At 26.8% G+C, this 144179-nt stretch overlaps 5 protein-coding genes across 10 annotated transcripts in view; 3 read left to right on the top strand and 2 right to left on the bottom strand.

Moving 5' to 3' along the window:
- The window catches only part of LOC107162205 (uncharacterized), a 5814-nt gene extending 3784 nt beyond the window's left edge, over positions 1-2030 (top strand). Inside the window, exon 2 of the mRNA XM_015508994.2 lies at positions 1-2030. This exon is cut by the window's left edge and continues 1986 nt beyond it. The gene's annotated coding sequence lies outside the window, so the exon portion shown is untranslated.
- A 26958-nt stretch (positions 2031-28988) lies between these two features.
- On the top strand, positions 28989-44111 carry Ddc (aromatic-L-amino-acid decarboxylase). Its single transcript, XM_015508989.2, has 10 exons — positions 28989-29147; positions 34957-35051; positions 35826-35946; positions 36032-36145; positions 36709-36828; positions 39211-39601; positions 41581-41696; positions 42022-42114; positions 42257-42457; positions 42982-44111. The coding sequence occupies exons 2-10, from the start codon at positions 34972-34974 to the stop codon at positions 43174-43176; spliced, it is 1431 nt and encodes a 476-aa protein (XP_015364475.1). The 5' UTR covers positions 28989-29147; positions 34957-34971; the 3' UTR covers positions 43177-44111.
- A 4409-nt stretch (positions 44112-48520) lies between these two features.
- Positions 48521-53598, bottom strand: LOC107162219 (uncharacterized). The gene is made up of 4 exons (XM_015509016.2): positions 53237-53598; positions 52669-53162; positions 51028-51559; positions 48521-49615 (listed from the first exon to the last, which is right to left on the bottom strand). Exons 1-4 carry the CDS (start codon positions 53403-53405, stop codon positions 48963-48965), a joined length of 1848 nt encoding a protein of 615 aa, XP_015364502.2. The 5' UTR covers positions 53406-53598; the 3' UTR covers positions 48521-48962.
- A 5849-nt stretch (positions 53599-59447) lies between these two features.
- On the top strand, positions 59448-93626 carry LOC107162218 (putative Rho GTPase-activating protein CG5521). Of its 4 annotated transcripts, none has more exons than XR_016189671.1 (39): positions 59448-59874; positions 59987-60097; positions 60495-60666; positions 60749-60918; positions 60998-61113; positions 67581-67722; positions 67808-67949; positions 68413-68584; positions 68663-68728; positions 68793-68861; positions 68952-69112; positions 70156-70267; positions 71840-71962; positions 75074-75263; positions 75927-76052; positions 76112-76222; positions 76309-76437; positions 76517-76701; positions 76770-76862; positions 76973-77128; positions 77209-77340; positions 77474-77599; positions 77663-77830; positions 77899-78009; positions 78120-78281; positions 78427-78648; positions 78738-78887; positions 78966-79161; positions 79234-79403; positions 79469-79653; positions 79719-79881; positions 79978-80106; positions 80170-80328; positions 80422-80580; positions 84115-84242; positions 84341-84486; positions 84587-84685; positions 91116-91295; positions 91609-93626. XR_016189671.1 is itself a non-coding variant. In XM_089217071.1 (39 exons), the coding sequence occupies exons 1-38, from the start codon at positions 59769-59771 to the stop codon at positions 85974-85976; spliced, it is 5373 nt and encodes a 1790-aa protein (XP_089073197.1). In that variant the 5' UTR covers positions 59448-59768; the 3' UTR covers positions 85977-85993; positions 91116-93626. The 4 variants fall into 4 exon arrangements, 3 of the variants coding, with proteins under 3 accessions (XP_089073197.1, XP_089073198.1, XP_089073199.1); XM_089217071.1 differs by adding an exon at positions 85861-85993 and having other exon boundaries at positions 91116-93626; XM_089217072.1 differs by having other exon boundaries at positions 91116-93626.
- Positions 93627-96007: 2381 nt separating this feature from the next.
- Nt5b (5' nucleotidase B) lies at positions 96008-139712 on the bottom strand. 3 transcript variants are annotated; one of them, XM_089217075.1, is made up of 12 exons: positions 139372-139712; positions 116386-116459; positions 115962-116079; positions 113233-113328; positions 112396-112542; positions 108895-108988; positions 108342-108524; positions 108062-108236; positions 107752-107974; positions 106772-107009; positions 97910-98071; positions 96008-96327 (listed from the first exon to the last, which is right to left on the bottom strand). In XM_089217075.1, exons 1-12 carry the CDS (start codon positions 139476-139478, stop codon positions 96148-96150), a joined length of 1797 nt encoding a protein of 598 aa, XP_089073201.1. In that variant the 5' UTR covers positions 139479-139712; the 3' UTR covers positions 96008-96147. The 3 variants fall into 3 exon arrangements, with proteins under 3 accessions (XP_089073201.1, XP_089073200.1, XP_089073203.1); XM_089217074.1 differs by lacking the exon at positions 139372-139712 and adding an exon at positions 130455-131162; XM_089217077.1 differs by lacking the exon at positions 139372-139712 and adding an exon at positions 130455-131154 and having other exon boundaries at positions 96008-96305.
- Between the last annotated feature and the right edge of the window lie 4467 nt (positions 139713-144179).

Genomic DNA, 144179 nt, shown 5'->3' with positions numbered 1-144179 from the left:
TTAATACGCTTTTTAAAGCCAATACGTAGTGCAAAGTTAAAAAATATATATTTTATATAATCTAGTCTTCAAACAATGCATACTATGTTAGTGCTATATTTCAATAATTTCAGAGAGTTATTTTTTTCAGAGAATTGTTAAATTCATTTTATTACATATTATATATTATATATATATATATAATTTATATAAATATTTAAGTGGTTTGTTAAATAATTTTATGTTCTATTTCATCTTTTGTAAATGATGTTTATTATAATTTATGGATATAAGATTAAGATTGCCGTTGTCAATATTATACCAAACCATGTTCTATAGAAGAATGACACGGTCAATAAACCATTTTAGTTTTTAAATATTGCTTTTATGGGCATGTTATTATAATTTTTTTTTTTTTTTTTTGGGATAATATTAAAAAAGGAATAATAACTATGTTTTTGTTTTCAGATCGTAAATTTGATTTTATATTTTGTATGTATGTTATAATGGGGACCAAAACCAGTACTCATAAGTTCCTAGTGCTACACATCTAATTGTTGTAAATAACATATTAATAGTAGTGGTGTAATGTATGTTATTGCACAGTGTTAAAATAAACTTGTTACAACCGTGACTATAATTGGTTGTAAACATACAGAATATATAAATATGTATTTTTTTATGTATTAATAGTGTACCTGTTATATGTTAATTAAGACAAAATCATAAGATAATAATTTTTAATTTAACTTGTGTAATCTGTTTGCTAATATTGATATAGCCATATAGGTATTTTCTTGCCGTGCAAAGAGATCTAAATTTTGTAATTGATATAAGAGCTTCATTATTATTTTTTTTTTACTATTTTGTTTAATGATTTTATACCAAATTTAATATAAAAATAGCAACCTAATTTTATACTATGTATTATAAATCTGTTACTGGATTTGTCCTACAGATTATTTAACGTTTACAAACTAAATTTGGTATTGCTGTGAAAGAAATGACCTGTAATTTTGAGCTGTGTCAAATATTTAAATTAATTCCATGTGTTCATTAACGCTTACAAACAATATATAAATCATTATTATTTATAATGTTAATGTTTACCTAACCTTTTTGTTGTTCATAAGAGTACAACCGTTACCGTTGTTACCAAAACTATTTTTATATGTCTACAAATATAATGTATAATGAGTGCTTAATAATAATATAATAATAATAGTTGGTTAAGAATTTTATTCTCTAATATTTTTTTATGTTTTATTTGTTATTACTTACAAGTTGTGGTAAATTATAGAGCTTAATCATTATTAAGACAGTTTTTTTGTTATTTATATATATTATATTTTTTACTATTAAATGTGTCTTTGTTTTCAATCACGACCTGCGGTCTAACAATTTTTTTGTTGTAATAATCACTTATTATTGATTGTTGTTTATTATAACACATCTATAGTTTCAGTATTTGTGTTCAAAAATATTTTTTATTTAAAAACTTGTATTCAAGTCTTAATCTTATAAATAGGTACTGTACTTAAAATTGTGATTTAGTACAAGTACATTGTAAAATTATTTCCAAAATTGTGACAATATTTATTATCTAGTAATATTGTACTTTTGTATAATTAAACTTGAAGTAACAGTTATTCATTTTTAAATACATAAAAGACATGTACCTTATTTTATACATTAATTTGTTTGTAAGGTTTATTTAATTTTTAAATTTTGTATGTTTAGGGAAGCATTTCTGTGATATTATTGTTACAATAGCTAAGTACAAATATAATAATTTGTTATGTTTTATGGTTAACAGCTTTGGTTAGAGTTTGACGGTTCATTTATTATTATTATGTTAATGCATATTTTTATTTGATTTATATACTCATATACTATACTTATTTTTTTTTGTAAATATAAACAGAAATCGGTTCAACATTTTTTATTATTCACAGGGAATTTGTGCAGAGCAATAAATACTGAAATGTTCTTTTCAGAAATTATAGTTTTACAATTCCATTGACTGTCATTGCTTTTTACTTAAATTTAATTTAAATATATTTTTATGTTCCATCAATAATCTTTTTTATTAAATTTAAATTGATTTTATTCAGTTTTAAAGCCACCCAATTTTTATATTTACCCTCTCCTAAATTTAATACTGAAATGTTCTTTTCAGAAATTATAGTTTTACAATTCCATTGACTGTCATTGCTTTTTACTTAAATTTAATTTAAATATATTTTTATGTTTCATCAATAATCTTTTTTATTAAATTTAAATTGATTTTATTCAGTTTTAAAGCCACCCAATTTTTATATTTACCCTCTCCTAAATTTAATATATAAAGTTTAGTTTAGTTTTAGTTTAGTTCTTATAAAAATTCAGAATTAGTCCAAGTTACTTTTATATATTTATCAGTCGTTTTAAAATTAAATACTGATTATATGTTGAAAACAATTTTTAAACTGCAAACTGAGTACAAATATGTTAAAATATTTAGAGAGAAAAATAAGCAATACATTACCTAAATAAATACCATTTGTGATTTGCTTAAATCTCATAATTTATCTTGATGTTGGAATTTTGAGTTATAGTTCCTTAAAAAATATTTATTTGTTTGTAGAATTTTCAGTGCTACTTGAGATTGGTTTGATTTTTGTAAATAAGTATTTAGTCAGTAATACACTTTTCTACATTTCTCTATTTTCTCTATGTATTATCTGAAAAAAGTTTTAAGATTCTAAGTGAAGGTACTTACCTAGTATTTATTTTACAACGATGATTTGTTTGTATAATATACAGGGTGATTCTTTTATCAAGCAACAATTATATGGTGTTTGTGTGTAAATACCACCTAATATACACCTATAACACACAAACACCACCCAACTTTGGGAGACTATATCTTGTAAACAGATTAACGAAAAATGAAAATTTAAACGTGTAAATTCATTGAAAAAATAGCCTTTTAGTTTATGAAATTTTAACCTGATAAATGTAGTCGTGAAAATATTTAAAGAAATATATAGTTTTTGAAATAATGAGTGTTGTTTGATAAAAGAATCACCCTGTATATGAACATCAATTTTTTTATGTCCCATCAACTTTGGGGTACCTAGTTAAAATGTTCCAATTTTTAGATTCTGAACGAAGTGAAGAATGTATTGATTTTACAATGATGTGTTTTTTTTTGTGTCTATTAACTCATAAGTTATAATTATATAAAATTATAAGAATACATAGGTACAATTTTTTTTTATTAGTATTTGAAGTTCAAATATTGACAATACGTAAAAATTACGGCAATATTCAAATCATTTTAGATCGAAATTCATAAAAGTTTTTCTTTTTAATTCTAAGATTTGAGAATTTAATACAAGGCTCATAATATAGTTTTGCAATAGCAGTTGAAAAATAAAAGAAATATATAGCTACATTTTTTTTTTTACATGCATTCAAATTTTAATTTTGACAACATACGTAAAAATCACGAAAATTCGTAAATTATTTTATTCTAGAAATTCATAAAAAATTTTCCTTTTATACCTAAGATTTGAAAATTTAATACAAGATTCTTTAAAAATTTGTCAATGTTTATCACAAAAAAAATGTCAACCGGAAATTCAAATTAAATTTTTATTAGCATTTGAATTTCAAATATTGACAGAAATTCGTCAAAACCATGAATATTTGCAAATTATTTTGTAGTTCAAAATTCATAATATTGTTTGTATTTATATCTAAGGTAATAAAATTTAACACCAAGTTTTCCAAAAGTTTTGCTTCAAATAGCTATAGAGAAAATTTGAAGCGTCATTATAGGAAAAATGTTTTGTGCGGTTGAGTTTTAAATTTTTATGAAATCGCGTAATGATAACGATTTATCCTCAAACCAGGTATTCGTATATCTATGATAATATAAGGTATTATGAATTATGATAACTATATGATAACTATACTAATTGATTAACCGTGCCTTATGCAAAATGCGTCTTAATTGAAAAATAAAATATTTGTTTCAAAATAGAATATATGACAATATTTAAATATAATATATCCTAGACTGACAAATCATCTCCGTTCAGAATAGTTTTTCGTATGCGACGATACCTATCATTGCATTCAAATTTAATCCCATCCATCACAGTAACCTACTGTACAGCAGATCGACACCCACGACTTACCCGCTTTCTAATTTAGCTTTTTTTTTCTAATAGGAAAGAACAATAGTGGTGAATTAAAAAAATCTTAATAATTGAAAATTCACAATATTTTTAAAAAGTATAAAATAAAACAAAAAAATCTATGGCAAAATGGGTATAAATATATAATATACGTTTTTCAAAATCTAACAGTTCACCTATATCATTAGGCATAGATAAATCTTTAGATTCACTACATAAAATTTCACATTTTAGCGTATTATTATTCCCCTTTAACTCAATGGATATCTCTATCGGGTAACGTGGTACCAATTAGTTTTTTGTGGTTGTCTTTGATTTCTTCACCACTGACCCACCTTTATATGGTGCAAGGTATAAACTTTAATCTTATTCGATTTTATAAGAACCCCTTGTATGTGTGAGATATAAACCCTTTCTTAAATGAATAGGAGTTTTTTTATCAGATTTTAAATCATTCACGACTTTTACTATATTACCAATACCACCAGTAAGCGCACCTAATGCGGATAAACCAGCAAAAATAGGTATTAAAGATAAAACACCTCCCTTTTTAGGAATAGGTATAATTCTAGGAGTATTAGTTTTCTTAGTTTTCGATTTTTTAGCCGCTGTCAGACAAGTTCTTATTAATTTTTTTTTTCATTTTATTTTTTATTGAGTTTTTAGCAATTGCAACCATTTGTTTAAATTCACAGCCTTCATATTCATAGCCATAGTAACCAACCAGGATGCAGCTTTTTCTTTAATACCACTGTTTTTAGATTTAAATATCTCCCAAACTTGATTTTCTAATATTTCATCGGCCTTGTATCTTTTAGCTAGTGAATTACTTCTATCATGAGCTCTAGCCAACTCATCTAGACTGTTTATACCTCGATCACCGTGACCGTGAGCTAACCTTTCTTTTAATTTAGTATCAGAGCCAGAAAATCTGGAAATAATTATATGCTAAATTAGGATTGGTCTAATAATGTAGTGTAGTGACTTACCTATAACCGGGTAAATCAGTAAATGTACAAGTAAATAGTTTGTTACTGAGTTAACAAGGCCTGAACCTTTATTGTTCTTTCGTTTACGAACGTTAGACATCGTATGACTTTATCATAGAGAGTATATCTGAATTTATACTAATCAATTGTAATAATTGAAAATGCGTTTTACCGAGCAAGAGAAAAAATTTCGAATTTATAACATTGATTCCCCCGATGATACAATACAATTTAGACATGGTGATCTATTCCCAAATACGATACGCTCTTTAGTATTGGGGAGTTTAGGCTGTGTTAACACGAATTTGATATACTTTCTACTCGTCGATGAAAACGGACTCCAATTTGAAAACGTTTATATATAATCTAAAATCCTGGAACAACTGAAATATAAATTACTGAAACGTATAATTGACGGTATAGACGGGGTTAAAATTCTAAAATTTTTTGAGAATGATAAAGTAATCACTCTTGAAAAAGTATTGCCAAACTCTATATTTATCTTGGATGATGTTAGCGGGGAACAGCAAGGCGTTATAAGGGAATATTTTTCCAGAGGGAGATATAATAAAGTAGATATAGTCTATATAGCTCAGAGTTATTCAAAAGTACCTAAACAGTTTATACGCGATAACGCTAATTTAATAGTATTGTTCAAACAAGACGAAACTAATTTGAAAAATGTATATAATGTACACTGTTCCGGTGATATGCCATGTGTGCTGGAGCCCCATAAACCAGGAAATCTCTAAAGGTATGTATTAAGTATATGAGTTTAAATAATATTTATTATTTCGTAAATACCGGCATGTATCCATATAAATCAGTCTAATCGAATTGTTATAATACCGCCGCACATCACATTGTAATGATAGTCATACACTAGCTCTTTGCTTATTTCCAGGACGATGAACCCTATATAAATAGGCTTGGAGAAATGTTTGATGCTATTTTATAGGGAAACGGTATGTTTATTTTTAAGCAAAACCATTTTTTAACCAAATAATTCATATGTGGTCAGTGGTCATAACTTATTGCAGGTATAAGTGTCAATTTTAATTTTTCCCTGAGCCTCGAAAATCTTAAGAACGGCCGTGCAAGATTTCGAAGAGGGGCATGGACCAATTGCGCCTAAAACAGAATTTGTATTTTAAGGTCAATATATCAATTGCGCTGTATATATTTTAGGGCCAGTGTACCAATTGCGCTGCATACATTTTAGGGTCATTGTATCAATTGCGCCTCTTATATTTTACGGTTAGTGTACCAATTGCGCCTCTTATATTTTCCGGTTAGCGTACCAATTTTGCTCTTTATATTTTATTTAATATATTTCAAATAGAGCATAATATTTAACAAAATAATTAACAATAAATTCTTTTATCGAGAAATATAAATCTGGCGAAATTAGCAGAAAAGCACTTTTAAAAATTGTGTGTTATTATTATTCTAAAAATGTTTAAGTATGAATTATAATATTATTATTTACCTATTAACATAGGCGTGTCTAGACCTTTGACGCAGAGTGTGCAACCTGGTGCGTACCCAAGAGGCTAATGGGCCCTAGCCCCCTTTTTTGAACAATTTTTCTTAATTCATAGTGCCACTCGAAATTGCAGAGGGTGCAGGTACATACCCAGCACCCCCCGCGGATACGCCTATGCCTATTAATACTCCCAAAAAATCATTTATGTGTTTATATATATTTTTATTATATTTATAATTACGATTTACAGTTCGTGTTCAACCGCCGTCCGTGCAACACGTGTGTTTATCTTCATTCTTCAATTACGTTTTATAGCTCCCGATAGCACATTAGTTATATCGACGTCAAACAGGTAATATGATTTAATCATTATATAACCCCAACCATCGAGTTATTCCAAAATGAATAACAACTCAAAGGGCAACATGCCCAAAATATAGCTACCACTCGCATCAGAATCGGCCACACCTTTCTTACACACTCCTTTCTTATCAGTAAAGACCAACCTCCTATATGCAACACATGCCAAACTCGTATCACCATAAGACATATTTTTGAAGAATGCCCAATACACGAGCCAACTCGCACACTTCTCAACCTCTAACTTATAATTAATCAAATATCGTAATTTTTTTTTCCTATTTTTTTCTCAAAAAAAAAAAAAAAAAATGTCGGCTAATAACCATAGCAGTTGAAGCCTGTAAACCTTTAAAAAAAAAAAAATTACGATCTAATTTCGAATAATTGACGATAAAACATGTGACTGGTTATTAGTGTACATATTCATTTATTTTTATATTATTTATATTTATAATTACAGTTTAATTTTGAACAATTGACGATCAAACTTGTGACCGGTTAGTGTAGGTGCCTATTAATTTATTTTTATTATTATTTTTTTTTTTGAATCAACATGTTATTATTATACCTCGTGGTGACCAAATTAATTATTTTATTGTAATTGCCATGTTATACGTTATACTTATGATTATATTCTCCTTTCCTCATGGTGAACAAATATATTATTCTGTTAACTAACCATATTATATTATTCTAAATTGTAATGCCATGCTCATAAGTCAAAATTATATTTAAAAAATTATTATTATTCTTAAGACATGCAAAATACAAACATCATGATTACCTTAATCTAAAAATCTTATTACCTTATGATTTAACCACTACCTACCTATTCTCTTATTATTATTAATATTATTTTATTTTAGTTTTCATTAATTAAACTGTATAATGGCTATAAGTTCCACCGACTTGGGCTATATTATTGACTGACGTAACATCTTCATTCCGAATTGTTCTTCGTAAAAACAACGATTTTATAACATTAAATTCAAATTTAACTCATCCATTACAGTGATTTATCTAAGCACATAATTATATTATCAAAATAAATAATTTTTTTTCAAGAATATAATATATGAAAATGAAACTACAAAATTTTGCAGTAACTTTTTTTCTTTTTTTTTTGAGCGTGGGGGTGAGTAGGATTTGGGGAGGACTAAATCTCCTCACATTTCCGTCTATGGCACTTTTATATCATATTATTATACTGTTACATACTTATAAGGCAGTAATAGTAGTAATACCTTAATTACGTAGAACGGTGGGACTAATAGGTTTCATGTTATAATAAATACGAATTGTTGGCAAGTAATAGTTTAAAATTGATCTAAATATTTTGAAAATAACATTTCATACAGTAAAATTAATAACGCTGGTAACAATGTTACTATAGGCGCAACTAAGGTAAAAATTCTGGGAGGGCTATAGCCCCAAACAAATTTCTTTGCTTCCATTTGAAATGTTTTATTATATTATTTAGTTATAATCAAAAAACAAATACAAATAATTATTGTTATAATAATTGTAATATTCGTATATAATTCTTTAAATTCGTCGGTTATTTAATTTATAATAATTTTTCAATATTTCATTGTTATTTATACTGTTGGACATATCTCTCTCAATATTTATAATACCTAAATTTGAAAATCGATCTTGCATCAGGACCATTGAGGTTCTTAACCAATTTTTAATACGTCTCATAGATGAGAAGGATCGCTCGCATGTCGCCGAACTTATCGGCATGGTTAGACTTGTAACAGTTTGTATGTGTTTGGAAATGTATCCTTCTTCACAATTTGGTGTATTGATGGTGTCTAATTCAAAATCGTTTTTTGAATTTAATGCTCAGTTTTTAGCAACAAGCATCTCCGCCTTTAAACCATCTTGATATACATTTAAAATTGACTAAAAACCACAAAATGTTTAAGTAATATGAATTTAAATGTATTAAATAAATATTTTTAAGTTTTCAAAAGTTACTTGATATTGATTTATAAAATATTCACTGTTTTTTGAATCTTTTTTGAGAAAACTATCTAAAGAAGCGGCTAATAATATGCTTTCTGGTGAAAATCTGCTTTTAACATTAATAATTAATGTGTCAATAATTCTGTAGTAAGCCACTCTCGCCAGTACTCTTCTTGCGTTTCGATGTAACACTCTCCTTCATTTTCTTCTCCAGTTTTCTCTAACACAACATAGTGCTCATACCTATTTGGTTGTTTTCTTGTACCTACGTTTAGAACCTAATACATAAAATTAATAAAAATAAAATAATAAAATAAAATAAATAAATAATAATTTAATTCATATATGAATACTATATAACATTATGTTACATAAAAATTTTAAGTTCCTACTAATATATTTTTCTATATTATCGATTTTCAACGTTTAAATATATCATATAATTTCGTCAAAATTTAACTTTAGATGTTTATAAAGAAAATTTGTGTTAGCATATATAAAAAACTGTTAATATTCGTTAAAAATCACAAATATTAATCACTATTCGTTTCTGAATTATTCCAAACAAATTATAAAATAAAATAAATTTTGTCAAAAACTGTTTTTTCATATAACTTCAGGTTTTCCTAAATCTTATTTTTGTTTTTCCCGATGCTTTTGAAAATTTCTAGAAATGTTTTACTTTTAACTCTGCAAAAATACTAATAATATTCACTATTCTATCAGAAAAATCGCTGAAGTTAAATGTGTAAGCATTTTATTTCTATTATAAAAGTGTTTACTGGCACAAAATAGTGGCATATACATATATCATCGTTGAATCAATACATTCATTCATCACTCCGTTCAGAATTTACTACACACGATTAGATATATAAATATTATTTTTTATTTGTAGAAAATTTATTTTTTTATTATTTTAAAAAACATACTTAATTATAGTTATTTTAACATGACACTTTTTTTTGGTTAAGTGCAAAATCATGTTTTACGCCATGTCATGTACCTACGTATAACAGATACGTGTTTTCAGTTTTTCACTCAAGAGAAAAAAATTATATTATATTCTGCTTGAAATGGGTACTTAATAAATCTCTACAACACCAAAATTATCCTATATTACTGACCAATGATTAGATATAGGAATAAACTACATAAATATATATCTATTTTCTTCATTATCATATTGTAGTTGTTGGCTTAAATTTGCAGACTTTATTTTAGTACCTATTTGCACGTATCATATTTAAAATAGAATATTTTTAATTTATAAACACATAATAAAATGTTTAAAACTTTAAGCTTGTTGATATCGACACAATGTTAGTACAGCTATACAAGTGCTTATATGGTATCTAAGCAGAATATGTGGTAAATAGGCACGTAGTTGTGAATAGTTTTAAGTCTCTATACAAATAAAATTCATGCATTTTTTGAAATTATCTTAATTTAATTTATTTTTGATCGTTGTAATAGTTTTATATTATTTTGTATACCTACTACATTTGCTCTATTATATATAATATTGTGTGACCACCATACCATGTAACAAGAAATTGACCGAATTTTCCCCATAAATAGATAGCTGTATGGATTGAAGATAGGTTTGTGGTATAAATGGCTTTTTTTTAATTACCCTATGAACACCTATAAGTAACCGTATTGTATTAGATATATTTTCAAGTATTTAAACTTATCATAGAACTTTTAAAAGAAAAAAAAAATTAAAAAAAAATTAGAAAATCTCAAATGCCTAAATTAGATTAAAATTGGTTTAAATATTTTGAATATTCCGTTGTGTATAGGTACAAAATTATAACATGGATACCTACATAATAATAAAAAGTTTCAAGTCTCTATATTAATTACCTATATTTATATTTTTTCTAAACTATGACTCATGTTGTATTGTACAACTGAAATTGTTGATGAAAAATCGTAATTTTTCGATTGAATATTTCCAATGTCATTAAAATTTAAACTTCAAATGCCTATCAAAAACAATTTTACGCTATGATTTCTTGACATTTATAAATTATTATGGGAGCAATAATAATTTAAAAAAAAGCGGGTAAGTGGATGTCGCTCTGCTGTACATTAGGTGGTGGGGTGGACCTCTGAATAGGGTAGGTTAGATTTGAATGCAATGATATATATCATTGTATACGAAAAACGATTCTGAACGAAGATGATTGTCAGTCTAGGATATATTATAGATAATTAAAAATTTTCAAATCTTTGATTTAAAAAGAAAATTTTGTATAAATTTCTAGCTTAAAATAATTTGCGAATTTTCGTAATTTTTACGTATTTAGTCAATATTATGCCAATCTAAATAACTGATAAAATTTTCACGTATCTACGACTTTTTGAATAATAACAAATATTTAAAATCGTTTCAGGATAAATCGTTATCGTAACGCTATTTCGTAAAAATTTAAAATTCAAACGCACCTCAAATTTTTCCTATAATGACGCTTCGAGATTTCTCTATAGCTACTTTAAGGAAAACTTATGGAAAACTTAGTGTTGTATTCTTAATCCTTAGTTATAAACACAAAAAATTTTATGATTTTTCAGCTTCAAAATTACTTGCAAATTTTCGCATTTTCGACAGATTTCGTAAAAATTTGAACTATAAACGCTTATAAAAAAAAATTGTGCCAATGTATTCTTATAATTTTTTAATCACTATAAGAATAACTTATGAGGAACTTTGTATTAAATTTTCAAACAAATTCTTCTCTAATATCCATGAAAACATTTCGTAATCACAATATAATCATCTCGTCTAATATATATGTGCTATAATCTGTGGTACAATTATTGAACAAATTTTCAATTTTTCAATTTCCGATCTAAATATCTGGCGAAATTTTCAAATATCTACGACTTATAATTTTTGAAGTATAACAAATAATATATTAATTCGTTTGACTCGTTTGAGGATAATCGTTATCATTACGCGATTTCATAAAAATTTAAAACTCAAACGCTCAAAACATTTTTCCTATAATGACGCTTCAAATTTTCTCTATAGCTATTTGAAGCAAAACTTATGGAAAACTTGGTCTTAAATTTTATAACCTTAGATATAAATACAAACAATATTATGAATTTTGAACTACAAAATAATTTGCAAATATGGTATAATTATTAAATTATTAATATTGCATAATGGTTTTGACGAATTTCTGTCAATATTTGAAATTCAAATGCTAATAAAAATTTAATTTGAATTTCCGGTTGACTTTTTTTTTGTGATAAAGATTGACAAATTTGTAAGGAATCTTGTATTAAATTTTCAAATCTTAGATTTAAAAAGAAAATTTTTTATGAATTTCTAGCTTATAATAATTTGCGAATTTTCGTGATTTTTACGTATGTTGTCAAAATTAAAATTTAAATGCTTGTAAAAAAAAAAAATGTGGCTATAAATTTCTTTTATTTTTCAACTGCTATTGTAAAAATATATTGTGAGCCTTGTATTAAATTCTCAAATCTTAGAATTAAAAAGAAAAACTTTTATGAATTTCGATCTAAGATAATTTTAACATTGCCGTAATTTTTATGTATTTAGTCAAAATTTGAACTGTAAATGCTTATAGAAAAAAGGTGTGACTATATATTTCTTTTATTTTTCAAATGCTATTGTAAAAATATATTTTAGGAGCCTTGTATAAAATTTTCAAATCTTAGGTATAAAAAGAAAAACTTTCATGAATTTCGATCTAAGATAATTTGAACATTGCCGCAATTTTTATGTATTTAGTCAAAATTTGAACTTCAAATGCTAATAAAAAAAAATCGTGCCTATGTATTTTTATAATTTTTAATCACTATATGAATAACTTATGAGGAACTTTGTATTCAATTTTCAAGTATTTTGATAGGGCCAAAACAATTATATCAACACTTCAAAAAAAAATTTTCAGAAAAATTGAAAATTTCAGTGGTCTATAAATAACTCAAAAAAAGTCGAAAATTTTTGAAAATTAAACTTTATATATATATATATCACTAACATTAAAATTTGGTGAAAATTTCAAGTATTTACAGTGATTAGTTTTTGAATTACAACCATATAAAAATATCGATTTGGCCGAAAACTGGTTTTGTGTAAAATCATTTTTTTTTTGTTTTTCTCGATTTTTTTGAAAACTGTTGGAAAATGTTTACTTTTGACCTCTATAATGCACCAAGGATATTCACTTTTACATCGGAAACTACCCCCAAAGTTTGAAATCAAAGCATTATTTCGACTAGTTATGCTGTACACAGACACAAAAACAAAAAAACACACATCATTTTAAAATCAATACATTCATCACTTCGTTCAGAATCTAAAAAAATATGATGACACTATTTTCAATATTTTTCAAGTCACTGTAAAAACAACTTATTATTGGAACCTTGTATTACTATTTATTGAGCTATTGACCTACAAAATAAAATGTATAAAACAACTCTAAAAATGTGTGTATTTATATATAATCTAGATATACCTACCTAAAAAAATTCCACAATATTCTTAAGATTATAACATCATGTCTAGAAAATGTTAACATAAAAATTCGTTAGCAATAAAGTATAGTTAAAGTTAAGTCAGTAAGTTTAATAACGCGTTGGCTTTATGATTTACATTTAGGTACGTCTATAAAACAAAATCGAAAATGGCGGTGCGTACCTACTACCTAAATATTATAAATATTATCGGAGTTTCCATTGTTGAGTTGTAATTTTTCCCAATTATTTTAAAAAGCAATGTTGTAGCCTGTAGATAATAAGTATGAAGTATCATGTGAATTTTGAATAAACTATATTATATAATATAATTATCTAAATTATAATGATTAATGAATACACATTCATTGATCGTTCGACTGGCTAACTCACATTCATTTGTTGAGAGCCGAGAGCTTATAAAGCTTGTATAAAAAATCCGAATGACAAATAATACAAACATTACAAATTATTAATATTTTAAATAACAAAAAATTGAAAAAATACACATTATTGTTATCAAATACAATATTTTCAATTTATATCTTAAAATTCGCACTCAGTCTGATTTATAATAATACATTGATTTTCGTGGTAAATATTTTTCAAAGCTTTATTTTTGAAAATTAGAGAACTAAATAAGCAAAGTTAATACATTTAACTGTGAATGCCAATTGCCAGTGTTAATTTAAACAAAAATAAAATTTTTAAATTACAATTTACGAGTAAATGTTGGCACGTGTACCTAATTTAATTTATTGATTTTCATGTATAAATGTATAATTATAGCTAGTCGTAATTATATATATTAGTTAAATTAAATAGTGGTCAGTAAGAATAGATTTCACGAATCAGAAAATAATAATTAGTTTGTTTTCTTTATAAAACATATATACTATACTTATTATTTCAATTTGATTTTCAGTGTGTGTTGAATGACATTTAAGTGGTTTAATTTCGTCAATCGCGCGTGATATCATTATAGACGTCTGGAAATCATGCCGTCGCCTTGGATACGCGAGAGTATATACCGAGTTGCCGAGTAGGCTGTTTCATAATAAGAGAAATGGTTCGTGAAAAATTGTTAAGTAAATGAAAAATAAACCCAAGTCAACCTACGCTAAAACATTCATTGAATAATGTATGAGTTGGGTAAAATAAATGTAGAATATTTTATTCATTCTAGAAAAGGAGTATAATATAATATGTAATATACAGCTGAAGTTTATACATATATATATATATAGAATATAAATAATTCCATTAGCACTGTTGTATATTATAACAATTGAATACTCAATGTAGACTCAATTATCAGTTTTTAGATAAAAATGTGTTGGTGTCTATTAAATGTTTTATATTTGTATTCGGCAGTTCGGTATAGATGATGTATCCATTACCTATATTATGATGTATAATCCAAATTTATCACCTATCCAATCATGTTTAACTGGATATAAATATTATAGTATTACAATTACGCAGTGGCATTTATGAAAATAACGCCGAAGAAAAGATTTGATTGTTATTTATCGCAATTTTTTTTCTGATTTTGTAAGGTTTGACTTACAAATACATTTTCAGTTCATCTTGGTAATCAATTTTAATATGGACCTTATGAAATGTTACTTTATGCGTTATTTTAGGCATCGTTTATAGAATTACACGAACTTTCAAGTACTTACTAGATATCACGTGATCTATAAGTTTATTGTTATTATAAATTATTATAAAAAAGGTAGGCACAACATTAGTCATTTTACATTTGGTAGCAAAATTTGCTGCTATAGGTAAGTAATTAATTTAAATTATAACAGTTTATACTTTATGCACTTTGTAATAATTAGATATTAGTTATATTAAATTATTAGCCTACTGTTTGTTTTTCGAGGCCAATTATTAATACATATTATGAAATGTGTAGGTATTTAACAAATGTCTAGGTTTAAATGTATTAAGATTTCCATGCCTTGAGGCATGTACAAACGTGCTTGGCATATGTAAGTGGTATAATTGAAATTAATATACCGATCAATTAACTATGTCCTCTGATAAAAATTGTTGTTTTAAAAAAAAAAAAACGTTGGTATTAAATTTCGGAAACAACTCATGGCAGGTAAAATTCACACATTATTTAATATAGTTTACATATTATATTGTGTAATAATATTTTACGCCTATTTTTAATGCATTTATTTTTAATGAATTTGACATAATATTAGATAATGGCAAGCATATACAGCTTGTAAATAAATATAAACATCTTCCTTCGATTGTATTGGATTTTTGAAATGATTAAAACTTTTGGTATACCGTTTTTTATTGCCTCATTGACGAGTTTATGCAAAATCTCAATTGAGCATACCAAGCCAGTCAAGGTTATTTTTCATAAATAATACGACATCCGAGTTTCGGTAGACATGTTTTACTGTGTATTGTGTAAAATGGTTGATTTTACACATAAGTACACAATGGGACATCACTATTTTATTATCTAACCAACACTCTAATATTACTTTCTTAGTTTTCATTTTTTGATTACTGATTACACATTTACCATGCTCTATGCCTAAGGTTACACGTCTTGTCTCTTATTCTATAACAGGTTTGGATTTATATTGAAACAAATAATATAAGCTTTTCATGTCTATTGCTGATAATTTTGTTTTTTAATATTTCATCTGTTGTTGAGTGTATAGTAAAATTAATTGTTTAAAAAAATTAATACACACTTATTAGAATATGAAGTTTCTTCTTTTTATAAGCAACGATCTTTTTTTTAAAGAATTATTTAACTGTATGTACATATAATTATACATATTATATTTTTTAATCCAATACTTCTAAGAATAAAACACATTTTAATTAAAAATCAATAGGTACTTTTGATATTTTGTGTATGAATTGAACATTTTAATTAATTATTTTTAAAAGAGTAATATAAATATTTGTTTAATTTTGCTTAGAATTTAATTATTAATTTTATCGAGTTTGATAAAAAGTTTAAAAAAATAAACTAATTATTTTTTTGGCGATAATTTAAAACTATTTTATGGAAATAATAATTATATTTTCTAAAATTAAAATAATATTCCGATTATTAGTTTGTATTTTACTGGTATCTTACAATTATTTATTGTTGATTTTTATTAATATAATATCTGTAATTATAATTTTACAGAACAAAATTGTGTTTCGGATAATAACCGGGTTAGTAAGTTAGTTAACCTATATACATTATAAAATATTTTCAAGATATTTTCATTTTCATTTATATTCATTAAACTTGTTGGTTTATCACTACTACATTTCTAGTACCTATATTATATCACGTTATCTCGGAGTGCCCTTTATGAAATGCTAATTTTCCGACCCGTTTATTCCTGTCTCTTGCCTCAATGGTTTAAAGTAAGGGATGACTTCCACTCCCGGATTGATCCTGTTAACCTTATTTACCCACCTCGCAGTTTATATGCATCGTCTCATATCTACTCGTATAAATGGATTTTAAACTCAATTAACATTGCAAACCCTTTTATGTACAAAATTGATTTTGAATGCGATAGCAATTGCATACAATTATGCGCGTTTATTAACTGTGGCATGATAGGAGCCAATTAAAATATTATTTTTAAAGAGATATTTTATTCTAATAGTTATTTAATTACTTTTTCTATATTGTCGCACTTTGAATATTTTCTTAAAAATTAAATAAAAATTATTATAAGATATATTTAATAAAACTCGTGTCTCGTAGATACCTATAATATAAACATTAATAAGTATACCCAGCCTACATAATACTCGTATAACCTTTCTATAGAAAAAAACGCACTTTCATAATTATAATAAATTGGAATATAATATCCTATTTATATGTATTATAATAATAAATTTTCAATGATATTAATTTAAGTTACCTACTTAATTATTGTTATTAAAGATTATATTAATGTATACGGTGTAGCCGTGTAGGTAGGTACCTATATATACTATGATTGCACCAGCTAAAGAAAATAATTAACATTTTGTATACAATTACTTTATAGTATAATAACTACTTTTTTTTTCAAATCCACAACATGTATATTAATTTAATGATGATATTTATGTTTATATATTTCATGAAATTCTAACCGTATTATAAATTTTTCATTTGATCATCGGTATATTATGTTTAGGTACTAAATAAAATTTTACTATTCTAATAATGTTACATAACGAAGTAGATATTTCAAAGTTGATTTCTCATAATAATGTAGGCTGTTACACTGTATACATAGTATCATCATACCATAATAATTGTTGATTATAATATATTTATAGTTAAAAATATTATTGTTTCCATACGTCTATGTGGCATGTAGATTCATGTATATTAAAAACCTGTAATTAAGTTAACTATATCAATAAGTTATGGTAGTATTTAAGCTAAGTAAGCACAAAACATTGAAATAAAAAAATTGTAGATTATGACATCATACATTTATATGCATACCTATATATCTTAATGATTTAATCGTTTTAAATATTTAATCTTAAGGAATATCTGAACATCTCATATATTACACTGTTTTTTATGTGCCAACAATTAAACCATGCAGTCTGAGGTTAACGGTGACACGGTGTGCATTGTAGTACTTTTTGTATTGATAATTAATAATAAATGTAATATACCAACCACGTTTAAGTATCGTTTGACAACTGCAGAACAATTAACAACACATACAAGATACAATTAAAAAACTAAGAAAAACTATAAATCCAATAGTTATTAAATTTTTATTGCAAAGTTTAAACTTATCATAGTGATAATAACAATCGTAAAATATGTTAATTACAACTATTGAGAAGATACGATCAAAAACCACAGTGATTATAATTTTTATTTAATATTATGTGATGAGAAAAATGATGACAATATATAGACGACATAGTTATTTTAAGACAATAAGAGGTCTAATTATTCATTGTAACCTTGAGTTACTCTTTTAAAAATTAGATTACATTAGATAAGATTCTGAGTACTTATATGAATACATTAATGGCTGGATTTTTCAAATTTTAAAACTAAATTTAAAATATCTACCATAGTAGTAGTCTGATTATAAATTAATAATTTAAATATTGATAACAATACAACTAAAAATCAAAAATTATTTTTACTGCACACAATTTATTCGTATAATTTGTTTATGTAAGTATTTATACTAAGTTTATTTCTATTTGTTGATTACATTTTAAAGTCATAAATTGTAAAATGCTATTCACGTAAGTTTTCGATTATTGAGAATTATATGTCTATTGTCTATAGAATATATATTTGTTTAGACATAAAAAGTTGAGCAAAATATATTAACAACGATTATATCGATTTTATAATATATGTAAAATAACTTATAACTTTATAGATTTTGTGTTGTATTACGTACCTAGTGAAAAATATGGAAGTGTTCATCAACCTATTATAGCATAAGAGAAGGATTATTTAGTATAGTCTTGTTAAGTATTCGAATACTTGTATTTAAATACTATTTTTGTATTTCAAATACTTTTCAAATATTTTTTGATCAATGTATTTTAAATACTTAAAAAATACTTTTTATTTGTAGTTATATTCTAGAATACTAAATACATTTTTTCATTTTAATGTTCTACCCCAATTCAATTTTCCAATATTTCGTAATGTACAGTTTTAGATTTTGTTTTTAGAATATAATTTTTTAATGGTTCTAATTTTTGAGGATTTATAAATAAGTAACTTTTCATAATTAGGTAAGTATTAGCTAAATAAAAATAAATATTTCAATATAAAATTTATTAAACTAAAAAAATAAATATTTGTTGAAGTATTTTGAATACTTTTAAAAGGTATGTGTTTGAATACGTATTTTAAATACTAATAATAAGATGTATTTAATTACGTATTCCGAATACATCTGAAAAGTATTCTTAACAGGACTTAGGTATCTAAGATTTGTGCCAGTTTACGGGCATATTATGAGATGGGTCGATACTCCAGGATAAAGTAACTACACAAAATTATTTATATTTTTATTATACCGAGTAAAAATATACTTATTTCTAGTCTGAGTTCTAAAGTCCAGTTCATAGTACTTAATAAATTCTTCTTTTAAATATGTTATTGATGGTCTGTGGATAATAAAATGTCAAAACCTACAGTGTAATTAAGTATATTATCTCGTCCTCTTATAACTACCTACGTATATACAATGGTTATTAATATCATGTTAATCGATGAAGAAAAATATTAGTGATGATATTAAGTAAATTATCAATCGTTTTCTTTCTTTATTTGTAAGTTTGTCTATCTTTAACAAATAAAAATGTCTACCATAAAGTCAAATTAATTTTTTATGAGCGTTTGAAATTTAAATTTAAAATCTTCATGACATTAATATCCTCTCGATTTCTCATGGAATGATTTTCTCAATTTGTTGTAGTCTAAAAAATAAGTTACCAAGAAGTTTAGTTAGGTACTTGAAATTTACACTAAATGTTTCTTTCATAATTGTTCATACTTAATACAATTTACAAAATATTATGAGTTGTTTCGAGCTGTTTATAGACATTTGGAATATTCTGGGAATTTCTCCGAGTATAGATACTCAGATATTTCTATTTCAAAATAAATTGTTTTAATTAATATTGAATGGGGACAATTATAGCACATTGCAAAATGAGTTTTGATTATAACTTCGTTAGGCATGGTTGTAAACATTAATTTAGTTATTGTTTATTATATTAGCATATATTATATGTTTGATGAATTATTGTTTTTTACCAGCGTTTTTTATTATATTATTATATTTATATTGATTATTTAATGTTTTATTATAAAATAAAACATCTAAACTAGGTAGGATAATATACTATTGAAAATTGTTGTACAAATATGAGTTTCGTTTATTTCAACTTCCAAGTGCTGTTAAATATTGTCCTTGCTCGTGGAGTACAATAAAGTAAAAATTTGTATTAGTCAAATTTCATTCAATTAGGTATTTGTTAAGGTTGAGATTCGAAACAGTAAACACATATTATATTATATAGGTACTATAGCATGCCTATAGGAAAGTACTATTATGGTACTTAAGTCTTTATTGATTGAAAGTATAATTAACCATAATCAGCTTAAATCTGGTCAGAAATGAATTATGAATAGAAAAATGTTACGGCTTACGATCGTGCCTATAGTATCTAAGTTATATAAATATCAATCATACTAGGTATAAGATACCTACTGGAGTTTTTTTCACATCACATATAGGGCAACTTGAGCTGGTTTACAGTTGATACCTACTTATTATTTTATAGCATAAAAATAGTATATAATATCTAATATAATGATTCGAGCATAATGCATAAATATCTGCCACGCTATCATACTTAACTGCATATAAATATGCGAGTGTATGAGTTGGGGAATTAGATTGCATTTTTATTATTTTGTCATTACAATTAGCTGGAAATAGACCACGTACATAACAGTAAGTTCGACCTTCGTCTCATTATCGAACACGATATCACCATCACGATTCACGAATATTACGATAGTTGCGTGTGAAATACCTACCTTCTAGTATAATAAAACGAATATTATAAGTCTGCAGCAATTTTCATCCGTGCAGCATCTAGTATTTTATTACAAGTCAAGCCTAAACAAATTATATAGGTACCTGGTACATGATAATATTATAATAATATACTAAATAATAGTTGTTTTCCAACGCAGAAAAAAATTTAGTATTACATCTGAAAGGTGATCTAACAACAAAAGTGAGACTTGATATTCACGCACTGAGAAGTTCATGTTGTTGTTAGTGGATCACTATTGTAATAGAGGTAATTTGAAATTTCAGTAACTAACTATACGTCATATTAATGGTTATGTGATTTAAAATATGCTAAGGCATTTCGCATTAACGAACTATTGCCAATAATGATTAAATTCGATGTACTATAGGGTTATATTTTATTCACACAAGACGTTACCAAAATCATTATGGATAAATTGTTATATAATTATTTGTAGTTAATTTATTTAGAATGTGACGGTTAGACAGAAACAGATATTTTATTTTCTCTATGAATAACACCGTATATCATTGCATATTAAACACGATTATATATGTATAAGTATCTTTGTCAGTTTCCAACGTTATTAATTAAAATGATTTACTTATTACCATATATAATATGAGTTCGTATACTATATTTATACTTGGTAGTTTTTTCTTTTTATTCGATATTCCATACAAATAGAATAGGATTTATACTTATAATTCAGTATATTTAGGTAGGTAATTTTTATTTTTGTTTTATTCGAATTTAAAGGGAGCTCATAGGCCATGTTTGATTTACAATAACATCAAAATATAGTTTAAAGTTAAAACTTATACCAACGAAACCGTGAAACTGTATAAAATATACCTAGGTCCCAGGAAACCACGGATGTATAAACTCGTCTATGGAAATATAATTTAGTTTACGCAATATTAACGTTAGATTGCGGATACGAAAACGTTTAATTTTGCAATTTTTAGAACATGGAATTATTGTAATAATAAGCACCACTATTATCACCTCTACATTTTCGTTATAAATTCTTCAATAAATATTATAGAAAAATGTAATATACCTAATCAATTAATAACAAAATATGTATAATGTTATAACTTGTAAGTAAAAACGTATCTAACTTGATCGCAGAATTGGGCTTAAAAGTATATAACATAGTAATTTTAATCGTTTTTTTTTTTAATACATCAAACCCACATCATTAAATATAATAGGCTTACAAAAAATTATTGACATAAAAATGTACGTTGGGTATTAGTAAGGTAGGTAATCATACCTTTTCCACGGCCCTGGATAAAACGTAAACCTGTATAAAAAAATTTCCAAGTCCCAATCATTACATATTAATATATTATACAGGTTTCATTGTACCTTCCCACGTAAAATTTAACTCAAGGAGGTTATCCAGTCACCCGAAAACACTCACCCTGATTGCACTATACTGAATTACAATCTTAAATTTCCAATAAATATATAGTGACTAGATGTAACTTTTAAGAATATTTATAGGTAAAATGTGTTTTATCAGAGTGAAAGAATAACAGATTTTGATTGTAAGAAAGAGAATGTTCTGCCATTTATTGACAAATACCTTCTGAATTCATTTCGGTACTATATTATGCCTATATGGCTATATGTATAGTATATACATATTATTTGTAATAGTGTATCGTAATATTGTACAACCAATAACTTTATATTAATGTATACTTGTCACTTGAAATCAAAATTGATCAAATCCACAAGAACAAAAATTATAAGCACTGCAGTAAGAATAAGATTTATTTTGTATAGTTGAACAAATTTTTTCTTAAATTATAAAAAAATGTATATAGGTCAATAATATACGCGTTATTTTTTAGATTAAAAATGCGTATTATTAGGTTCTATTCTAAAATGATCTTATATACAAATAAATGTTAATAGTTTAAATTATAATTTATTTTAATTATCATAATTGCACTTAGAATGGAAAGAGAGTTGAGCACCTACACAAAATAGGTACGCTAAATACAATTAAAATATAACATAAAAATCATTTGGATATTTTTACTTATCAGTTATGATCTGTGTCCACAACTTTTATATAATAATAATATATTAGGTATCCTCCAGAAGTCTAGTTCTAATCATAGATCACGAATTTCAATATATTTACGATATTTTGAAATAGTACGTTATTTAAGCCAATCATATATCATCAAATAAATGTACGATTTATTTAAGCGATGCATGTGAACAATATTAATTATACTTCGTAAAGCTAGTTATAAATATGAATTGAATGTCAGCTGTCAAAAACAATGTCTGTCAGATAAAATAAGGTACTTACCTCTGTTTATTATGAAATTCAATCACACAAGGAACCTTTTGTTTAAAATATCATGTTTTTCATTTGCTATATAAAGGTTATACAGATTATTATAATACGACTTTTATGTTTTATATTTATATGAATAAACGATTTAATACTTTGGACAGTTCAATAATATTACCGATTTATACAGAGGGTAAAATCTTTTTAAAAACTATGGTTGGTACTTGGTATAGATAAAAAGTTCAGGAGCAAAAAAATAAAATAAAAAAATGTATTTGTTGATAGATATGATATGAACTACCAAATACCAAATCAATACCGATGTAATGAAATAATGATTGTTTATAATTCTGATTATTGTATTCAAAATAAATATTGGATATTCAAGTAAAATATTTGTCATAATCTACCTCTACCGGCTCTACCTATATTCTACCATACTATTATTTTATTTGATTTATACTTAAAGTATTGAAAAATAAAAGTTCTGAAACAAAAAATAATTTATCAATCATTGATGAAAAGTGGTTTGTACAATATATTTATTAGTACCTACATACGTGATCCGTATGCAATTAAAGTGAATTATTAATAATTTTATAATAATTGATTACACACAAAATGTGAGTTAATTAAGTTTTCGTTTGTAATTAATAATAATATTATTTTAATGTATATGAATGAGAGCATTAATTATTGCATTATATTTGTGGTTATTATTTAAATATTTTGTTAAAGCCGTTCATTAAATTCTTATGCAGACAATTTACAAATTTAATCGATTTGAATGTTATGTATTTTAAAATAGTTTAATTTTTAAAGTTCCAAAATAAATGTATTTATCTATTGATTTGTCTTAAAAACGGGTCAAATAAACAACGTCTTCTATTTCAATAAAAATTCAATGGATAAATATTATATTATAATATCTACACAATGGATATATATAATATATATATATATAAACAGTTTAAATTATAAAATAATATCTTATAGGCTTATATTGTTATATTATAATAAATAGTCTTGCATTTTACTTGACATAATGCGTTATTTTATTGTATAATATGAATTGCAATAATTATGTGACTAATTGGTAGAAATGCATTAAGACAAAAACATATTTTACGAAGTTTATTATGTGCTATATTAGATAACTTATTAATTATTGTCACTTGTCCCATAAAAGTGATACATAAAATAAACTTTCAAATATATGATTATAACCTTCATAATCAAAGGAAATAAAATCTTTATGTTATCAATATAAAATCCCACCTATGTTATTCCACTCAATATTCACTTCATTGATTTGTCTTATAGGTACATCTATATTTACCTATATTTATAAGTGTATGACTACGTGCAGTATCTTTAGTAGATTTATACAAAATGACCTTAAACTTTCTAAAGATATCGTACGAGTAGGTAACAATAGTATAATTGTTTTATAAATATATAAGTTACCTCCCTTTCACTATTACAGTGCCTAGGTATATACCAATAATTTCAGTCTTTAAGCAACAATAATACGAAGAAAAAAATACTAAATAAATAAACGATTCAATTTCTTAGTCAAACATACTATTTTTATAACTTTAATTTTAATTTGTTGAACTCAAACAAGATTATGTTAGTCAAAATATAATATAACTAAATTATCCACTATTAATTTGTTTTTAACGTTGCTATAATGAAATAATAAATTAATAACGATACGATGTGGCTTAACCATTTAATTAAAGTACTTGTTCTCTTATTCATTCGTATATTCGTTAAAAATAATAAATATCTTGGATATTGCACATTAATTAATCTTTAATAATTTATTATGATCAGCATTATTATACTGAATTGCTGTGATTATACTCTTTCCTCCCATAGATAAATTTCTAATACGGACCGGAGAGAGACAAATATATAATACCATTTATATTTTACTCTTTTAAAGAAACAATTATAATTATGTAAATTATATACCATTTAAGTAAAACAGAAAGAAAAAAGTTGAAAATATATTAATTCTTAGATATTTTAACTTTATAAATTGTAGTATACCTATCTCTCGATGGTACACAAAATAATCGATGAACAATTAATACTATTTTGAATAACTTTATTATACATAAAACAAACACAGAAAAATACGGGTCTCTATGAATCGCTTACAAACATATTTCGTCTCTCACTCGAAACCCGCACTGTCCCTCTACTGTGGTGCTTACGTCCTTAAATATTATTTTACAAAGTGCTGCCTCAGCTCATTTGCTTCGTTGGCCTAAAATTACGCAATTTAAACATTTAGCCAAAAGAAGTAATATTTATCTATTATCATTAATTGGCACGTGCCACATACAACAAAATACCAACTTAAATACTCAAATACCTAATATGTTTATACTTAAAATAATAAGGCATGATAAATAAAAAACTAGATTTAATAAAATAATCTGAAAATAAAAGGTAAAAAAGAACCTAGTTCATTTAAATGTTGTCCGAATTGACATTACTTGCTTGTATGTTGTAACCTTTTATAAATCCGTAAACATAACTTTAATAATAGCAATTATCATATTATTAGGGATTTTATTTGTGTATTATATCAATGAACTTTTAAAGGTACCTAGGTATTTATTATATATTATTTTAGAAATTGACTGTTCATTTATGTTCTTTGTAAAGTTTGTTCAATTTGTACCTACTGACTTGGAAATATTCTAGATTACCACAGATAATTTTTAAATTATGAAAATACGAGTTTTTTATGTATTCGGGTGGGCTGAATAAAAATTGTGGGCTTCGACAATTAGATCAAACTGATCTAACATAATAATATTATCAATACCTAGACAACAATAATTTCAATAGATCCAAATGCGAATTTTAGATAATAGTTTTAAAACTGATTGAAAATTACATATTACTTACTTATAAATTATATTTAAATACCCAATATGCTTTGGTCAGCTAGAGTGATTATTTTGGAGTAGCAAAATTTAAAAATAAAATAGTTTTTTTTTAATAAACTATCATAAAAACGTATGGTAAACGTAATTGGACACCATTAAAATCACAGATATTTTACTAAATAAATGTATACTCTAGGCTCTCGCCTAAAATTATATCATTGCAAATATTCGTTGGGTTTTGGACAAAACAGCCGACAAGAAACTATATAGGTACCTATTTCAAAATCCCAAAATGCAGAATTTACACTTAATTTGACTTCTCCATTACAGGGATATAGTGAAACAACCCCAGACCATCGAAGAATACCATTGAAAACAATTTTAATAAAATATAATATACATACTATATTGATACCTTTAAGCTATATGTAAAACTTTAACGGACACGTTCGATTGATGAATAGAAGAATTGATTTCCTGTTAAAATTCATTGCGATAATGGATAAACAATTAAAGTATACCTACTACGGAATTATATCAATAACAGATTTGTATACCCATCGCAAAGCGCAAACACTTTTATTATTATCTGTTACTATCGTTTACTGTTCAGTACCTACCTACTTCTGACATTAATACATTATCCTTTTTTGCTGTTACGCGTCACTGAGAGAATCAGTCTTCGTAATCGAATACTCGAAAACACGAAAAGAATCTAGAGTACATTAGTGTTTTTAATCGTGCAATCGTTAAGTATAATATTATATAATATTATTATGTTGTTGATGATGATTCTTTTAGTATTGAACTTTCAGTTTCTAATTTTACCTTTCAATGCAGGTACCTAAATGACATATTATTTTCATAATTTGAAAAATCTATTAAAACTAAATGAAAACTATGTTATATACTAAACTATACAGAGTAATTTAAGATGACAGTCTGTCTTTTTCACATCATTGTTTTACGTATATGCAATGATTTATTATTGAATTCAAATTGACATGCCTACATTACAGTGACATACTCAATAACAAGGGCTACTTGATAGGGCTCTTATAATAGAGCAGTTACCTACTTTCTTCCTTTATTTATAGACAATATTACACTTTCAAAATGTAAATATTTTGATATTCTTTTATCTATAGTAAGTAGAAAAAATATAATTTATTATTGTATGAACGCTATTGATACCTATAAGTTGACTCATTTTTTCAGTTATAAATAAGAATTCATAAAGATAATATAAAAGGTACATACCACTTTTATGAGGTATAAACAAATTCTAAAAATTGTCTATTTAGCTATGTAGACTTTTACCTACACCAATTCATAATGGACATCATTTTTGGGTGCTTTTAAAATTGTAGATAGATGATGAACGGTAAAATACAGTTATGACATTTACAAGCATATGAGCTCGCGAATAAAACCGGAAAACGTTTTTGTATCCCTGTAGATCGATCATTGATTATCATATTTGTTTAAACTTAGTTCTTTTTTTTTTTTTTGTTAAGAAAATATATACATATGTACAATAAAAATATTGTATCTATTAATTGGTAGGTAGGATGAGTGATAGATTTGATTAGTAGTCACTTCAAATCAAAATTGAGTAAGTTGAATAAAATAAATACTATTAAATAGTAAATTGTAATTTATTATGTATTACCTAACTTAATAAAATATTAAACAAATTACCTACAGGATAATTATTTTAATATTAATTATTATGAATTCGATCAGTTAAAATTGAGTTATATATAACGCGTGTCATCAACTATATTAGTCTAGCTAGTTACACGCCGCCTTTATCAAAACAGTAAAACACCCGTTTCCACAATATATTAATTAACACAAAATATAATAATAAAATTAGGCTTCCAAGTTCCAAGAAAAATTTTTACAATCCATCGTTTGAAATACGAAGGTATAATAACATAATATTGCCGGTATATGAAGAGAAGGATTTTGTTCGTAACGGCATTTCTCCCCCTAAAATAAATTAGTTACAGGATGCTAAAAGCTTAGATGCTATAGGCACTTTAAAATGTTCAATGATGTAATTTTTTGTTCTTTTCTTTGTATAAAATCTGAAATTATTAACAATATGATATTGTTCAATGGGGCGAGCTCGGTCTCGAAGGAATCACTGAAGACCTCACACAGAGGGAGTAAGAGAGGAAATAATTATTGTTGATATACGCATTATAGTCATATTGTATCCATTAAAACTATATACATATATATATTTATATTGTACCTATAAAAGTGAGTACTCTGACGGAAAGGAGATTGAAAAAAAAAAATCGCTGTCTTTCACTTAGAAATCTGTGTAAGCGGCCGTCCCACGCGAATCGATATCGCCCGATTACTACGGATCCGATACAGAAAGGGTCGACGGAGACTGCAGGCAGTTAATAATCGCAATAAAAGGCTTTCCGACCGGTAAAAGACGCGTATATTTCAGTACACACACACACATATATATATATAATACATATAGAAGGCCGTTGGACGACATATATAATATATATTATTATTATTACTATTATTATACATTTTATACGAATAAGACCCACATTACGCGCTCGCTTCTCCCTACCACGGCGGCGCAGACACACGGCCGCCACCCCGTCCACGGTCAAATCGTCAAATCGTGTTGGTCGCGCCCGACTGGAGTGCACACACGGCAGCGCGCGTATTATTATAATATATATATGTAGTTACGCACTTGTAGCTTTAAGCCCGCCGCCGAACTCGACGCTCACTTCTGTCCAAGTCACTTACCCGCAATCACGGTCCGCCGCAGCAGTGTTTCACCCGGAGTATATTATACTCATATAAGTAAGTAAATAATAATGAACCTCATTTTATATTCTCTCATTCGTTTACTTACTGTTTGGATCGTAAATTTCCACTAATTAAAGGAATTAAAAATAATAATAATAATATAGTGCCTATATAATATTATATCGCGTCCGTAGTTATTGTAATGTTTTATTTTCGATTTATTTTGTTCGGAAATTGTTTTTTTTTCAACGTCTTTCTACGCTATTTACAAGTAACAATTAACATGCGATCGGTTGACACATTTCGCGACACTTTGAAAAATAATTCATAATACCTAATATATAGGCGGTACCTAAGTGCAGTATGTACCAAATCTCCGTTTTTTAATTATTGAGTTCGTGCGATTGATTTATAAACATATATATGTATATATTTTTTATTTTTATTCGGTATAGTATATTGTTTTGTAAAAATATGTGATGTACATCGAAAATAATTGCTATTTTTGTAAAACTGCATTTCATATTGTACATTTCTGAATCTATTTTTTACATTAATTTTATTTAACTGTTTTTTACATAAATATACATTAAATATTAATAAATACTTATTAATATGCTAACATATAGATTACTTTTTTTATCTGAAAAAAATATAAATTATGCTAAACTTATACAATTCCCTTATTATTAACGCGTTTGTGATGAAACTAGAATGCGACACTATTTTAATAGTTAAATTTAGTTATAATAAATACAATTCATAAATCATAATATAACGGCATACTCGTATAATATTACTTTTAATTAAGGACGATTATTTAAGTATATAATAACTAATAATGAAGTATATATTATCTTCGAAATCATTCTCAACTTCTTGATTATTTTGATCAAAAGATTTTTTTAAATAAACAATTGTGTACTTTTTTCTTTTACTATTTATATTTTATCATTACCTATTATCACAATTATGATTACGAATCATGAGTAGGTATAACCGAAATAGAATTTGGATCAATTCAAATGTATTCGTCATATAGTTGGTATGCTATCAATAAATATAGTCTTAAACTTAAAGTTAAGTTATGTACTTACAGCTCTCTGCGAATCTGCATAAATATTTATATACTTAATAAAAAAGTGAAATTATTTGGTTTTTTGATTGATGTTCTGCCTACTAATACGATTATAAACTATTAATAGACATTTTAACAGTATTTGATTGGTTCTAATTGCCTTATTTTTTTATAGGCAGTCGTAGAAGAACTGCGAAAAAATACGAAAAGTTTTATATCTTATATTATACATTACGGAAATTAATAAAAATTTAATTAACAGTCTAACCGAGAAAAAATGTTGTGTTGTCAAAAGCTTCGTATGCCTTAAATATTTATTGGCATAATACATACTGTAGCGTAATAACAAATAAAACTGTTTATCAATTTCGGATATGTCCGCTTGACATAATTTTATTTTAAGTGGACGGCATGCCGCTGTAAAATTAATCGTAATAATTGTAAAATATGTCTAAGATACGCATAACCTTATAAAAATCAGGTTTTATATTGGGTCATTTGGTGGACTTTTTTGAATATGATGAGCGTTGACCTTTGACAGAAATTAAAGAGAATATCACGCAAACTGTTTCTACAGAATTAATTTTCTTCTTACTACATTTGAAAAATGATTGAATTATATTAACGAATTTAATATATTTATAATATTTATATTATTGTAAATGCAGCTAATCATTAAATTTTACTTAAAATTACTTAAAACAAATAATTCCACGAAAACATTAAGTTTATTATTACGTTATAGCCACATCAATAATTATAATTTATTATGACTGACATCCAAACATCAATGAAATAAAACTTAAATATGTTTTTTTAATTGCTTTCCCATCGAAAATTATTTTTAATGTTACCTACGTGAGAAAATCATAAACATAGATACGAGTATAATAGGTACATTAGTGGAACTAGGATTTATAATTTAGTATTTGTAGTTACAGCTTTACGGGGGTTATCCTAATGAATCAAACTTAAAAATAAGGTTAAAATATCATATAAAAATAACTTGGAAAATCAAAATTGTAGGTAAATCGCCCTAAGATGGGTACATTTTAGTATACTAAAGATATTGGTGCGCTAACCTTCTCTTCCAGTTATACTGACGTGTACTATATAATATTAAAATAGTGTATTCAGTCAAGAGTTTAAAAAAAATTGCTATAAGGAAATAAAATTTAATTAAAATTATAACTGACGTAGATATTTTTATCAAAAAGCAATTCTTGAAATTAGCATAACAGTTATTTTTGTAATATAGTTAATTTGAAAACAGAACGTATAGCAGAAGACCCAAAAGTATAAATAATGAAATAGTAATTAATTATTATGATGAAGTTCCTATACTTCTATACCTATGAATTATTTAAAAATGTGTTCTGGAATATATATATTATGATGTTTAATTAATACAAGAGAAATATTTTTTCGTTCTGTGTCATAAATTTGATTATGAAACATCATGATGCAGATTGGGATACGAATTATGAATATTATAGTTTGAAGTTAGTGAGGCAGCCAAATTACGAAATAAATTTCCTTGTAAAACGATGAAAAAAATGTCCTTAACCCGTTTATAAGAAGGTATACTTATTTGATCGGGTTGAGAACAATTGTGTTGTATAGAGATAACAGTATTGAACCTATTTAGTGAAAGGACTTCAGAATACCTATTTTTTTAAATGGGTGAAAATTCCGTACATTCAACCCTATTATAGCGAATGATCATTAGGACAAGTTTTTTTTTGTTATAAGTCAACCTTCGTGTATTTTCCTATTGTTTCATAATCATTAATAACGTCATCCAGGGAAGTTAATCTCATGTGTACACACCTATAATACTATGAACTATTAAATATATTCTAAATATACCAAGGCTGTTTACAAGTGTTAAATACATCGGTATTAAATTATTGCTTTTATACTTAGGTACTGTTCGCTGTCTTTATCTCCATAAAATAATTGTAATAATACAACCAAAAATATTTTAAATATGAGTAACAAAAAAAGTGATTTGAAAATGAGTTATAAATTTTCTAAGCTTGATCGGTTATCAACTAGACTTCTGAGTATTGTTTAACTGTCAAATTAATTGCCTACGAGTTTAGTTTACTGTTTCGATATAATGCAATTAATAAGATGATTGTTATGGATTGTTCATATCTGTCATACAGGTTGAACCTCCTAACTACCAACTAACTACCAGTTCAAATCGATTTCAGTAGGTAGATAGATATATTTACCTAAAATAATGTCCTAATGCAAACATTATTAATAGGTACTTATTAACATATCGTTCAATGTTAGTCCGACATCCCTTTTATATACACATAAAATGTAGATGCAAGCAGTATTTACATTATATAACAATTATTATTATACCTACTACGTGCTATTTACATCGATGCCATATTAATATTGTCGCATTATATAATATTTTATTATTATTATTATTGTTATTAGGTATCAAAATATGTTGTTGTACTGCGTCAACTGTTCTATGTTATATCATCAAATTATTAATTGATTGGTACATGACGTGTTATACACTAATACCTATGTAATAAATACTTACACAGAACAGCTATTATGAGTTATATTTGTTTCATTTTCGATCGAATGTCTTGATAACATTACGTAGAAAAATTGCATTTGTCTATACGAATGGACCATGACACAGAGGCTGTTCACTTCCGGGGCACAGGTGAAGGGGTCTTACAAATTAGGTACGATTTAGGCATAAAAAATAATGATATTTTGATCAAGCGATTGTGTTTTCGATTGTGATAACTCTTAGCTAGTGCATACACGACCTTACTTGCTCACTAAATGTAGTCCAAGGCATTCGGAACTGGTTTTACGATCTACTTTGGTTTTTCTTATTTACTAATAATATAAATTATCTATAATTCAAATATTTCGATATTCATAATATTCAATTTGTTTTTATGAAACAAATAGGCAGTTGAGTTACGTTCAATTATATAATCCACCTAACCAATAAACCGTAAAATGTAAATATTCATTGGATTTAGGCACACTCCAATATTAAAATTGTAATTCATAATACCTATTACCTATTATAAATTTACCATATAATACCAATATAATATTTTACCATACAATTTCTATTAAATTGTAATATTTTTTTATTACGTTTCTTATGTTCACTTGGATTATTATATTTTATAATATTTCACGATTCATATAATATTTATTATTACAATTTAACATTAGACTATAAGGGGATTTAAATATTGTTTTAATACTCTTTCATTGATAAAATTGATATAAATAACATTATATATAATATAATGACCTATGTTAACTATTGCACGTGAATAAAATACTCAGTTATAGATTAAGCCAATAGAATAAAAAAATAACTTCAACTACGGGTTAACTGTTGTGTGGAACACTGGAGCCCATAATATCGCCTTCGAGGTTTAATCGCTCCGGTTAAAGACGATTAAGTTATTCTAAATTTTTTCATTCATTAATTTAATTCGTGGAAAAACACTCAAGCTGATCTCAGTAAATTATTGATTATTAATATAACAATGATAATATTAACCCAATTGATAAATGTATCATGATTACAAAACGTTGAAGTATAATATGCTATTATTAAATTAATATTTATAAAAACAAAGTTGTATAATATATCAATTTTTAGTTGCAAAATTGATTATTATAGTGAATTTGAAATCAGTCGTTTAAACTAGGACTACACACAAATAACTTGTTAGTTTTTACTTTATTATAGTAAACATTAAAATTGGACATTATACGTAAAATATATAATTTAATAATAATAATTTTTAAATTTTTTTATTGAGAATAAAGGCTTAGTAATGATTTATTTTGGCTCAATATAATATATATACTTATATATTATGGAGGTATGTATAATATGCCTAAACCTAACATTAATCAATCGTCGATTGACCAAAACTCACTTACACAATAGACATGGATATACGCATAAAACATTTGGGAATATTTGTATAAATACTATAAATACTATGATGTTATGAAGTTGTATTATGTTTTTAGTGTTTATAAATTAAAAGAGAATGTGTTGTAGATTATTAAATTGTATTATTTTCTACACGAGAGTGACAAGCATGAAGCAATATAGCAGTACGCCATGTCTTTAATTAATTCAAAAACAAAGATAATTGTTTCCATTAATATTTTCAACAGTTAATATTTATGCGTGTAATAGTAGTAATTACATTATATTGTTTTTAATATTTCACTGAATTCGTTTGATTCATATTTGTACTATATATTTACAAGAAATACTTGAATATCTACCTAGGCATAAATGCATGATATTTTGTACAAATAAATAAATTATTGGTAAGTACTTTAAATATACATATACAATATCGGTATTTTTTTTTTTTTTATTAATTGTTTATGGCATCAACTACATGGTTATTAGCCGGCGTTACATATTAAATTTACATTAATTAATTACATATTTGCTTAATTTTTACTTATTACCTATATTTAAAGATTTATATTTTAATCTAAGTTAGAATATTCAAATCAGTTGACGCAGTTTTGTTGAGTTGACGAAATTGAGGAGTTTTTTGGTCGTCTCGGGAGTGGGTAATAGCATCTCAGTATCGATATTGCAAACTAAATGATATCAGAATAGGCACCTTTTACTATGTTGTACTTTTTTAAGCCATTTTTAAGTAGACAGTTCTATTATAGTTGTATAATTATTATAATATACTGCGTGTATATCATAATTAAACAAATTTTTATTTTCAGTCAAAATAAAATAAAATGGAGTTCAAACAATTTAAAGAATTTTCGGCTGACATGATCGATTACGTTGGAAATTATTTAGAAAACATTCGAGATCGGTAAGCAATAGTTACAACTAGTAAATACTTATTTCTTAAGTAATGTATTTCATATAATAAATGTTTCTTTAACTTTTCTTGCGTAAAAAATAAATAAATTTACAACAAAATATAATTATTAAGACTATTATTACTGTTATTTGTATTATAATTATCATAAGAGCATAATATTTAATTTCGCACATCACCTCTTAAATTATGCAAGAAAAAAAAATGCGCAGACGTATGGTCTTATTAGATAAATTAATAAATTAACTAAAACTAAATTGCTATAAAATTTCCTACAAAAATATCAGATAGGTTAAATAGATAAATATAATGATTTAAAATATTTTATATTTACCTAGATTAAATTTAGATTGATTTAGACAACGGCTTTTAAAGTGTTATATAAAACTACAAGCAATATTTAAATATTAATTTGGTTTGATTCTTAAATCCATTAAAATAATATTAAATACATTATGATGTTGGTAAGTATACATATTTTAAGGAAACATACACATTAAAATGATAAATGGATTTCGTGGATTTTATTAATATATAATATTGTCATGTTAAATAGTTTTGAACAACAGTAGTTGCTGGCAACACATTTATACTAGTAAGATTACCAGTAAAATACGTCTTTTAAATGTTTTAATCTTAATATGCGCAGTATATAGAATAAGAGTAGTGTTTCAGTGTTTTTAATATTAGGGATTTTTATGACTAATATACGTACTTGTCAACATAATATTACGATATTATTTTATTGAATAATTAATGTTATAGGAAAGTATTGTCATCGGTAAAACCTGGTTACTTAAGACCACTTTTGCCAACCGAGGCGCCTAATGATCCTGAAAACTGGAAAGATGTGATGTCTGACGTCGAAAAGCTAATTATGCCTGGGGTAAACCATCGACTTCATCAATAATACATATTATTACGAAAGTTAGTTTTATATTAATTAAATTGTATGTTCGTCTGTTTTATAGGTTACTCATTGGCATTCTCCAAGATTTCATGCTTATTTCCCTACGGCAAATAGCTACCCGGCCATTGTCGCTGACATACTGAGCGATTCAATTGCTTGCATAGGATTTTCATGGGTAAATCATTAATTAAACGTTAACAATTAACCAACATTATTGAATATTTTTGCAAAAACAAATTATTCTGCACATACAGTGAAACAATTTCAAATCAATTATAAATGGAATCTACTATGAGCTGTTTGGGACTTAGGGTTAAATACTTACATCTATTCAGTGTATTTAAGATAAATCAAATATTCAATAGTTTTGCATTAAATTTTTCATGAATGATAATGCAAATTGATTGCAGTTTTGCGATAAAATCGATGATTTAAAAAATACCTATATGACAGTACCGCTAATACATTGCTTAATATATATCGCAGCCATAATATTATAATTATAGCCTATAGATATTAAAATCTCTAATAATTCTGTCACCACTATTATAGTTATTATAATATTAATATCAGGTTTTTTTAAAATATCATTTGAATACATTATTTTTGAATGAAACATGCTAGTAAATTCTTGTTTTTAATGAATTTGAGAGCATTAAATTGATGTTCCAAACACTGTTTATTAGCTGGTAACTACATTAATTCTTTTAATATACATATTTATACCATGTGTTTCAGATATCAAGCCCAGCGTGTACTGAATTGGAAGTGGTCATGATGGATTGGTTGGCAAAAATGATAGGCTTGCCAGAAATTTTCTTAGCCTCTGCTGGCCAGGGAGGTGGTGGAGTAATTCAGGTTCGCATGTTGTAATATATAAGTTTATATCAAAACGAGTATTTTCCTTCAAACTGAAGTGTTAAATCCTATAAATACAGGGTGTCCCGCAAGAATTTACCCATTGCGATATCTCCTAAGATAATAAATATATCATAAATCTATTTATTTTATTAGACTCACGTAGACAAGGGCTACTTGTATTTTATTTAAAAAAAAATAAAGATACCTATTTATAGAGTTGATGTTGCTGAAAATGTTGACCTTTCAACATTTTATTTTCACTATTATGATTTTTTTAATAATTTTTTTTAGTTTATATAGATAAGATGGAAAAAACTGGTTTTTATCCAGGCGGCAAGTCCCTCTCTACGAATAAAGGGTATATCCTCAAAGGACACCTTGTATAAGCCTATAATCATAAAAATCTTATTTATTATACTATTATAATACAGTAAAACCTCTCTATAATGGACCCTCTATTAAACGGAATCCTCCTTATAACGAAAAATGTCAATAGTTCCGGTGCAAATATATATGCAATTTCTACCTCTCTATGCCGGAAAACGTTTTATAACGGAAAAATGTTTGGTCCCAAGCGATTCCTTTTTAGAGAGGTTTTACTGCATTATAGATTTCCTTAGTTAGGTACTTTTATCAGGTTAGGTTAAGTTAAGTTAGGTTAGATTAAAATAAACCTACATAAAATAACCTGCTATATTATCAAAATATCCTAAGTAAAGTTGATTAATACTTTTGACTTAAGTTTTTATATACCTACTCTCCGATCAATATTTTTATGTATACATATATCATATATGTATATATCGAAAATATTAGAATTATTTTACCAAGTGCAGATGATATTTTATCAAATATTTACGAAAAAGTGTTTAAACTACTATCTATTTACCTAGCCTTGAAAATTATACCGTAGAATTTAAAAATTATTTCAATTTCGTACATTTCAAAATAATGCTGTTCTAAAAACCTGTTTAGTTAGAATTTTAATTCTCTTACTGAGTAGTTTATGTTTCTTATACCTACCAATATAACTTTAATGATAATACAATAACTGTATTTTATTGACGTCATGAAAGCTATTAATTATTCTGTTATCGTTTGATTAAAAATTAAAGTTTACCTATAAATAATATATTAGGTAAATATATATTATAGATACAGCATAGATAAAAAGATTATTAACATTTTAAAAACAAAATATACAGTATACACAAAATGTATTAAATTTTCAAAATATCTTTTTAATTTTGGTATTTATTTAAATAATACAGTGAGATGTTTTATGATAATGATCTTGACCTGGAGTCCCATTACCAAATATAATAAATAATCATAGTCAGGTAAAATACTACCATTTAAATGTATTGAAAATTAATATTCGAATACTTGTCACAATGATAATAAAATATGTTTTTTCTAAATGCATTCTGAATACTTTTAAGATACATTACCGAATTTAATTAAAAAATTATTAGGGGTTCTTAAAAAATATCTTAAGATAAGAAAAATATGTTTATTATTAGCTTTGACGGAAATTGGAATTTAACCTTTGGCGGAAAACGGTGATGCTCCGCAGGGTTGCAAGAGCATTTTGATGCCCTAAGAAATAAAGGCTGATACACCGTATTCGCTCAGAACCTAACTGAGTGCCATAAGTACATAATAAGTACATGCACTCCAAAGTCAAAACTTAGGTACCTTTACCTATTATAGGACGAAACACAACCGCACTTTCCCCGTTTTTTAATCTTAAATTAAATTCTTCAGTTTTGCTTATCCACATTTGGTTTGTATGATGTAGAAACTAATAAACGAAATTCTTTTTTAAAATATTTTACCATTTAAGTATACCTACTAATTAAAATCAATGAATAATTTCAATGATATTGATGATGAACTAATTTTGATCAGTAGGCACCTGTGATAGTTTTAAACTATATTATAGTTTACTATACCTATAGTCGTATAGTAATTATTAATAAACTGAAAAAAGTTTAATTAGGAATCAATATTCTATTGTAATTCCTATATCGTCTATTATATCGAAAATCAGTTTTACGACTTAACTGGTGAACTTTTACCACGAATTTAAGTATGAGAAAAAATCGAATTATAATAATTTGTTTTATACATAAGATCGCATATAATACTTTTACTGTTAAATAGTTAGTATTGCATACGAATGTACAGTTTTTCTCTGCAGATCTACAATCACCAAGTTCGGTATACATATTTATCTTTATGAAATTTGTGTTATTATCAATTTTTATTATTATTTTTTTTTTTTTGGTGAACGTCCCAATCTCTACTCCGATTACTTCTATTCAAGCACCAAAAACTTTACATGCAAATTAATTTTATAATTTATGACGAATATAGGGCACTGCTAGCGAAGCCACTTTGGTGGCGTTGCTGGGCGCTAAGGCGCGGATACTGCAGATAATGAAACAGGCGGATCCGAAGATTGTGGACGCGGACATTGTTCCCAAGTTGGTTGCGTACTCGTCCGAGTTATCCCACTCGTCCGTGGAGCGCGCTGGCCTGCTGGGCGGCGTGCTGCTCCGTGCACTGGACACAGATGGCGAGCACAAGCTCCGCGGCGACACGCTGCGCGATGCCATAGCCAAGGACCGTGCGGACGGCCTGATCCCGTTCTTCGTGGTGGCGACACTGGGCACCACCAGCTGCTGTTCGTTCGACCGCCTGGACGAGATCGCCGAGGTGGGCAACGCCGAAAGCATTTGGGTGCATGTGGACGCTGCTTACGCCGGTAATGATAATATTATCTTGTTGTTGTTGTTGTTGTTGTTATGAGCATGGCAGAAGAGAGGAAGTCCCATTTATTTTCCATAGCCTGTGCATCGTCTATCCCCAAAAATGGACTGATCGAGGAAGTTTTTTATGTAATTTTTTGAATAACATTTTACCAAGTTAGTATAGTTACCATAGGCGTGCACAGGGGGGGATGCCGAGTATATCATGGCATCCCCTGCAGTCTACTCAGATAGCTTGTTTTATGTTTTTACTTTTAATAGTGAAAACTATCAATATTATCATAATTTTTATCACAAACGTAACAGAGAGTTTTTTAGTTATGTATTACAATTTTTTGGAAGAAAATTCTGATTTTTGTTGTTTTTTTTGTTGAAGAGAGTTAAAAATTTAGTTATTTTGAATTATATTGGCATCTCCTGCGAATCAAGTCTGCGCACGCCTATAATAGTTACAGCTGGTCAAGTTTTTGATCAACAATCCCGGATACAGAAACTACAAATTTGTATACAAGGCGATTTGTGTGCACACTCATTGCTATGAAAAATTGTATCTCACATAATTTGATGTCATTTAAAAACAACATTTCATGTGGTAATTATTTTGAATGACACCGCACATTTTTGTATCGTTATAATTTTGTAATTTTTTACTTTTTCGAATGGCAATATACATTTTTAACATCACATTCTGAAGCAGTTTATTTTCGAAGAATTCGATACCTATACAAAAATCATATTTCGAATTTTTAGTTATTTGGCTATAAGTTATAACTGATGAGTATTTAATTTTTTTTATGAGAGAAGTAGTATCAATCCACTAAATGATGGTTCAGTCCTCCGTATCTTTAGGTGAGTTGACACTACTTGTCTACTTAGCTCATTTAAAAATTAAATACTTATAGGTATAAAGTTATAAGTATAACTAATATTATACCTACTATACTCATACAAAATTCAATTTTTATGCACCTAATTATATACTTCTAAAAATATTCTGCTTCAGAATGTGATGTTAACAATGTATATTATCATTCGAAAAAGTAAAAATTTAAAAAATTATAACGATACAAAAAACATGGTAAAAATATTATATTTTTCAAAAGCATTTTTTTGAAATGACATCAAATTATGTAAAAAAATCTACGTTTAAAAATTAAAACTTTTAGAAATAACGAGTTTAAAAACTTAAATAAACTACTTATGTAGACCAATTAGGGAGAGCCATTTATAAATATCTCTAAAAATTAAAATTTTACTAATATTATGTTTGTAAAAGTTTAGAATATTTATGATTAGTGAATAAATTATAGTTCTTAAAAATCGAATATATTTTAAGTTGTGCTTAAACCTTTTAAGTGAAAATAATAAGTTGACATAATAATCAAATTTAATAGAAGTTTAGGACACTACATTAGGGTTTTACGAGATTTTTGGACACATCTAAAACCATAAGCATAAACTTTAAAGTGTAAAGCATAAAAAGCTGCTGTTGGTATAAAGATGTAATGTTTTATAGAGCCTTATATTGCTAGATTTTGAGGCACTAAGATCAAAATTCTCCTTCAATTCACACCAGCTGCCAATAATCTTTATACTGCACAGTAATCATTGATCATCGATCATACAGTAATTGTGGGGTCATTATTTTTAAGACATTTTGTTAGGATTTAAAGTCTATAAATTAAAGTTTCCTTTTCAAATTATATCTTGAATACAAACTCGTATATTAAACAAATACTTGAGTCACTAAATTTTTAAAATTTCTCCATATTGCCAACCCGTCGGCAGTTCTCCTTTGACCATACCCCAGGCCCAATTGGTTACACCGTGAGTTATTAAACTTTACTATCGAGATGTACCTAGTTAAACAGAAAATTGAATAAATGAATTAATAAGTAAAAAACAATTATGATTCATAAAAGTTATATACATTTTAATACTAGTATATAATCATTTATTGTCTTTAATATTGCAGGATCTTCATTTGTTTGCCCGGAATATCGTCATTATATGAAAGGAGTGGAATTAGCCGATTCATTCAATTTCAATCCTCATAAGTGGCTTCAAGTTACTTTTGATTGTTCAGCAATGGTAATTAAAAAATATAATTAAAAAAAATCTGAACATATGGGCTATGGCTTATCAATAGGATATTATTATTAAATACCATTTTATTCAATTTAGGCTGTAACAATGATACAACTAATACAAATGTTCTACAATTTTTTAAATACAATAGTGATTATAAAGTAGGACTACTATTAGACACTCCATTATTTCACAAGAATGATAAAATCTCTAATGTTTCTGTTATGAAAAATTTATTTGCATGTCGTAGTATGGGCAGGGTATACTACCTATATATTATTGTTATAAATATGTCATTAAGAGTTATTACTTATTATTTGTTATACAGTGGCTAAGAAACCCAAATTACGTGATAAATGCTTTCAACGTAGATCCGCTTTATTTAAAACACGAACTTGAGGGACAAATGCCGGATTACAGAGTAAGTAGTTACAATTCAACAAATTTTTGTGGTTTGCGATAAAAACCAAGTGGACATAGTGGCACATAATTATGTGATACATTATTTAAGTGTTTAGATAATTTGTATGACACAAAATATTATAATTTTTAATTTTTATTAGCATTGGCAAATACCGTTGGGCCGCCGTTTCCGTTCGTTAAAAATGTGGTTTGTATTCCGTCTAATTGGTGTTGCAAACCTTCAAAAGTCCATCAGAAAAGATATAAATCTTGCCCTTGAATTTGCCAAACGATTGGAAAACGACCCAAATTATGAACTTTTCAATGAAGTCAGTATGGGATTGGTGTGCTTCAGACTTAAGGTAGGTACCTAAGGGCTAAGATATATAAATTAAACTAGAATACTAAAATCGATATAGCTAGATGAAAATGACCTTACAATGATTCTTAAATCCAATATTAAATGATCCTATATGGCTATATTTTAGATAATACTTACGAGAAAGTCGAGAATTGACTATTGTAAATTTATAATTAAATACCTATAAAGTTAAAATGTATAAACGTAGAGTAGGTACATTGTAAACTAATTTAGCATTATGGCATCAATGGCATCATACAAAATAAGATTATAATTTTTATTTATATTTTTCAAGAATATTATGCATTCCACTGAGAATGTTCATGTATGATATCCACCTATATAATATACTGTCTTTAAAAATATTTTCTAAAATACATAAAGAACAAATACTTGGCTAATAAGGTTTATAAATAATATAAAAATATCAGTTTGTTATTTACCCATTTTTCCAGTTCATATGATAATTATTATGTATAGTCAAATAAGTACAGCAAAATGTAGTTTACACGAATAATTTTGCAGGGATCCAACGAACTCAATGAAGTGTTATTGAAAGAGATAAACGAACGAGGCACAGTGTATATGGTTCCATCGAAAGTCAAAGGAACATTTTTCTTGCGTATGGCTATTTGCTCGAGGTACACACAGATAGAAGATATTGATGTGACATGGAACGAAGTGAATGAAGCCGGTAAAACCGTATTGAGTAAACAATAAAATCCGTCTGTTAGGAATTAAGATTAATGTTTTCAGCTAAAATGAATCCTGTTCAATAATATAAGCGTTGAACACGAATGATTCTAAAACTAGTATCGAAAAATATAAAATAATTATCACTAAAATCAACACTAATTAAACATAATTAAATGCAATTGTACTCGTGCAAATTAAAACTAAATTTAACTGTGTTGCAATAGAGAATTAATTTAACGTTTTAATCAATAATGTTAAAATAGTATTTTTAAGGTCATAATAATATTACGCAGGTATCTTATTTTTATTAAATAATTCAAGAACTACCAATCCTTAATGCTTGAAGTGTAGTTAACAAAACTATTGTATTACTCTAGCAATATCAAATACAATTTTATAAAAAAAGGTATTCATTATTTATCACGAGAAACATTACATTTCGGTACGTATATTAAAAACTGTTTAGATTTATCTCTCTGGCTTACTTTTTAAGATACCTATATAAATGTACCTATTTCAGAATACTTTAAGATTGTTAAATTTCTATTACTATTTATTTATTTTAGAGTTATACTTCAGAACAAAATTATCATATTTATATTATTGTTATTAATTATTATTATTCCATATTTATACATGTAGGACGGAAATAGCTTAAAAAGCATCCGAATTTAGGCCATGATATTTGTATTGTTAATGTATGATATTTAACGCGTTTGTAAACACTATGCAGTTTTATAACTTATTATAACTAGCTAACTTTAGCGCTTATATATTCTGTAATGAAATTACGTTATACCTAACTTATAACTATTATAAATTCCAATAGATATCTATATTATCCATTAGATTAAATTGCACACTTAGTTAAACATAATCAAATATGTATTACAGTTTATAATATATTATGTATATGTATTTAAATAATCGAGTGTTATTAAAAATGATCAGTATTATAACTTCACTTGTTTTTTATTCACCAATATATTGATTAATAAAGACTGTATGACATAGTCGCCAGAGACAAATATTAAAAAATAAATATAATTTATACCAGTATTAACATTTTATGTTTTATGATACCTAGGTATTTAACATCATTCAAAACCTACAATAATCTATTATGTATAATCTTACTAATCCGTTTTTTTGTTCATTTAATAAAATGATTTAAACGCCTTTATTTGTAATATAAATTTTCACTAAGGTATAGATTACAAGAAATGTCAAGAATACTTACTACAAAGGTAAGCTTAGGCACTCGCTGCCATATAATTTTATAACACAAAAATAACTCTGAAGCTTTCGGATATAAGTGATCGAATAGTAAATATTTTGTCGATATTGAAAACGTTTGGTATTTTTGAACGATATAGGTAGTTCAGAGTTCTAAATTTAATATCTGGAATGAAGGCAGGAAGCGCACGAAGGTATCTATCAGCCCCTATTTTCACAAAAATGCGTACTACACATCTTTTAATGTTGGTACCATGAAATAATACAGAACCGTGGGAGGCTAAAAAAATATCATTTTTTAAAAATGTGTATAATGTATTCTGTACTACCTGTTACTATCTAGCAAGTAGTCTTATTTATTAGTATTTATTAGGTAGGTAGGTACACACTTCTCGAATCCGTAGTGCACACTTTCAATTTCGGATTTCACACTTTATGTCGGGGTTCACTAAAAATAGGGCCTGGTACCTATCTGGTATTTTGACACTTATGTGTTCCACCGCCTTATAAAACACCTTAAGTGGTGAATTATGTGTCTATAATTATTATAGTATATACTTGATGTAAATTATTATAATATATCTAACCAGAACTACCTATATATTTAAAAAATCAAAAATATAATATAATTGTCCTACTTTATTTATGTGACACTAAAGCTTTTATTTACTTATTAATATGAGTTCAGGAAAAATAACTATATAACTATATATAGGTATATTATAGTATATATCCAATTAAAGTTTAAATAGTTTAATGTAAAGTACCAACAATGAATAGGATTTCATTTGATATCTCAAATGACTTAGTACAGTATCGAGCATTGAGCGTAGCAATTGAGTTCATCCTTATAGTGACAGTGAAGAGTTTTAAATTACTATGGTTAATACTTTTTGGTTTAAAATAAAAAAAATTACATTCGTTTGATGAAATATCGTTGGCTATGTATGAGTAAATATTTGATGTTGTTTAATTTTGAATTTTAGATGCTCATGAAAAATATGGGTAGAATTCCGCTCAACTTTTATTTTTAATTTCAATACCATAATAGGTGATAAAAGCTTACGAGGAACATTTTCAAGTTTTTTTAACTACCTAGTGAAAATGTTTTTATTGATAATCGCGATTATTTACGGCCGTACCTATAGGAAAATAATGTATTGAAGTTGAAATTTAAAGTATTTATTTAGTAAATAAAAGCATCTTTAACCAATAAAAAATAATGGGGAAAAATAGTTAACCACTCTGCTCTATCGTAGGAGTAAGAAGTCGAGTGGAGGAAGCGTGTTTGTAGGTACATTTAAATACCGTATTTGCGTCAAACATCCAACTCAACCCTATTTAATTAAATGAGTTAAAATACTTGTTTGTTCCCATTCACAACACAAATCTATCGATTTTGCAATAAAGGAGTGAAATTTAAATTTCTCGTTCCACTTTTTTCAAATGTCAAACTGACTTAGCTAATACAATATTTTATGGCTATTCTGGTGTGATTAAAAATGTAGGTTTCACAATTCTGTAATGTCATTATTATGATAGTTACATTACATGTTATAAATTTTTGGTCATAACTGTCTTACCCTCAAAAATAAAATAGTGATATAAAAAAAATACCTAGATATTCAAAAATTGAGAAATACACTAGTTGAATGATCCGAAGACCGAAATAAACACAATAATATTAGCAATGGTTTTTTTTTAAGTAAGTATACGATGATAATAATATGGACAGTTTCAATATTTATACTTATATTTAACAATATATAATATAATATGCTCAACAATTTAGAAGCTGTAAGATATGCAAAATAAAATGTACATAGGTACTATTAATCTAGACATCAAGGATTGAATTTAAATCATACTTGGGTGTGATTCTGATTGTGGGGAAAAAATAGGTATGCAGTCAACATCTGAGTTGTAATAATATTATAATTATAATTATAAATAACAGCAAAATCGAATAGGCCGAAGTGTCCAAATAAGTAGGGATCAAATTACGAGAAAATTTCGGGAAATTTTCAGAAAAAACTGTTTTTTTTTCCAGAGCCTAGGAAAACCTGGAAAAATTGGAATAATATATTTCCGAAAAAAACTGAAATTTTCGGAGAATTAAAAAAAAAACAACAAATTTTTGGAAAATTAAAAATTGTATATTTACGCTTAAAAATTAAAATAATCCAAGTATAAAAAAACCATGTTAAAAAATAAATGAAGAAACCTGTCATATTTGCCAATACAGTTATTAATCAAATATTAATACAAATATTTTAATATTTGTTCTAAAAATAACTTAGTTACATATTTTAATATTTTTACTAAGTAATAAATACTAAATAGTAAATAGTATCACATACATTTTTTGGTAAATACTAAATATGAATAATTTGGAAAGTTTAAATATTTAAAAATGATATGTTATGTACCTAAAATCTATTTATATTTATAATAACTAATATGGTCTTATATACCTAGTGACTGGCTGATAGGTTTATATTACAGTGACTGCTGGCTTACTAACTAGTAATTATTTGTTAGTTTTTATATTTTTAAACTTAGTGAGTAGGTAAAAATTAAATAATATTAATAATTACATAGTAAATTATAAATAGTTAATAGAAAATATTACAAATTAAAATTATTTATAAATCAAGTAGGTAAAAATCCTCAATACTCATCCATTACAGACTAAGCTATTGTATATAATATTTATGTAATATGATTATCAACTATAATTATTTATTACTTTATTAGATTGTTTCTACTTAACATTAATTTTTCAGTACTTTAGAAAATTAAATAATTTTTTCCGGAAATTTTAAATGAAACGAAATTTTCCCAATTTTTTTTTAATTTTTCTCTAACCTTTTTTTTTCGGAAATTTTGATCCCTACAAATGAGACTTATATGATACAGACAGTATCAACATTAAACATATGTAGGTATCAAGAGTATACAGTCATAACTTCATAAGTCATAAGACATAACTATTAATAATTATTGTTTGCGTAGTTATTGATCAAAGGCAATGGCAGACGATCAGAATTATTCTGCAGTATCTATGATACGTAAGTATCTACAACAATTTATGTATATCCAACTAAATAATCAATTTAAAAAAAAAACATCATAATACATTTTAAACATTTTGCAAAATACAATATCCTATAATAACGTATAATCTAATAAAAAACAACATTTTTGGTGAAAGGGGGCCCCCTGAATCCCCCATTCAGCTTCAAAATGTAGGTGTAAATATTAAGAAATCATTTTATGTAACTATCTACAGCATTAGTATTCATAAAACAATTTTAAGTTTTTTCTTAATTTAATTTTTATTTTCCTGATTAACAATTTGAAAACTCCTTTGAGTTTTCAATTTTAATTTCTTTAAAATACAAAGTATCAACTAAATAACTTTTTCTATTAAAATCCATCATAATAGTTGTAAATTGCATTATTTATGTAGGCATACTCAAAAAATATAACATACATTATAATTTATAAAATACATCTATCTCTCCATTCAAAATCTAAAATTATAAATAAATAGGCAGTGCTTAGAAAGTTCCTTAAAAAAGGAATTATTAAACATAAATTTTGTTAAGAAGAAACTACATCTCTGGCTTAAAAAAGGAACTAGTTTCTTTCTTTATTCCTAAATAAAGAACATTTTTTGTTCCTCAATATTTTTAACATTATAGTGATAATTGTATTCTAAGGAGTTGTTTTGTTTTTAAAATGTTTGTTTACATCATACAATTTAAGACCATTAGACCTTAGTGACTGATTTGACATTTTTAATATTATCGTACATCGTGGTATAAAGTATAATATAACTCATTATAACATTGGCTCCATTTCTAACAAAAAATATGACTTGCCATATAAATTATTCAAATTATCTATATTAATGAATATATGAACAAAACAACAAACAAGTAAAATCAGTTAGTTAAACTTGGGTTGATGTTTGTAATGATTGTTAAATTTAAAAATTCAAATTTGACTCAAAATAATTTGTGTTATCATTATACGACTTTGGTGAATAACTCTTAATCTAAACAAACTTTGGTATTATAAACCTTTAAATTAAATTTTCAGGCTTTAAGTATTAAAATAATAAATATTTTAAAATGTAAACATACATATTTATTTTGAATAAATCATAAATATACAATTAACATATATTTTAAATTATAATATTAAGTCTTGAAATACTTAAATTAAACAATTTATGAAAATATCTAACCTAATAGTATTAAAATGTAATAGTTCAAAAGTTATATAATAATGCAAAAAGATTTTTTTACACAATGAAATGAAACTTTTGCATAATAAAAGGGTAGTTTTTCTGTAGTCTTGTATATATTCATAAACAAATACTGGACAAATTTAATATAATCTCATGATATTACATCAAAAAACAAAAAATCCATAGTATTATCTTAGCACAGAATGCAATTTGTACTTAATTAGATTTTAACACATTAAAGTGTATTCAAAACTTAATTTTAAAAAAAATTTCATAATTTTTATAAATAGTATTTATAAATTTATTAAATTAAATTTTATAGCATTGCCGGATAAGGAGGTGGGGTGCTTGACGAAGCTACAAAATATGGATCAGTAGGGGCCCATTGTTTATTATATCGAGTCAACACTGGTGTTAACACATCCTTACGTAATTTCCGCATGCCATTTTTAGTTGTAATTTTAATAATGTTGGCCAACTCACTATAATATTTCACAAGGTTATCTGTTTTAATTAAGTCATCAATATCAATATTCAAGTAATTATCAACGTTTTCATCATCATAAACAGAACGCAATGCTACAACAGGAACTGATTTTGTAACCATAGATTGATTAGTATTTTCCAAATCTGCTGAAGTTTGTAATTTTTCAGAGATTTCCTTGTTATACTCGATAGTTAGAATGTATTTAAGTTGTGTATTTTCAGTGACCATTTCATCATCAATCAACAAAAAACGAAAATAACTTGTGGTATCCTTAGAAGATGTTTCATTATTGTTTATTTGATAATCTAATAGGCAATTACCATTCGAAGGATAATCACAAAACACTTCGTGAAGTGCTTCAAGAAGTAATTTAATTGAATTGTTATCATCAGCATCAGATGTTTGTTTATCTTCTTGACTATTGCTGGGGTCATAATTATAAGCTTGAACTGCGGCTTGTTGCACTCGGCGTACATATGTAACTGTAAAAAAACAAAGAATCTATAGGCATCAAATTTTCAAAACTTGTATGTTCATAAATTTTTATTTTGTGTCGGATGAAAACTAAAATTTGTAAAAATTTAAACGAGATAGCAAAATAATTTTTAAAATAAGATTGTTTTAATAAAAGTGTAAGATAATACATTGAATGTTCTTGACTATGTGTAACCATTTAGTAGGGCTTGGATTTTAAAGCATAATAAAAATACAAAAAAAGGACAAAATGTTTTAAAAAAGCAAAAATGAAGCATATTTACTTTAAAAAAACCAAAAAGAAGCATGACCAAAATTAACATGAATTAGCTGTAAAATTGAATAAAAAAAATTGAAAAATTGATTGAAATTAAAAAAAGAATTCACACCATATATTTGGCAAGATTTTCAGTAGTTTAATAGTACTCTATTGTCTGACGGAATGTTTTTTATACATAATATATAGAAAACTATGCAATATAACCATTTAGTCCATACTGCGTATTTCGGATTTTCTGATTGATTAAATTACATTTTTTTTAATACTATAGCATCATAAACATAATATACTAATGCCACAGCTAGTATAAATGAAAAAATCAAAAAAGGCCAAAAGAAGCAAAAATAAATTGGTTTATTTGGAATGAGAATGATGTGAAATGAATTTATGTATAAAAATAAGATTTCTGTCTTATAAATATATATAAAAGTTGTTTTTAGGATTTTAATAGTGAAGAAAACATAGAAACTATTATAACAGTCTATTTATTCTGAAGGTAACATAGATCATGATATATGATTTATTGATGTTATTATTAAACATTTAAAAAATTAGTAGTAATTATGTTGTTAATTAATAAATTAATCAATAACAGTAAAAAATATTAAGTGCTTGTGATAAAAAATTGATATAAGCATCAAATAGGAAACAATAAGGGCTAGTTGTACCATCTCTGATTAAAGTTAACCGGAGTTTAATCGGCCGAATTTGCACGGTTAAATATCTGTAATCAGCTGATTAAGCATAATCGAAGTTTAACCATAAACGGTACAACTGGCCATAAGTTATAAATATTGGAACCATAGTTCGAATACTGATCAAAGATGTTGATAAGGCTGAAGGACTACCCAGGAATTTATTGCTTGTTGTCACTGATGTTCAAGGTGACTAGTACAAATTATGTTTGTGATTATATTTAAAAATGAGAAAATGTATAAATTATTTTAAATATATAAGACTAGTATTGAGTGCAATACCATACACAGGGGTTTTTTTTGAGACGAGGAAACCTATCAATTCTAAGAATTGAATTAAAAATTGTGTATCCTAATCACTAATCAGATATATTTTATAATCTACACTATACATATATAAAAGTAAATCATTATAGTAATACTTATAAATATATTAATTACTCACCATAATCTATCATTGCCGTGTCAAAACATCGACCTGTTATGGCATTTAACATAATTGCCATCATGCCTCCTTGTGGTGTGGTACGGCATAATTTCGAACTTAGAATTCTTACTACAAACTTTTCATTTAAAGGGACTTTGGCATCACCTGGTTTGGTGGCATTTTTATTAGCAGTTGGGGGAAAGATTCCAGTTACTGAAGCCAATTGTGAAAATATTTTGGTGTTATCCGCACAGTCAGTAGCCTCAGTAGTTGTTGATGCTGTTTGTTTAGATGAAACCAAACTGATTATAGAACGCATGCGTACTGTAGCAGACCAAGTTATTTGATTACGGCGATCATCATAATTATTGCCATTGTCCAAATCGATAAAAAGCTCAACACTGATATCGTTTGTCACATTACCTACTTCTGCCATGTTTAGTTTTGATAATTTAGTTAGTTGTTTGTATTGAGTATATGCTTGAACCAGATGTGGAGGTGGATGCAACATTGTTGGCGTAGATTTCAATGAAATTTTGAGTTTGTAAAGCTAGATAAGCAAGACATTTATTAAAAAAAATCAAACATATTAGAGTCTATAGCTCAAGGCTTATTCTAAGGCACATTTGGAAATATTTTGCACAAGTAGTTGAAAAAGTTAGATACACACTTGTAAAATATGTTTTGTGTAATTTATATTATTTTGTATTATGCATTCAGATAAAATCGTTTTCCTCTATAGATTGGAACTGTAATTTATAAATTATTATAATACATTGAGTGTCGTGATGTACTTAAAAGTATGTTACATGCTATACTTACAATCGTACAATAAAACAAATCTATGTTTAATTGAACCGAATTTGTGACCTTTAAATACAACTTAAAAGTAAGAACATTATATGTGTTATCTCATGGATTATTTGAAATATTTAAGTTAACAAGCATGTTATAATTATTTTTAAATTATCAAATATTTCTACTCACCTAATTGTTTAAAAATTAAATTTTAATAAAAAAGTAACTTTCAACCAGTTGTTCTTACCTTTAAGTAGGGTTCAGTATACATTTTTTCTTTATTGTACACACAATTAATATAGTTAAAATCATTGAACATAGTTTATGAAAATACCTACTTATATTATATTATAAAACCGTTAATTAGTTTATATTTTATTGTTATCATTTATATTTATTTCATGAGCCACAATTAAGTAAACAATTAAAATTGTATCCAGAATTGTTCACTTATTTGTGATAATTCAGATTTGCTTTTTATTTAGAGGATTTGATAATGTCCATTTTTTTTGAACAGCTATATTTTGCCCACTGTACTAATATAACTATTAATGCAATAAGAAATCTGAATATATATTTAATTTATTATTAAGTTAAATTAAAAACAATCATTTCTCATTGCCATCTTAATTTTAATTTTAAGATTGAAGAATGTTTAAACAGTGATTGACAAAAAGTACATACGTTTTAGTGAAACATTCTAGTTGTTGTTTACAATTTGGCAAGATGTTGGTATGCAAGCGGGAGCGCTCCGCTATCTCGTTTACATTACAGTCATTTAACTGTCATTTACTCATTTTGTGCAGTTGAAAAAAATGCTTAGAATAAACCTTGGCTATGCTGTATTTTTAATATTCATACCTGAAAATTAACATAACATTCATATAATTGATCTGCTAACAAACAGTATTGCAATATAAATGAACTGTTATTAATTATTTTATCCCATTTGGTTAAACATTGAATGTAAAATGCATCACTGGCCACATATTGTTGCCAATATCGTTCTTGAATAATTTGATTAGTTTGATACTGACGGCGTTGCAGTTGTTGAGGGCGTTGTAGTGTCCTACGTGATGATGTTTCACCATATCCTGAATTCACGGATGAATAGTCTGTTTCTAGTAAAATAACTTCGGGTGCTTTATCTGGATGGCCACACTGTGCTATTATTAACCACCGTACCATAAAATTATGTCTGGATAATGGTAAATTGTCTTCATATAAATATGGTAATGCGAGGACAAACTTGTCGTTCCGAGGAAGCTGTGCATTTGAACTCAAATCTTCTGTTGGTAAAGAAGATAAGGTAGAACTCTGAAAGTCTGATAACTGCACACGTTGTTGTAATGGACCTTAGAAAATATATAGAAACAATATTAAAGTAAGTTACCAAACTATCTAAATAAAATTGTAGTGTATGACTCACCAACTGTATGACGTGAAAGAGCGCTAATAGCTTGACGCAGTCGAGGACAAAAGTTTGCTATACCGATATCGACAATGGCATCATGATCTAGCTGTTGACTTGTATCATCATTCTGGTTGTAGTTATTACGACGGATGCGGTCGTGACTTGAGTAGTCAACTACCACCATTATAACACTGGTGATTGGTGAATTGGTAGTATAATTAATAAAGCGTACAAATCAAACTTGGAACGGGTTGTAGAATTTTCAAAAAGTGGATAAATCGACAATTGTTAAATCTTAAATGATAAAAAACGTGGGTTGTTCATTCAAAAATACAAAATCATGTTACATATTAATATGACGTTATAAATCACAATGGCTGTTATCAGTATTCAGTTATAACCACGGACCAAGATATTATCATAGAACAGTGATATTATATCTTATAAGTTGTAGCTTTTAGACAAGTGGAGTAGTGGACAAACATTTTGCGGGGCAACCGCGTACCACTTTACTCTGTCAATCTAAACTTTAAATACTTATAACTCATAAACTACTCGTCCTAAATTCGATTTTTATGAATCAAAATACTTAGAAAAATATTCTGCTTTGGATTATGAAATTAAAAATCTATGTTGTCATTCAAAAAAGTAAAAAACTTAAAAACCGATAAGGATAAAAAATATTAAAAAATATAATTTTTTATAAAAACGTTGGTTTTTAACAACTTGAAACTATGTAAAAAAATATTTTGAAAAAAGTAAATACTTTTTAAAATGAGTGTTCAATGATAAAAGAATCACCCTGTATACTCATGTAATAACAAATCCTCAAAAATCATATTTTTAAAAAAATTATTACGTTCCAAATTAATTTTCTCGAGAAAACCGCCGGGAAAAACAAAAAAAAAGCAGGAAAGCGGATGTCGCTCTGCTGTACAGTAGGTTACAAATGGGTTACTGACTTACTGTAATGGATGGAATTAAATTTGAATCCAATGATATTATATCATTGTATACGAAAAACGATTCTGAGTGGAGACGGTTTATCTGTCTACGATATATATTATTAAAGATTATTATTACTTATTAAAATATTTGATTTCCCGGTGGATTTTTTATTTTTTATTGTTTGATAAAGATAGACAAACATTAAATCTTTATATTATTATAAAAATACTGACATAATTTATATAGTTTACTCCACATATAGCTACTTATACCTAATTACTTTCAAAATGTCAAGATACGAAGTCTAATTTTTGTGCTTCATAGATTAAATTCATCAAAAGATAAAAATTAGCAATATTAATAAGTATCAATTTTTTCTATTGGCCCCATCAGGCATTATAAGTTTTCTTCATTCAATAGATCATATTATGATTAATAATAAAAATGAAAATTTACAGGATATTAGATTTGCAATTATTTTCATTGGCGAAGCAGTGCAAGTACAGCTAGCAAAACATTAAAGTAAAAATATTATTTAGCGAACTTCATAGAACTTAATTGTAATATTGTGTCATTATTTTATTTTTAAATTGAGATTACTATGTAAATACATAGCAATATTTTAAAAAGCGCATTACTCACATTTAAATTTAAATTATTGATAGTCATTAAATTATAATAAATTAAAATTCAGTGGCGTAGCGTGGGTTTTGAGAAAGTGTATGAAGAATAACTAATGTATTGGAAATTTATAAGTAATCTTTTTTACAGTCAACTATATTTAATCGGTAAAAAATATATACAATTCCTTATAACTTTTAACAATTTATGTACAATTATAAATTGGCAGCTCCACTTCCATTTTCAATAATTAAATAAGTGTATACAATTATAGATTTATATCCTTATTCTATAGCATACTAAATATTAACACGAAAATAATTTATTGACGATTATCGCCTTATCGGAAATAATAATAGTAATAAACCGTATGGTACCGAGATGGTGTGATGTATGCAAAATCATAAATGCTTACAAGTTACGAATTGTATATAAATACAAGCCCCCCCCCCCTCTACAACATTATATGTAAGTCGTGTCTATTAGATCACGTAAGCAGTTTCAGGACATGTTACACGACGACACAACACGTCAATACCAAGTGTAATAGAACAAAAATTTTTTTTAGATTTTCTAGTATTTCCACCATCATACGCAAAGGCCGACGGCGATGATCAAAATATGATCAAAATATGGTTGTGTTCGTCAAAATTATTATCTTATATTCTAAACATATTATTTATTATTGTCGAAACTTAAAAAAAAAAAGCGGGTAAGTCGTGGATGTCGCTCTGCTGTACAGTAGGTTACTGTAATGGATGGGATTAAATTTGAATGCAATGATAGGTATCATATTGTATACGAAAAACGATTCTGAACGGAGATGACTTGTCAGTCTAGGATATATTATATTTAAATATTGTCACATATTCTATTTTGAAACAAATAAATTATTTTTCAATTAGGTCGCATTTTGAATAAGGCATGGGTTAATCAATATTTCCAAAAACATTGCATGTAGTTATCATAATTCATAATACTTTATATTAGCATAGAAATAAATATACCTGGTTTGAGGATAAATCGTTATCATTACGCGATTTCATAAAAATTTAAAACTCAAACGCTCAAAACATTTTTCCTATAATGACGCTTCAAATTTTCTCTATTACTATTTGAAGCAAAACTTATGGAAAACTTAGTGTTAAATTTTATAACCTTAGGTCCTTAGATATAAATACAAACAATATTATGAGTTTTGAACTACAAAATAATTTGCAAATATCCATGGAATTTTTGTCAATATTTGCAATTCAAATGCTAATAAAAATTTAATTTGAATTTCCGGTGGATATTTTTTTTGTGATAAACATTGACAAATTTTTAAAGAATCTTGTATTAAATTTTCAAATCTTAGATTTAAAAAGAAATTTTTTTATGAATTTCTAGCTTAAAACAATTTGCGAATTTTTGTGATTATTACGTATTATGTCAAAATTCAAAATTTGAATGCTTATAAAAAAAAATTGTGACTATGAATTTCTTTTATTTTTCAACTGATATTGTAATAATATATTAAGAGCCTTGTATTAAATCTTCAATATTTTCTACCCAAAAAATAAATTTGTATCGATATTAATTTAAAAAAAAAACTAATAATGATCGAAAATTGCATATACCTATGAATAGTACTACATAAGTCAAAAAATTTTGAAAATTTCATGGTGGATAGAATATACTTATAAAAACATTCGGTGAAAATTTCATGTATCAATGGTCATTTGTTTTAAAGTTACATCAATAATCAAAATCGATTTTGTCGAAAACTTATTGTGTGTAAAATTTCCCGTTTTTCCCTAAATTTTTAGTTTGTTTATCCCAAAGTACCAACTAGATTCACTTTCTGATCGAATAAGGTATTGAAGTCAAAAATCGAAGCACTTTTACTACCCCAAAACGAGATGACAGACACAAAAAAATATATATTCATGGTTTTGACGAATTTTTGTCAATATTTGAACTTCAAATGTTAATAAAAGAAAATTGTGCCTATGTATTCTTATAATTTTTGATAGGGCCAAACAATGTTTATCAACACTTCAAAAAAAAAATTTCTGAAAAATTGAAAATTTCAGTTGTCTATAAATATCTCAAAAAAAGTCAAAATATTTTGAAAATTAGATCATGTAAAGAAAATGCCAATCTAAATAACTGGTAAAATTTTCATGTGTCTACGACTTATACTTTTTGAATAATAACAAATATTTAAATTCGTTTGAGGATAAATCGTTATCGTTACGCTATTTTGAAAAAATTTAAAATTCAAACGCACTTAAAATTTTTCCTATAATGAAGCTTCGAGTTTTATCTATAGCTATTTGAAGGAAAACTTATGGAAAACTTAGTGTTGTATTTTTAATTCTTAGTTATAAACACAAAAATTTTTATGATTTTTCAACTTCAAAATTACTTGCTCGTTTTTCTGTCATTTTTTTTTTTTGTTTTTCTCGATTTTTTTGAAAACTGTTGGAAAATGTTTACTTTTTACCTCTACAGGGCGATTTTTTTATCATGAACCACTCATTATTTCAAAAAGTATCAATGTTTTTGAAAATATTTTTTTACAAAGTTTCATGTTGTTAAAAAAACAACGTTTTTATAAAAAAATTATATTTTTTAATATTTTTTATCCTTATAATTTTTGAAGTTTTTTACTTTTTTGAATGGCAACCTAGAGTTTTAATTTCATATTCCAAAGCAGAATATTTTTCTAAGTATTTTGATACGTAAAAATCGAATTTTGGACGAGTAGTTTATGAGTTATAAGTATTTAAAGTTTAGATTGGCGGAGTGGAGTGGTACGGGGTTACCCCGCAAAATGTTTGTCCACTACTCCGCTTGTCTAAACTTTAAATACTTATAACTCATGAACTATTCGTCCAAAATTCGATTTTTACGTATCAAAATACTTAGAAAAATATTCTGCTTTGGAATATGAAATTAAAACTCTAGGTTGCCATTCAAAAAAGTAAAAAACTTCAAAAATTATAAGGATAAAAAATATTAAAAAATATAATTTTTTTATAAAAACGTTGTTTTTTTAACAACATGAAACTTTGTAAAAAAATATTTTCAAAAACATTGATACTTTTTGAAATAATGAGTGGTTCATGATAAAAAAATCGCCCTGTATAATGCACCAAGGATATTCACTTTTACATCGGAAACCACCCCCAAAGTTTGAAATTGAAGCATTATTGCGACTAGTTATGCTGTATACAGACACACACACACAAAAAAAAAAACACATATCATTGTAAAATCAATACATTCATCACTTCGTTCAGAGTCTAAAATTAGTCGAAGATTAAATTTTAATTTTAATTTGCTATTATAATAACATTAATATTAACTTATTTTTCCCTTTTCTCAAGTGTAAGCAGTGCTAACAGTGCTTACATGCACGCTACGCTCTTAAAATTCTAGACAGCTAGACAAGTATAATCTCGACAGTGGTCATAATACTCATGAACTGTAATATAACTACAACAGACTACAGCAGCAGTTTGTATAGATCTAAGTAAACATTTCTTAATTTATGATTTGTATTTCGTACTACAATAAGAGTAGGCCAAGTGCGTGACTGACGCCTTTCGCTCGTGTTGTAACTTGCAACCCGCGTCCCCCTCATAATGTAAGAATGTTAAGTCTAAATATTTGAAAATACAGATCACTCATTTAAAAATTAAAATATCGTAAAAACCAACGAGAGAACACAGATAATGTTCTTACTTAAAAGTTTGATAATAGGTCATTACGCTCTAATATCAAGACATTCAAGACTAACAGCACCCTATTGAAACTAGTGAACGAAAATTTGACATGTAGTACGAGTGTAAGACGGAGACAACACAAACAAATGCAGCGTCCTTTTAATACATATATAAGTACCGCGCGAAGAAAAAATAATAATACTATTAAGAGTTATCTGTGTAACATTATAATTTTTATGGATTAACAACGAACCTATTGTAATTTGTAATTCCAAATTTATGTGGATTCGATAAGCATAAAGCCACTCGAGTCTTTTGAGACGTCATTACACTCATAAAGTCGTAATACAGTGTAATATAAGTATAGGTACCTATTATTAAATCGCACAGGTAACACGACTAATCGTGTACTAAACATACAAATATTCAGTCCGACTCCGCAGTCGTAGGCAATAGGCGTGCGGATACAACTATGTACAAAAGGTAATAAATATATTATTATGTTTTATAAATATTTATGATACCATCGTTTTATACGTAGGTACTCACTTGTACAGCACTTAAGTTGATGCATATATCTTACCTATGCTATCAATATAATATCGGAAGATCTTTCGACTCGTGTCCTTTTTAACAATCGTAATATTACAATTCGAAACAATGTTTCCGACGTTCTTTTGAAGTTTTTTCTTATTATTGATACTTTGTTTTTTCATTTCGATCATCAGTCGTCTTATATTGGCGCCACAACTGTTGAATAAATTCGGTGAGCGTCGCATAGATGCCAACTACCGTCACAGCGGACCGAACGTTCCGTTGTCTTTCGAAAACGTCGTCACGCCGTCTGATTATAACAGAATATAGATAACATCTATGATCGTGGTGCGAACAACAACAACATACTTGATGATGTCGTATTATTGTTGTTTTATTACTCATCGCCTGATAACACGTCTGATAATTTAAAACACTTTGATAGCGATCGAGAGTTCCGCAGTATTTCCGATTTCGTGCGCAAATTGACAAATTATATCAACGATGTACGGTTCTGTGTTTGTCGTCTACCGTCCGGCGGTCGATCGTTTTGCGGCGTTTTGCTAATTCACAACAATTTTATTTACGCTGCCACCGCCATAACATTATTACAATATCGTTACCGTTTCTCGTCCGTCGTGTCCCGTTCACCACTAATGGACCCGTGTCACCGACGTTGGCCGACACGTTGGATCGATCAAAAACAATGTTAAAACTCTGCGTGCCGAAAAATGTTCAGTAAGAAAGCACAAACGGACGTGAAGAAATCGGCACACAAGATATTGGATCCGAAAAAAGACACAGCCACCAGATTCAAACATTTGAAATTTTTATTGGGTACGTTTTGGGTTTTTGAGAACAACATTGCTGTTCTGGTTAGATTTGGTGCATATAACCGTTTTGTGACCAAAACCATCTAATGACATGCATGACATTTGTTTTTGTTTAGACAACAGCGACGAAAATGAATCTAAACATTTGTTCGAAAGCAACTACAGCAGTATCTATCAAATATTTTATGAAAGTTTCATTTGTGTTGAAGCCAATTTGAAACAAAGAGGTAGATAATGTTTACTTTTTTCTATAAGTACCTAATATTTTAATATTGTGGTTTTTTAATACCAACAATTTTCAATTGTTTATTAGGCTTAGCTTTTTTGGGAATTTCTAAATTATTTATGAACAAAACAGTAACAAAAACCAATTATTAAAACTTTTAAAATTAAACTCATAATATAATTTTGTATTAAGTTTCTTTAGATTAAATTAATGCTCCCCGGATTAGTCACAAAGCATCAAAGTAGTTTAATATTTTGAGATAATTTTTCTGAGTACCTAATATGTTATTTTCAGTCTCTAATATTAAAAAAACTTATAAAATTGGGTTATATTAATTTACATAGATAGATTTTTGTTAGTGTTAATGTTCATATCTTTTATGTTATGTATTTTTACAGTAACTAAAATTCATAGAGATGAACTTGATACTATTCTAATAATCTTAGAAAAAGTACTAACACTATGTCCAGAAATTGTAGCACAAAGATGGCAATGTCACAGTATTTGTATGATTATTACCAAACTATTACATCCAGAAAATTCATGGCGCTTAAGACGTGATGGGATCAAGTAATTATTATTATTTACATATAAAATCAATTTATAAGAATTATTTTAATCTTATGTCTTACTAATTGTGCTGAATACTTAGGTTTTTTATTTTATGGTATCAAATTTTGGGACATAATGCACCTGACTCGGTGCATGCAATATTTGCAACACTTGTACCTGGATTCTCTAGCCCAATACCCGAACATCCTGGATTGGCAGCTCTCTGGAATATCCATTCATCGTCTATAAGTTTACATGATAATTCATTAAGTAAGTCACATTCTAATAATATTCACAATGTTTAGTAATTTCAATTAATAAATTATTATTATTTTTTTTACAAATTTAGGCCCAGTTGGTACTGTTGAAACTAATCTTTTATATGCACCTCAAATGGGTGAAAAGCAGCCAGACGATGTAGTCAAATACTATTTAGAATCCCTTCTAGAATTAATGGTTAATCAGGTAATTATAAATGTATTTATCATTTATATGGTATATATCTAAGTATTTAGAAACATTAGAAAAATAAACAATAATAATAATAATAATGATCATTTACAAATAAATTAGTAGTCAGTGGTGTTGAAAAATTACAAATTATTTTAGCTTCTATTCTCTATGCTGACACCACTTATCACTTTATATTTTAAATATTGCCTGAATTCATATTAATAGCCAACATTTATCAAAGTTATTAATTATGTTTATTGATTAACTGATATCATTCTTCGTTTAATTGTTTATGAGTCATTAAGCAATAAAGTATTATACATTTTATTTTATATTATATAGGTTTTTATACAATGTCAGTCCTTCAATAATTATTGTGTGAACTTGGCTAACTAGATCAATAAACTATTGTTGGTGGTTTAGTGCAGTGATTCTCTTTTTACCAATACATGTTTTTGGGCACCCCTTCTTATTAAGACTAAAATATGTATATAACATTTATATATATATATTACAAATTTTGTTTGCCAGACACAACAGTATATCACCTCTTTACAAATTTTGAGTATGTTTAGAATTTAGATAACATATAACAAGTTTTGACATTGACTCTAATCATGGCTATGAAGTATGAACACTATGTATATTAATTAAGCACAATACACTTTATTTCCATGTATCATGACAAAGCGACACCTTGTAGATATATTGTACATAGTCATATTAATAATTTATTTCATTATATTATTTAAATTTATATCATTTTATCTCATTAAAATATATTATCATGCTGAAAAAAATACATAAAAAAAAGTTTTATATATGACTATAGATATGGGTAAAAAACTAAAAACACATGTGTATTTATTAAAATTGTATATAGATTTAAAATACAAGTATGCAAATTCTTGAACTCAATTAGCCCCTCCACTCCCTCTCTAGTTGAGTGATAAAACTCGTTCTTGAGTAGGACATAGATAATCAACTAAATGTTTACCAAATGCTCCTTTCACTCCATAATGTTATAATATCACTCTTAGTATCTTTTTTTATTATTAATTTTGCTTGTTCATAATGAAATTGCAATTTTTTTGTACAATAATTTATTTGGAAGTATCTTAAAAGGACGTTACACCCGCATGTGTTTGTCCCCGTCTTCCATGTACATAACATAGCAAATTTTACGTTCAGCAGATCAATTTTAGCTCTGTTAGCTTAAAATTCAGAGTGAGCTGACCTCTTATAAAAATTAAAGATAACACTATTATGGAAAGCTTTTCATAGGCTTTTTATTATATTTTAATTTTAAAGCAAGTTATGAGTATTTTAAGATATACAAACAATTTACAATTTTAAAATATTCATAACTCACTTTAAAATTAAAATATAATAAAAAGTCTATGAGAAGCTCTCCATAATAATGTTACCTTTAATTTTTATAAGAGGTCAACTCACTCTAAATTGTTAACTAACAGAACTAAACGTGATCTGCTGAACGTAAAATTTGCTATGTTACTCACTTGTAAGACAATTAGCATCCTGTGTAGCATCTTCTAAGTTTTCTATAGTTTTATGCCATGCTACCCTAACAACCTTTTTTGTACGAACAGATTCTTAAGATAAAATGTTGTATTTCTATAGGTCACAGATAATAATTCGACGTCTCAGTTCAAAACTGCAATAACTCAAAAATACTATTATTGAGATATAACAGTTTTAAAAAACCTAATATTTTAGAATCACCATACATAATTTTTGATTATAAATAGAATATTCAAATTTGGAATGCACTTGTTACTATATAAGTAAATCCTAATTATAATATAAATTTTAAGTATCATTCATTTAAAAAGTGTACTTAAGCACATATATCAGTATTGAATCAAAATATTACAAACATTTTGAAATAACTAGACATATTGCATTATTGAACTAAAATTCTACCTAAATACATGCAACAACTAGACTTATTTCATTATTGAACTGAAATACTAATTACTATCCACATAAATTGATATATTGCATAAATTAACTAGGATGATAAATTATAAACTAGATAGGTATTTTATAAATAAAAAATATTTTTAAGTATTCAAAATTTAAAATAACAACCAATTTACTATAAAAGTAAAAACATAATAATATAATCTATGAAATAAAAAATAAATTGTATCTTATAACTATATCTTTGTAATTATAAGTAACATAATTATAAACAAATTTATATTTACATTGTATATTATTATCATACACATTTCTGGATTAGTCACTTAAGTCATTCTCATAGTTGTTATTGTCTATAGATGATGATTTTAAGTTTTCATAAAATGCCCAATGACTTTTTGGAATTGCATTACAATGACAAAGAGATAAAAGATCTTTTTTCTTAGCATCACTAATTGTACCAGATGTAGTCAATGTTCTAAACTCTGGGATATTGAAATCAATTGATTTTCTTTTCATTTGTCGTACGTTAATATTTTTAAAAGTTTTTTCATTGTAGCTTGTCTTATACTTCAATATTGTAGGAGTATCTTTTTCTTTTTCAAAAATTTTGATTGAATTCCACAACACTTTATCACCATCTTCATTTATATTATAATTATTACCTAGGTCTGTTGATAGTTTTTTCAAATCATAAAATTCCTCTTTTTGTACTTCATTTACTATATAAGGTTTTCCATTTTTTTTGGCACATTTAATTATACTCACCCATTGAGATGATTCATAAATTGGACCACCCTTAAGTATTCTTTGAGCCTCGCTTTCTATTCTTGCGTGCATTGAATCTCCTTCGTTTTGAGTATGACCCACTGTAAGGAACTTTATAGCAATTGATGGAATTATAGAGTTATAACATAGTACATTAATATTGACACTACATATTTATTTTTATTTTTTCCTCCACAATTATCACAGTAATACACAATTTTTTTCCCTTTATTTTCTTGTTTTTTTATAAACTGATACAGACATGATCCAATTTCACATGAACCTCTGTTACCCATTTCTTCATGCCAAAAATAACAAGTCCCTTCATTATCAATATTATATATAATTAAAATATTTTTATTCATGGTATCAACTCAGAAATTACAAACATTTTTCAGTTCAATAACGCAATATTATGTCTAGTTATTTCACTTTTGAAGTAACCATGCCATTATGAAACTACTGGTTCTAGATTGAAATAAACGACCTCTAGAGGTGAATAATTGAACTAAAAGTTATTGCGTTATAGAATTGAAATCGTCCTAATTTTGCGAATAATATCACGTAGATAACTCACTTTTGAATTTTTTTTTGAAATATTGAAGTTTTGAACTGAGGCAACGAATTATGTTGAACGTTTATCACTATACTATTAATCCATATTGAAAGACAGACTCCTAATGCTTGGTGGGAAATGGTGTGCATAGTGTCAGTTAGCAATATTTCATTTTATTTGAAAAATGTGTAGTAAATATTGATATGAATATCCCAGTAAGAAGTTTCTATCTTTATAATATAAACCTACATAATACACTTTATTTACTCATAATGTCTTTTAACGATTGAAACATATCAAAAGGTTATCATTTCTAGAATTGATCTTGATTTCATTGATTGAAAATATAGGTAGATTTCTAAAGGAAAAAGTTATAAAAACAATATTACTTATATTCACAGACAACTTTCCATTTTTTCTATTTTTAAATCATTAAACATTTTTTTACTCTTCATTATGCTCAGATTTTAACATTTTCTCTTGTGTTACTAGAGTGGAGAGCAGAGAGATATCATCTGCATAAGTAAATACTAATCCATTTGGTTTAATATTTTATAAGTAATTTATATATATAATGGCATGAATAATACAGGTCCTTAGGCCTTAGGCACTACCTCAGCGTACGCCATATTTAATATTTTTCTCTCTACTTTGTACTCCATTTATAGTAACCACTTGTTTTCTATTTTCCAAGTGACTTGTGAATCATTCTACCAAAGTAAACTTTCATTTCCTATACCAAAATTATACAAATGTTCTTTATTATAATATTACCAACAACAGTATCAAAAGCCTTAGCTAGATTTAAAAAAACTGCAACTACTAGGGATGGTTATAAAATCCAAATATCTGAATTATCCGAATATCTGGATATCCAAATCCGTATTTGAATCAAATTCTTATCAGGATTTATGGATTTGATAAGCTAAGCGCAAAACATCACTGGTACTTAAAATGCGTTTGAAATTTTGCATACCTTTGTCTGAAAATTATATTATAAAATTAAAATATTATTAGTATATAAAAATGAGTCATTGAACAGCAAAATCGAGTTGAATAATCCGAATACTCCGGATTATCCGTGAAATCCAGATTTGACAAATCCGAATATGCCTACCACTAGCAACCTTTTCATTGTTATCAAGTTTCTTGTAGATAAACTGAGTTGTAAAATAAAGGCCCAGTAGTACTTAGATCTGGTTTAAAACCAAATTGGTTTTTAGATATATATGTAAGTTCATTCTGTTCTAAGAAAATGTTAAATTTGCCTTAAATTATTTTTCAAAGTTTCAGAGTATAAGAGTTGGCCCATAATTAAATACATCTTCCAAGTTTCTTGCTTTAAATAAAGGTCTTACAATAAATTTAAATATATAAACTTAAGACTCAATAATAAAATATGTGACTAACTTTAATAGTCTAACAGCAATTTTATTGAAGCAAGAAGCAGTTTTCTGGATTTTCTATCAGTTACCCATATAAAGATATAATTAAAAAAAATTTACTGTGATTAATTTGATTATCGCTTTCCAATTTAAATACACAACCTGCCTTGTGATTCATTGTTATATAAATTATTTTATCCGTTTCCTAATTTTTTTAGGTATAATGCTACAGACAATGTGAAATTTGTTTGTATTTGTAATTCAAATTGCCTATAACATATTATAATTCTAATATTATAAAACTGTCTTTGGTTGTGTTGTTGTCATTACCTATTAGTACATTTGTTAAACATTGAACTATTATAGATTCTGAGTGGAGCAATAAATGTATTGATTTTACAATGTGTGTGTGTTTTTTTTGTGTCTGTGTAGACAACAGGTAGTCGAAATAAAGCTTCGATTTTCAACTTCAGTAGTTTTTTCAGGTGGGAAATTGAATCTAGTTGGTGCATTGGAAAGGTCAAAATTTTAAATTCTTAGTAGTTTTCAAAAACGCTGGGAAAACAAAAAAAAATTGAGGAAAAACGGGAAAACACTCATTTTTTTTTCTTTAAATGTCAATAAAATTTTATTTGTTTGGTGAAAAAGCTTGAAAATTTAGTACAAGGATCCTAGTATATTGTTACAATGGAATTTAAAAAAAATTAAATATACATAGTCATATTTTTTTTTATACACATTTAAAGTTTGAATTTTAAAAAAATACGTAAAAATCACGAAAATTTTGCAAATTATTTTAAATTAAAAATTCATTAAAATGTATTTATTTAAATCTATAATTTCAAAACTCAGTATAAGATTTTCAATAAGTTTTTACTTTTATCAAATAAATGTTTACCAGAAAGTTAAATTAAATGTTTTTAAGCGTTAAAATTTCAAATTCTTACAACAGGATTTTCACTAAATTTCTCTTGTATACACCGATTTTCTTTTTTTGTTGTTATTTAAGAATGAATAACTATATAAATATAAAATTTTTGACATGTTTATTTTATCGATTCCTATACTTGATAACATTTTCAAAATACTTTAATTCTTTGTTAGCTATTTATAGAAATTTGAAATTTTCTTAGTTTTTAGATTCTGAGAGGACTGATGAATGTATTGATTTTATAATGATATGTATGTGTGTGTGTGTGTTTGTGTTTGTGTTTTTTGTGTGTCTATCTACATGATAAGTTGTCGAAATAATGCTTCTATTTTCAACTTCAGTTACAGAAAATAAATCTATTTGGTGCATTTGAAAATTTTAAGTTCCCGGGAAAAGCCCCGTGAAAAAAAAAATAAAGAAAGATAGTAGTTTGGGTTAGGTTTTTGAGAAAATTGACTTTAGATATTAGCATAACCCTTAGAAATGTACCGTAGATACATGACATTTTTACTGAATGTTTATACTGACATTTTCTATACTTGATAAAATTTTCAAAATATTTCAACTTTTTTTTAAGTAATTTTATAGACATTTGATATTTTTTGTTTTTTATGCAATAAAAGTCAATTATTCTGAAAATTTAAGATAAATGCCCTTTCATATTGACTATTTTTGTTTCTGTGGTACACCATTTTTGGCAATATTATGATATTAGGCCTCTTTAAATATTCATTGAGTTGAACATAGTATAGTTTGTATAAGCATATTGGTAAAAATGTATATACGTTTTTCAATTATTTATCAATTATCAATATATGATATAATCCCAATAAATTTTGATAGATACTATGATTTATGAAGAAATAGATTACTATATATAAATTATTAATTATAGGTCCCACGTATAATGTGGAAAGATCTGAAAAACTGTCAAAGACGATGTTTCAATTATTTATTTGAAAAATTCAAGCAATTTTATTTACCTGCTATTTTTCCTGATTATTCAACAGCTACTAATGTTTACAAACAAACAACAGGTAAGCATAAATCAAATTTTAATCATTAAACTAACCTGTTGTATATAGTTGAAATTTAAAATGTTATAATTCCTTTTGTTTACAGATTTACCAGATTGTTCTAATCAAAGCAGAAATGATACTAATAGTAGTTGTCGAGTATGTGTGATTAAATGGCTTGCTGGATATACTCAAGACATTAAACAAAAACACTACCCAAATATTCCTTTGATATCGAAATATATTGGGTATATAAAAATATTAAAATAAATTATTTGTTGATTGTAACATTAAGTAGACGTGACATATACAAAATATTCTTAATTTTACAATTAATTCCAATTTTGTGTTGTTAGGTTTAGTAATAATGTGATTAACCTAGTTCTAATTATAAAATTTAAATGTTAAAACAATAAATATTATTGAAAACAAATCTAACATTATAATAATGTTTGGTTGTTGGTCAATTTATACTAAAACTAAAGCTAACAATGTATAATTGAAACTAGTTAATTTGTCACATTTGTAAGAGGATGATTACGTCATGATTTGTTGTCACATTATGTGTATTGTCCTCAGAATTTGTTCCGTAATAATAATAAATTTAATTAGTTAAAAATTACCTGATTTAAAATCTAAATTATCATAAAGCATTCTAAATACAAATTATGTTTTACTAATTTTTCAGTTAAAAATAAATATTTGTTACAGAGACAAAGCCCAATTAGTAGCTTTTGAAATTGTCAGGGATACTTTGTACAAATCAAGAGAAAATGTGAATCTAATTCATGAAATATTTCGTCAGGCATTTTTATTGAATTTTAGTTGGGCTATAGCAATTAGGAGAACTATTGCTGTGTACAAAGATTGGATTCAACTAAGTGTATGTATATTTAAAATAATGAATAATAGTATGTGTAATTATAGCTACATTATTTAAAACAATTTAACCTCCATACAGGTGTCTCAACAACCTCCTTTCATGTTGGATCCAGAAGGAACAAATGTACAAATATCTGGTTTAGATGTAAGTTGAATAATTGTCAATTATTTAGATTTAAATAGTAAACACTTTTTCATATTTTATCTAGCATAATGCAGAAGAAATTCCACCCGTTAAATATGAACCAAAATATGGCGATATTAGAGCAGGATTCCAGGTAATTTTTTAATTATTATATATTGATATTCCTACAAAATGAATGTATTATTCTCATGATTAAAAATGTAATTTTTAAATTATATTCCAGAATGTCATTCAATTATTTATGACAAATGCATTACATGTATTTGTGGCCCAAAGTGGTACTGAGTATCCAATGTTGTTAGAAGAACAAGTAGACACCTGCAAACGAGTTTTGAATATTTATAGATATATGGTCATGCATACATACATGTCTTTAAAAACTTGGTAAGGTATTTTGCTTATTTCTTTTAACTTATGTTATTGTATATTATTATTTATTATATTTTTAATACATTTCAACTTAAAAGTTTGTAATATGACTACATAATAACATAAAATATGTATTGTCTTGCTGAATATTATTATCACCTAAAATTGTAAATGTAGCCTTTTATTTTATGTTACTCGAAAAATGATTATTTATATAAGATATCAAATAGGTAAAGTTTTCTATCATGAAAATTTTACCTCAAATAGTGGGTACATATGAAAAATTACATAGGTATTGAAAAACCATATCTTTCATTCAATACATTTATATAATAAGGTTTATCATTGCGTTTGAAATTAACCGTTTAATATACTTTCCACAACTAATGACATATACATTTTGTTAATTAGTCACTATGTCAAATGGAATTTAAACAAAAAGGTCAATTAGCTTAAAATTAACCGAAAATTGATTGTTTGATATAAAATTTTCAAAGTTATATATCTTTAATTGTAGACTTAAACTGCAGAATTATGATAGATATAGACATTTAAATTTAAACAAGGATTTTACAGTATTATTTAAACAGAAATGAAGAATATAATATTTCATTTTAGTTTATTATATTATTTTTAATCTCTAAAATCATAACTTTTTACCTTTATACTTGTAAATATTTTTCCAATATAATTTTACTAAAGTAATACTTGTAATATTATCACAACCGTATTAAAATTCAACTAACTAGATATTTGAGATTCACTAAATAAAAAATGTATTTACAAGAAATTAACTCTATAAAATCAACAAACTTTCAACAAATCTTTTAGTGAACTGACTGAATTTGTTTGTTTGTTGCAAATATTAAGTTTATAATAGAAAATACAACCATAATAAACCTCTGTTTAATATATAGATTTTATAATAAAGTATAGCATAGGTTGGGTGTTTTTCAAAGTTATAGTATCAATTCTAAATAGCAGAGAAATAACCAGATTTATATCAAAGATGTTTTTTTCGAATAATTAATAAAAATTATTATCTTTTATTTTTACAGGGAGCAATTGCTAAATGTTCTGTTAAGGATAACTACGCTTGTTTTGAATAAAAAACCACCCAGGCGAAAAGAAGATACTTTATCCGGAAAGTTAGCCCCAGCAATATTTCAGGTAAAAATAGTAGCAATTTAGAAAATTTCATACTCACATGTGTTATCTCTGTTTAACACATGTGTAACATATTAAATCTACTTACAATATTCTTACTGCAATTGATTTATAATTAATATTAGAGTGAATTTAATTATAATAAAATTTTTAGTCTATAATATAATATAAACTGTGCTTGAGCAAAGAGTTCTTTTTCTTCATATTTTAATTTTAAAATTAGTTATACTCAATAATGAATTACTTAAGTACTTATAATTCATTTGAAAATCAACTATCCGCTTATGCACAGTTTATATTATATCATACACTACAAATTTGACTATAGATAAATTCACTCTAATATTAATTATAAATAAACTTCGGTACAAATATAGTATGTGAATTCAATAGTGAAAATCTTTGTGAGTGACAAAGACAACACATGTGGCTATGGTGTCCTCTTAAGGTATCTTTGGTATAATAATACTTAAAAGCTAACAATTAAATTTAATAAAGTTGTCTTTTTCATGGCAATTTTTTTTTTTACAATGTATAGGTATAATACATATTGCTTCTTATATATTTAATTATTTATAAATGCTAAAAAAGGCAAGTTGTTATAAATTTTTGATTATCTTGAATTAAAAATTTCTTTAGGCATAAAAATTTAAGTATTTTGGTAGTCGTCCTTGCTGGATATTCAAAACATGCAACGTTTTCAGGTATTTTCATTTAAGATGTTATTGTCAAATAAATGTTACCAGCATGAAAGTTTTTGTTTGGTATAAATTAAGAGATAAATTCATAATTTATATTTAATTAATTTACTTTAGTAAAGTAACTTTACCATATGCATTATTTCCTTTTTACAACTATTATTTTTATTATTACCACAAAATCCTGGTTATAATAATATCATATAACCTATTAATAAATTAATTTATCTAAACTAACTGAATTGGTTTTTAGTTTTATGAAACACCATATTTTCTAACAAATTTGCCTGTAAATGTAGCATGACATTTAATATTTATATAAATATATGGTTTTTATGTATTCAAATACTATTGCAGTATGAATTTAATGATATGATATTGGTATAAGAGAAATTGGCATTATAAACAATCAACATGCTCTTAGCCACGTTAATGTGTGTAACTTTTCTTAAGATATGAGTGAATGCTTTTAAATCTGAACAAATTACATGTATGCAGTATTATAATCACTATGATAAAAAGGTATCAACTATATTTGTATCAGGATATATTTATTGGGTTTTGTTTTTTATAATATTTAAAAAAATGTTTAGCTTATTAATTTACTTTTACTATGTATATTATACATTGTATAGTATACATCATAATTATGGTTTATGATATATTGTTCATACTTAGAATGTCATAACTCTCAACTATCTATATACTTTTAAATGAAATAATAATTTAGTTTTTTTAAGTTTAATCTTATATCTTTTTAAATGCTATGCATTTACATGCATGTATGTAAGATTATATGTGGAACAATTTCAAACCTGAGCATGTTTGTGCCAACTGTTAAGCAATTCTAATATTAATTAACTTTTTTTCAATATAGACTTTGATTGTAACTTGGATAAAAGCGAATTTAAATGTACCTATTTCTGAGAAATTATGGGATCAGTTTCTATCAGTACTTTGTTCACTTACTCAATGGGAAGAACTCATAAGGGAATGGTCGGTAAGTAATTTTTTTTATGTAATTGTATTTTACTACTATTACTATATATTATAATTATTTTAAAAATATATTAATCTTGTACTCTTAGTGCATTGATGCTTAGTTATATTTATTGATAATAATAAAAATAATTTTTATTATCACTCTTAATTTAAAATTAACTACCATATTTTTTAAATTAGAAATTTTAATAATTTAGATCATATAGGTTTCAAACTTGTCATTTTAGAAAATGTTTGAACTTTGGTGATCCTCAACGCACTTATAAAATTTTTTTTGTCATTGCAATAATTTTTAGTTTGTTAAAAATTTGGATAATGATCTAAGATAAACCTAAATTCGTGCATTAAAGTATATTGTAAAATATAGTCAAAAAGTACTGTATCATATTATACTTGCTATATGGCTATATATTAAATCATTTTATATAAAAGAATGTTCTGGGCAGAGATGGATTACCCTATATTTCTAAGGGCATTTTATTATACAATATTTTTTACTGTTATAAGTAATTAATTTTTCTGTTTTTAATAAAGTAGATTAATTTAGAGTTAATTTTTTATGGAATTAAATATTTTTAATTATAATTAACTAATAACTTATTACTTAAAACTCTATTCTGGCATACAATGTAATAGTCTAAATCAGCCTTTCTCAAACTTTTTTCTTTCATATACCCCTTGACCACTCACCACTATTTTAGGGGGGAGACATACTACTTGCATCCGATAATATTATCAGTAAGTTAGTTGCGTCACACTAACCTATCAATAAGTTAATAAAAAACACATTTTAATTTAATTTTTTTACTAATTTTAATTTTACAATTCTTATTTTTTACAATTTGTTATAATAATAAAATTCATATTTTTACATTTTGGCATGATAAAAAATTCATGTATTCAGTTCAAATAGTGAGATTTATTATACAGTATAGTTTATGAACTATTGATTTTAGTGACACGATGATATCGACTTTAAGTGATTTTAGTAGTAAATATTGATAATAATTATATAGGTAGCCGACTTGTGTCCCCAAAACCGGACACAAGTTACTGGTCAAATTTACTACCTGTAAAATATACCTTTTTTTGGGGACGCAAGTAACATGCAGCCTTTTAGGGATCTCTAAAAATCAAATTGTCTGATATTTTCACATAAGATAGATACATTAATGAAGTAAGTTTAATAATAAAAACTTTAGAGATATTTATTTATTTTGATCAACATGTGCAATACATTTTACTTATATTGCTTCCAAAAATCTCAATGTTTAAGATTTTTTTTTTAATTGTTGCACCAAATTAATGTGTCTTTAAATGTTAAATTTAAAAAAAAATCTCTTCCATTGTAATACAATAGTACCATCTTACCAATATGTTCATAGCTCTGATTCATACTCCAATCAAAATCTAAATCATAATGAGTTTATTCATAAATATTTTATTATTCTTTTTTGTATGTATAATTTTGTGTTTTAAGACTCACATTTTACATAACATTAGAATGTACATTTACTTAATTGTATTCTAATGTTAACAAACAATGTATTTGTTTATAAAGTATACATTTCAAAGTTAAACAGAAGTTTGAGAAATTATTATTTAAATTGTATTTAAATATTGTTCATAGCATATTTTACCTTTTTCCATTCTTTTTTCTTTAAAAATTTTACTAAGTCATATAGTTTTAAATATATCTTGATTACAATGTATATGAGAATAAATATATGAACTTAATTTGTTTGCAATTTAATTCAAACAATATGAACATATGTATAATTAATAATTTAATATAAACTATTTTATAATTGTACTGTGTTTGATGCATGGCGAAAAAATGATTATTTATAATTACATAATTGCTTCATAGATCAATTAATAATAATAACTTATTATAATTATAAATATTCTTCTTTGTCTGATCATTTAAACCTCAATTAACCAAATAAGTTTAGTTAAAAGGCTGAAGGCTTTTTTTCAAAACATATTTCTTTTTAAAAAGGTAATAATTATTTTTAATTTATGCTTTTATCCAGAATTTATTATTTATTATATAAATAATATGTTCTTTATTTTATATGATTTGAAAATGGCTATAATAATAATAATTAATAATAAAATGACATTGGTGATGGGTTAATCAAAATTATCTAACCTATATTCAATTAATTTTAATTTTTTTATTATTTATAAAAATGTTTTTTTTTTGTTTTTTTATGGGCATATTATGTTTTTCAATTTTAAATATAATAAGTTTTCTAACAATTTTTTTAATTATTGCCCTGATTTTATTTATTTTCCAATATTTAAAAATTAAACTATTGTGATGGTAAGGGAGAACCCAAAAATATTTGCTGATTCTTAAAATTGTTAAATACCTAATTTTAATAATATTTTCGCAAGGAATTGTTTACAAAATGCTGTTTTTTAAATAAAAATATTATTAAAAACATATGTCACATGTGCTCTGGTAACTTAAATCATATTATTACCCACTTGGGTTGCCCTCTGCCAAATTTAATATTAACATTCTGGCCTAGATCAGGTAGTCAAACATTTGGTCCAATATATCTATTATAGCAAATTATGGGCTAATTGAAAATATTTCTTGAAGGGCCGAGACTACTCAATCCGGCCCTGTTAACATTAAATGCATCTAATTATTCACTGCTTGGTAACAATAATATTTAGTAATGAATGATGGCATGAAAAAATGTTGGCTTTTTAAAATAACCAAAAAAACCATGTTACTTTTTATAGCCTTGCACTAAACTGATTTGGTTAATTGGTAGCCTCTTGTGGATGCAAACATAATGATTACTTTCAATATTTGTATTTACACTTCTAAAATAATATTTTATTTTAATACATTTTTGTTATTTTTATTATAATAAATAATAATACATTTTTCAAGTGTGTATTTATTAAGGTTAATTAGTTAAAATAGGTATATGTTAAGTATTAACATAGTCATAAATTATATTAAGATAATTTTAATAATATGTATATTGAATATTTATTATTTCAATATGGTATTCTTTTATCTATCAAATACCTAGAATGAAATTAATTGGATAAATATTTTTAAACACCTATTTTTTCCCTTTAGAAAACATTAGAAACTCTAACAAGAGTATTAGCCAGGCATGTCTATGGTCTGGATTTAGCTGATCTGCCATTGGATCGTATTTCGGACAAAAAATCAAGAAGAAAACGTGGTAGTACTACACTAAACTCTGCATATAATATGTGTAATTTATCCCGTACACAAACAAACCAACAACGAGGTTCAGTGACAGGTAATTCATTTATCATTTTTTTTGTTAGGCCATGAGGTACATATTAAAAATTAAAACTTATAAAACTGTAAATATTGATACATAATATATATATAGGTACATAGAATAATCTTGATTCTTGATTATACATTTTATTTGTTTTAAATTCATGATTAAATGATTTATTGTCAACTCGGTACACAGGAGACATTTTTTCACTAATCATAACTTTTTAACAGTACACAACATATTTCCCCTGATATTATATTGTACAGATAAATAAATATATAGGTGTAGTGTGAATAATTTCTGTATGAATAGAGGCTGTTTTAAGCCTATAATACCCAAACAATATTTTAAACATATGACATCATATTATGTTCTAAAAATTTACCTAAAAAATATTTGAAATTTATCTTTAATATTTTATTATCTCAATAGCTCTCTTCTTCTATGTCTGTAGATAAAGTATACCATCTTTTTCTTGTAAAATGTTGAGTACTCATTTTTGAATTGAAATTCAAGTTTAAAATCAAAAATAACCTAAACCATTTCCTCCTTTTGGATTACCCTACTCATATTTGTATACAAATGCAAAGAAATATTTAATTTTTACTATTTATTTATGTAATTATGTGTTGATTTAATTAAAAGGTATTGGTATCAACTTTGTTTTTTACCTAGATAATCAATCAGAAAATACAATCAAAAAACGAACATTTATTAAACGGTCAAATAGCGATTCAGACATAACATACTGTTATTTATTTCAAAAATATAGTGAAACTGATACAGTCTTCAATATAACTGGTATATTATTAGAAATGAAGATATCCACACTTATTTAATTTGCTTTTTTCTCTAAATAGAAACACCAACAACAGATGACCTTAAGTATAGCTGGAAGGATGAAAAATCATCAAAATGTTTATTTAGTGAACGAAAATGTCATTCTTTAGAAAATTTAACACAATTATTAAGTAAGTATTTACTAATTAAGAACAACTTTATGGAGAAATCATAATGCTAATTTAAATATTTTAACAATGCAATTATGTATTTTTAGTGTTACGAATGCGAGATACACATTCAAGGTCACCCTCCCCAGTACCTTCAACTGGTATGGAAAGCAGTTTATTTAAAGAAGCACACAATATGCAAATTGAAATTATGTCTTCTCAACATCCTTCTTCAGGTATAAATTTATAATTTAATATTTTAGAATAGTCTAATGAAGGTAAACATGGTATTGATATTATACTGATGTATTGTAGAAAAAGTAACCAATAAAAAGTCAGTTATGTCCGGGGGTGATGTAAGGGGATGGACACCCGATGTTGCTGCTATACTATGGCGTCGAATGCTCAGTGCTCTTGGTGACGTAAATACTTTAGAAAATCCATTGCTTCACGAACAAGTATTTCAATACTTACTTGACCTCAGCACAACTATGACTAAAGTAAATCGATAGAAGTTAAATCATTCATTTTTTAGATGGAAATTATTTAAAAAATATTTTTTTGATAGATATATCAAAATCAAGGTATGGTAGAAAAAGAGAAATTCGTGTCTCTTGAATTAGTACCACCAATTTCTGTGATTTCTCCTTGGTGTTTTCAGGCAAGTTGAAAATATAGCAAAATACATTTTTACTTTAAAATATTTGTTAATTATTAAATTATTTTATCTAATTTATAATTATTGTGTGATAATGTCAATATTGTTTTTAGGCCTTGAATTTACCAAAGGCTTACAGAAATGGTAAACTCTATGCATATAAATTATTGTGTCAGATGACTTTAAATAATAGAGATATGCCCCTAGGACAAAAATATGTTACACAATTTTTTAAAGTTCTGCATTACGGGTTAACTTCTAGTGATCAAGTAATATTATAATCACAGGCTTATAAATATTTTATGTTTCAAACCAAATAAATTAAGATACAATTTATTTGATGTTTCAGGAAGTCGTCAATACTATATTGAAAAATACTGGTTCTGAATTTTTTTCTCACCAACTTCCTGGGTTCACATTACTTACATTAGATTTTGTACATGCATGCAATGAAGTTCTTAGTGGAACAAATGTTGTTTTGGTAATAATATTATTTGTGTGTGTGTGTAATTTTTAATTAATATAAAATACAATTTATATAATATTTTGGACCATTAACTTTTTAATTTTTATGAATTAATTATTATTATTTTTTAATGTTTTGTAATTTACAGGCCCCACGTGCTGAAGCTGTATCTATATTAGGCGCTCTATTAAGTTTCCCTTCAAACCTTACTAAAGTACCTTATCTTAAACCAGATTGTCATCAGTTTGCTATTACATATTGTCCCGATATAAAAGTAAGTTTTAAAAATACTTTGATTCATATTGAAAATAAATTATGTTATTTTATTTTTTTGTAGGATACAGTTATAACAATTATGTTGAAAGTAGCCAAAAGAGAACCATCAGGACTAGCAAGGTGTATTTCTTTGTCCAATTTAGGTATATTTTTATGTCAAGAATTAAGTAACGCCAGTAAACATCCTTGTATTAAAGAAGCAATTATCACATTATTACATGCCTTACAAGTAAATGTTAACAAATTTTATTTCATACTTTCACTTGATTTAATGGCTATAAAAATGTTTACTTACAGTTTAAAAATGAGAAAATTTCCCAAATAGCTTGTGATAATGTTATGTTGCTCTGTAATTATATACCAAACTTGTTGAAACATTATCCTGACATTCCATCAAAAGTGCTTGAGGTAATTTATAATTGTGTAGAGTGTAAATTTATTTTATATTTACTAAAACAGAATTTAATTAATAAATAATGAGAAATAATTTGTATGTATTTAATTATTACATAATTTAGGTATTATCGGCTACACTCGCAAATATGTTACCAATAGGTGACAGAAATAAACGTTTATTAACATCTCTAGTATTTTGTCTGGCTGAATGGACAATGTGTATGCCTGTACCACTATTGTTGGAACTACGGTCTAAACAGAGCTTGGCGATGACAGTGTTCATGGTATGAAGTATATTATACATGTATTATTTTTAGTGATTAGTACTTTACTAAATTATCTACTGTAAAAGATTAAAGAATTTAATTGGATAAATTCCATGATAGCAAATATGTTTTGAATTTTTATTTAAAATTATTTTATCTTTAGGTTATTGATGCTTTGAGTAGAACATGTAATGATAAAACAATTGAACGTTTAAAAAAAGCAACAGAAGTAAATTTAGAATATTCAAATGAATTTACATTTGATATTACATTAGACAATTTAAAATCTGGAGAGCCGAAAAGCAATAATAAATTTGGTGATCATATTATGACTCCTACTCATTTAAATAGTACTCGACACTCGCTTCAAATTGCTTCAAGAATGGTCAGTATTTGAATAATTGAAATAACCTTGAAATAAATGAAAAAATGTAACTTTTATTACATCGGATATGTTTTATTACTATTTGATAGATAATTAACCATTTGTTAAATCATTTGGGCCAATTCCCTATGCTGATTGGGCCTGCAAGGTTATGTTCCATGGTATCAGAACACGATGACACTTTGAACTCTATTTCAGAACAATTAACGACTGACATATTTACTGTCCCCAGCATACAGGTGCTTATTTATTCAGGATGTTTAGATATAACATTAATATATATATATATTAAACTTGAAATATTATTTATTTTATAGTTATTTATGTCTGTTACCAACATGTTGGTAATGTCTATAATTGAACTACCTGCATTAGAAGTACCAGGTGGAGGAATCACCGCTGGTCTGAGAACAGGTTTAAATCAAGTACGAGTTCTACAACGAGATTTAGTTGGAAAATCATGCTGGGATATTTCACCATTATATTGCAGTCCTAACTGTGAACACAAAAATGGTAAATTTAAGATTTTACTTAGATAAAATAAGATTATTTATATTAATATTGTAATATTATTATTTGTCTTAGATGAAAATTTGTTTATAATCAGCCCTATCCAAAGGAATAATGAAACTGAAGAATCAATTGTTGTAGCATTTAATACAAACTGTAAAATCCAACATACTATACGTCACCGAGCTCCCAACATTTTGCCGACTTTAGACGATTCTGCAGATGATCTTGATAATTTAGACGACGTATGTTTGAATTTCTGGCATATGTTTTGTTTATTACAAATTAATCAAATAATATTAAATTACAGTTACTCCAGTATATTGGTTATACGAGTTCTGAATGTTTAGAAGATATGGAAATTTCACTGAACAACCCTGCAGTAAAGTCTCCTATGACTTCGCAATTAGAACAAGATATCATGAGTACAATTTTAGGACAACAGTTCATGGACAACAGTTACACAGAAAAATTTAATGCTGTGCATTATAATCAGTAAGTTGAGTATCTATGTGTTAACGAAACATTAATTTTTAATATTATCTGCATTTTTAAAAAAGTATGGAGAAACGACCTCAATGTAGTGTACATAAGTCTCCGTTTCAAAATGGTCGTGCCCTATTTTCTGAATTAGGTTTTACCAGCTGGGACCAACGGCGACAAATTTACCAGCTTGAACGCAATGAAAAGGTCCTGAGAGAACTTCGCGTCCTTGACGCCCAGGTATAAGTTTATGCTCGTTATAACTAACTTATGTTACATAATATGTATGTTGCTTTAAATAACATAGAATAAACTGTTACATAATTTATGGTTTAGTGTTGTAGAGACACTCATAAGATTGCAATTATTTACGTGGCCGAAGGCCAAGAAGATAAGGTATCAATCATATCAAACACTGGTGGCAGTCAAGCGTACGAAGATTTCATTTCAGCATTAGCTTGGGAGGTAAAATATTGGTGTTTTGTAAACCCGTTCTAGAGTTAAATTGTTTGTTTGCGCATGCTACAGGTGGAACTGGAAACTCACAATGGTTTTATGGGCGGACTGCAACGAAACAAAAACGCCGGTACAACAACCCCATATTATTCGACTTCGTTCATCGAAGTCGTATTTCACGTAGCCACTCGAATGCCGACTACAACCACGCAAGAAGCATACATACAAAAAGTGCGTGTGCTGTTATTGTATTAATTGCTCTCCTTTCGAAAATCCAACATATAAATCTTCCCTTCATATAATAAATCATTTTATGAATTACAGGCCAGGCACTTGGGAAATGATGAAGTGCACATTGTGTGGTCAGAACATTTCAAAGATTACAGACGTGGAATTATCCCAACTGAGTTCTGTGACGTTCTTATCATAATATATCCTCTACCAAACAATTTGTACAGGATTCAAGTTTCTAGAAAACCAGAAGTAAGTAAACTAATACACATAGTAATAATAAAAATACATAATGTGTAATTTTTGCATTAAATATCCAAAATAAGTTTGAACTAAACTGGAGTGACCAGTAGTCATAGAAGAATCTTAAGTATATTTAAATACCCGACTTAGTTTCAATATTATCTTAGTGATAATAGCTGTATCTTAGTCATACAGAGTTCTGTTAACTGGTGTTCACTGTTCTTACATGATATTCTTACAATTATTTGTATGAGTATATTAATATATTGGACTGCAGTCATATGTGTCTGTAATATAAGTTCAACAATTCAACTTAATAATAAATCTTATACATGGGTGTCATTTAACATAATTATTTCACTAGTTATACTTAATAGTGTTCATCATCATTAACTGGAATTTTTAATAGTTATGCACTTGTTATGTAAAAAAAAGGGGAAAAAAGGGGAAAAAAGAAGTACAATGCCAAATATTCTTTCGAGAGAGGACTGTATTTTATTTTACATGAAGAAAAAAAGTATTTGCTCGATTGTACAAAAAAAAAGAACATAACCTGTCCTAATTCATATATAAGTATAATATCACAGCCAGGGGCGAACGCAGTTAAAAATTTCGGGAGGGGGGGGGGTTGAAAAAATTTAAAGTAGGTATTCATAAATATCATATTATTCATACTGTATTACACTTTTCTATAATTTATTTTAGTCACTTATACTATATACATAAATACATAATACATATATAATATACATATTACATAATAATAATATAATATAGATAATAATTAATATCTAATTATTACAATTTGTAGGTTAGTGTAGGTTAGTTGTAGGCGGCAATTACATTTGTCGTCTGTCTACATTACGTACATCATTGGAATGGAGGCTTTCGATGTTGATCAGTTATTAATAAGTTATAACATACTGTCATACTCACTTCGAAACTGCATTATCATACATTTTATTGGTGATTTTACTGTATCCATTAATTTACAAATCACGGGAGAAGGGAAACTTTTTAATAACTAACATAGGTGGCTGCAGGAATGAATCTCAGGTGCAGCTATATGTTAAAATTTAAAGGGGGGGGGAAGTCTTGAAACTTCTACAAATTAAAATTTTTTTACAGAAAAAAGAAATACTAATAATTAGTTATATTGGTTGCTAAGGCCTAAGGCCAAGACTCTGCAGGTCACTTTACTATGAGTAATGCTACTTGCTAGCCACCCTCACCAACTATTTAACCAATTATGTCCACCTGTATTCCATATAAATTTACTTTTGGGATTTTTTATTTTATTAGTTATAAATTATAAAAAATTGTTCATACAAGACAAAAAAATATTAATATTATGAGTCAAAAAACTTAAATTTTAAAACTTAACATTATGTATTCTAAAAAAAATAATCCAATAAGTAATAAATTATAAAACCATTCGACGCGTCGTATCATTTAAAGTTTTGAACTCTTCAATAACGTCATCAATATTCACTGAGTTTGTTTTCTCTTGTTCAACCAACACATTACTAACTATAATCAATGACCCATGGTTTTACTCATGGTTAGGTTTCTAAATTACCGTATATAATATACCTATTATTATATATTATACAAGACATAACATATTAGAATACCACCTCTATCTACTCCATGTATCCGAGCGCTTGTGTAGATAACATGTTACACTATCGATCACGGAAAAACCATGTAAACAATAGTCAATGATATTGTACGCAGCATCGCAGTATAGTAATCGTTATACCTTACATGATATGCAGTATATATATATATTTATTTACTGTGAGAGTACGCAAGGTTTATATTATCTATAAACCTTAGAGAGTACCTACTGCCAATATCACTTAAAAGTCAACATTGATAATTTTTCAAATTTGGCATTGGCAGAATTTCTGATGAAAATTGTAATTTGTATGTTACAATGTTAATTTATGTTTTATTTTCATTTGCTAATTATTGTATAACCCCATGGTAAAATTTTTGCGGTGGCTGAAATGTCAAATGCAGCCAAGGCTGCAGTGGCTGCACCCGTAAAACCGCCTATGATAACTAATAATTAATTTTAATTTTTTTGAAATGTTATTAGTAATACACTAATACATTTGTAGGTCAGTTAATTTATTTTTTGTACCTACTATTTCGGGGGGTGTTTTAACCCCTCCCCCCCTGCGTTCACCACTGATCACAGCATATGTTTGTGAACATGGTAACAATATAGGAATAATAATTATGATAACAATTAACATTCGACAAAACAGCACTTATTTTTTATTTTTTATCTAACTTAAGAAAATAGTAATTTGGTTTAATTTTCAATAATATTATTGATTATTAGTAAATTCAAAAGAACTTACTTATAACCAAGCCTGGGCATAAACGCGTTAAAAAGTAAAAAGTAAAGTTAATTTTAACTTTTAACTTAACTTTTTAAAATTTAATTTTCATAAACTTAATTTTTAACTTAACTTATTTGAATTGATATAAACTTATTAAATAACGAGTTACTTTTAATCAAATTCAAGTTAAGTTAATTTATAAATAATTAAATAATAAATATAATGAAGTATAAAGTTGGCTATATTTTCTAACAGTTTTAAAATTTTAGTTTCCTGAAAAAGTATTCAGAGTACATTCTTAAATACCATGTTATTTTTATTTAATAATTTAAAAAAAATGTATAATACTTGTCTGTATTAGTGTATATCAACGGATTGTATTTGTTTTGGCATTTTCAATTTTGTATTTTTTTTATACCTACTACATAATTTTATTAATTCAATACCTATGTATAGAAAAGCTATTGGCTATTTCCTGTGGTAAATAATATTTATGATTTTTTTTATTTATATAGATATTATAAAAAAAAAAATAACTTAACTTAAATTAATAAGTTAATTGAAAATGTTCATAAAACTTTTAACTTAACTGAGTTAAAAAAAGAATTAGGTTAACTATTAACTTTAAACTTTTTTAAATGTTTTCCATTAACTTAACTTAACTCAGTTAAAAATTATCATTAACTTGCCCAGGCTTGCTTATAACTATAATGGTTTTACTAAAGTATTTGTTTAACTAAAATATATTCAAGAATAACAATCAATTTCACGAAAAAAAAGTTTTTAAGTAATAGGTACATGAAAACTAGTAGCTAAAAATAATATTAATTGCTTACTATAAAACTATTGTTTACCATAAGATCATGTGTAGAAATTTACTTAGTTTAATAACTAATGAGGTATTAGTGAAAAATAGGTGTATTTACATACTAAACAGCCATCTTACTATTTTCTGGTAAAACTAAACTAGTTTCTGGTTTCTACTAGTAAATTTATTGTAGTTCAAGGTATTAACTGTGAAAAATTTATTTTATATTATTACCTACATAACCACAATCCATGAGAAATTTGCTTAGAATAATTAATTAAATATAAACACGACACATAGTATGCTGGTTATGTTTTTGTTATGTACCTACCTACAATTCATTATGTTTTATGATCTATAATAAATAATATGTTTGCATAGGTTCCATATTTTGGGCCACTTTACAATGAGGTCATTGTTCAAAAATCAATATTAGCCAATGTTGTGCGTTGCACGGCAATCAATGCATCGTGCGCCAAACGTAGTATGATACCTTTCTACCAACAATAGTATGTTGACCATTACTGTATCTCTTAAAACAATATTGATATATAATATTGTAATTGTCTTAACCGTCGGTAAAATTTAAAATTAATCAATTTTACAGCTACGAAGAGAGATGGCGGTCGTTAGATATGATCATGAAGAATTACAAACACTCCAGCACCTTCGAAGAGTTCATATTGAATGTATACTCGCCCGTCCAAACTATATCGCCATTCCAACAACAGCCTTACCTTAGGAGTAATTCAGGTATTTTTACGTTTAAAATAGCATTGTCTAAAAATAATGATTACAAGTTCACATTTTTCTGTGTATTATGAATAAAATGAATCGTATTTTAATATGTTAGAAAAATACAAGTCTGACGATTATGTATTGTCTGGTTCATCTTCATCCAATTTGGCAGCGGCACTCATAGACTCGTCTCATCAGAATAGGAACACTAAAGGTAACTGGCACACAGTGGCCAGCAACGCATAGTTTGATTTTAGTATTGAATTACAACTGATTTCCATATAGACATAGCATAATAATATCATATTATAGTATGCAAGACCCAACTCTTCAACAATGACAATTCATAATGTACTTCGTGATTTTTTTAAACCATTAACGTTTTTAAAAATGTATTTATTGATTTGCATAATTATAATAACATATTAAAATAGATAGGTAAATCTAATACAGGTAATAATAGTTTGATTGCAGATTCCCCTCAGAAATATATTAGTAATAATTAGTATCATTACATTAGTGTACTCGTATACATAAATATAATATAAATACTTAAAATTATTAATTTTTAAAATTAATGAGTTAGATATAAACTTAAAATTTAAATGTATTTAAGGAAAATTATTTCAAGTAATTATTGATTATTTATTATTTTAATTTAATGACGGGTGCAATCATTATTACCCATATTAAAAAATTATTAGATTCAATTACATCATTTTAAACTTTTTTATAGCTTATGAATAGTAGGTATCCTTACAAATGTCACCAAACTATTACTGGTTGCAATTGTGATTGTAATCATGCACAGATGATCTAAACTCTTAAGTATTGAACAATCTAATCTAATTCCCTTGTTCATTTTCAACATACCAAGAATCTGTGGTCAATTATTACCACTTTATAAACTATAAAGTGTCTGCTATCAGAAATTAGTAATTATCAATTTAATTTAATCGTAAAATGTGTCAGTGGTATATGCAAATAAAACAATACTGTCAGTAAAAAATGTCTGTTTACCCTCACTAAATATTGGCACATCAATAAATATATACTTATAAATTATAACTATTGTTAATTTATGTTAAACAGTTCATTGAATTTTGTTTTTTATATAGGTTATATATTAAAATAGGTACTTTGAAATATATGTCAGAAATAGTTTTATTAAGAAATTATTACGTTATAAATAGTACAAATATAATTTATTTTTAAAAATTAAAAATTAAGTGTAACAATATTTTTGAAAACGTTAATAGTTTTTTAAACAATGAATGTCCTTTGATAACTTAATTTAATCACCATGTATCATTAATATATCATGTAGAGTTGACAGACACAGTTTGTTATAATAATACATACATTGTTTCTAACAATATATGTATATAGGATTGTCAATTGATTGGCCTAAGAAGAACGGAACTGATGTAGATGTGTTAATATCAGCTGGGATATCGCCTAGGCCCCATAAGAAATTAACTTCACATCAGAATATCATGCGATAGCATAATCGAAATTAATGGTATCAACTTTTTTTTGTTTATTAAGTGTGTCATACATGTCCAATTTAATAGCATTCACTTGAAACGGTTTACCGTTGCATGCAATTTTGTTTTGTTCTGTTATGTTTTGATTGTTTAGTCTTAGCTTCCATTAGGTATAAATGTACTATTATCTATTACTGATATTTTACTCCAGTATAAATGCATTATTTGATCAATTCTGCTGCTTTGCCAATAGTTATATTTGATTAATACACTTCAGTAGTTTAACAAGTAACAACAATACATATTTTATTTTAGATTTTCCAACTGTTTCAGAAAAATTGTTGTGCAATAATATATATTTTAATATGTACTGTAACTATTAATTATTGAACATCTTATGTGTTCTGTACGTTGTGTATCATATAATGTGGTGTTTTACAAATTGTTTCTTTTCAAGTATTACATTTTTTTAATGGATTACAATGGTGTAAATAGGCTGAATCTTTCCACCCTAAATCCTAATCTATTTCTTCTGAATTTTTTTCTCGCAGTTAGAGGATTTATGCTCAGGAAAAAAACGGGATCAGAGAATTAATCCTATTTTTGCCTCTGTTGTGAAATAACTGCAGAAATATAATTTAACTTTAAAATTAATGCGAATTCTTAAAATCTTCATAAACAATCATTATTAGTACAGCTATTAAATGTATTATATTCTGCTTTCATTAGAGCTTTTAAATGTAAATTTATTAAACACTATTAGTTTTATCCTGTAGTCATCTTGGATAATATTTACATGCGTACATCATTAATATGGTAGTGTGTGTTTGTGTATGCAAAAATAAAATGTTTGCTTCAAAAAACCCTATGTGTTTGTAGTTTAGTAATCTAATTTAAATATTAAAAAGCTAATATTAAAATCTGAAAAAAATTGCATTCAATATAGTTAAATTTAAAAACTATACCAAAAGTTGCAAACAATACTACTATGCCATGAAATTTTACTTCAATGGTATAAAATCATTGTAGCTATACAAAAAATTATTCTCATCACTAAGACATAAAAAATGTTTTAACGAATATTCAACATATACATAGCAAATATATTATGTGTTAATTAAAAACAATTGTATATAGTTTGCTTTAATACTAAAGTAAATTTATTGTTAAAAATAATATTTAGGGCACCTCATTGGTAATTATTTCCTAACAATGTTTGATCATTGGTCAATCTATTCTAAATCTAAAGATGATACAAAATTATTTTAGCTGAATGCAAATACATTTGTAAGACATGTTACATGTAAGCACAGTGTCTTTTTAATATTATTCAATTATAGTAATACTCTTAGGTTAGGTTAGTTGAAGCCCATTGTACCAGGTCCATGAACAATATAAAATTAAGTTGTGTTATATTAAACATTTTAGATAAATTATAAATATAATATTTCGCAGTGGCATATAACATCACATAACATTTTTATTTCCAAGTCAAAAAGCTATGATATTATACCAAATTTTTGGTTGTCTTATATTTTTATTTTTTACTTTAATCGTGGTCTTTAGAAAATCAAATTCCAATGTAGTTGGATAACAATGATGTTTCCATTAGATTATTTTATTTATTTAGCTATAAATGATAAATATTAACCATAGAAACCTGAATATTTCTCCATACTAAAATCATTATTTTCTATAGGTCCACATTAAAATTTGCAAAATATTGAGACTAGTTTTAACCTATTTATAGATACTTTTAATTTTTTTTCATTAAATGTTGATAGAAATATATTACTTAGTCAAAAATAACTTAACACAAAGTTTCTCATAAGTTCTTATTTTAGAAATTTAAGTATACAGTATCTTCTTGGTTAAATTTAAAAATTCATAAGCAGTAGTTACCTTTTCTACCTTACCTTTCTTTACTATTGCAACACAATTGAATAAGTAGGTATTTAATGTAAATTATAACCTATAAAATAACTACCTTTAAATAACTATTTTCATCTGACAATCTCAGTTTTAGATTCTGAGCGGAGGGATGAATGTATTGATTTTACCATGATGTGTGTTTTTTTTTTGTGTGTGTCTGTCATCACGTTTTGGAGCAGTAAAAATGCTTCGATTTTTGACTTCAGCACCTCGTTCGATCAGAAAGTGAATCTAGTTGGTACTTTGGGGGGTCAAAAGTAAAAAATTCTTAATACTTTTCTAAATAATTGAGAAAAACAAACTAAAAATTAAGGGAAAAACGGGAAATTTTACGCACACTCATTTTTCGACAAAATCGATTTTGGTTTTTGATGTAACTTTAAAACAAATGACCATAGATACATGAAATTTTCACCAAATGTTTATATAAGTATATTCTATCCACCATGCAATTTTCAAAAAATTTCGACTTAAGTTGAACTATTCATAGGCATTTCAAATTTTCGATCATTATTAGTTTTTTTAAAATTAATATCGATAAAAATTTATTTGTTAGGCAGAAAAGCTTGAAAATTTAATACAAGGCTTTTAACATATTGTTACAATAGCAGTTGAAAAATAAAAGAAATTCATAGGCACAATTTTTTTTATAAGCATTCAAAGTTTGAATTTTGACAAAATACGTAAAAACCACGAAAATTCACAAATTATTTTAAGCTAGAAATTCATAAAAAATTTTCCTTTTATATCTAAGATTTGAAAATTTAATACAAGGCTCATTATATATTTTTACAATAGCAATTGAAAAATAAAAGAAATATATAGTCACAATTTTTATACAAGATTCCTTACAAGTTTTTCAATCTTTATCACAAATAAAAATTCCACAGGAAATTCAAATTAAATTTTTATGAGCATTTGAAATTTAAATTTTCACAACATTGGATTTTCACTTTTAGCGATTTCCTTATTTTGCTGTAACTCTAAAACAAATTACCGTAGATACTTGAAATTTTGACTGAATGTTTATATAGGCGTTTTATATATTTGATAACATTTTCAAAATATTTAGATTTGTTTTGAGCTGTTTACTGACATTTTAATTTTTCAACTTTTTTAGTTTTTTTTTCTATAAATATCGATAAAAATTTATTTGTTCGGTAGAAAAGCTTGAAAATTTAATACTAGGCTTCTAACATATTGTAACAATAGAAGTTAAAATATATTAAAAATTCGTAGGCACGATTTTTTTTTATAAGCATTTAAAGTTCAAATTTTGACTAAATACGTAAAAATTACGGCAATGTTCAAATTATCTTAGATAGAAATTCATAAAAGTTTTTCTTTTTAATTCTAAGATTTGAAAATTTAATACAAGGCTCCTAACATATTTTTACAATAGAAGTTGAAAAATAAAGAGAAATACATAGTCACAATTTTTTTTTATAAGCATTCAATTTTTACAACATATTATGTAAAAATCACGAAAATTCGTAAATTATTTTATGCTAGAAATTCATAAAAAATTTTCCTTTTATATCTAAGATTTGAAAATTTAATACAAAGCTCATTATATATTTTTACAATAGCAATTGAAAAATAAAAGAAATTTATAGTCACAATTTTTTTTATAAGCATTTAAAGTTCAAATTTTGACTAAATACGTAAAAATTACGGCAATGTTCAAATTATCTTAGATAGAAATTCATAAAAGTTTTCCTTTTTAATTCTAAGATTTGAAAATTTAATACAAGGTTCCTAACATATTTTTACAATAGCAGTTGCAAAATAAAATGAATACATAGTCACAATTTTTTTTAAAGCATTCAAAGTTTGAGTTTTGACAACATATTATGTAAAAATCACGAAAATCCAGAAATTATTTCAAACTAGAAATTCATAAAAATTTTTAATAATCTATAATATATCCTAGACAGATAAACTGTCTTCGCTCAGAATCGTTTTTGTATACAATGATATAATATCATTGGATTCAAATTTAATTCCATCCATTACAGTAACCCACTTGTAACCTACTGTACAGCAGAGCGACATCCACGACTTACCCGCTTTTTTATTTTTTTTTATGATATTAAAAAAATTATTATACTTGACATTTTCAAAATATTTAGATTCGTTTGAAGTTTTTTACACTATTCTATAGGAGATATTGATTTATAAGTTATTATTGAAAATAATTATAATTGTTTTATGATGGTTCTGTAAAAAGTAAGTTTAAGCTACTTACATTATACTAAAATCTAAAATATACTCAACAGCCAGATCAGCTTAAAATTATTTTTTTTAATACAATGGTTAAACATTGAAATACAATTTAACATACCCAATACTAATGACCTCACTCTGACTTATACTTAAGAGCAGTGAAAATGTTCTGATTTTCATCTCTCTTTTGTAACTTCAGTAGTGTTGAGTAAAAATATTACATGATTAACTTATGGTTATAGTTTATAAGGGTTTATCTATAAAACTAAAATTTTGTGAAATTCATTAAATATACACTCAATGCATTTGACATTACTTTATGATTATATTTATTTGATATTAAAATAAATACAATTTGACTTAAAAAAAATTAATGAGTGAAATTAATCATAATATACTACTACACTAATGCCGGGTTATGTGAAAAAATGCATTAATTTAATGGACCAATCATGGGCCACTAAATCATGTTTAAGGAACCATTGACTCACTATTGATTCGTCAAATGTTTTGTGATTGTTCGTGTAACCAAGCATAAGTATATGATTCAAAATTCAATCATTATCCTTTATCCATGATTAATTTCACTATTTAATTTTTTTTTTTTTTTAGGTACCCAGTCAAACGTTATAAGTTCTTATTTTATTTTTACATCAATATTGTTACATCGTCTTTAACCATAATTATCGACTAAAAAGTAGTTGTAGTTGTAGTTACCAATAAATACGATAGGTCTTTGCAGTATAATGAAATTCAAAAATATTCAATTATAGATATAATCGGTAAAGGCTTATCCACGGAATGTTTTGTCTAACGCTGCAAAACTGCAGTTAGATAATATTATATAATACCTATTACACCTCTTCCGGTACCTCAAGTCCGAGTCCGTCCTCAACTCACGTCAGCAGACCCATACGGTCCGACTCCGAATCCGTTGGCTTTTCGTATTGCATATTATCTTATAAGCTACATCCGTTTATAATATTGTTTCTGTTACAGTTGATGCGGAAATGCAAACCGTCCGCTTGCAGTGAAGAAACCACTCACCACCGCCGCCTGCACGTTTGCCGTCCATTCGCAATAATATTTAATAGTACCAATATGTATATAAATGCCATATAAAAGCGTCTGTTCGATACGTCGTCGCCGGAAGAAGGGGTCGCCGACAGGAACTACTCCCATAGGCGGACATTTGGTTCAATTTTTAGGGGGGCTATAATAATCCAATGTAAAGTGGACCGCAGGGGCTTCGCCCCCGCACCCCCACATGCTATAAACATATAACTAATACAAATATTGATATTTAATGATATTATATTAGCGTCATTTGTTGGTTAAATATTATTTTACGATTTTCAAATAAAACGAAAACATAATAATTAAATCAACGAATAACATTAATAATTAAATTTCGATTTTGAGGGGGCTATTAAAATATTTAGGGGGGCTAAGCCCCCCTAAGCCCCCCCCGATGTCCGCCTATGACTACTCCGCCGCCACTTCCTGCAGGATGCCGCCGATTGCGGGAACGTCTCGCGTTTTAGTGCAGGTCGTCGTCAAATATTGTACGAGACGTGTTCAAGAAAACGACCGCGGAAGACGATCGAGTGGGACACGCCGTGCGCCAAAGTACAAAATAATTTTAAAAAATAACAGTTTTTTCGTCTTATCCACTCCCGACTCCATTTTCGCACCAAATATTATTATTCCGATAAGTTACTATTTTCGTTTTGTTTTTATTTTTTACTTCCGACTTAACGCCCGTTCGCTCATAATTATTATTGAACTATTTCCATTATGATTATGATTATTATTATTATTTCTACCGATCCGTCCTGTGTGTACTTAAGCCGTTGTTTTATTTATATCTATTCTCGGAAACCCAGACTGACTCTATTCATTTTAATATGCGCCCCAACTACTATAAATGCTATATACCTACTATATATAATATTATGTATATGACGTACTATGTACCTACCTATGTGTTATGTGTGTTACGATCACATAATATTGCGACGCCAAAATGTACCTTAGTTTTGTTTTGTCGACTCGTCGTTTTGCGCATGTAATTGATAACCAGGAAGTACCTACGTAACGTCGTTTCGAAATAATAATAATTAACGCGTAGTTATGTTGTTAGATGTGAGCCCACGTCCCTCATCGTCTTACACGACTCTCGCGGGTGCCGTTAATATAATATACATTTTTATTATTAGGTATAAACGTCTTATGGTTTTTGATTATGATAATAGTATTATGATCGAAACAGCATTATCTTTTTAAAAATATGCAAAATAATATGTCATATTTTTTTTTTTATCCCCGACAAACCCCCCCGCACGCGCGCGGTAGGGGCACCGTCGAATTCTTTTTTTTTTTTTTAATTCGCTTAGAATGTGACGACGACCCCTTATTTAATTGTTTCAAATTATTATTATAAAATAGGTGCCTAATATCATTGTTATTATTATTTCGTTACAATGCGTGTCACGACATTGCAGTACACGTTATTGCTCATTATTGTCGTTTTCTAAACAAATATATTATAATAATATTTATATAACATGTCGACGAGTGTGACGTAAGTGTTTGACGACTAACTCTATCGGTTCAACATTGCGCCGCGCCCAAAATGATAATAATAATAATATGTCCATTCTATATTTATTTTGTTTTTTAATCGCTACTGCTCGACATCGTATTAATTATTATGTCATTACTAGGTATTAAAATATTGTTTGTTTATAATGTTTATTAATTTGTATTTCATCTTTTATTTCGATCTCGTATATTCACGTATTAAACTTAAGTCGATTCCACATTCAACGGATTGTCCCTAATTCGCAGTAATGCCAACGGTACATTATTAATTGTTATAGTTTGAGTGTAATATCCACAACATAATTTCTACTAAATCGTCTTTTATAATATTAAAAACAATATAAAATCGTTTCTATTGTTTAGGTACTTTTTAACACGTTTTATACTCTATATACGCCTTATATGTTATTATATATATATATATATATATATTTATATTATAATATTCGATTGTAACTCATAGGTATATTTAATTTTTTCCAATTTTTAATCTGTGATTTTTTCTCTAGTTATTTTTATTTATTTATTTATTATTATTTATTTTATTATTATGTATTATTATTATAATTTTTTTTCTGTCTAACTTTTAACCATTATACGCATTAAGTCAAACACACCACCTATCGGTACGCCCGTCGCGCACAGTATTAACGCTACCTACACAAAAAAATGACGGGTGTGCCACACCATGTACCTTCCTACTTTCCTATCCAAAAATCTTTGATAATAGCCAATAATATATCATATGATTATAAATTTTAATGTAATGTTAAAGCGACGACCGCACGTGTCGTCGTCTTGACAAAAGGGTCAATTTAGTTAAATAATTTTATTTTTTAAATAAGTAACAATATATGTAATAAAAACTATTGTTTATTAAAAAAAATTACATATTTAAATATATTATTTGCTTTTTTTATTTAATTACAGCACAATATAACTAATTCACATCAAATGATACAAAAAAAAAACCAAATAACAATCAATCACAAAAAAACGATACCTAGATAATATAATATAATATAAGGTTTGACGTATCGATTAAACGAATATTGATCGCAAAACACGATAAGTAATTAAATATAAAATATTATATTGCGTTAAAAACAAAAAAAAAAAACAACCAAAAACAAAAATGACCTATATACACGGAAGATTGTTTAACACGTAATATAATAATAATATTGTCAGAAAACTAAGGGAAAAAATTGTTGAAACGGCGGTGCTCACAGAAAAAACTTCGTTATGTCGAGCGATTTCGAAAGTTTCTCAACGTTAGTGTCAATCATTTTAATACCTACACGGCGTATTGTTCCATCGGAACATTTCAAAATAATTATACCCTCCCGTCAGATATGCAGTGACTTAAACACTAAATAGTGGGGAAAGGGGGGGCATTCGCAACACCAATTTTCAATATCATTTTCATTTTTAAAATTCATCTTGACTCGACAACTATATAATATATTATATCAACATTTAAGGAATGATGGCCATTTTAAATGTTTAATCATCAATACATTTTATTTTATTTATATTAAGTTATAAAAATCGAACAATTATTACCAACGTCTATCTAATATATAATATACGATTTAATATTTAAATTATTATTCAATTCATTTTGTTTGGCCTAATATCAAGTGCCAGTGGCGCCCAACCCTATTGCTAGGTGCAATAGCGATCGCTACACCTTGAAAATAAGGGGCGGGCGGGTATATGATAATATAAAATAATTAACTTGAAATATGTTTACTATATCAATTATAATATTGGCTGGCGATTGGTATCAATCACATCAATCAAAATATGATAAAATAATATAATTTTAAGTTTATGAAGGGGCGGGTGGGTAAAATTATTTCTAGCTACACCTGAAAAATATGTATTGGGCGCCTCGGATAATAACTGTAATGCCGGGTCCTCACATAATACAAAAGTAACCATAAGTCCAATTTGCCCCGTCTGTACTGGTTAAAAAAAAAAATAAAAAATGTTTTGTTTGTTTGGACAACGGATTAATATTTTAATAAAATAGTTATTAATAATAAAGTATGGCATTTTTAAGTATTGAAAAAAGGAATGAGTACCTACTAAAGAAAAACTTATAAATCGATAATTAATTAATACTATAATCTGAAATCAATAATTAAAACTAAAATACCTAACTAGTTACATAAATTAATTAAAAACAAAATAAATTCATGGTATTAAGTTGTAATTTTTATATTAGAACCATGAAAAAAATAAGTTCAAAATGACTAAATGGCATTCCCGCAAATATGTTCGAAAAACAAATATTTAAAACACTTGTTGCTACAGTTATATAATTGTAATAAATTAATAAAGATGCAAGTTTAACTACACTCGTACCGAAATGGTTATTGGTTAGGTTACGATAAATTTGCATTTATGATGATGTTCATATAAATGTCTGTTCAGTAGCTTTCTAGTTTGTCGAAACCCTTTAAAATTCGGCCCAACAATTGGGGAGGGCATTGTCTGATAGTCGACGAACACGTTATACGGTATATTATATTTTATATGTTTATGTTCAAAAATCGAATTGGACGGTAGACAAATACGTTATTCACCGAGTCGCCGCGTATAATATAAAAATCACATAATATTTATCTTTCGTTTATAATATATAACCTACGTCGTTCGATATTGCAGACTTGACCTGTATATTGGGTAGGCAGACGATTAAACCTATGCAACACATTATTATATAATATTATTAATTATCAACAATCTCAGCGGTGGTTAAAAGTGGTAACAAACAATTAATTTGATTTGTTTTTCAGCCCACTTGATCCCGGTAACATAACAAAATTGAAAATATTTTAAGTGGGCGGTACCCGATGAATTCCGAAAAATCTTTATCAGTACTTGTCCGATTTCACGCACCCATGTATTATAGGAAAATAGGTAATAATTGATAAACGACGACGACCTACCGCTCAAAAAACGGTTTTCCAACGCCACGCATTAAAAAAAAATTTCCATCGGCATAATAATATTGGCAAATCTTGTGCAATTGTTCGCATAAAAGTGGTTCGCAGTCACGTGACAAATAATGTATTTTTACCATGCCGGCAATACTGAACTTGGACGACGCAAGGCAGCATCAGCTAACGAAAAACCGTTTTCATCTGCACAGTCGGCACGACGACGTTAAGATCATAATAATAATGTGCGTTGGTAGGTACCTACTCATATCATGTAAATTATTATTAGGTGAAAAATGTGTGCGGCGTGTGATCGTAAAAAAAATAATAATAACATTAACGAAATATAGAACCAATATAATTGTGTACATATAGAAATATTATAAATAATGTTTGTAAATCATATATAGGTATTATGGTGTGTTGGTGGAATCGCGGTTGGGGAGAAAAAAAATTTACAAATAAAATAATAAAGTTTATGAAATAATGTAATAGTTATTGTTATCGTTGTCTTGGTCGGTTATTTTTTGGTCTCGAGCACTTCTTCTTCGTCCGAACAGTCTTCGTCGTGTGTGTGCGTCACTGACGACGGCACTTGGGTGCTGAACGTGGTTGTGCCCTGCAGCATCTGAGTCTGTGATCGGGAAAACACGAATCTTCAATAAAAAACAATAATAATAATCACACCAACGTGTGAAGCGGGAGGGAAGGGCATGTACCAACACGAGGAGTGGAGTGGCGCCCTGCTATTCGACCCCAACAAAATAAAACATTTTGCCCCCCTAAAAAATCACACATATAGGTACAGCGTAAATTACGGCACGAGTATTTTTGAACATACATAAACTGCGTCCTGACTCTCGAGATATCTAAAAAACACGCACAGTGTGATACACTGATACATTGGCTGTTGGAAAAGTCATAGGGAACAAAAAATAGAAAAATAGTGAGAAAAAATTCATGAATTATACGCAAAACAAAAAAGATAAAAGAACGGCAAACAAAAAAATTATTCGTTTAGACTATCAAGAATCATCATCATACATATTGTTTACAAAATATGTTGACTAGTTATTTGATTGCCTACTAACTCTAATTTTAGATTCTGAGCGTAGCGAATGAACGTATTGTATTTACAAAGATGTATTTTTTTTTTATGTGAAACATCTAATGCGTGGTGGGTGAAGCTGGCTATTGGCATTTTCATGTTGGATAACATTTTCAAACTATTATGATAAATTTTGAGTTGTTTATGAGCATGAACATTTTTCCTAATTTTGTAAATTATATTTCAGTCAGAAATACATAAAGTTTTTCTTTTCATAACTAACATTAGACATTTTAAATAGAGGATTCCCAACAAGTTATTCTACTTATATGAAAAAAAAAAATTACTGGAAAGTTACACTATTCTTATATCCACAAAGAATTTTCAATTGTTATTATTATTATTATTTTTTTTTTTTTTAATTATTGAATTTGATTATTTATACAAGTTTCCTAGGATGACATTATATGTCTCCGCTCAGAATCATTTTTTGTGTGCAATTATTTATCATATAATTCAAATAAAACACGTCCATTACAACGATATGATCGACAACTACTGTACAGCAGAGCGGTAGGTACTCTACTTGTCCACCTTCTAACAGAACATTTTTTAATTGCAATCAACATTAACACAAAGAGGAAGATTTGATTGCATTTTAGGAGGGGTGTACTAATCTTTCTTTATAAAGTAAGAAATGGAGCCCTTGAAAAAAGTTCAATAGTTTCTTTGGTGGCAGAAATAGGGCCAAATCCCCTCCACCCAAGCAACCACAAATCTCTATAAATGCATAGACAGCAAGATCAATATTTTTTAACCATAAATATATTAATTCAATATTAGGTTAGGTTAGCCCAAAGTTTAAAATATGGAAGGAATATGTTGATTTTTCAAAAATATCCCTGGACGTAAAAAAATGTTGTCCGAAATCTATGAATATACAAAATATATCCAGGCCTCAATTTAAGTAGATATGAACCAAAGATAGCCGGACTAAAATTCACCCAGATTTTTTTTAATGAGATACAATTTATAGCGACCCGGCAGAACTGAAAGGTTTCGTTTTTTGGATGTTTGGAGAGCTTTTAAGGGTTTTCGTGATAATTCGGGCTAAAAAGCCATGCCACAGTTACGCTCATGTTAGGGAAAGGCGTAAACCCCCTTAAGGCCTTAAAAGATCCCGAACTCGCCTCGTCCGCAGTCGTAGTCGCAACGACGTTTTTACTGGCGTTTAGCACAGTTTCGCTGACGGACTTCAACGTCGCCGCCGCCGCCGCTGCAGACGCCATCGCGTTGTCTTCTTTGCTCAGTCTCTGTTCGTGTTCATGTGCCACAGTGGACTCGTGCGGCATCTGCAATCATACCAGAAAAACAAATTGAGAGCGTAAGATAATTTTTATATCAGCACGCAAAAAATTAAATCAGTTGTGGTTCATTGTCGTATATTTGCATGATGGGTATATTATATAATATCAATTTAGTGAAATCGTTTTTTTTTACTAACCGGGTGTCGATGAACTATTCGGATCGAAAAAATACAAATTTTACACGATATAGACGATTATATTTCCCTACTTTGTGGAACGTAGGTATTAGGTATGTCTTTTGGACATTTTACGTAATAATGTATATAGTTTTTACTTTTTGCTTAATACCTACTTGGGTATATGAATAAATTATCATCAAATTTTTATCAATAATGTCCATATCATCGTTTTAACTTATTTATTACCTTCCTAATATTCTATTATTCCAGAACTGTGTTAATACCTACTCGTTAAACAATTATTTTTAAAAATCTTTAATTATATAAAGAATTAAAGACGTTATTATTATGACATATTATGCGACATAATATATAGCACGATTAATATATTTTGATTTAATACACATCACTATTCGTATTTCGTACATTATACATATATTGTAATTATAATACGATACGCAATAGAAAGACGTGTGAGTTATTTGATTAACAAATACCATTTTTATTTATTGGAGTGTTGTTATAAAGAGCAATGACAGTAATTTTTTTAAATATATTGATTCGTTTGTACCATCCAAGAATTTGACTTAATATAATAATAAATAAATAAATAATAACTGTTCAGAACTTATTATTAAGAACTTATTATTACCACATAAAATTGTTCGAAAAATGCTTTAAAATATTCAGCTGAGATTAAAGGAGAATAAATGGAAGAAAACGGTATATTCATAGTTATATGAAAGTATAGGGCTTATATAGTTAGATTCTAACCCATTAGTAACAGTAGTTCAACTCGTTAGTCACGACGAAACAAATACGTAGTAGGTACCCCTAATCAAATGCCAGCAGCAGGTAAACTAGAAATCTTTTTGCATGAAATTAAAAAACACGTATTCATATGGTCACTTCCCACAGACTTCAAAGTCATCCTTACAAGACTCCGCACATCACTCATGGTCACCTAATGAGTAAAAATGACACACCAATATGCCCACTATCAAGCGGCTCTCTTATTCTTTCCACAGAACACGCAATGATGGAATGACGTGCAAACACTAAACTCTAAACCAACGCGAAATGTCCAGAAAATCTACAGAATCTCTCGGCCACGACACACATCACCCATAGCCCCATAATGCCTAATTTATTAAAAAAGTGAATTCTACAAAACAAGATCTAAATTATTAAAATGTATACACATTTGTAACATTTACTATTGTTCATAATAATTGTCAACTAGCCAATATTGTATAATCGTAAATATTTCTCATTTCTCAATCAATACAATTAATTAAGTCTACTTATTTATGATTTTCAATAGCCTATATCACCGTGGGTATTGTTTTATTATTAATAACAAAAAAAAAAAATGTTTGTATTTAATTTTATCATTTCCTAAATCAAATTTGTATCTTACAAGGAATATTTAACAACAAACAAAAAACACATGCAAATGCAATACTAGTCACAGCTCTACTAATAATAGTTATAAACAATTGTTATCATCATATACGAAATTAAATATTTTATTTACGGATAATTAGTTTGAAATAATATTATCTGACTATTTTATTATAATAAGCCATCTGTTTAAGCTATAAAGCTAATAAATAATAATAATGTTAATAAAATGTTCATAAATATTTAATAATAATATTTACAACTCGTGTTTACTATGTGTGTTATAAATTACAATATTATCATTTATCAAACAAATACAATTGTGTTTTTGTTTAATTTTGTCTATACTCAATTCAGCCGTATTTTTTTAAGAGCATTCTGATACATTCAAATATTCATAAATATTTTTGTTTTTCTTGTTTTCTATAATGGAGCAATAAAATCCACTTCATAATTATATCAATAATTTGATTACCTGCAATGATGCAATATCAAATAATTAATGTTATTTTTATTTTAAGCTTAATCAATCAGTGACGGTGAGTACCTACCATTTTTATTGTAACACACGTGTGAGTACCTATGCGACCTATGTAAATTACATTTTTTTAAATGAAAATATTGCAGAAAGTCCATTATAGAAAACAGTATAGGTTTTCTAACAATGTGTGTAGTAGGTACATATTAGTATATAACATTTTTTAATTTGTATACCTAATTACCAATAACAAAAAATTTCAATCGGAAAATTGAAAATAATTATTAAAGGTAAATTAATCTATATATACATTAAACATATTCATGAATTATGGGTTATACACTTGTATAATATGTTATATTATGTACGTTATATCAGGAAAATATAATATTGAATTATTTTAATGTATTAATCATTAAAAATACCTATAAGGAGGTACTTATTATTTATTTTTAAACTAGGTACATTTTAATGTATCTTTCTGGAATTTTTGAGTAATTTTTAATTTTTAATCGGCTAACACTAAAATAAAACGCATAGCACTATAAATAGATAGGCAGGTCATCATTACAACCTACGTGGATTTACATTCAAATTAGCTGATTTATTATTTTGTAACGATTTTAGATACTCCGATTCATTATATTATTATAATTAAATCCTTCCTCCGTTCCTCGTTGTTTTTCAGTTCACATAAATGACACCAGCTCAGCAACAACATAAATAACAGCCGGTGTTCTTGAAGGATCCAAAATTTCTTCCTTGCTTTTTAATTTATATACCGTGGATTTTCCTATTACATCTAACACAGAAATTTCTCTTTACGCTGATGATAGTGTTGTTTATTCAAACTCCAGAGACGTCCACATTGTCACTGAAAATATACTAAATAAAGTGCTGGGTGAAAAAATGAAAAATTATCTTGAACACCTCAAAAAGTACAGCAGTAGTATTTACAATTCATCGTCCTAATATCTTTCCATCTCTAGTACTTAATGACGACAACATATGCTGGTCTCCAACTTTAAAATATCTAGGAGTTATCTTAGATAAAGATTAACTTGAAACCACCCGCACATTTCTTCAAAATTACAACAAGGCTACCAACGACTTAAAATTCTTTACCTCTTATTCAACCGTCAAATCACCTTTAGCTGGAATTGTCCTATACTTGCATGTAAAGACATGCAAATTCTACGACCATTAGTTCTCTATGCTGCCCCTATCTGGGGGAAGTATGCCAAAACTCACATAAATAAGATTCAAGTTTTCCAATCCAAGATTTTACGCATAATTTTCAACGCGCCAGAGTTCATCAGAAATAAAGCATCTCATACCGACTTCAAACTCTCAACAATTAAAACCTGCATAGTGCATACGTAATCTTGCTAACTAAACAATGCCAAAAGCGCAAAATACTTCAATCTCAACGATAAGCCTCCAATGTCTCAAGCGTGGACGTCCTCATGATGCCCTTCCTCAACACCAATAATATCAATAAATAAAAAAAAGTGGAAAATACTACTCCTAGTTTAATCAATTATTTTTTCTTGTTTCATTATTTATTTATTTATCGATGTAATTTGTTGTAAATATTGTAATTAATTTAAATTTACCAATTATTTTATATTTTATATTATATTATCAATAACTTTGATGACCCTGTATGTCAGTAATACTTTATAATAATAAAAAAAAAAATACAAATACAAATACGTTCTGAACAGCACAAATTAAAACATAAAACATAATAATATGGTGTCTATACGGAAGCATATAACTATTGCTATTATTTCTAATGGCCTTTTACCTCGGAAGATTTTTTTTCTTTGTTCGGGTTTTAAATAATAAAGAACTAATAGCGATTATTTGATGTATAAACTATGCATAATATAAAAGATAACCTATTTGATATGAAGTAGGTACTTTTAAAAATCACATAGAACAATAATTTGTATTAATTCAAAAATATTAACATCACAAAACCATGTATTTTTAGCTATATTATAATTAAAAGTAATTATAACTATTACAATAAATATAGTATTCATTATAATATGTTCGTTATTAATCCCTCGACAAAATTTGATCGCTTTTGCAGCGAATTACCGAGAAATCGTAATAATATAACACACGACCAGAAATTGTTAAACACCCTAACGTCCCTAACACAATTTATTTTCTCGACACTTCCGACTTAATGCCCATACTTCAGCCAAGAGTAGTCTTTCAATGTTTTTGTGCACTTTTCGTTTTACTTTGTGTTTTTAAATATGAGTCTATGATGGGAATTCGTAAATAAAATAAATAATTGAGCTTTGCACTATGTGCAGGGTAGTGCAGTTGGATTTTCTAATGGTTTATGACGAGTTAGAAAAGTTTAATTTATTGTAAACAAGGATATCGAAACATGCTTACAACATGGCGCCAAAACAAAATAATGGAACAAGCTTGAGATTCTTAAAAGTTAAAATTGATGAAAAATCATGCACTTATATGATCACGCCAAAGAAACATAAGCCATTTGAAATAATGTTTAGTACTATACTACTAAAATCTGGTAGAAATCTGATTTACTTTATATAAAAATAAAATTAAAATTAAAACAGAAAAATTAAAAATAAGCCAACCGGGTACCTACGTTAATCCTGTCAAACGATAAATAAGACGATTAAGAAATATAACATGAAGTATGTAGATAAAAATAAAAGGTAGATTGAAGTTTATGAAAATTAAATTGTCAAAAATAAAACTGCAGAATCGAGAAGAATCGATTAGTCAAAAATATAGACAGAGATGTATTAAGAATCTAAATCTAAATTTACATAAGTAACAAAAATGGAAGAAGTTTATTAAAGTAAAATACTATTATAGACAAAACATTAAATTAATGTTAAAAAAAAAAATTAAAATGTTTATTAGCAAATAAAATTTGCTATGCATTTTTAGTAAAATTAATTTTTTAGCTTACGTTTCGTAAAACATAGCTTGAAATAGTTTTGATGGTATAATACAAATTAAAAATTAAATTTTGAAACTTTTTCATTTTTTCTATATTTTCATTGCATTTCGAAGTTTAAACTTCATTTGTAAGGTTTAATAGTGTTAAACAGCATTACTTACAGTTATAGCACATGGAAAATTATATTTTATCATATCTCATTTAAAATGTTATTTAATTTAAATTAATAATTGGTTACTATAATAAACATTTTTAAAGAATAAAATAACGGTTCGCATCACCCGATATTTTATTAAGCTTTTATATTATATTTTCTTTATATGTATAATTCTACTGTATTCGTATATGTCACTGAACTCCTCCTAAACGGCTGGACCGATTTGAATGAATTGTTTGTGTGCATTTGGGTGACCTCCTGGATAGGTTAGATTCATATATCAATTCACCTCCCCAACCCTGGGATGGGCTCAAATAGACATTTTGAGATTTATGATGGAAATTTTTGCTTATGGATGGTTTCTATATTAGTGATGGTTGCTATTAGTGCTATTTGTTGTTATTATTTGTTTCCATGGCATATGCGACTATGGCATTACAAGTTTTTATTGATATTTTATATTTTTTGATTGTTGTTGTAATAATAACGCCATTTCTATGTAGTTTGCCTCCCCAAAAAAGATCGATTGGTAGTTCTACGTCTCAAGCACAAAAGAAAATGGCAATACGAGCTTCAGAGTCAATCGAGCAAAGAGATGCAAGATTGGGAACCGACAGAGAACGTCAAACCTGACTCCGTTCATCTGAAACAACTGATTAACGAGATGCAAGATTGGAAACCGACACGGAATGTATGAGTATACATCTAAAAAATGATGCATCAGCTGATTTCGCAAACCAATTACTGGAAATAGGGAATGGTAAACAAGCTATCGATGAATTAACAAAATGCATCACATTCCCAACTAATTTATGTAAAATAATAGCAATAACCAATGAATTAATTGACAAAATTTCCCAAATCTATCACAAAATTACGGAAATCGTCAGTGGCTCATTCCACGAGCTATATTGGTGTAAATACCTACAATCAATAACACCATTCTAAACAAAATTCCAGGCGACGCGATAACGTACCAGTCCATCGACACCGTAATAAATCAAGACGAAGTTGTCGATTACCCAACTGAATTCTTAAATTCACTTGATTCGTCAGACATGCTGCCACCGCACATTCTAACATTGGAATTTGGCGTGCCCATCATTCTTCTACGAAACATCAATCCGCCAAGACTATGTAACGACAGATGTTCCAGACTTTCAGTGAAAAATATGATGAACAACAATATCGAAGCTACAATTTTAAACGTACAGTTTAGAGGCAAAGCTGTACTGTTGCCGTACGCATCTCAATGGTTCCAACAGATATGTCTTTTTAATTCAAACTTTGCAGTTTCCGGTGCGACTCGCCTTTGCAATGACCATCAACAAAGCACAAGGACAATCGCTACAATTGTATGGACTGAATTTGGAAAATCCATGCTTTTCACATGGACAGCTGTATATGGTATACTCACGCGTCAGAAACTCTTCTGAATTATTTGTGTATGTACCAGAATGAAGAACAAAAAGTATTGAGTATCCAAATACATTTCAATAAATATCATTTAATTAAATACCTACTTGAATTGTCAGACTTTTCTCGATAAAACGAATAAAATTACATAATAATAAACTAAATTGATTATCAGTGTAAGATTATTACTTAGTATACTTTATCTATCTATAAGTGTAAAAAAAAATACTGCAAGCATGATCACAAGTAACAAATTTATCATACAGTTTGAGACATTCAAAAGGTAGGCTTTTTAACCGGCTACGAAGTGCATGTTCAGCTAGTATATTTTATATAAATGTCTATTTAGGACATATTGTCACTTTCATCATAATAGGAGGCAAAACTTTGTAGCCGTTGTATATAATACTTCCTAAACGCAACATATTAATGACCAAATAATAGAATTAAGTAAGAATTTACAGACTTATTAATTGCAATACATTTATCATTTTTAAGATATTACAATAATATAATGTCTATCAGAGTAATTATTTATATAGAAATAAATTAATCAAACAATACGATATATAATATTATAATTGTGGCGAATCATAATTGAAATAAGTAGATTCTACATTGTGTCATTGTATATGTGATGACTGATGTGCAGTGAAAAATAGATTAATTTTTGTCTAGAATCACAAAAATCACTATTTAAAAATGAAATAGATTACACGTTTTACTTCAATATATCTTAGTGAAATAGCGTTTAGTTTTCATTTAATTAAGGACATTCATATTTCCCGGATCAGAAAGTACTTATAAAGCTTACACAATATTTATAGAAAATGTATTGTAACTTTTAGGTAAGTACCTACTAATAAAAATGTGCATTGCACATTGTGCAATAATAATATAAATATAATATTAAGTAGTATATTTAATGACATTTTAAAATATATAGTAATAACACTAATAACTAATAAGCGATTTATATATCACGAATTGTCGAACCTATTCACACCGCTGTTCGGTACATCGGTATTGGTTTTTTTAAGATAGTAATATTATAATTATTATTATAAAATATAATATTCGATTTTTCAGCCAAATTTAGTGTAACCTACCACATATTATTAATAGAAAAATAATCTACTAATACTACCAATATAAGTATATAATTTCTACGCTAAAAACCATTTTTCATCATATACACAAAAAATCAAATTATTAAAACATCTTTTACAGTTATCTACTCAATGATGAGGTATACTCGAAAGTGTCGAGGCGACACTTACTAAACAGCAGAGAGACTACGCCAGATTTTTTTAATTTTTAACTTGTATTTAAGACATAATTACACATAATATATGTATGTCAATTAAATTATAAAATACTCTGAACCCCATTAACAATTATTCTCTACTCATTATTATATTAATGGCATAGAATTTTAAGGTATGCCTATAGTAATAATAGTAACTAACTGCACGTCTTACAGTAGTTTAGTTATATTCAAGATAATTTAATTTGATTATTACGAAAGTGTTTTTGTATACATTTATATTTAATCAATAATGAATTTAATTAAGGATTAATTGGGAACTAGAAATTAAACAACACGTTTTTAAAGTATAAAAATATGATAATTGTAGTTCAACGGATGAAACGATTAGTATTTATTAATTTAAATTTAAATTCTCAATAAGTAATAAGTTAAGATTATAAGTCTATGATACAAGATTATAATATGTAATTTATATTTGATATTGCGTGCGTAATTGTAAAGTTCATCACACACGAAATAAACATGTTTATTCGTGTACATCACGTAAACGTATATGTTTTGGTTGATATAACTTACCGTTCAAATAATGTTTTTGTACATATTGTTAACAAGGTTTTTCATCTGAACACCTGAATGGTGTATTCGAGTTTTAAGTGTTTAGTATGATATATGATAATTGACTATATGTACGATCGTTGAAAAATATTTATTGATAAATTTCGAATACAATAGGTATAATAGGTATAATTTCGTACGTAAATATGCAAATACGATGAAATTTCAAATAGAAACATAAGCTTAAATATAGGAATCTAATGTTAAATAATATGTAGTGCACTATTTTATAATTTATAGTGTCAATATAAAAGTTTTACTTACCAGCATAGCCGGTGCTCGGAACATATAAGAAAATGGATAGTAAATTAGATTTAAAAATGTCGCTGCGTACAAGTCAGCATACCGTGTGACTTGCGACGAAAAGAAGGTTTGCCTGGACCCCGACCGGAAGAGACTACCCATCATTCCGTACGATAAGTCCATTTTGTGAGTAACGTCGCGCATCGCCATTCTTAGTTTTGAAATGTCAGGTTTTTCGTTGGTACTGCTGTCTAAATTTCTGTAATCAAAAACGAAAATAAAAAATCCACTCGTTATGATGCGATGTTATACAGATCAAATATACCATAGTATTATGTAATTACAAGACGATTTGTGTAAATCGTTTCTATTTTAGATATCTAATCCGGGAATAATAATTTTTTTTTTTTATATCACAGCAAAACCTGACAAAAAATATATGCAGAAATAATTTTTTTTAAAACACGTGAAGTTAATAAAGAAATGGTTTAGAATTGATTCTTTTAATAATTTTACAGAGTTTTTAAACTATTTAATATTTGTTTTTAAAAGTAATGATCAACATTTAAAGCCATCATCGATCGATCGATACAATATCGAAAAATATGCCCACGATTTGTTTATCGGGGTCTGGGGATCAATAATTGTTCAAATTCCCTACTCAATGACTATTCAGTAATCAGTCAGACCTCCGTTTTACTGGATTACTTTATTATTAGTTATAAATTATAATTATTATAACATTTTTATAGTAATTTATTTAAATTAATCAATTTACCCAATTAGTTTTAGTGATGCGCTTTTAAATCACTAACAATCAACCAACCTAATTTTTTTTAAATGTTTTTAATATAAGTTATAAGCTCATTAAAATAAATGTTAATGATGAATGAAACCATGTCCCAACACAATGTAAAGTGTGACATTATACGTATTTATTGGTATTATTAAATCGCGTACTGCTATAAGCATGACGTATGATCCGTATCAAGTATACTCACTTGTACATGTTTCCAAGAGCTATATCGAAATTTTGTAGTTCTGCAAACAGCTGACATTTGTCTGTCCACACGTGCAGCTCTTGGACCAACTCGGGGACGACTAAAAATGTTCTCCAACCACGTATCTTCTTTGATTTGAGAATGTCCCCAAATATATGATCTCCCACGTACAGTACGTCTTTTCCCTTGGCACCGATGAGCTTGGTGAAAATGTCGCAGGAGCCTTTCCGTTGAACGAGACACAATACAATATAAATATTTATATATCATACATCAATTATTATAAATAATGCGTGTCAATAGAATTTACCTCCCGAATAAACTTGGCCTTTTAGCAGAGGCCCAATGTGTGTGCCCATTTTCAGAGCTCCAGTTTTGGTGTCCACTTGTCGCAGGATTGTGCCTTCACTGAAAAACAACGGTTTCCTGGCATCTACCACTACTATGTCGAAATATGACTGCCAGTCTCTGTGTGGCTCACTAGGCTACAACCGGCGAAAAATATTGTAGTTATACTATTATTTTAATATTTTTCTTACATCGTCGACGAACGACTGTGACTATTGGTTACTACGAACCGAACGACTTACCGAAGCACCGTGCGGGTAATCGAACAAATACGTCATGATCATGTTGGTAAACCAGTAATCACTGTTGGTTAACAAAAACACCTTGGCGCCACTTTGCCGAATCCTAGCCAAGAACATCGGGAGTCTCGCGTCCTTGTTGACGTAATCTGATAAGTTTTGGATAGTTCTTTCTTTCAAATCGCCCTGTTATAACCATATACAATGCAATAACCAAAATACAATTTTAATGGGTATACCATATAATATTCTAAAATCATAATATATATCCTATAGTACCTACGTTGAATATAAAACGCAATAGTATATCATAAACCTCCTATTTATATCTAATAAAGTTATTAATAGCACAATGGGAAAGGTTAGGTTTATTATCATTTTACGTATTGGAAGTACGTACCAAGGACATCGCTTAACCTAACCAACATTTGTATATAATACATGTACAATGATATGCATATATTTTTTAAAACAAACGCGATGAAATAATCGACTAATGCTTTGGGTTAAGTGCTATACTATTATAGTATTATTTTAATATTCGCATATATATTACATGTATGTGCATCCAGTCCACTGCGTTTCTCACGTCTTGGAATATAGAGTTGAACGACATTAACAAATCGCCACTGCGTACTCCAGTTTTTTCCCTGTGTAGCAAAAACAATAACAATTTAAAAAAATATACATTACGACGATTATAATAATAAAATTATTACTACTTAGTTTAAAATACATTTACAGGCACAAAATGACCAGAATTTGGCGTGGTCGGATTAATATTTTTAACAAACTGACTTATGATGGGTAATATTATTATATTAATATAACATATATGTTTAAACAGTTGCACCCAATAAGAATTTTCAGTTGGTAAATAATTACTAAGTAATTAACAACCTAATAGTTACATTTATAGAATCCCGTTAAATTTAAACATAGATTATATAACAAATAAAGCGTCGCTGGAGCTCAATCGTGATTAAAATCTAACCAAAAAAATACCAAAGAGGGAACCCACTAATGGCCCCTCAAAGCTAAGTCACTGTATTATAGTATCAAGTAAACAGCGAACACCTATAATAAGTGTAGTACAATATATGAGAGGTCCGTTACATTAGCACCACCATATTCGAAAATACAAAAAAAAATTATACCAACGATTGTTATTTCATTTGTACACATTTGTAATCCTAATATAAACATTTGTAAAAATAACTAAAATAAAAATTGTTGGTACCACTTTGGAGTCCAAAAGTTAATTGTACAAAAAGTGGGGTGCTGGTGTAACGTTACATTAGCACAACTGCACAACCGCGGATTTTCGGTTTTTTGGGTGATTTTGGGGAGTGTACAAATGTTTATATTAGGATTACAAATGAAATAACAATCGTTAGTATAAATTTCTTTTGGATTTTCGAATATGGCGGTGCTAATGTAATGGACATATAATATATGAGTATAATTTTTTATATCATCATTTTTAAAATTTAAATGTCTCGAAATTCGTCGAAATCACAAAAATGTGGATGTTATTTTATAGATAAGAATTTATCAATTTTCAATTTTAATACCATGAGCTTAACATTTTAATGCAATCTTATAAGTTTTTTTTCTAGAATTTAAGAATAAAGCTTAGATTAAATATTATATGAGCCTTAGAAGTTTAATTGTTTACAATGGATATATAACTATTTCACTATTATATATAAATTCTAAATTCTAAACACAATTAAATTTTCAAAATATTTTAAACTATTTGTAGGTATTTGTAATTTTCGAATTTATTTTTAAAAAAATTTGAGAAAAACTTTTAAATGTTATACAAGGTTCCACAAAAAAAAATTCGACAGTTAGTAAATATGCAAAGTTTAAAAAAAAAAAGCGGGCAAGTCGTGTATGTCGCTCTGCTGTACAGTAGGTTACAAGTGGGTTACTGTAATGGATGGAATTAAATTTGAATCCAATGATATTATATCATTGTATACAAAAAACGATTCTGAGCGAAGACGGTTTATCTGTCTAGGATATATTATAGATTATTAAAAATTTTCAAATCTTAGATTTAAAAACAAAATTTTTTATGAATTTCTAGTTTGAAATAATTTGCGAATTTTCGTGATTTTTACATATGTTGTCAAAATTCAAACTTTGAATGCTTGTAAAAAAAAAATTGTGACTACGCATTTCTTTTATTTTTCAATTTTTATTGTAAAAATATATTATGAGCCTTGTATTAAATTTTCAAATCTTAGATATAAAAAGAAAATTTTTTATGAATTTCTAGCTTAAAATAATTTGAACATTGCCGTAATTTTTACGTATTTAGTCAAAATTTGAACTTTAAATGCTTATAAAAAAAAATTGTGACTATATATTTCTTTTATTTTTCAATTGCTATTGTAAAAATATATAATGAGCCTTGTATTAAATTTTCAAATCTTAGATATAAAAGGAAAATTTTTTATGAATTTCTAGCATAAAATAATTTACGAATTTTCGTGATTTTTACATAATATGTTGTAAAAATTCAAACTTTGAATGCTTATAAAAAAAAATTGTGACTATGTATTTCTTTTATTTTTCAACTTCTATTGTAAAAATATGTTAGGAGCCTGGTATTAAATTTTCAAGCTTTTCTGCCAAACATATAAATTTTTATCGATATTAATTTAAAAAAAACTAATAATGATCGAAAATTTGAAATGCCTATGAATAGTTCAACTTAAGTCGAAATTTTTTGAAAATTGCATGGTGGATAGAATATACTTATATAAACATTAGGTGAAAATTTCATGTATCTATGGTCATTTGTTTTAAAGTTACATCAAAAACCAAAATCGATTTTGTCGAAAAATGAGTGTGCGTAAAATTTCCCGTTTTTCCCTTAATTTTTAGTTTGTTTTTCTCAATTATTTAGAAAAGTATTAAGAATTTTTTACTTTTGACCCCCCATAGTACCAACTAGATTCACTTTCTGATCGAACGAGGTACTGAAGTCAAAAATCGAAACATTTTTACTGCTCCAAAACGTGATGACAGACACACACAAAAAAAAAACACACATCATGGTAAAATCAATACATTCATCGCTCCACTCAGAATCTAATACATTCGAAATCCACGCTTTAACGAAATTAGTGTAATTTAAAATATACGTAAACAATAATTTATTAAATTAAAATTTATTACATATCAAGATTACACACTGATTTACAATCTATACTTAATGATTAGATACACTAGAAATTTACTATAGTAGATACAGCAGATATACTTATTCAGTTTTTTTTACTTGCTATATTTTACTCATAAGTTATTAATTATTTGAATGACAATTCACATTTTTGATTTCATTCCTACCTTTTTATAAATTTAAATTAAATTCCTAACGAGTAGATCATTAGTTACAACTGTTATAAGTAACTTTAAATTATTTACATTTTGATTATATGCAATATAACTATTTGTTCGCAGTTCTATTTTATGCATTGAAGTTTTCAAAAAAATTAAAAAATAATAATGATAAAAAAAGTAAAAAGTAATTTCTTCAACATCACTTTTTTTTCATGACTTTAATTAAAAAATCTTGAGGTTAAAAAAGATTTAAAAATTCAATACCGGTAACAAAGTAATATACATAAGTAATATATACAGGGTGTTCCGGGAGGATTTACCAATTATAATATCTCCTGAGATGATAAAAATATATCATAAATCTGATTTTTTTTTTATAGACTCGTGTGGACAAGGGCAACCTGTATTTTTTTAAATTGAGTAAATTTGTATGATAAAAAAGTTAAAACATTATTTTTTAACTTTTTAATTTTTGAAAAATAAATAATATAACCTCATAAAATTTCATATTTATTAATCCCACGATTTTTATTAATTTTTTTAGTTTATAGATAGAGCGGTAAAAACTAGTTTTTAACCGAGCGGTGAGTCATCCCACTCTACGGTTAACGGGTATATCCTCAAGGGACACCCTGTATATAACCGTATATAATACACAAAATATATAAGTCAATAAGTATGGCAGCATAATATAACAAACCTTGAGTAGTTAGGCGAAGTGGTAAAATAGTTTATTAGACAGGCCAGCAAGTACGTTTCTGGCAAGTTAAACAGAGTATTGAGCACGTAGACCCGGGACTCGTCAAGTAGCAGGAATTTGTTGGGATACAATTCGTACACCTGAGAACTGATGGTAAAAAAACATACTTATTATAATATATAATATAATGTGTTAAATTTAAATTTAATTACGTTACATTAAATTTAATGTGAAAAACTTCAAAAACTGATGTAGGCGGAGGTTACTTATATAGATATCGCACTAACACAGAATAACTTGGATAAGTATATTTTCAATTTTGTACCAAGTTTAACAGTAAACAATAGTTTTTTCGTATAGCATCACATTTTTTAACATAATTTGAAGTGATTAGAGAGATATATATACAAAGAAGAAAAATCATATATTTTTAATGTTTTTTTCTAAATAACATACATACAGTTAATTATTGCCAATCAAAATATTTTTCTCAAAATTTTGAACCATTTCATAATTAATTATAATTATTTTATGTACAGATGAATGAAGAAGTAGACACAATTATGCGGGATACTCAAATGCCACTTTACTCCACTAAATTAATCGAAACTTAACAATACATAATTAGCTTCTATCCCTAAATCTGATTTTTATACATCAAAATTATCAAAAAATCTGCTTCAAAAGTGATGACGATAAAAATGTATTATTTATTTTCAAAAATATTGTTTTTTAATGAGTAAACATTTTTTTTAAAACGTTAATAATTTTTGAGTTTAAGATAATGAATGTTTACTATTAATGAAATCGGCCTATAATTTATAATTTATAACTCACTGTTTTAAAAACTCGAAACCTTGTACGCAGACGAGTATGTTACCATAGGAATCCACTTTGAGCAGCGTACCGTACAACGAATCGAACCACAAGCCCCTAGAAAAAGTAATAAGTTTTGACATGGTACGAAATAAATTAATACTTTAATAAAAATATACTATTATTTTAACTCGTCTATAAATTGCGTTCTGTATGCCTGTACAAAGTTTCAAAATTATGCGACAATTGAAACATAATATATAGTCTATAAATCTTTAAGACTATAAATTATAGTTCTACTTTTAAGCTAGATGCTTTTACATCATGAATCAATGTAAATAATAGATAAATATATTTATATATAGAAATATAGAAACTTCAAATTCAGTTAAGTGTAAGATTTTCCAATAACAGGAAAACAATAATTTATATTTGTTTTGTTTTTAAAATATGTTATTACTTATTATGTAAATAAGGTGATAAAATAAATATTATGGATTTAATTTAATATTATGTTAGAACAACTTTAAAATGCCTAATAATAATATGAACATTTTAACATTCACAAATGTGTAGGTACCCCTTAGGGTGGTCACATCGGTTTCAATATTGTACAACTAATTAAAATCAAAGTTTTATAATTCGCAACCTAAATATTAGTGACCACCTGTCCTTCCCCTGGGCTAACCACGCCATGGGATACTAGTTATTTGTGGCGAAAATATTAAGTTCCATATAATGCATTTTATACAGGGTGATTGATTTAATACTCATTATTTCAAAAAGTATTGACTTTTTCAAAATATTTTTTTTACATGGTTTCAAGTTGTTAAAAAACCAACGTTTTTATTAAAAAAATATATTTTTAAATATTTTTTATCCTTATAATTTTTAAGTTTTTACTTTTTTGAATGACAACATAGAGTTTTAATTTCATATTCCAAAGCAGAATATTTTTCTAAGTATTTTGATACATAGAAATCGAATTTGGGGCTAGTAGTTTATAAGTTATAAGTATTTAAAGTTTAGACAAGCGGAGAAGCGGAGTAGTGGACAAATATTTTGCGGGGTAACCCCGTACCACTCCACTCTGCCAAACTAAACTTTAAATACCTATAACTCATAAACTACTATCCTAAAATTCGATTTTTATATATCAAAATACTTAGAAAAATATTCTGCTTTGGAATATGAAATTAAAATTCTATATTGTCATTCAAAAAAGTAAAAAACATAAAAAATGATAAGGATAAAAAATATTTAAAAATATAATTTTTTAATAAAAACGTTGATTTTTTAACAACATGAAGCCATGTAAAAAAATATTTTGAAAAAAATCAATACTTTTTGAAATAATGAGTGTTTTATGATAAATCAATCACCCTGTAGGTATAGTTGCATATATAATTGAACATAAGTCAAAAAATATATAGGCACCAATCTAGAAATAAGACAACTTAGGAACATCGTGAAAGTAGACACAAACTAATAAAAACATTGATTGCAACAAAAATATTAGGTAGCAAATTATAAAAATTTGATTAGGTTAGGTTACAAAAAATGGACGGCGATTTTGAATCGACTCGATGACTTGGAGAGGGGAAACTAAACGGAAGTATGTTTTTAGTTCTCACAGTGTTATTAATTTTCATTTGTCAGTGCTTGGATTATATATCTTTAGGTTAGATTTATTCACACCGTTATAACTAACAAGGATTTCACAAATTTTAATGAACCATTATTAAACGAGTACCTATATTTTTTATGTAATTCGACATGAGTGAAAAAAAGATTAATAATAAATATTACTATACTAATATTACTGTTGTAACTTTATTCGTTGTTTGTTAAGGACCTTTAATATATTCCTGCAAACTTTTTTTAAAATGTCGAGCATGTGGGAGGTATAAAGCCGAAGTCTCATTATCTTGATTATATTGATTCATAAGGCATTAAAATAAACTACAGCGTATACAAATTTGTAGAATCAGTGAAACTCGTGTGAAATTTGGTGGCTAAATGAAGTTTTTGAGATTTCATTCGATTAAAACCCAATAATAATTTTTTAGTTTTTTTTTTTTACGTCATGATAAAATTATTGTGGTCCCACAACTTGAACTACCTGCGGGGTTTAAATAAGCCACTGAGTAAAATCTTCTTTAAATGTCAACAATTTGAACAACTACAGGAAACAATTTTAAACTACATTATTTTTATTATTGCATGTATAATTTGAAAAGTTTTATCGATAAATGATTTAGAAATAACGTACCTAATCCATACAAATCAATAACTTATCAAAATCGTATAAGTATGGGCATTTATTAATTTTACAATGATACAATTACAAAAGTACCTATATTATTAAATTATTATTATAGAATTAAGTCAAGTATGTAAATTATTGGTATAGATATGACATAAGTACTTATTATCGATATTTATTACGAAAAAAAAAATTTAAATAACACAGACAACTTAAATGCACAACCAAATATAATATACAGACATATCATACGCGAACCTATACATGATAAGATTTAATGCCATTCTTTGCATAAGCAAAGTTTGATTAGTAATGATTTCAAAAATCACACCGTTCTTATAAATATTAAATGTAAATATTATATATGCTTGATTTTGAAACGAACCGCAATAATCATAAAAGTATAGGTATTAGACCATATAATTTTATAATAGATATAGCCAAACAGCTATAATAGTTGTCCGCATGTAAGGAATGTACTTACCTCACTGGGAACATGGGATCGTACTCGAACTGCAATATCTGACTGGGATACCCTAGAGATACGAGCCTTTCGACGGCGAGTGCGAATCCCAGTCTCTCGTAGGCCGGTGACTTGTACTCTGCCAACACAACGATGACAACGGTAATTAGAGTTTATAATAACACCGTATAAAGTGACATAGGTATATTCAGTAATGACAATATATCCTGCCAACAACCCCACATTCCATCCCGTTATAGGTCCACGTCAAGATCGACGCTTATAGTATAACAATAGCCGCCGAAATCGACAAAGCATTATATTATAATATTTATAATGCACAGGCACATCATAAATAATGATGGTACGCATTATATTATAATTATATATTTTATATTTTATGCATTGTAATACAGGCAATAAATGCCATGTTACGATCGCGTACCGGCCAACGTATAGTCCATGTCGAATCCATAGAATTTGATGTTCTCCAGGTGCAGACTCCTGTTGACGAAAATTCTGGAATAAAAACGATTAATTGTTTGCATTAGTGCGGGCAGTCTAGAAAACGGCCGGCGGCTGCAGTTTATCGATAGCAAACACCGTTCCGTGTTGGGAGTGTGATAAATCATTAATTACACAATCGGTTGATTCGGGAGCTCGTCTAGCTATATTGTACAGTACTCTAGTGTATAATAATATAATAATACCTGAACATGCGAACATGCGCGCCGAGCTTAAGAGTGTTCGTTACGACGTTACTCGTTAATATATTATTATAATAATAATAATAGTATATGGTACACATGCGCACAGATGGGTTAATCAATATTATAGTAATATAGTGTATAGGTAATGACAATATTATTTATTAATTGACGATTTTTTCTAATCACTATCGGTGTTCGTCCATCAGTTTTCGGTATTTTGCTTATTAAAGTCTTAGATAAGTGCATCCAAACAGATAATATCTGGTATTAACAGATAGAAAGGACAGGCAGGCCGAAATAAAGGTAGATTGACAAAGTGGAGAAGAATTTAGCAGAGATAGGAATACGAGATGGAGAAACAATAGCACAGGATAGAGACAGATGAAAGCAAGTTTGTGTTGCAGCAATGGGCCTTAATAATGGCCTTTAATAACCGATAAGAAAAAAAAAATGTTATACAGTTCGCACATATACTATTATAGTCACATTAATAATTACATGATGTGTTTATGAACAGCGTAAATGCGTAACTATTTTTATAAATATATATATATATATATATATAATACAATATGATACAGTAAGCACATTTAAGTATTACAGACTGTATAGGCGCTAATAGAGGAAAGGATTTAGAGGCTGAGCGGCTGAACCCCTCCAAACATTTGCTAGATGTTGATGACATCAAACCGTATGTGTAGTCTCCGTCTTACAAACGTATAACATGGTAAAAATTCTTTTGCGCGGGATAACTTTATTTGTGCATTGTGCTACAATTTTATTATTTTATTGATAGCATTAGCCAATCATTTTTATAAATTAAATGAAAAAAACAATACAAAAACTTATCTTCTCAAACTGATAACTTTAATTGAATCTATATGCTATCAAAAAAATAAAATAGCTGTAGCACAGATAAAATTCTTCCCTATACGTGGTTGAATTTCGGTAATTCTACTATAAATACAGAGAGAGTAAAGTTTTTCAGCGCAAAACAATTTTTGCTATCTAGTACGATTGTAAGATAGAGGCAACACATGCGGTTGTAGCGTTCTCTTAAGCTTATTCAATGTTATTAATAAGGCTTTGCCCCCTTCCCCCTTCCTTCATTGACGTAATATGTGTGTTTGAAAGGGAGTTATAATTTGCACAAGGACATTTTTTAAAACGAATCTATCTTTAAATTATGTTGTCCCTTTGATCGTTACAAGTAGTTACTTATTTATTGTATGTTTAACGAAAAACAAAAATGTTTTATTATAAATTCTTCTCAGTTTAAAATTTCAGACTTCAAAGGTTTATAAATTATATTTATTATTGATTTATATATTTAGATGTGTGTAATCCGACTGGGTCTCCCATTATATTTTAAGTCAAAATTGACCACAATTTAAGCCCTAACTACACAACAATCCAACTGGAATAACTCTATTTATTATCATAACAAAAATACTATAATGCGAATAAGTTTGGCCTATATCATTACCAATACCTCATACAACTATACAAGACAAATTATACATAATACATTGTATCGTTATCATTTCGTTGTACCATAACGCTATTAAAAATCAATAATACAAATATAGGAATGTATCAATACGTATAAAATATTAATTATAAAGTTCCGTAATAATATTATATAATCTTATACCGTACAATAATAACATCACGTTTCTACGACGTGACGCTGGAATAATCAATGTTGTTATGAAACATAGGCACACGCGATAATTCTCTTATTCTTTCTAATCGAAGAAAAATCATAGAAACTTTAAATTATTAACGTGTTTAGTGGTGGTGTTAAAGGCATTTATATTATAGCACTCCCCAACCCCGACTAATTACTAAAAAATCATTCCCAAGGCCACAAATAATATATAGTTTTTTTGTTCTATGATAGGCACACCATAATATACAATGATTTAAAACAACCCTGTTTCGGGTGAAATAAAAATATCGAACAAATAATTATCATAACTATAAAAAATAATAAAAACAATAATAATAACGACAATAATAAAAACAATATGATATTTCTTCGATAATAATACTATATAAGTGGCTTGGTGAGGCGAGGTCGTACGCTCAATCTGCGGAAACACACTGAGCGTACATACCGGCCGCAGTTGCTAGCTCCCGGATGGGTGACCACCCGGGATTTTCAGCAACATATCCTTGTCACACATATTATAGATTGTTATTACTTATTATTAATACTTATTAAAATATTTGATTTGCCAGTGGATTTTTTTTGTTTGTTTGATAAAGATAGACAAACTTATAAGGAATCTTGAATTAAATTTTCAAATCTTAAATTTAAAAAAATTTTTTTATGAATTTCTAACTTAAATTAATTTGCGAATTTTCGTGATTTTTACGTATTTTGTCAAAATTCAAACTTTGAAAGTTTATAAAAAAAAACCGTGACTAAATATTTTCAACTGTTATTGTAATAATATGTTAGGAGCCTTGTATTATATTTTCAAGCTTCTCTACCCAACAAATACATTTTTATCGATATTAATTTTAAAAAACTAATAATAATCGAAAATTGCATATGCCTATAAATAGTTCAACTTAGTCGACATTTTTAAAAATTGCATGGTGGATAGAATATACATATACAAACATTTGGTGAAAATTTCATGTATCTATGGTCATTTGTTTTAAAGTTACATTAAAAACCAAAATCGAATTTGTCGAAAACTGTGCGTAAAAATTCCCGTTTTCCTTAATTTTTAGTTTGTTTTTCTCAATTATTTAGAAAAGTATTAAGAATTTTTTACTTTTGACCCCCCAAAGTACCAACTACATTCACTTTCTGATCGAACGAGGTACTGAAGTCAAAAATCGAAGCATTTTTACTGCCCCAAAACGTGATGACAGACACAAAAAAAAAAAAAAAAACACACACATCATGGTAAAATCAATACATTCATCGCTCCGCTCAGAATCTAATACATTCGAAATCCACGCTTTAACGAAATTAGTGTAATTTAAAATATACGTAAACAATAATTTATTGTTACAATTTAAAACTAAAAATTTAGGAAAACGGGAATTTTTACGCACAATTAGTTTTCGACAAAATCGATTTTGGTTTTTAATGTAACTTTAAAACAAATGACCATAGATACATGAAATTTTCACCAAATGTTTATATATGTATAGTCTATCCACCATGCAATTTTTAAAAATGTCGACTAAGTCGACTAAGTTGCCCCCATAATAGGCAGAGTTGTGTACATTATAACTTTAAATTTACCTAAATAATATAACAGATATAATTGATTAAAACCATTACGTTTATAAATAAAAGATAAGATAACCTCTTTTTTTATCAGATAATTATACACTTTTTAGGTTTTTTAAGACTTCATCAATTAAATTATAATGTATACACGTCGTATTTATAATTTTATAATTAATATAATTTATTATTTCATATAAAAATTCTTTGTATATTAAATGAATAAATTTGTATGAAGAAAATGGAACGTTTACCTCATTATATTGATATATTTGACATTGTAAATTATCAGGACACAACATTTTATTGTTTATAGAATTAATGGCACGATTTAATGCAATAAAAACAATATAATCATTGCAGATAATTAAATCTTAAGAAAATTGACAATTTATTTTGTTAGGTTTTAAACATACTAAAACTTTCAAAATTATTATGCAGTCCGGATGATGCCTTGTGAACTAATTATGGCATTTGGCGCGTTGTTTTAAATATCAAATTTTAAATGTTATAGAAGAACGGAAAATGAAAAGATAAAAATAGTATCGAATTTATCTGCAGACATGATCAACGATGATTCTCTTTCGATGTTTCGAACCCAAAGGCCGTTCATTACAGTTAGGTTATTACTTAATTATTACCGAAGATCGTTAATTATATAATATTTTAAATTATTTCGTTTTTTATTTTATTTAATATATACCTATTGAATAATTCAAAAATCAAAATGGATGATTTATGATAGTTTGTTACGATAATATGGTATACGTGTTATACGTGTTTATTTATTCTAACCAATTGAGACACCAACACTGTTTAACACCTATCACTTGTTTACCATAAAATTTGAATGAAAGATCGACCTTGCAAAGTGCGTACGATATAGTACGATATGATATTATCAATTATCGTGTATGCAATGCATTTAAATGAAATTTACATAGGTAAATAAATTATTATATATATAATGTATTTATTAATTAATGTTCTAACATTATAATTACTAAATATCGGTAATTAACACTTATACTATTTTTTGAATTATTACTTTTTTTATTTCTTCTTCTTTATTACTTTTTATATTATCGTGTGCTGCACAATGCATTCAAACTGGATTTGTATTTATTACAGTAAGTAGGTACCTAATTACGGTAGATTATTAGTTACTAATTAAATATGTTAGAATTTAAAAAAAAAACATTCTGTTAATTAAATATTTTTGTTTTTAGTTAATATAATTGTATAGAAAAAGTTGACAACTGACTTGAGGAAACTTGAGGTTTTACAAATCAGTTACCAATTTGTAATTATTCGTAAACACGAATATATAATTTTTAACTCAAGTATAACCACCTAATTAATAATTTAAGTTGAATAATAAAAAATATTAATTATAAAATTATAAATATGTATAAACATGGAGCACTAAATATTGGCGTTGGAAAAAGTTAAAAAAGTTAATTTCCGACTAGGGGTGGTGCTGTGGAAACGTTTCTCCCGCCCCACCCGGAGTTTTTCAGTAATTGCGGGGGCGTTATTTGAGCAGGAATTCTGGGAATTGCGGCAGGAATTGGCAGGAATGGAGCACTAAATATTGGCGTTGGAAAAAAATAAAAAAGTTAATTTCCGACTAGGGGTGGGGCTGGGGAAACTTTTCTCCCGCCCCACCCGGAGTTTTTCAGTAATTGCGGGGGCGGTATTTGAGCAGGAATTCTGGGGAATGCGGCAGGAATAAGCAGGAATGGAGCACTAAATATTGGCGTTGGAAAAAAATAAAAAAGTTAATTTCCGACTAGGGGTGGGGCTGGGGAAACTTTTCTCCCGCCCCACCCGGAGTTTTTCAGTAATTGCGGGGGCGGTATTTGAGCAGGAATTCTGGGGAATGCGGCAGGAATAAGCAGGAATGGAGCACTAAATATTGGCGTTGGAAAAAATTAAAAAATCAAAATGGGTGGGGTTGGGGAAATGTACGTCGCGAAATTCCCAAAGAGCGATGCTGCCGTGACCGAAGTTCGAACCGGCGACTGCGTGCATGGCAACAGACGCCTTAGTCCGCTCGGCCACTCCACCCCCAATTTTTAGTTTGTTTATCCCGATTATTTAGAAAAATATTGGGAATATTTTACTTTTGACCACCCAAAGTACCAACTAGATTCACTTTCTGATCGAACAAGGTACTAAAGTTGAAAATCGAAGCACTTTTACTGCCCCAAAACTTGATGACAAATACAAAAAAAAACACACATCATTGTAAAATCAATACATTCCTCGCTCCGCTCAGAATCTAAAAAAAAAAAAATACTATATAATACATTATTCAATTATATATTATACAAGTCCTTGGAATTTATTGAGTTTTGACATTCTATAAACATGGTTTTCGATGGGAATCAACCATTTTTAGGCTCTGTGTAAATATTTTTTGTTGATTTATTCGTTCTAAAGAAGTGCGGAGTAATTACTAACTTGTAAATTATAAATTAAGAAACATTTGAAATGCTCAAGTGGTTATATAAATTCAACTATACTTAAAAAATAACAAAACTGGTTTAATTTAATTAGTTTTAGATTCTGAGTGAAGTGACGAATGTACTGATTTTACAATGATGTTTTATTTATTTATTAACAGTAACAATTAACGCATTCTCATCGAATTATTGATACTATTATAGATACTTTCAATTTTCAATTTAATTTTTTAGTTTTTATGTAAGTTCAAACTTTGATAAAATTGATTAAAATCTCGAAAATTTACAAATTATTTAGTAGTTAAAAGTTTATTGGTAACTTGTCAGATTTTTATACTTAAGGATTGAACATTTATAGTAAAATTTATCATAAGTATTGCTTTCTGTAATCATAAAATTAAAAAAAAAAATATATATATATATATCAGCACAGTTAGTTTTATTGTATAGATATTATTTAAATTTAAATATGGACGAAATTTATTTGATATTTAAACAAAGAATAATGATTTTTTTGTTATATTTTAAAAATATTATTCGTGGGTACTTGTAATTTTTAAAATATATTATTGTATTGGATATACCCATGCTTTTAGTAAAAATTAATTATTCTCCAACCTTCTATAATATAAATACTAATGTTTAAGAGTTAAATAAATAACTTTAATAACAATAATATCAAAATTATACTTTTTAACATAATATTATTATATTATACAATATAAATGATTATTAACTGTTGTAATTTTTTTTATATATATATTATAGTAGAATTTATACAACCTATACAAAAAAAAATTACAATAAGCAAGCATAATGGATGTTAAGTTAAAGTGCAATGGTTTGAGTGGCTTGAGAGAAGAACAAACCAGTAAAGGTACTTCGAATTGTTCTAATTTAAGTTAATATACCTATTATCATGTTATGTTTATAAAAATTTTGTAATTATAAGTACCTACTATGTAAACTGAGTATAACATGTATTCTATATTTTATGTAAAACTAATATTAGGCAAGGTTTATTATCCTTAAAAAACATAAAACTTAGTATAATAACTCAATCTCTTTTTGTTAGAGAACTTTGACGCATCCACATTTAAAAAAAATGTTATATACTTAACAATTAATAGTATTAAACGAGTTATTATTTTTAAATATCATTCATAGTTAAAAATAATAAGTTTATGTCACCACAATATACTCCTTAAATGGTATAAAAAGTACGTAGAAATACGTTCCTTATATTATGTAAACTTACATGTACAACTTACTTAATAAACGCATTATTAAATAAAGATAAAAAGGAGAAGAGCATTCTTGATAAATTACGCTATTGTGAGTGGGTGGGGGCGCTAATCGTTTGTGCTAGTTTCATCTTAATGAACTTTTTATATATAAATTTTGTTCCAAGATAAATAGCACACAATACATCATAGTAGGTGCACGTCATCTACTAATTCCGTCCCAGATTAAAAAAATCATGTACAAACAAAATCAATTCCGTCCTTATACTGGCGTACTCCATTCATATAATATAATTTTAAATAGTACTTTAAAAACTTAATTTAAATTATGTACCTATTCAATTTTAATGTAACTACAGTTAATTTTTTTAATTTTTTTCTTATATAAAAATGTCTATAAGAATCATTATCGAATACTATTTTTTTTAATATATCAACACCAACAGTCTTTATTCTTTTTAACTGAAACGGAAAATGTATACAATTCTCATAAAAATATACAAGACAGAAAGTACAATGGTGTATATCAAAATTTGTTACAATGATTAACAGTTTATTTGATTCGATTCGCCTCGAACGAACTTCGCCCACCTATACACTATTACATATTATATGGGTTTCTTACGTCCACGGGATCTGGCATTCTTCGTTGTGTGTACGTCCTAATAATCTGTAACCCAATCGGGAAATCATTTGTGGGCGATAATCACGATAATCCAAGAAAAATAATACGATTAGGTAGTTGGGTTTAGACATAAGTTATTTTGATTAAGGGTAATATTGTAATTATAGCCGTGCAATAATGGAAGTGTTTTGCGAGATCCAACAAACTTATTTGTTTTTCAGCGTTGGTATGGGAACAAAATATAGATTTATTTATAGCCCAACGAAGATGGTGTGTAGTGTTTATACTTCGTTAATCATCATATAAAACATTTACACCCCTCTCCCCCATCACAACGGCTAAATTATTGTTTTATGATATGATATGACACCTATGCGATATATATTATATTTTTATTTCAGAATTGTCTTCACACCTCATGTGTGAAGGTTCTTTGCTCAATAGTTAATATTATATTACGAGTATATCTTTTCATCGTGTGTTATTTGGCAGGCACGCCTAATAGTTATACACAATAACTTCTATTATATATGAGTTATGACATTTAAATATTATAAAGGTACACATTAATTTACAGTATTACAGAGTGTATTAAAATACTATTATATACACTATACACCATGTATTGGTCATCTATAATAATAATTGTAGCTTAACAGCGTTACAATCACAGAACAAATATAATTAAATCTGAGTATGTATTAAGAGAATAAATTGACCAAAGATCAGCAAAACATATTTAATAGCTTTTTCATTCCATAAATATCTATTTAAATGATAAATCTTTCAAAATAATCTAAAATTTTAAAATATAATAATATATATAATATGTATAATACATATTATAATAAACATCAATGGGATAAAAATTATATACCATATGGTAGGTACCACCTATTTTGCACTTAAATAAAATTATAAAATACTAGAAAATTGAACAAACCAAAACAACAATGACCACATAAACTATTATAGATAATAATACCTATGTATAGTAAATTAACGTAAGAAGACAAAAACCTCGAACATGAACTTGACGATTGTAACTGGATGAATACATATATGTCCTTATATGTATTTAAACAATGATATAGAACAAACGCAAATAAATCTATTAAATAATACCGACAATATTTTTAGTATACCAACACCATATAATACCGGGAAACTACATACGACTTTAAAAGTATACTGATGTATAATCCTATAACCTACCTACGTAAACACTAAGTACAAGTACACGATTCTAAAGGTATATTTAACGTCACATCGTTTTCATTAAGTAGTATTTTTTTCTTAGTCAAGATAATAACGTTAAAGTGCTGACTTAGCTTTATTATTTTCATCAAGATGAAAGTGATATTATTTCAGAATGTGACAAAACATACATTTTGGGGAGGCATAGGCAATTTTATAATATTAAGTATAGTAAAAACAAATAATAATAAGTTTTGGGTATATACTATATACTGCCTAAACTACCTAATTAAAATACAAAAACGTTATACTAGGCAAACCGCTAAAAATTAATATAATATACAAATCTAATATACACTACAATATTTACACTGTTATATATTAAATAATTATCGTATTGTTCGCTATTTAGGAGTGTATCTAGTAAAACAAGTAGATTAATTGTTATGTCCTGAAAAATTAAAAGAATTAATACATGACAAATTATGTTTAAATTCCATTGATAGACAAGATTAAGAAATTGATAATGATAAAAGAAAAAAATATTTCAAAAGGAAGTTAATTTATAGAAGCATTGCGTTATATTTAATTTAATAATGAATTTATAATCAACATTTGTATGTGGTCATAAATTACAATAGAAAAAAAAATTAGAAACTCAATATGTCAATCGACAAACGTGTCAGACGTGTATAATAATTAACAACGTTAATACACATTTAATGAATATATTTTACGAAATCAAAAAATCGAATTGTTTACTAATAATTGAAAAGTTCTCGTTTTACTACCCTAAAGAAAAATGAAAGTCATATATTATAGTATCATATAAATCGAATTAAACGTTAAGAGAGCGTTATACCCGCATGTGTTGTCTTCGTCTTACTAGTGCGTAACATAGCAATTTTTATGATCAGCAGAATACGTTTAGCTCCGCCTCCGTGAGTTTAATTCTATTGTATATCGTTCATTGCTTGTAACACTATCTTAAATCTATTAATGTATATCACTAATTTGTTAACTTAGTTATTTACCACATATTATGTTAATATCGTTTTTATAAATAGCTAAACATTTTATACATTATTATACCTAAGTTTAGATGACTTTGTCAGGAAAACTTTATAAATAATTTTAAAAAAAAGCTCCGTGAGTTAAAAATTTAGAGTGAATACGGCCTCTTATAAAAATTAAAGGTAACATTATTATCGAAGGCTTCTCGTGGGTTTTTTATTATATTTTAATTTTAAAGAGAGTTATGTGTACTTTAAAATTGTAAATTGTTAGTATATCTTAAAATAATCTTAATAACTTTAAAATTAAAATGTAATAAAAAGCCTATGAGAAGCCCTCGATGATAATATTACCTTTAATTTTTATAAGAGGCCAATACTAACGTAGCTGTTGAGCATAAAATTTGCTATGTTACGCACTTGTAAGACGGAAACAACCCATGCGGGTATAACGTTAAGGTGTTTTTTTTATACTTTACTTAAACAAATATCATACATTTTATTTTTTTGTCAAAATATTTATTCAACTTTAAATAAATGGTAAGATTCTAGAAAGTCAAGATTATATTCTGAGCTAGGTGACAAATTATGTGATTATCTTGACTCCGAATATTTTTTTTTTTTGTGTCAAAAGATACTTTTCATATCAGATAACTTTCAAATTGATGATGGTTTTTGTCCTCTAGTAACAAATTTAATAAAGAGGGCTACTGACTTTGGGGAGTCAAAAGTAAAAAAATTTACACTACATTTAACGGGGAAAACCTAAACAAATTACAAATATGAAAAATGTGAATATTTACGGGATATATTAGGAAAACAGTACCAGTAGCTACACTACAATAAAATTTCGTTATTTTGTTGAGCATCAAAAATTAATAGACTTATAATTTTCACAAAGTATTTATGTTAGTATATTCTTAACAAGATAAAATATTTTGCTTTGTTTTTGAACTTCTATACACATTTTAAATTCTGACTTTTTTCTTCCACAAATGATGATAAACATTTTGCTAACTTGAAAAAGTAGCACAAGGTTTCTCATAAGCATAACTCATAAGTTGTATAGTTGTTTTTATGACAATTAAAAATATCGGAAATACAAAAGAAAAAATATATAGTTATTTAAATAAGTACGTTTTAAAGTACCTATTTTTGGAAATAGAACCGCGTTAATGGTCAGTATCTTTTTTTTGTAGAATTCAATTTTAACACATTCATTCGAATGAACTATATTCAATAACTACGTGGTGACGTTAAAAGTTAAAATAGATTTAAATCCATGAACAATTGTATTTACTATCATCAAGAAAGAGTTTCTGTGGTTTTAAAACATCACCATGTAAACGTACTAAATTATACAAGGTGCACTTGAAATTTATACAACCTCACTCCCCAAAATTTTATATTTATTGCAAGAGTCTATTTCCTACTCAAATTCAGATATTTAAGTTTAACCACAATTTGAGCAATATATTTTACATTTTGAGCGTAATAATTAACTACTTACAAAATCAAATTATGCATGTACTTTTTTATTTATTTAATTATTTTTATTAATACATACATACATACATACTTATATTAGTATCTCTATGTAGGTATCTTATTAGTTATCAACTTATATGACAGATTAAAATATCGATTGTAAAAAAAAATTATTATATTTTACGTAGGTACTGTTTTTAATGTTTTTATACACATTATTATTTGAGCAGATTGAAAATGAAACGATAAATATTTATAGTTGCAACCGTTTAAAAAATCAGAAAAAAAACGAGTATTGTTATAAGAAAAACGTTTCTAGGCATCGACGTGTCAAACAAATTATCATTCATTTATTATAATAAATTACTGTATTATAGGTACTGCAAAAATATAATATAAGAATTAATTGAGAAATTTACTATCGACCTTAGAGGTAAAATTATTATTTATCATTGATTATTTTTTTCCACAATCATTTTAAAGCGTAATACACGTGTTTTGAATAGGCTCCAATTTCAATCAAATTTACATCCTACTTTAAAACCTACATTATTAATCTATTTCTAGGAACATGTACTAGAAATATAAGTCAAATAAACGAACGGAAGTAACATTTCTTTGTAAAATATTGGAGATTTTGCAGTTAATACTTGACTTGTTAGTTGAATTTCTATGAGCTATACCTACCGCTTTAAAAAAAATTTTTAGATTCTATGAATAATAAATTTAAAAATATTAAGCTATGGTTTTTAATTTTTTAAAGCGTAATTTAAATAGTATTTGTTTTATTAACATTAAACACATCTAATTAAAATTCTGAACAAATGATTCCATATAAATTTTTTTATCTTTTCGCCTAAAGATTTTGAATATTTGTTACACAACTATAAATTAATATTACATATACGTATATTATTTAAATTACAATTTATATTTAGATATAAGATAGAATATATAGATATAAGATATCGTTGGTAGTATCAAAATAATAAACTTATCAAAATGATTAACTCGTTTCTAAATTCCAAGAAAGATAAATTTATCGACCATTCATATATGCATATCTCAATTAAAACATTAACAGACTATTAAGATAACATAAAAGGACAAATCATAATTATCAATAAATAAACTATGAATTTTAAAATTAGTGTGTCTATTAGTCAAATGTTATTCAAATTAATACAAATCGTTTTGAATAATATAGGTAAGTACTATATATATAAACTTACCATTGCAAGATAAACGAGTAATTAAAATAATCTTTTATAATATGCATATTTTCCTATACAGTTTTATTATGCCCCTTGTAAAATTGTAACGCGTTATTAATATTTATTTTGTGTTGAAGGGTGAATTAAAACTAAGTATAAATATTATTTAAATTATACATTGATAAAATAATAATAACACATTGTGTTGAACAATCAATAATTATTAAAGTTAGAATAATGAAGAGATTATGTTTTATATACGCTATATCAATAGAGTTGTACAAAATATTAAAATACTATATCAAATATTGGCGCCCATAAAAATATTTATCGAGAAAGAATATAATTATTACAATTTTAGATAATTGATTTTTTACATAAATCTTATTTCAAATGTTAGTTTGAAGATACCAAATAAGGGTCAAATATAATTAAAAATTATTAATCGGAAAACCTTTTAAGCAAATCACGAGCAAGACCGCTCAAATCACGTAGTACACGTTATCTAATCAATCGGTACCCTTTAGGTCAGTCTCTAACAAAGGTTTGCATTTAATTCCACGTAATTATGCAGATTCTCATAATATAAATTTAAAAAAAAATTATAAAATTAAGAACTAGCAGACGTGTAAATTAAAAAATTAATACTTATACTAATTTTAAAAAACGTCACGTGAAACGATCACTTCAGACACAGAATAATAATTTATGACCTTTTCTCGGTTTAAATAATTTAATTCACTAATAGTTTGACGATCTATAAATATTTAAACATTAAAAGATTGACAAGAATAATAAACGCAAAAATCACAACTCACGAACTTTCATATTATTATAAAACCAACAATAATAATATACTCGACTGTACTCGTAAATCAGGTGCGTACGATTTAAATATAAACAATTCTGATTTAATATGTATATTTTAAATTATGTGTCGTAATTATATATAGTATGCGAGATCTAAATTGTATTCATAAATAACATTATGTACGTATTGGTATATACATGTATAGTTTGCCAGGACGGCAATAACTTAAATAAATTTACTCTACATTTTTAAAAACTATGTAACAGTTTTTAAAGATTTTTACAAAATAAATGAAAAAACTTACGAGAAAGTTACATAACAGTTAAGTTAAACTAGTAGGTATACAACAACAATATATTCGTTTTTGGACAGAATTAATCAATCAGTTAGATAATGATTAAATTATAGTCATATATAATTAAGTTTATTATTACGCCAAACATTATTATTATTATGCACAATCAGAGAAAAAAATATTATTTTTTATTTACCTGTGAGAGTTTTCCCTCGCGTTACTTCTGTGTTTTTCCATATTAAAAAAACACATCAATTCGCAATCAGACAAATGACACCTGGCCAGGCTTGATGATACCACCGAGGAAATGAGTTCCTCCTCTTTCGCGAGTTCGGATCTCAGAGGCATTGTTGTGCAGTAAAAAGTGTGATTAAAAAGTTTTAAAACGTAACTTGCGGGGTGGTATTATAAAAACGATAAAAAAAAATATATATATAACGTTACAAGAACTTGTATATGATTTTTATCCTTCACCGTTCGTCGACAAAATAATAATATTATACAAAGTTAAAGAAATTGATTTTAAATTAAATTAATTTTTTTAATTTTTTCAAAATTTATACACAAAATACACTATTAAGACCTATTTCATTTACTGGGTATCATATTTTACACGTATTATAAAAAAGGCAGCGATCGTCACTAAGACAAATGAAACTCTGAATGTACCTACCGCCAATACGAAAACGAACACGCTATAATACTGCAGTAGGTAGTACAAAGTGTAAATTAACACGTCTAGCAGTAACACTGATTAATGGTAGGTTAGTGAATGGTTTTGAAATGACGACCGGTTTTGTCCACACCATTTGTTTACGTTTATAAATTCTCGACATTGTATAAGTGCGTTAACGTACAAATTAATAGTGACAAGATATTATGACGTACTGATAAGGAGGCCTGAATTCAATGATGAATGTACCAAACAACGGCAGCCCACAATAATTATTTGGTGCAACAATTATAACCTAGTGTAGTTTGATTAAATATTATATACATATTAATATCACTAGTATGGCTTCTCGAGTAGTGGTGGTAGTATAGCAGTGAACTCTGAACCGAGTGTAAAAATGGATCCCAAACGAAATGACGGAAAAAATATATTTTTTCTCCTCCTCAGCCACCTTGTACTCATACTTCTCCTCCTTATTCTTATTTTCGCCTCTTTCAATCAGTAGCGCCGTTCGTGTAATATTACGTAAATTATCATATTCTAGGAGATAATTGACGATTTAACGAATCAAACCGATAATAGTGTGGGGGTAATGAATAAATGCGGTCCATCATCACCTACTTTATTTTCCATACAGAAACTATAACTTTTATAAAGTAATTTAGTATTCAGTAACGTTGTAACACTTTATACGACGTACGAAAAATATAACATATTTATTATATGATATCAAATTTTATGTACCTAGTCACTATAGTATAAATCAAACGATTAAACTATAATTTTTCTTTTTTTTTCATTAATATCATCGCAGAGAATGGTAAAATAATTAATTTTAACGACTCGTTCTTAAATCATAATATATCAGCCAACTATAATTCAAAAACAATTATAAATGTATTGTCAAAGTGTAGAACTTTGTACTCAATCAAATGGTATGAGAATAGCTAAAATAATCAGGGATTTTGTTTTTCAATAGATAATAAAAAGTAGTAAGTAAATTAATAATTAATATTATTTTAATGCATTTTTATTGGATATCGAAACCAAATCAGAATTAAATACTAGGTAAATTTCTAAAATGTGCTCAAGGTTTATGTACCTATTTCAGTATAATGTAAGGAAGGTAACTCGTATATCATCAATATTCAATATTTAAATCTATTCTACTTATACGAAGAGTATAAAACAATACATGAAGTTCATCGTATGCAAATATATATATAGAAGTTAAAATCCCCTGTTTATATATTTATCTATAATATTAACAAAAAAATAATTTTACGCCTGAATAAATAATTTATTTGAAATTGTGAAAATTTAAATCAAACCTGTAGGTATCAACTAGTTTATCGAGTTGCAAAATTAAGTGCGGCAAAACGCAATTTAGTTTATAGTGAAAGTAATACAAATAAATTATTATTTAATTCAACTTAAAATTTGTTTTATTTATGAAATTTTATATCATAGGTGTATGTAATATAATTTTTAAGCATAATGTATTCATTTTTCAAGGTTTTAAAAATAAGAAAATTAGATTTCGTCACACATAAATAATCCTGTATTCCTGTATAATTAATAATTAATAATTATATTGTTTTAATGAAGTTTTAAGAGATATTAATAGGAGTATATCGTATAAGTATGTGTTTTATTCAAAATTTAACAGATGGAAATCGTTTTTAAAAAAAATAATCAAATCAAAAACGAAAATAAATTAAACCTTGATGAAAAAAATATTAATAATTTTGTTAAGTAAAACTTTATTGTTACAATGTTTAAGAGCAACATTTTGATTTTTAGACGTATTTCATGTAATAATATGTTAATCTTCTGGGATCAAGATTATTTTTAATTTTTAATATAGAACTAGTATTTCACATTACTATTGCACTCTAAAAATTAAAAAACTTTAAAATTCTTAATTTTTATACAAATTTTATTTAGGATTCATAATTTCAGTTCAAATATAAAAGATACTTAATTTTAACAATAAAATTAGAAAAAATAATTATCATAAACATTATTTTGAAATGATACAGAAAAATGTTTTTAAAAACGATAATCAAAAACTAAATTTAAAAAAAAAAAGGTTAAAACTTTTAACATCCCAGAAGTTAAGATATTACCATTTTTTCTATAAGGTATTCATAATTTCATATCTCAAAAATATCAATACATAAATATTTATTTTAAATTCTTTCTACTATTAAAATAGTATTTATTAGTTTGTTGTTGTTTGAATAATAAATGCATTAACATTATTACAAAGTGGCTAATAATATTATATAACATCACATTATAAATATACTATATATTACAATATATTGTATACCTATATGAATATGATAATATGATAATATTCAATTGATTTAATACAATTTTTCCTTTTACTATTAGTATTCAAAGACTGTATTTGTATAACCAAGTGCTACTTTTGCTTAAATATGATAATTACATGAATATTTTAAATAAATATTATTATACTATACATTGCATTATACAAGTTTATGTAATATTTTTATATAGCTTGGTTTATTTTTGATTGTTTTACTCCTTACTGCAATTGAAATTGTGTTAATTATTAGTTATAATTATCATCAAGTCTGCCAAAAGAGTGATGCTATCAGTACGGTATGCTATCAGTACAGTATGATATATTCCATACAATTGAACCATATGAAGTGTATTTATAGAATTTAAAATTGCATTTTAAAGCAAGGTCACTTATTTCATAATTATGTTGGATACTTATTACAAATAAAATTACTAATACATTTTATACATTACGTACATTGAAAGTAATCAATATTTAAAACTTTATAACAATTTAAAATATTGCATTCAAATTCTTAACTAAAGTAAATGTCCCCTTACATTGATATTATTGTTTTAAAACTAGTCTGAAAAAACTTCAATTATTATTCAATAGGTACTTAAGTTTCAAAATGGTTGATCTAAATTAAGAATTACAGATAACAGTAGTATTTATTGTTGTATTACACTGTAGTAATTTATACTCACAAAAGTGTTTTCAATAAGACGTTTCAGAATCCCACGTCAATGGTTAGATAAATAATTTCTTTCCTTCTTAGAAATAAGAATCAATTACTGATCGTCACACCAAATTCTTTGTTAATAATATCACACTTTTTACATACTAAACTTTCAAATATACAATGATATTGGGTATACATTTTGTATGCCAAAATTTTAAACAAACAAGCTATATTCTATATATTGCATCAAAAATTAAAAATTATAATACCTATATATAATATTTAGAGGCGCCTTGATAATTATAAATAGATGCAAATAACAATGTATCTATATACAAGGTGTAACAGATAGAACTGACTTTTGGATTACTTTTTTTCACATTAAAATTTCACATTTTTATTTGTATTTTTTGTTTGTTCATTAACTGAACCTAGCACTACATGTATAATACATTTTATTTTTTTTTATTTTTTAGTACTGAAAATTAATTTATAAAAAAAAATGTTGGATAAATTCAAAATAGCCTATTTGTGAATATGATTATAAAAACAATTTTGATGGTAAAAAGATTTATCTAAGTCAAGTAGTTTATTTTTTAGAATTTTTTTTTTAAATTCAATATTTTTTTGATAAAACTAATTTGGAACGCAATAACTTTTTAAAAATATGATTTTTGAAAATTTGCTAACGAGTACATTTCTTAAATTATTTATTTATCATATAATATATAAAAAAAATTGTCATACGATGAATTGGCATATTTTTTTGGTCAGATCTTTCTGTTACATCCTGTATTACATAGTGTCAATCTTTTTTCTATTTGAACAGATGACGCTGTGAGAAATGTTTTTGCATTACTTCCGCAACACCACCATCGTTTATTAATAAATACCATAGTTAGTGACGTTTTATTAATAGTACATCTGAATCAAATTTTTACCTACTTACACAAAATAGAACATAATATGAGTAATTACTCATATGAACATTACTTTAAAAATATATTCAAGCTTAGAAAAATATATAAATTTATTGATTTTATATATAATGATCCAAAAAAAAAAAAAAAATACTGCACTGGCTCATGACTGTTAAAATATATTTAATTTTCAAGAAAAAAAAAAAACAATTTTTTCAAGAACTTCTAAAATAGATAATTTTTGAAGGTTAAAACATAAATTTACAAGACTAGGCATTATGCCAGTCTCATATTATACACATAAATACATAATAAGCTTAATTAATTTTTAAATGGTTACAAATGTTACTGAATTTACAATTTATTTTAGATTCTGAATGATACTTTTGGTATAACTAAGCCCCCCCCCCAAATGTTTAAATTAGGATTTTCTGTACACCATCAATTAAAAATACCCTATCTCCTTTTTAAGTAATTTACAGACAAAACATTTTTGATTTGTATTATTTTTTTTAATTATTATCGATAATAAATTGTTTGCTCTGTGAAAAAATTTTAAACTTAGTATAAGATTTCTCATAAGTTGTTACTTTTGTTATTACTTTATTAGTGTAGTTTAAAAAAAATAAAAGGTTGTTTGTAAATTGACAATATTTTTTATGAGTGTCTGAAGTTGAAATTTTGTGAAATTCGTCGAAAATCATAAAATTTTGCAAATTATTTTGTAATAAAATAATTATAAAATATTAAATTTTTATAGCTAAGAATTGCAAATTTAAAACATTGTTTCTCATAAGTAGTACTGTAATCAAAAACCTAGAATATATACTGTATTATTAATAGTCAAATTAATTACTTTAATGGCAATAATATTATAATATATACTTAGTAATATAGACTACTGCCTTTGCTCAAAAACTTTATTCAACTAAGTTATGTTATTATCATTTATATAATCAATTTAAATTTAATACATTCATTTTTTGACCCACTTGACACCTACTGTACAGCAGAACAGTACCCACTTGTCCACCTTTTTTTAGATTCAAGTTAATCTAAATTTATGAAATTAAATTTGTATATATCTATTGCTTGAAATAACAAACTATATAATCTTTAAGTGTCTACTTAAGAATATAACTGAAAAACATGTAGATTAATCATAAGCATTAGTAATCAATCTATGAATTTATAGATAACCTAAAAGAAGTATAAGTACCTAGGTACATAGTACATTTGTACAAGCAAAATCTTAATTATTTACATTTCATGTTTAAAAGTAAAATGTATAACAACCAATTTTGATTTATTAGACCTACATATAACATATAAGGCATCTCTAAACTTTCTTATAAAATGAGATACCTATAGCAAAGAGACAAACAAGTCTTAATCTAAATATACAATAATTTTAACTACTAATTTTAGGATGTTTAACTGTATGTTTGTATAAATGCTGTTATACGTCAAACTCATGTTGGTTTTTTAAGCCAATGGAAATTCAGATCATCATTTTGCATCAATATTAACACAGAAAATCCCAATAATTATTGCAAGGTTGTCGAGCAGAAAATGTAATGTAAATTTGAAATTATAGCTTAAGCAATTTTAAAATAAAAATATAGTCAGTTATGATAGGCACAAGAAAAGGACTTAATAAGCAATCGAGCCGCCACTAATACGCCGATGTTTGGCCACAATTACTTCTAGACTTTAACAATATTATCTGTTAATTCATCAAATCACTGTCAATATTTCAATAACTTTAATTACCAACAACGGATGCGTTAAAAATTATAAGCTTTAATAGCAGATACTTAATTGTTATTTTAAAATTAAAATGTAATGAGTCAATGTAATACAATTTAAAACATTCAAACCATAAAAAAATAATAAATAATTATTACACTTAGATAATACCTAAACTATACAACAAATACATCATGGTTAAGTATTGTAAATATCACAGTAATTATATATACTACACAAAGGAGGAATTAAGATCATATAATAATTCTACTAGCATGGATTTTTTTCCAATACTATATATAATTTTATGTAATGAGTTTAATACATTGTATATTATGTTTGGTAGTTTAGAAAGGTTGTAAAAACGTCATGTACCAACATTTTATAGAAATATGTAGAAAAGACACATATTATATTCATTTCTTTATTAGTAAAACTAATAAAATAAATTAATAACTACTAAAAATAATAATTAGTGCGAAAGGCGAGTAATTTAAGTTAACCTATAGACAAACAAATGTGTACCTATCAGTATAAATTAATAACCCATATTAGTTTTTAAAAAAAAAACCAAATAACCACGACTGCCACTAAAAATAATAAAATATAATATAACTTTTAAATTTTAAACATGTGAAAGAAGCTTTGATATTTTGATTTGAATATCTAATTAAATTTACAAGCATATTTTTAAATAACTACCCTGTTGAAGACCAATGTTAAAATATTTTAATTACACGCAAGAGTAAACACCTACTATACAGTTTTAATAATGATATTTTTTTATACTGCATTTCAAATATTGTAGCTATAGACATAAACAATAGTGTCCATCTTTAAACCATAATTTCTACACTGAAAATATAATATTATTTTTTCATAGTTTCTATGTTAAAAAGTTTTTGATATACATACAAATTACTAATGTGGAAATAGAAAATTGTTTCTAACTTAGTGTTGTATAATAATAGTATTACATTGTTAAAAAGTCTTATTGTAAATTGACCAAATTTTATTTATAAAACAAGAATATTAGGTAATTATATATATATATATATTATTTATTATAAAGTGTTACTGACATATAGGGTCATCAAACTTATTGATAATAATAGAAAATATAACATAATATATAATTGGTAATCGTAAGTAATTATATTTAAAACTTTATAGTTTATGGGCTACACCTTGTGTTAAAAATTTGATATACCTACCCTGAATTATATCATATTTAATACATAAAGGGTATGCAATTGATTGTGAATAATTAGTGGTTATTCAAAAGTGTTTACTAATAGGTATTAAACTTATAAATGAATCAATAAACTAGATATTTAATACCTACTAAGCATCCACAATAAAATTAATTATTTTATAGAATATTTATATAAATTTAAAATTAGCTAACTTACCGTTATATTTTATTTTACTTCTTAATGTTATACCTAATTTTAAAACTAGTTTTAAATTGAATTGGTATTATTTTGACAGAAAAATAAAGTAGAAGAACTGAAATATTGTTTACCTAAAGGCAAGGATTTTTAAATTTTAAATACATATATTACATTTTCTATAATAAAGGAATATAAGTATTAAGAAGTAAAATACATTTAATTTTGGAATTCAAATATATGACTAAATAAATACAATTTTATTAGAAACATATTTATTATTACAAAATCCCATTATATATAGATGTTTATATTAAAACTAATAATTCATATAATATTTCTAATCATTCTAAATGATCAATTCATAAAAGCGGAACTGAGGGACAGGACTATGAAAAATAAAACTAATACTACTAAAAGAAAAAAATAATTTTATTACTACGCAATAGGTATATTTTTTAACTATAATTAAATACAATAGAATTTTAACAAGTCAATCTCTTGACAATTAAAATAAAAAATTCTATTTAAATATACTCTATGTTATTTAACTAATAAATAAATGTTATTCATTTTTTATATTTTAGAATTCTTAATAGCTTGAATTTTTTTTTATACCCTTAGTAAAACACCTAAGGGTATTTGAAACAATCAATTTTATTTTACTGACACCTTACAGTATTAATTAAAAATGAATAACATATTAACAAAAAACAAATAAAATAATTTGAATGTAAAAACCAAATTAGTTGTTATTTATTTTACAGTATTAAAGTTTTTTTTTTCAACAAATCCCTTATAACTATGTTGGTTACATACATTTTATTTTACAAATCTGTACAATGTGTCTCAATTTAGTAATACATATCTTCAAATGTATAAATATTTATTTGAGATTTATTTCATTCCCATGATTGTTAATAAGGTGTTTTAAGTTTTAAAAATACTGACCTACTTTAAATATATTTTAAAACTATGCCCATACATTTATACAATTATTATAATTTAATTTTATATAAATATTAAATTCATTAAGTTAATAGTTCTTATTTAATAAAAATTATAAAAAGGCACCTAATAAAATGAATTATATAAAGTTCATAGGTTTAAAATTTTATGAGTCAGTATTTCTAAGATATAATGTAGACAATCAAAACAATATAGTTTAATTAAGAAAATATCAAATACCTACAAATTATCATAGGATTAGGTACCTTATGTATAATGCTACAATAATTATTTATTTATTTTAAATAAATTCAGTAGCGGAGGGTAAAATAGGAAATATTAAAACAGCAACTTAATTCTCATAAATATTATTACATAATACACAAATCAAAATTGTAACAATCAAATAATTTTTCTAATTTATTAAACATACCTATGAGCTGTTTTCCGGTAATACTTTTTTGTAGGGTTTATAAGAATATTAGTGATGCTGGCACCCACTGTGGAAAAACCGCTGGAAGTTTCTGACGTACTATCCATGACTACAAAAATGTTGCAAAAACGAAAAATAAAAATAAAACAAGAACTAATACCCGGACGGTTGAAACTAATCACTCCCAATCGAATAGCCGCAATAAGACTGCGTAACTTTTGTCTCGTGTGTATTGCGTTACTACTCGATCGACAACGAATTAAAATGCCGTAGGTACCGTTGAAATTGTCACAAGGAGTAATGAATAATGATGGCTGTATGGAATTTGTTTTTAGTTTTTATTGCAACCAATAATCGTTTCAGTGATAACAGCTACAAATGATAACGGTTCGTCGGGAAAATTGTCAACGATGGGCGTGGTCGAAAGATCCATTGACCGATAAATCTTTTTATTATACGCATAGGCGCGTAACACACAATATTATATTTTTATAATTATTATTACCCATAACCCATATTATAATATTAAAATATAGTAATAATAATAATAATACCTAACCATTAAGTGGCACGATAATGATACGCTCAAATTACGACGCACTGACGTGATGCATGATATACCTACGCAATATACCGTACAAAATATATTTTGAAGTATATTGTACATTATTCTACAAGGCTGGCCGACAGTTCGTTAACAAGTTAAAAGCCAATGTTAAGTTACACACTTTTAACTAAGTTCCATACTGGATTAAATTTTTTTTAAGCGCAATGCCTATAGCTTGCATTGGAGCAATGAGGAGGGAGCGTAGCCACAAGTTTTATTCGTAGCCACCCCAGTTTTTCAATCATATTTTAGTTTAAATGTTTAAAATATAAATTATCAGTGACTGTGCTGCTGATACAATTCTAATTCTTTAGAAAAATATCCCTAATTGTGCCTTTATACTGACTTGACGTTAAAATGTTTTTCTATATATAATAATTATGTACAGAATATTATTGTTTCGTTTAAGTAGGTGTTGGCTTCAATATTTTATAAACCACATATTATTATAACATTTAAAACATTTTAATAGTTTAGTATTAATTAAAAAAATTCGAAAATATTATTTTAAATTATTATGAAACTTTAAAATTTTTAAAACTAAATAGTACAAAATATAGGTACCTAGTTTAATTACTAAATGATACTGGATGTTCCACTTCTAGATGAAAATAATGTAATAATAAAAAATAGGTGTATAAAATATAACGACAACTTAACTCACATTTCCATATAAGAAATTACAATCTCAACCAACATATTAATTTCAAATCTCTCAACAATAACACGCAACCAGAATACTAGATAACCCAGCTCGACGTTTAAATAGATACGTTGGTGCCGTGATCTCTTGAATAATTATACCTAAACAATTAATAATAACTTGTTAATAGGGTGTTCAATCATTATTCATTGAATATGATAGGCGATATGGCCTTCCTTTCTGTTATTTTTGCTGGCATTTACTCTTACACATTTTTATTCAACTTCTAACTTTTAGAAGTCAAAAAAAAGAAAGGTTCCTAACCTTTGGCTTTTAGCTTTAAACATAACTCACATTTTCCTATGTTTACTAAAAATATTTAACATGCCAGACTTGTTGTATTTTTCTTTTTTGGTACAATGAGGTAGGTGGCGGGTCATGTGTTATGTGTCATATTTGTGAATAGGTATCAACTATCAAGTACCTATGTGTTTAGGTAGATTCTGTGATAATATGATTAATAATTATTAGTTATTATACACCTACTAAATCGAATATATACCTAGCGTATACTGTGTATGTGTTGTATTTATATAGGTACTCGATTAAGATAAAATGTATTACAATTTCAATATATGCCTAACGAGTATTCCTAGTTAAGGTATTTGGTAAGTTCCCTAATATAGGGACAACAAGTCAACAACCGTGCATATGATACTGATGAGTGACGAGTGACGACATATAATAATCAGAAAAAAAGTCACATTATTATTATTTTATCTTAATATATTGATAAAATAAAGCAACCATAATACAATCATACATTTTCCAAATAATATTGAAGATAACAATTCGAAAATTATTATAATATCATATAATCAGTGGTTGAATTGGAAAAATAAATAAAGGTGGACTCTAAATGAAGTTTAACAATCAAGCAAATCAATTTAATGGTACCTAACCCTAGTCATTGATGAATATAATAAAGGGGTACGCTATAATTTGAAGAAAAAATGAAGAGTAGCTCAGTCCCCCCGCGTCCTCCACCAATTCAACCGCAGCATATAATGCCGTTATTTTAGAAAAAAATCGGAATGTTAGATATACCTAATAACGCCGTAAGTCGGGTAGAACATGGAAATGTTATGCGAAAACGCCGTATATATATAAACATATATTATTATAAAACTTTTATTAGTACAAAAACATAATTACTTGGTAAGATGCGGCGTTCTTATTTAATACTTTTAATTTTTTTTTTTTGTTACCCTACGGCGTTTTTAAATCTAAATAGTTGATTTTATTGCCTATTCAATGTAATTTAAGGACTATTTTATCTACATTTATAGTATAAACCTATCAGATGCTGTAACTAACTCATTTTTTAATTTTTTCGAGTTATTATGGCACTTTTGCTTAGCAGGGCAGTATATACTATATAGGTGTGTCCGGTATGGGTATAGGTAAACTACATTTCTCATAGAGATATCTATACTATATATTATGCTAAAACAGATTATTTTAATAGGTATTTAGTACCTATGTAGCTAGTATATTATATAGGTACTGTAAACCATCATAAGTTTACTATGTAGCCTTCAGGTGTAAATACCTGTTATAGGCTTACAAATCATGGTATCGAAAATTCAACAATTGTACACGTTACCGTCGTTATCTTTACCTTTTTGGTTGACAAAATTGAGCATAATATTTACAATTTCACAAACAACTCATCACAAACCCAAAAATCTATGATAATTGAGCACGGAATTTCGTAAAATAACGCAAATCAATAAGCTGCAGACTAATAAGTATGCTGAACTCAAACACAGTGAATTACATAATGGGCAATGGCACTAATTTACTTAATTAGCAGTTATCATACTCCTAGAATCAGGCGCGGATTTAGAAGGTGGCCGAGCACCCCCCCACGTAAGCTATCTTTTATTTAGGAATAAATGCCTAGTAAAAAGAATTAAAATAAATTTTAAGTAGTTACTTATTAGTGTAATCTACAACATATTATCGCATGCATGGTGATGCATATTATATGTTTACGCACAAATCAATGTACATAATACCACAGATTATATAAAACTATATTATACTATATAATTTCTGGATTTTAATAAAAATTAATCTCCAGGTATTCCTTATCGATTGCGATACCACGTAGGTTATTTCGTTAGCTAAAATAAATTTAAACTGAATTTTTTTTAATATTAAAAGAATATATTGCCTAATTTATGCGACATAAAAACATCACATTTTAAGGATTTTAAGAGAATATAAATCCGACCTCTAGTCATCACTCTATCAGTAATGAACATCATCCATCGCGTCATGTTTGTTTCTTAAATATTTGTTCGTATTGTCATAGTTTTTACAGTCTCAACCATTTACCAAGTTAATTAATTTATATATATATACGGATATTTTCCTAGGCTAGAATCTAAGTCATAATATTTTATGCCTATCTATAGATATTGCTATACATGTTTAACTCATTTGTATGTATATTATATAGACATCTGCTTTCAGTTTATTAAGAAGTCAAATAATATACTATATTATGCTGATTGCAGGGAGATCTCATTACGGCGATGACTGACGAATATCGATTTGAGTGATGACATTCTTTATTTTAAAACTACTTATTGATATTATTATAATGTTTTTTGAAAATTGATTCTAATTTCTAATAAGCTATTTTATATTGTCGTTATTATTTTAACTCTCGTGCTTTTTGATTAATATATGTACCCATCTAAATTTATTATCAGCTATTGATTTTTTAAACGTAAATTCGCAACGCATCACACAAGTAGATATTATAGGTATACCTACCACTTATAAATAACCTTTTAAAATTCAAATGATCCCATAATCCTATGTCCTTCAAAATTTGCCAAGTGCACAGTGTGCCAGTCAGGGGCGAACGCAGGAAAAAATTTCAGGGAAGAGGGGGTTTGAAAAAATTTAAAGTAGGTATTCATAAATATCATATTATTCATACTGTATTACACTTTTCTATAATTTATTTTAGTCACTTATACTATATACATAAATACATAATACATATATAATAAACATATTACATAATAATATAATATAGATAATAATTAATAACTAATTATTACAATTTGTAGGTTAATGTAGGTTAGTTGTAGGACGTATAGTGGTAGACGGCAATTACACTCGTCGTCTGTCTACATTACGTACATCATCGGATTGGCGGCCTTCGATGTCGATCAGTTATTAATAAGTTATAACATACTGTCATACTCACTTCGAAACTGCATTATCATACATTTTATTGGTGATTTTACTGTATCCATTAATTTACAAACCACGGGAGAAGGGAAACTTTTTAATAACTAACATAGGTGGCTCCAGGAATGAATCTCAGGTGCAGCCATATGTTAAAATTTAAAGGGGGGGGGGGAAGTCTTGAAACTTCTACAAATTAAAATTTTTTTACAGAAAAAAGAAATATCTACTAATAATTGGTTATATTGGTTGCTAAGGCCTAAGGCCAAGACTCTGCAGGTCACTTTA

Source organism: Diuraphis noxia, unplaced genomic scaffold, assembly GCF_037042655.1.
Source record: "Diuraphis noxia isolate RWA-SAM2 unplaced genomic scaffold, SU_Dnox_SAM2 contig0001, whole genome shotgun sequence".
Classification (NCBI taxonomy): domain Eukaryota; kingdom Metazoa; phylum Arthropoda; class Insecta; order Hemiptera; family Aphididae; genus Diuraphis; species Diuraphis noxia.
Note: the sequence above shows the minus strand (reverse complement) of the source record. Positions and strands in the feature narration are given on the sequence as shown.

What these genes read in the sequence shown, in the direction of transcription:
- Ddc (XM_015508989.2), top strand. Translation starts at nt 34,972, where the DNA reads ATGGAGTTCAAACAATTTAAAGAATTTTCGGCTGACATGATCGATTAC. An exon ending in GAGGTGGTGGAGTAATTCAG is followed by an intron (nt 36,829 to 39,210) that starts GTTCGCATGTTG and finishes TGACGAATATAG; the next exon opens with GGCACTGCTAGCGAAGCCAC. An exon ending in TGTGGACGCTGCTTACGCCG is followed by an intron (nt 39,602 to 41,580) that starts GTAATGATAATA and finishes TTAATATTGCAG; the next exon opens with GATCTTCATTTGTTTGCCCG.
- LOC107162219 (XM_015509016.2), bottom strand. Translation starts at nt 53,405, where the DNA reads ATGGTGGTAGTTGACTACTCAAGTCACGACCGCATCCGTCGTAATAAC. An exon ending in TCTTTCACGTCATACAGTTG is followed by an intron (nt 53,163 to 53,236) that starts GTGAGTCATACA and finishes ATATTTTCTAAG; the next exon opens with GTCCATTACAACAACGTGTG. An exon ending in CACGGCAATGATAGATTATG is followed by an intron (nt 49,616 to 51,027) that starts GTGAGTAATTAA and finishes GTTTTTTTACAG; the next exon opens with TTACATATGTACGCCGAGTG.
- LOC107162218 (XM_089217071.1), top strand. Translation starts at nt 59,769, where the DNA reads ATGTTCAGTAAGAAAGCACAAACGGACGTGAAGAAATCGGCACACAAG. An exon ending in TAGCCCCAGCAATATTTCAG is followed by an intron (nt 70,268 to 71,839) that starts GTAAAAATAGTA and finishes TTTTCAATATAG; the next exon opens with ACTTTGATTGTAACTTGGAT. An exon ending in TTTCAGCATTAGCTTGGGAG is followed by an intron (nt 80,107 to 80,169) that starts GTAAAATATTGG and finishes CGCATGCTACAG; the next exon opens with GTGGAACTGGAAACTCACAA.
- Nt5b (XM_089217074.1), bottom strand. Translation starts at nt 130,606, where the DNA reads ATGCCTCTGAGATCCGAACTCGCGAAAGAGGAGGAACTCATTTCCTCG. An exon ending in CATGGACTATACGTTGGCCG is followed by an intron (nt 116,080 to 116,385) that starts GTACGCGATCGT and finishes TTGTGTTGGCAG; the next exon opens with AGTACAAGTCACCGGCCTAC. An exon ending in GCTCTTGGAAACATGTACAA is followed by an intron (nt 107,010 to 107,751) that starts GTGAGTATACTT and finishes TTTTGATTACAG; the next exon opens with AAATTTAGACAGCAGTACCA.